The following is a 142,308-nucleotide window of genomic DNA, read 5'->3' as shown; positions in this document are numbered from 1 at the left end:
ACCCCCAAGACAGAATATTGACAACGGCATTCTAATGACCTCTTCTCTTCTATATTTTTTTTGTCTTGGGAATACTATGTGTATCAGGTGGAACTGAACATATTTTCTGAAAGATTTACTTGGAACCCTTGCTTTTTCATTCTAGACAAGGGCAAATATTTTTTACCTCGAAAAAAAACCCGGAAAAATATATTAGAACCCATGCTTCCTTTGTTTAAAGGATGGCATAAAACAATTGGCCATTGGATATAATCCGTTTGTTTCAGTCTTTAAAATCATGTCATACTTGTACATAAATGGCAAACAAGGCCTTAAGAGTACGGGTAATGGGTGATTATAGGCAGCAAGACATGGACAAACGAATAAAACGTAGATAAAATAAACATGCACGCCTAGCATTTGTTCTTTCAAAATTCACTTCATATAAATATAACTCAGCATCAACTCAATTCAACTGTTACCGATGAAGATACCTCAAGTAGCAGCATAGCTTGACAAAAATGCTGATAGGCACAACAACTTAAGCAAGTAAACAAAGCAAAGGAGCCACAGCCTTCAGGAGCAAACATGAGAAGCAAGATAATTAGAATGGCTGGTGGCAAACAACTTCCCGACTGACAAAAGTTCACTCATAGATCCATTGGTGAAGACTGCTCTGCCAGTTAGTTGGGCCTTCTGGAAACCACAGTCCAATTTCCTTAGTCGCACTCTCAACTGAGTCGCTTCCATGAATAACATTCCTGCAATGCAGCGGTAATTCTTCAGCATCAGATATATTTATACCACTGATTTTAAGATGCATTTCAAATATTTTGCTACAGACTCAATTCTAATAAGAATGATTTAAGGCCACATCGCTAAAAAAAAATAGATCAATCGCAACATTTAGATTATCAACCAAAGGAAATTAGAAAAAACAACTGACCTTCCAACATGAATAGCAAAATCACCGCGGATAGTTCCAGGTTCAGAAGCTGCAGGATTTGTGGCTCCAATTATCTTCCGGCCAGTGGCAACAACACCTTTGCCCTCCCAGATCATAGCAACAACAGGGCCAGAAATAATATACTCGACAAGACCAGAAAAGAATGGCTTTGTGGCCAGGTCCTCATAGTGCTTCTCAGCAAAAGACTGCTCAACGGTCAATAGTTTCAAACCTAAACCCAAACAATTCATACTAAATCAGCAACCAGAATGATACTTCTGTATTATTTTACTTTTAATTAATACCCAAATGTAACAGAACAGTAATGATGTATTGTTTAAGTCATTGAATTCCTCCAAAAATCTTCGTTAACAACACACGCACAATAATTTACAACATTTGAAGAAATCAAGAGCAAATTAATCACCTTTGAGAGTGAAGCCCTTCTTCTCAAATCTTGAAATAATCTCACCAACCTGAAAAGTGTAAGAATCTTTTCAGAATATTGATTTTTCTAAAAGATTCCAACCAGTTATCAAACACTAAAAATCCCTTTTGGGCTTAAAAGCTTTCGCTTTCCAGAAAAATAATTCAAACCCATGATAGATCTAATCTCTGTCTTCTTTCACCACAGACAAGCACTAAAACTGTAACTTTTATCAATAATTCTTTCAAGAAATCGATAACACGAGAACCCCAGTACAAGAAAAAAAGGAAAAGAAACTTACGAGTCCTCTCTGGACACCATCGGGCTTGATCATGATGAAGGTTTGCTCCATTTTCTCTTGCTTGATATTTTTTTCTCTTCTGTTGCACTGAACGAGCAAAATGCCAAAAACAACGAGCGTCGAAGAAAGTGAGACGACGAGTTTTATACGTAACAAAAGAGAAGCAAACCCTAGTTGGTATGGAATATTCGATCCAAAATTAGATTTTTTCTTTGTTTTGTTCTAGAAATGAGGTAATTATTATAGTTGTTGGACTAACTCGAGGAATGATTGGGGGAAAAAAAAAAGTTTGGATGAGGTATATTTAATATTGTGATATGATTTAAAAAAATTATTTTATAAAAATTATTTTTAATTAAAGTTAGTTTAGAAAAATATATGTTTGGTTAAAATTGTGGTTAAAATAGATGTTAAATAAAAAGTAGTTTAATATATTTTGTTAAAATAATGCTTTTTAAATTAAGGTTATAAAATAATTAATATATATATATATATATTGATGGTTTTTAATTTAAATATTGTAGATTTAACTACTGTTATTACATCATGAGATAAATAATATTGATATCAAATATTTTTTCTTATTCCATTAAATTATGTAAAATTTCATCACGTATGAAATCTATCCAGCAAAAACTATATTTTTCATGGTTTTTTAAACGCGCAGCAACATCAGGTAAAAATATCATTGAGAATAAAATTGGGATTGTAATCAAATTCTATAAATGTTACGTCATCAAACGATCTGCTTCTAATTTTTTAAATAAAACACAATTAAAAATAAAAATAAAAGCCGATTTTTTTAACTGGGTCGGACCCGGCAAGAACAAAATTGAGATTACAATCAAATTCTGTAAATGCTACATCATCAAGCGATCTCTTTCTAATTTTTCAAATAAAACACAATTAAAAATAAAAATAAAAACTGATTTTTTTAACTGGATCGAACCCTGCAAGAACAAAATTGAAATTGCGATCAAATTCTGTAAATGTTACTTCATCAAGCGATTTTTTTCTATTTTTTTGAGACAATTAAAAATAAAAATAAAAACTAATTTTTTTTTAACTAGGTCGGATTCGGCAAGAACAAAATTGAGATTGCGATCAAATTCTGCAAATACTACATCATCAAGCAATCTCCTTTTATTTTTTCGAATAAAACACAATTAAAAAAAATAAAAATTATTTTTTTTAACGGGGTCGGATCTGGTGCAATGCATTTAGCGTTTGAGTGGACCCGATCCGGGTGAAACAATAGCCGGAATAGTGGAGAGTGACTCCACTGTTCATGTGAACAGTGGAGTTCACTCTCCACAGCGTGGATAAACAGTAAAATATAACTTTTGATAAATCTATGGCACAACCTTAATAAATAGTAGGTCCTATAAAAAAAAATTTGTGTTTCTTATTTCACCAAATAAGAAATTTTGTGTATACGCGTGAACCTCACCCGCAACCATAATAGTAAACAACACCTAAATAGGTTGGGATTATTGGATGCCCCCGCAAGATTTAACTAAATGGACTAAATTATAAAAAATTTAGCTTATAATATTAATATTCTATTCAGTTAAATTAAAAATATAGTCCTGATTAGATTTTAAATTCCTGATATTTCATTATGATGATAAATAAAAAATATTAAGCCATTTCCTAATAGATTTTTATCTGTCAAAATTAAAAAGAATTCTACTCTATATAAAAGAAAAATATTTATTTTTTATATCATGATGCAAAATATATGTCAATAAACTCAACTATATTATATTTAAAAAAATAGGTTATTTCCTCTATATATATATATATATATATATATATATAGTCTTATTTATGCATAGCACAAGATTATATAATATAAAGTAATTTTTTTAAATCACCCCTAACCTAACCTACACAGTAGCTTATTGACATTTTATTTTGACTATTAAACGCCTAAAATACTTACAAATAGGTTTGTTGATACACATGCTATGTAATGTATTTGTCAAGAACACTAATATATATAAAAATAACATCGAATTTGAAATCATCAGCTAACTTACAAGATGGGCCTGGGCAACCCGTCGCGAGGAGGGATGGAAAAGCGAGCCCAAGGGAGCAGCCCAGTAGCTTTCAGGACCATGCTACCTTTTTTGTCATTCATGGTCCGGGCTGATATCTAGTAAAAAAATTCAGATAATTATCCGGGCCCAATTGTTTAGAGCACCGAGGATTAATTTAGCCTACGCATATCCATTGTGCTGCGCTTTGTTAGATACATGCAATCAAAATTAGAAAACCATCCTTCGCTTACTGTGTAAAAAATCCTAACAAATATATATGTTGTTAGACCTTTCTGAAGACTGACTCGAAAAAAAAATCGGGTTATTAGGTAATTCACAGTCATCAAATCAATTATTCTTATTAAAATAATATTGTTTTTTTTTTATTAAAGTTGACACAATCAGATTGGTCAACAAAAACTTATCAATTCAATATTCAAGTTAAATTATTTTTTAATTTAATTTAAAATCTAGCTAGCTAGATTACACTTTGGGTCAACCGATCAGTTAACCATCATGGCGCTCCCTGTTATAAATCCCATCCCACCTTTTTCAGGTCTGAATTCGAGATCTCAAAAGAGAAATACTGAACATTAAACTGATGTGTCCATGAGGAAATAAATGTACATGTGAAAACATGAAAATGCCCCAAACCAAGCCTAAATAAAATCCAAGATAAAGGTTAATTTCATGATTTTACTATATAAAAATACACGTAGTAATCAAATATCTGGGTGTTTTCTTTTAAGAGTAGTGAATGTTTTTCATTCTTAAAAAATAGATGAAAATATATTTATATATCCCCACTAAAAATAAGAATGACAAATGAGTTATATAATTAAAAAGACTATTTTACCCTCAAAACTGAGCCTTCCAACCTAATTTAAGAAAGAATAAAAACATTATTTTACTAATACAATCCATCTAAATTCTCTCTTGTGCTATATTGCGCGCCGTGTACATTCTTGGTAAATTAGAATAGCCGGCCAACACTCGGTAATCATTAATTTAATTCCAATATACATCAACACCACCTCATGTTCAACCATATGACACTATATACTTGAAATCTCTCTCAAAAATTAAAAAAATAACGAAAAATAGCCAATTGATTACACTCCTAGCTGGTTTTATAATCATCACCAGCAGAAAGGCCACACCGACCTCACATATGTCCGACCCGTATCATTGATTCAATAAGTGGCTTCCGAGCAAAGACATGTCGAGGATATATGCATGCACTTCGAATAATAATAATAAAAAAGCCATGTTTTAAATCAAGACACGGTTCTCATTTCTGTAAGAAAAAGAAAAAGAAAATATAACCACGAGTTATTTTGAGATGCTACCGATTGGTACTTGGCTATCTGAATAAAAAATCAAATGAATACATGTAGTGGCAGATTTTGCCATGATTGATAACTTTTAGTGGCAACAACGCGGGGGAGCAGCCCATGACAATATCGGAATGATGTGCAAAAGCTCCCAATTGAGTGCATCTGGAAATTGGACTGAGAATCTTCTGTATGTATAACAGCTTCCAAGCATATTAGGGTTCGCATTGTCGCCCAAATTACAAGTATTTGTCAAAATTGTCACATGTCATGCCTAAATTGTCAAAGTTTACAAGCAAACACTCTGCACTAACGTCGCGGTGATGCGGTTGGTCTGGTGCTGTTATGGTTCTAGCTACCTTAACCACCATGAATGCCGGGCTTTAAGTAGCAAGAGAGATGTTAATGATGCTAGCTCTAAACTATAATGCCATATGTGTGAAACCAGCTAGCCTCTTTTTTTTTTTTTTTCTTTTAATATTAGGATATGATGGCCCGGGGAAGCATGTTAATATATTATTCGGCAAGCACATATGAACTTGCATGATAGCTGACCTAGATGAGTAAGTGGTTACGGATTATTATATCATTTTTAACTTCATTACCGTACTTTAAGAATGTTTTTCCCCATGAATTTCGTTTACTGGTATGAACATAAGTTTTTGATATATACAAAAAAGAAAAAAAAAAGAAAAAAACTATTTCCCCAACCGTGTGAACACAGACAGTGTGTAAATAGGGTCACCAGTGACTTGAAAAAAGAGAGAGTACATTTGGCTTCATTTCACCCGCTTGATTTCGGATTTTGATCTGGTGAATTCGATGTCTATTGTCTTTGACCAAATTCCTAATGATTGGTTATTTAATACTCCGCAAGAGCTCGTGTGGTGAATTCCTCTAATTGAGTTCAAGTTTCTTCCTTTCGGCTTCAGATTTTTCTTTTTTTTTTGGGTAAATCACTTAATGAATGATCTTTTAGCATCGAAAGGATTCCACTCTGAACAATCAACTTGAATCTATTGTACCTGAAGTTCAAGCTTTTGCCACGAGCTCTCTCGCCAATGAGATTTTGTCTTGCTAGTTCGGCTAGAATGAATTTTTGACTGACCTTTTTTCCCTTCCAAATCTAGCTTAATCATGCAAGATATCAAAGGGTGTTATTGACTTAGTTTACCGAGTTATCATAAGCCCTGCTAAATTCACAGCTGAAAGATGATCGCAAGTTAGTTTGGTGAGGATTGCGAAGGCTCACCTACAAGAACATTCCCTTCAATGTTGCAACCGATTAATGAAACTAGCTAATTGAAAAGGAAAAGTAGACTGGACAAGGTTTGAGGGACAGTGGGATCCACCAAATATCTGATGCCTCACTCTATCATCATGAAACTTGGAAGACTTTAGTAGTTGATTGAAAGGCCATGATGATTGCATGGAATTCAGCATATACTGCCTTTGGTTACCCTCCCTTTTCTCGCTTCAAATTGGATCTTTTGAGCTACATTATTGAGTACACTTTTGAACTTGAATTTTAGAAATGATGAACTTGTCGGATCCGTGAGTAAGCATGCTTTTTCCCTTAGCACAAGTGTTCGGACATTGTTTTAGCAGTAAGGTCTAGTAATGCTATTAAAACTATTTTTGTAAAAATATATATTAAAATAATATTCTTTTCAGATTTTCTTAAATTTTTAACACCAATATATCGATAAAAAAAATTTAAATTTAATATTTCTTCAAGTAGAAAACAATTTATAAAAAACTTTGAAAACACATTATACCGCATATTAAAGATCGTATATTACATATTGTTTTGGGACCAGGGCATGTTGACACACTGATAAAATTGACTTGTAAATTGCTGGATTGATAAATACAAATGTTGATAAGTATTGATCTGTTGGTGTGTACTCTACATGGATCTGTCGATCTAATGTCCTGTGAAGATATTCCAACACACAGTGATCACATACATACATGCACTAAAGTTATGCAGTTGTGAGTTAATAGTTTCTCCCCCTTTCCATTGTGGCATCTTTTCAATTTTGGAACTCTGACAGTACTGGAAGAAGAACAAGCTGAGCTGGTTGATTTTTTTTTTTTTTTTTATTAACCTGCTAAAACCTTCTCTGATAAATGAGTATTTGAAAGTTAAGTTTTTGTGTTTCTAGTTTTAGTTTTGACTTTTTATATTTTAATATGTTTGAAATAAAGTCATTCTATTATTTTTTAAAAAATTCCCTTCATATTTTGCATATAAGACTAGCAAAATAATTTTAAAATATTCTTAATTTCAATAACCTTTAACTGAAAAATTATTACATGAACCTGCCCCACCACTTAAGATCATATCAGACTAATAGAATTATTAGAAATCATTAATGAATTTGAACAAGTACATGTACTAATTTTTTCCTTTAACCTAACTAGTCAGTTTTAGATTTTCTAATGAAATCAATTTTAAATTTTAGAGATAAAATTTAATATCATAATTTTAATTCTCCATCCAAAATTCTTGGTTTTGAATTTTAAAAAACAAAGAAGAGATTTTAAGGCTATTGGTGTTTTATGAGACAAAAAAAAAGAAGAGCATCTAGGTTATTAGCTTTATTTAAAAAAAAATTAAAACCAAAATTTTTGGATGGAGAATTAAAATAATGATATTAAATAATAAATTTATTTTCTTATTTTCAAAATTTAAAATTAATTCTATAAAAAAATTAATATGCAGTAGCAAGCATGTTTTAAGGACTTTCAATTTTTTTTAGAAAGCTTTAATTGTTAAAAAATAATACATTCTGAAACTTTCCGGTCATATAAAAGTTTGATTATATATATTCAGCTGAAAAAAATAGAAAACAAACAAACAAACAAAACATTGCAAGTCGTATTCGATTCATGAGCTGACATGTTTTCAATTATTAACAGGCACAGAGGCAGTCACTTAAATTTGTCACCCATTTTCATTTCCTTATTTTTTATTTTTTATTTAGTTTTTATTTGCATGTGTAAAGTAGTGTTTGGTTACTCAATTAACTGGAATACAAAAAACAGAAACAATAAAAATAAAAATATATTTGATTAAAAAGAAAAAAACATAAAAATAAATCTGTTTTTAAGATAATTTTAAAAATTTTAAAGTAAATTTTTATACTTTCAAAACAGGAGGTACACAGAAGATATGTATTAGAGATAATATTTATTATTTTTTATCTCTAAAATATCATTATAAAAACTCTCAATTACTAAATTATCCAACTAAGATATGTAATGATAAGAATAGTTATTATCATATTTTTAAAACTCAACTCGAGAACTGATTTAGAACGAAGTCTAGGTCAGTGGTCGAGGCCCGAGCCATGGGTTGAGTTGACCTGTGTCAGCGTAAGAACAAAAATGGTTATTATCAAAATTTTAAAATCTGATTTGGAGGTCGACTTGAGGCAAGACCCGAGTCACTAGCGAGGTTGACCGTTAATCCAGATCAATGTAAGAACAAAAATGGTTATTATAATAGTTTTAAAACTCGAATCAATGGTTGATCTTGGGTAAGGCCCGAGTCACATATCAGGATGGTAAACTCGGGTCAACATAAAACAAAAATGATTATTGTCATAATTTTAAAAATTGATTTGAGGGTCAGCTCGGGGCAAGACTCGAGTCACGGATTAGAAAGGTCAACATGAGTTGATTCGAGTCAATATAATGATAAAAATTGTTATTATTATAATTTTAAAATCTTACTCGAGGGTCGACCGGGACAAGATTCAGGTCACGAGTTAGAAAAATCAACTCGACTTACCCAAGAATTGTTTTTTTAAATTATAGAAGTAGCCTTGTTTTGACCAATTTTTTTAAAAATAGTCAGTAGGTTTTTAACAATTGTTTTTTCCCAGGTTGACCTGAGTTTTTGACCAGGTCAGGTCAAGTCAATCATTCATCTATTTTTTTTAAACTCAAACCATTCTAGGCCTTAGGTCAAACAATCAAGTCAATTCTAGTTTTATAATTAAAGTTATTGTAATATTATTAATTTTAACACTCAATATAAACTAAAGTAAGAAAAAAATAATATTCAATTATTTTTTAAAATATATAAGTTTAACAACAATACATATTAATGGTAAAATGAATTTTTTTTATATTTTATTCTGTTTTATCTACCAGAACCAAATATGATATAGAAATAATCATTTTATCTTGTATTTCATTGTCAAATACAATTTTATTTCTGTTTTTATTTTTATTTTTTTTAATTATCTTTGTCCCTTCATGGTACCTACAAGCTATCTAAAAAATACAACGGAAGGGGTGGCTTATAAAACCATTATCATCTAATGGCCATTGGATTTGATTCCAGATGATTTCCTTCCACTATTTTATCCATCCAAATAATCATAAAAATGGTGTCAACTCTCAGAGCATCGCTGGAAGTTTCCTGAAGTTACGTTTATTGAACAAGAAAAAGTTCAATTTACTTATTTTTCTTCACGGAAAAAGGTTCATTTTCATCATGATATATATTCCATATCCACTTATTTGGTTGTGACAAAGGATCCACATCTTAATTGCTAATATATATGGTAAATATTATATATATATAGACTTATATACTGACTCAGAAACAACTTTAATCTATAGGTTATAGGTCCATGATGTAAAATATAATCAAATGATTATCCCATATATAACATTTTATTTTTGTTTGCAATAATTAAGAAAAATATGTAAAAAGAGCAAAAATATATTTGATTGGAACATGGATAAAAATATATAAAAAATTCATTTATATGATAATTAGAGTATCTCTCTCTCTCTCTCTCTCTAATATCCTAATTAAACACTATCTAAGAATCAATTCTTCCCGTATTAAAACTAAAGCTCTCCTAAACGGTTCTTTTATACTTAGATATTCCATTACAAAAAAAAAAACTTTTTTTCTCGCACCCTTCTTTAATCAAACCCCAATATACCAAGAAATTAAGTGCTTCGTTTAGGAACATGGTTACCCCGCATAGACATAGCCTCTTCGTACACCGAGTACATGAATAATGAGGAATCTCGATCCTAAACGAAGAACAATGTTATGGTTGATCTCTCAGTCTCATTTTTCACTCATTTCTCTACCAAAATTCGCCCCCAATAACTCTCTTGAAAGGACAAAACTTAATGCTCCTGAAACCTCTTTGGAAATCCAGACAGTTCCTGAGGAGTTCATAGATCAAATTCCTACGCATGGCCAGAAGTCATCATGCAGATAATTAAGAACAAGGAGGTGCATGGATGTCAAAGATGCGAGAGAAAGGGAGAAGATTCTTCAAGCTGTGGGGACTGACATAATTTGAATGTTTTGAAGAGAATTATTCAGACCACAACATGGGTACATGATAGATAATTGGGGATAATCCATGACAAGCCATTCTCCTTCATATACAGGCTCTATATGTGGAATTTCAAGTCGCCTTGTGGGACGATATGCGACAGCCCCGATATATATATTTATCTACTCTTTGCTTGTAAGTGCAAGGTGTTCCTTTTCCAAGATTTACTGCAAATAAATGGAATTATGAATTTACAATATATATATAATCCAACCCCATTTTTAATTTCCATTCAAAGGAATGCATGAAATTGGAGAATTCACTCTGGATTGAACTCCTTTATTTCAAGGGTAAATGATATATTATGTTGGTGAAAACCAAATTATCAGTTTAAACCTCAATGATTAAGATTTTATTTTATAGTAAATGGTTAGAATTTTCTATTATTTTTTTCTATAAAAATCTAAGATTTGGATTATACTCCTAATTAGGAGTTAAATCCAAAGCAGTTTTACTTGAAATTCAAACTTCAGGAAAAACTTGTGTATCGCATAAATAGTTAACAACTCATTAAAGTCTCAGAAAAAAAATACTGCACTCTATTTACATTATTCAATATGTTCATGAAGTACAGTCTAGTTCTTCGATTAACTTCACACATAGATCAGTGCACCTTTCATAGATTTCTTAAATTCCACCGATGATTTTCGACAGGTTTGGAAATTGTGGTACCTTCAAGAGTCTCATTTTTCCTCATGTCGGCCGAGTGAATTCACAAGCAGCTTGAATTCTTCTTGACTTTGCTGAGAATAGGGTTGAATCTCGAGTCACCATAACATCCAACTCAAATATGCCGGCAGATTATACTCCGTTCCTGTTGACTTACTGTCCTTAAATTGTCGCATTTCTAGATTTGCAGCCACGTATTTCATTTATTCGGTAGCCTCTTACGTTCAAAGAGATAAAAAGAGCTGAAAAGATTGCTTGAAGTTTTGAACAGACAAAATAAAAGATTTGTAATGCTTCCTATATCATACCTTTTCTTTTAGAAAATGACAAAGCTTTCGATATCTTTTGGTGGGTGGTTGCTTTAATTAATAAATAATTTTTTCTTGATTCCATAGAATTCAAACTCGGATTTTTTTTAAAGGAAAAGGAAGAGAGAAATTGAGAAAGAATTAAGTTATGATTTGTTGCCAAATAAATTTGTCTTTGCATACAAATTATAGTAATTAAATATTATATAATTTTTCACAAGAATTTTTCTATGTACAGGTCAAGGTATTTTGAAAACTAATGACTTGCTGATCACTTTTTAATTAATTGGGTCTTAGATAAGCAGTTGTTTAAATTTACAATTCACTAGAAAAATTATTTTTTGGTATCTTCTTTATAGATTAAAACTCGAGATTATAACATGAGAAAATCTCTTTTATTTAACTAAACTAATTAATTACCTGAAAAATAATAAAAGACTTCATATTCACAAATTGAGGCAGGCAATTGGGCAGAGACAGAGTTAGTCCATTAATTATTTTCTTACTAAACATTAATGAGAATAAGATTTGTCATTAGAGCAATGGAATTTAAACTAAACTATAAAACTCAATGTATACCATTTATAAACTCCTCATCTCTTAAAACATTTGTTCTCCTTTATAAAGTTCGATCAGCTCATTCACTGAAAAAATCTCTTAATACATTTTGCAGAGGCAGCGTATATATGATTTCTCCACAAAGTCAGGCTCTTTGTCTCGGAGGGAAGCCCCTTAATTTCGTGCTTCATGACTCAAAAGTTATTCTTCAGTACTCAGTATGTAACGAAGTGATCTGAGCCCCTTCTCATTCCATAAAGACGTCTTGTTCAGTCCAGCTAGTTACAGACACACATTTTCCATTACCAACAGACTATGGTAACTTAGAAAAAGTTCATTCTGATCATAAATATTAAACATGTATATTGTTTGTGCTGTTGTTGTTAGGGTGTTGAAATAATGGGGGGTTTCTAGTTGTAGTTGATGTTGGTATTGTGGGGGAAGTTGGGAGGGACTTTTCATAGATAGATAGATAGAGAGAGAGAGAGAGAGAGAGAGAGAGAGAGAGAGAGAGAGAGAGAGAGAGAGAGAGAGAGAGGACTGTGGATGAAGTAACAGGTGAGAGTGAGTGGAAGGGACGGGGGCCATGATAGTTTTTCTTTCATTTCTCTCTTTTGCAGGTAAGGTAAATAAGGGTGGCCCGAGTGGACAGATATTCATAATGTATGCAGAGTACAGACAGATATATATATAGATACATATATATATAGCTTATATTGGAATTTGATTTGGCAAGATTTGAGAGGTTCTTATCTTTTTCATTTTTTCAACTGTCATAGACATGTGTTGACATGGATGGAAGTTTACATGTACCCCACCACTCATTGCCCCGAAGACTTCCTCTTCCCAACAGAATCCTCCTCGCTCATTTATTTTTTCCTTCTCTCAACAACGTCCTTTACCAATGGAACTAGGGGCGGCAGGTGGGGGCTGCGGGCTGCGGCCCCTCCAGAAAAAAACTTAGTTAGAAGACTCTGTTCGGTCCGACGAATCAATTCGGAGCCTGGTGTAAATTAGTGTAAAAATCTTTTTTTGAATCAAAGTATATAGAATCATTATTTTTTAAGTTAAAGGTTGGTTAATCTAAATTAGTGTAAAAATCTTTTTTACGATAAAAGTTAGGATATGGAATAGATGAAGTGAGAATGGCTCTTCCTCAATTTTTGTAATGCCAAGGATCCATTAACTAACATATACCTATAGCTGAAATTGCTCTGTGGCCATTAGGCCCCCATAATTAAACGCACCAATAGAATCTCTCTCATTTATTCATATCAATATTGTAGAGTCGATCGGAGCATGACATAATTAGGCAAATACTAGCTATCAGCGCTATTGCTGTGAAAAAAAAGACACTGGGTTTCAGTTTTCAAGTACTACCTTTACCAATTCGCATTGATAGTGTAAAAAACAAAGGAATTATTATAGTGTTTCCTACTGTTGTCCGCATGTTGGACTCTTGAAGCAATTTCTTTATAATGATGCTTACTTAAATAAGTGAACAAATAACTATATATATATCCTACTTTGATTGATCATATAATGAGGACAACAAAAGCAGCAACCACGACCACTTTCTCCGAAAATTGTTTTATAGGCCGCCTCAGAGCTCCACATCTCCATTACTATATAATTAAGCAAACTGAAATTACAACATTATGGAGTCTGAACTACGCAAGGAACTTGGCCAGAGCCAAAGCCATGCACATGCACACTCATCAAAAACCTTATTTTATGGCAACTCAGAAAAAAAAGCTACAATAAATATTAATTATGAAAATCAGAATTGCCTTTTTTTTGTGGAAGATATATACTATATAGTAATTATACCATCGACTGTTATAAAAAATTAATTAAGAAACAGCATACAGCTAAAATTTCTATTCTTCAAAGACGTAACAACATGTTAGTGCACATTGCAACATCTTGAAATTTGCGAGCCCCGTATAAATATTCTAAAAAAAAAACAAAAAAAAACACCCCACAGAATATAAATCTCACTGGTTTAATTTTATGATTTTTCCAAAATCATAATTAACTGTTTTGAAAGAAATTAATATAAATTTATAAAAATGTATGACAGCTTTATAGCATATCCTTGTATGTGAAGTTTGGGGGAAAAGAAATCTAAATGATGGGGTCAATATATGATCTATACGTTTTGAAATGTATTTTTGAAAAGCATTTTTATTAGATCCATGTTAAGGAAATAATCAAGATAAATATTATAAAACAAAAAAATTAAGAAATTGATCAACTCAAGATAATTTATAAATTATTTATATTATCTAATCAAATAATATGATAAAATTTTTTATAAAATTTATTTTATTTTTTATTGAAAAAATTAATAAAATAGAGTTTTGTGTAAAATTAAAAGAATTCACCTAATGTGGCAGTCATACTATATATGTTAATAGAACAATATACAGATTATAAGATAAATCATATTACACAGAATAACTTTATACAAGGTCAGTATAATATTTCTTATAATATAGTATATTCCATAATATATTTATCTTATTGTATTGATATATAAACTCTACATGAATTGAATGTAAAACATATAATAAACAAATTATCGAAAAATATTTTTTTTTCTACTCTAAATTTCTACCATGTAAATATATCACGGTATCTAATTAGTGTCATAGCTTATACTATCGAAAGTGAAACTTGAATCTTTAAGGATAAGACCGACCAGTCATACATATATGATGTATATAAAGCCGAAAAGATTATCAAGAATTTCATAATTTGATAATTCAGGTACACTAAAATATATATCCTAATGACATGAAAAGAAAGATGAAGAAAATTACCACCAAGCTTTGTAACTAAGTGCTACGTTTTTTCTTTAAAAAAAGAAAGAAAGAAGAAAACTTTTTCCATATTTAATTTGATTTCAAGGCGGCTACGTACAACCGAATTGAAATTATAGAAATCTTCTTCGCTTAATGTTTTTTTTTTTTTGTTTTTTTTATCACGAAGATCACTTGCATTTAATTTAACAAGAATTGGATATATATATATATATATATATATATATATATATATACATACATACAAAAAAAAACAGTGTAGAATACATGTGAGCCCTTTTCAGATACTAAAAATTAATATTCCTCCATTGATTAGGACTACTCGCATCGGGGGTCAAGCTAACCCTTGGTATAATGGGAATCCGCCCTTTTGGTTTCTAATAGTGAAGCCATTTTCTGTTTCTTAATTATATCTAACCCCCAAAACAAAATTTTTACTTAAAATAAGGGCCTTCACATACACTAATGATCTTGTATAAGGTAACCAAGAGGCTCCCTTCTCCTCTAATTTCGTCAATTTGCAATATTTGACAAAAAGTACGCTCTGCCCTATCCTCTCCTCTCATTTCTTGCTCAAAGTGGAGGGTGCAGACAACATTTTCACCACATCACTACCTATGCATCAACATCAGACGTCATCTTTGGAATGCGGGATTTAGTTTGGATTGCGTGTTAAGATGGCATTAAAGAATTCCTAGCAAATAAACAAGTTCTTAATTTCCAACATGAACGTGTGGCACCAAAAAACGTGTTTGTTAAGCAAAAATATTTACATTCTTCTTTGTCATAATCGCATAGATTTTTACATACAAGTTATATATGTGTATATCCTAACCAATTAGTCCACATTCAATCCATATTAATTGCTAATTACCTTTTCAAACTTGTTCGATCAGTTTCATGATTAACAGGTTATCTTCAAGATTCTAACCTAACCATTACACAGGCAATATATCACTAAATTTGTGACAAACATGTATTAAATTAATAGTCAGTCAAAAACATTATTACCACGAATTTTTATAGCTAGTGTTGGTAAACAAAATGCATACACACCATCACATGTGCTTCACATTTGTATACTTTAATTAATGATTAGGAGTATCATCGGACGGGCTTCTTCATATCGATAATTAATTTTTTTTGTATTAAGTTTTAGATTAAGTTATTTATTTTGAAATTTATATATTAAAAAATATATGAATTTGTTCTTGATTCGTACTTGAATTTAAACCATGAATTAATGATATTTATATCATTTAAACATAAATATCATTATTTTATTATTTAAATTCATTCTAATTCATTGGTGTTGAGCTATAGTTTTAATGGTAGAGTATAGTTTACTTATTATATATAATCCTATCCCCCCTTACGCGGGGGTAAGAAAGATTAATCCTCACTGTTATTTACCCAATTCATCCATTGGCCTAAAGAAAACCTAATATTATTATATGGTAGACAACCCAAATATTCCCTTAATTATTGGTTCGTACTGTTGCTTGTGTGTGCGCGCGCGAGGGAGATAAGCAGTGACTGTTCAAGTCTTTTACTTCTGTAGACACTATAGACATCCTTAAAGAAGATGGAAAGGAATAATTACCAGGAAACATTCCTTTCGGCCTTTACTTGTTGACCGGACTAGTACATGGTGTGAAACACAAAAGCAGCAAGACCAACAGCTTGCGCTCGACACTTATGCACCAAATAAGCCAACAAGAAGAAGAAGAAGAAGCACAAGAAGGACAGAGAAGCTTTTTGATCAGAATGGATCATGGAGAAAGAGATGTTCCAAATTACGAGCTACATGTCTCTTTCTCAACACCACAAGCAATCCATGAGATGGGTTTTGTTCAATTTGAAGAAAACCAGGTCTTGAGCTTCTTGGCCCCTTCACAATCTTCTCAGATATCTCAGCCTCTAAATGCTAATACTACCACAACCAACAATACTCACATGGGGTTTAGTCATAATGACCAGCAGGTATGTATTTTTATCTATTCTGTAAAGAAAAATCTTGCACAGAAAGACTAGGGTTGTGAGATCCTTAAAACTATTTATTATGTATCTCTTTTTTTTTTCCGAATAAAACTGGACCATATCTTGATTTCTCAATTAGTGCCTTCGAAAGTAGATTATATCTTTCCAATTTTACAAGATGCTTTACTCATGGAGTACTTGATTGGTTGATCTTTGTACTGTATTCTGGTTATGGAAAATTTAGGTGGGAGCATTGGATCCAAAGGCTTCTAGTGATGAGAACTGCACTGGTAATGCTAACAACGATGGCAACAATTCATGGTAATGGTATCCTTCTCACAGTGGCGTGTTTCTGTTTTTTTTTTTTTTGTTTTTTTTTCTTTTCTGTTTCAAGGAGCTTTAGGCACTTCACTCTCTCTCCACAACAAGGACATACATGCACGCACACAACACACACATGGAAGAAATTATTCTTCAAGGTGTCTAAATTTCAACAGAATCTAAAGAGATCTACTCATCATATATGTGGAAGAGATAAATGGCTTCCACTTTGCCACAGTGTGCTTTTGTCTCTACAATAGTACAGAACCTCTCCTTTTTTCTTCTGTTGAATCACAAAAGTCTTGAAACTCTTGATGCTCAGATCTTCCTGTCCATCGATGGATTTCTTATTCTTTCCCATCTATTTAAATAAACACAACTGCGCTTAGCCCCCCTCATCCCCGGCTCATGAAACAGCTTAATTTTTTCTTTAATTTGAACCCCTTTTTATGAACCACGACAAAAAGGCTGAGCTAGCTAGGATCTGACATGATCTTCTTTGCAGGTGGAGGAGCTCATCCGCAGACAAGAACAAGTTGAAAGTGAGGAGAAAGCTTAGAGAACCAAGATTTTGTTTTCAAACAAGGAGTGAAGTGGATGTTCTTGATGATGGTTATAAATGGAGGAAATATGGCCAGAAAGTTGTCAAAAACAGCCTTCATCCAAGGTAAATTTATTAATAATCTCTATGGTAATTCCAATATTAATTAATGTCCTCAATCTTACACAGATTCCATGCACACTTGAACCAATATTTGTTATGAATGTTTGTTACAATTGAATCTTCATTTCATGCATCACCTTCAAGTTTCAATATAATTAGCATTACATAACAAGTACTAATTTAATTTCTTGATGCATGCTATGCTTAATTTTTTTCTTACTTTCCTTTTTTCTCAGAGAAAGTTATGCATAATGTTTTGATTTATTAACCCAGGTTAACTATTTTAGAAACAATAATAATGGCATTATTGTAGAATATCATAGCAAAACTCACGAACAAATTGAAGCAATGATGGTCCATAATTTCTTTCAAAGACATCCACTAGTAGAGAAGAAAGAATAATAGGAGTACGGTGTGCATGTCAGCTATTCAGGCTTCTTTTAATCATTTGTTGGAAGGTGTCAGGAGAATATATAGCTAGCCCGCTTAAGACACAAGCAAGCAACTAATTGGGAATTGATGCATGGTACTAATTCATTTATTTTTTACCTACTAATTTAAGAGTAGATATGATTAATTTACATGAAATATAATGCAAAGAGTTTTTCACTGTATCGTTTTTAACCAGCTAGAGACCCTCCAAGCTTTTCCATCTTTCAAACAGTATTTTACGATCATTAACATACTCTTGAACATTAGAAGGAAAATATAAATTGTTCTCACATGTTTAAAAACCAATTTCTTCAAAATCTTGGAATTAAAGTGTGTGTGTGTGTGTATCAACTTAAATATTTCTCCCATTAAAATGAGGTTTAAAAATTAACTCATCAACAATGTCTTTTATGAAAGCTATTAATTTTGGAAACTATAGAAACTCGTCATTCTTTTGTGCTTATATAACTTTTTACAGTAATAATTCACTACCTCACCTAAATACACTCAACATACAAAAACATGGACATTGCCTTCCAAAACACACTTGGGCCTATACTTGAGATTACTAATTACTAGAATATCGGATCAAAAAACTTGTATTAAGAAAAATTTGTGAGTTTGATATTGATATCGATCGAAACTAGCTAGGAACTTAATTAAGTAAATTAATTCATATATGAGAAGTACCCTTCACCTATATAAGGTTAGGCTTTCAGATTTAAGGTGTGTTTCATCCGTGTATATATAGAACTTCAATAATTGTGGCCTCTCCTGTTGCGCCTAATTTGTAGAACGAGACAGGGATAGGAAATACCAACCTATTGAGATAGCATGAAGTGTCATCCAACAAGACAATCGTGTGTGTGGGGGGGGGGGGGGGGGGGGCAACAGTACTACTGACCCAGAAGAAAGAACTGAGTTTCTGAATTGCTTACCAATTTAACCAGCTATTTCTAAACACCAGATCGTTGAAGTACTTTGAAAAAGGAAACGCAACGCACGAAGTCTTTTATGTTGTGTTTGTGCTGCATAGACTATTATTACAGTTGTTCCAATGTTAAACTAACAACCAGCCTAAACACATAAACCCAAATTAGTACTGGCAATGGCATTAGAGCATTCAAACTATATCCTGTTCAAAATGGTTTGAATAAACCTATGATCTTTCAACATACAGCCTATAGCTATATGAGTGTACGTGTTTTTGAAGGATAATTAATGCTTATTGCTGATAATTAACGTCTAAGATGCATGTTTCAGTCAAGGAATAACGAGCATACTGGAAAGTGGCAAGTGTCTAGGCTGAGTTAGACATGTGTTGGTGCCAGTGATCTAAAGGCAGACTTGACCTAAAGGTCTTTTAATTTGAGATAAACATCTATTCCATGCCTTTTGAGCACCAAAACACATTGAAAAGACACATTTCAGCGTTGATCCGGTTCAATGCCCTACTACATGACCAGATCATGGAGTGAGGATTGGATCAGGTGTTTCAAGTATCCAATTCAATGTAATATCACATGGAAAAATGCACGTAAATCTGAAGGTCTTTGTCCTGTAGTAAATCATGCATTTTTCCATTTTTTTTTCAATCTACACCTCACATTTTGCACGAGTATTTCACTTTTCATGCATTTATATACGGGGAAACTCCTTTGGGAGTATTAAATTGAAAAGGGTTTTTCTATTTTACTTCTTAACTTTCTGCTTGTAATTACTTACTGGCAGAAGCTACTATCGTTGTACTCACAACAACTGTCGAGTCAAGAAGAGGGTTGAAAGATTATCAGAGGATTGTCGAATGGTGATAACAACTTATGAAGGTAGACACAATCACTCTCCATGTGATGATTCCAATTCATCAGAACATGAATGTTTTTCCTCTTTCTAATTAATACATACTTTAGTTAAATTATTAAGAAGGACTGTTGTAATATTATTAGAATAAGAATATATAACGTATCATCAGCTTATGACAGTATTTGCTAGTAAATGGTTTTGAGGGGTTTTCATCTTCCCAAGATCAACCATTTCTGACAATTAATACGTACCTGTTGATATATGACAAGATGTATTCTCTATGTGGACTTTAGAAGGCTGACAGCAATTTGGCTTGAATCAATCCATTTATGGAGGAAACTCTATCACAGTACTATTACAGGAGTAGTAAGAATTTTCGGTACAATTCCTTTTGTATTTTCAATGTTGTAAGTTCGAGGTTGGTCTCTGTGATGGACTCGCGAATGCTCAAATCAGAATTCTTGTATAAAAGGTAAGATCCTATAACCCCCAAAGGATTGGTTGAATAAAAACCGTGTTATATGCGTAGTTATTATACATGATTCAGTTTAATTAGCAAGCCAATTCCATAATAATTAGATAACTTTGAATTAATGAAATATCTATTTTATTTTATTAAAATAATATTTTTTATAAAAAAAATAAAAAATTAAATTGACTTTACCAGTTTAAAATAAGTTGGAACTCAAGTCTTGAGCTGAGTCAATTTTTAAATTAAGTTTTATATATAACTATAACTATAACTATTATTTGAATATAAATATAAAACATATATTATTTTGGGTTTTTTAAAAAAATAATAAAAAATTAGATTAATTCAATTCAATTCTTAACCTTAATTCATTAAGCCAAACTTTGATCCGAATAAATCCCAAACCAATCTTATATGCATGACACAATACAAATCTTACCAAACCTATGAGGCAAGGCCTCAAGAAAATTTATTTTTAATTGAACTTGGAAGTTGAGGTAAATATAATCTCAATATGTATAAACAGGCTCCACGATTGCACCGCATTGCCAAATTTAAAAAATATATGTATTGGCGAAGATTAACTGGTCATCATAGTTCGAGACACGTGTAACCATTTATTGAGAGGAGAAGAATAATAGGCACGTGCTGACAAGGCCTTCGGGCTTTGGCCCACATTAACAAGGGCAGAATTACCAAAGCCCATCCATAAAAATAATGGTTAATAGCATTGTTTCGTCCCTATACTCATTAGACTTTCTTAATGTGACCCCTCTACTTTTGTTTTATCTACTGGGTCCTTTTACTCTCGATGTTTTCTTAATATGGACCCTCCGATGGAATTTCGTTTAATTTTCCGGCAACATGTGACAGATGGAATGGCACGTTGGAAATGGTTCTTGCTTCAGATTATGGCTGACCTCAAAATCCCAATGGGTCTTGAAAATGGGTGGACATTCATTTCTGATTTAAGGTGATGTGTATTTAGTTTACATATTTTTCATTTCACAATTTACCAGTTAATTAAATTTGTTTAACTTCATTTGTTTTGGTTTCAAGGCCTCCTTTGTGCAGTATTTTGAGTATGTTGATGATTGTTACTGAAAAGAAAAGCTTATCAAATCTTGTCAGTATTTCATTGATCCAGTTAATGGGAAAAGGCATAGATGTCATATCCGCTTAGGGATTAATCCGGAAAAAACTTGATTATTGAATTAATCTGCGAATCACTGGATCGTCATTAGATTTGGCCAGGCCATCCACTCGTATCCTTTTCAATTCAACTAGAAACTCAACCAGATTAGGCTCGAGTTTTCTGGGTCGACAAGAACAAGATTACCATCCATCTGTCCTCCAAAGATTGTGAAGATGCCTGGAAGACAGAAAAGGAAGAGTGAGAGAATAAGGGGAAGAGATGTGAAGATGTCCGGAGAGGATAGGAAAATGACTTGTCAGAGGAGTCATAAACAGGGTCGTGACAGTCTAACATGCCCTGAGAATCCCAAGAGAAATGTTATAACCGAATAATAATCGCATCAATTTCTCACATTAGATTATTTTTGTTACAGGCCGATACGACTGCAAATCTACAATAAGAATGGGGAAGCTGGGGTGAAAGGCTGAAACATGGAAAGGGAAAGGTATAGATACGACTACAGATCATAGGAGGCCCTTCGTAGTAGTTCACTTCAGGCGTTTGTGGTGAAGCTGCACAAACCAGTAAAGATCTGTCATCTTCAAATTCAACATTGTAGGACAAGGAGGATACATATGATGGGGTGATGACAGTAGAGGATGGAGAATTAATTTCTCCACCAACCAATCTTTTATATGCTGAGGACTGGGATGATGAAGCTATGGGTTGCAAACGAGATTGTAAATTATAATTGGATATCTTGTGACATTGGGGATTTTAGGGTTTGGAGAGGTGTGAAGAAGAATTGGGAATTCGCAGGCTTGTGTTGTAGCAAATAGTTAAAGTGTAGTACTGGCTACAACAAAGTCAGAATGAACTAACCTATAGTGGCAAATACACTGTAAACTGTAACAAAATCAGTGTCAGATCTGCTAGTTAAATGTTTTCATTTAAATGCATATCAACTAACATTGAGATTCCCAAGGTTTCCCTGCAATAAAAAGAAAATTATCAAAGCATAACATCCTAGATGGTATTGAATCATTGATATGTTCCTAAATAAAACACACTCAAAATCATAATCATAGTATATAGTATGAAATATATTGTTGTGCATCTTTTGAAGATATTATTGTAGCAAAATTTCAGCATGATTTATTACAAATCCAAGTCGAAAGATTTGACTATATTAGTATCTTTTGGTTGGTATACGATTTTTTTAAACATGAGTTTAAGCTTGTCATGCTGAACCATTTCTTCCAGAATTTTGTCTTTTTTGTCTTCTGCGATATCAAATACACCCTTCTGATGACTGCTACTTCTGTTTGTGCAATCAAACACTAGGTTTGACAATCGCTCCTTCTCAACTTGGCAAAAATACTTTTCCTCTTCCATTGTTCCTGAAGTAATGAGATGGTAAATATAGACAACTTTCTCTTGCCCTAGCCTGTAGGCGCGGCTGATGGCTTGCCTTTCCACCGATGGGTTCCACAAAACATCAAGCAAAACCACTCTTGAAGCACCAACAAGATTTATCCCTTCAGAACAAGCTCTAGTTGATGCGAGCAACACTTTTGCGTTACTATTTGCATTGTTAAAATGCTTAATTAATATTTGACGTTCATCTATTTTAAGCTTTCCATGCATATATAATATATCTTCTCCTTGGATCCAACTGAAATTTGACTCCAGCTGCTTGATTACCAAGTTCAGTGGCTCAAGATATTGACTGAACACCAGAACTTTCTCATTCCTCGCCTGGCAAAGCCGAATGAGTTCCATAAGAAATTTTGTTTTTACTCCAGCCTCAGGTTTTGATCTAAGCATTTCTAACTCCATCCGATCAACAAACTTAAACTCTAGGGTTCCAACTGATTTCTCTGGCAACAGAGAAGGGTGTACAGAAAGCACAGACAACAAATATTCCATCTCAAAATGATCCAGGCCATTAATTTGCTTAACATTTTCAAGAAGGGTCTTCTGCAAATGGACTGGCTGTAAGATAACCACAGAGTCCCTCAATCCAGGGAGTCTTTCTCGTAGCACACCACCCTTGTGTACATGCACAAATTGCCAAATCATCTTTCTAAGCTCTTCGACCCTCTGAGCTTCCAGTTTATCATCAGTGACTTTGCCAATCGCAGTTGTCAAGGAGGCCCAATTCCTTCTCGCATCAGTATTTCTCTTGCAACCACGCCTTTTAGGAAAAGCTCTATGGTGTTTGGACGAGATCTCATCTGCAAATTTAGGCTTTACCAAGCACAGTGTGTTATAAAGCTCATCAAAGTTATTTTGGAAGGGTGTTCCTGAGAGTATAATCCGTTTTTGTGTTTGGACCTTCGACAAAGCTTTCCAGATACGACTCCTGTCATTTCGAGGTGTATGTCCTTCATCAAGGACTAAAAGACCAGGAAGTTCAAGGAGGACTTTCCTTACCTGGTCATCTTCAGTCTTATCTGATACTTTGGTTTTACTCTTTTCTTCACCAACAAGTTCTTCAAAAAGTCTGTAACTGATCCCCAGGATACTCCTCTCCTTTTTCCAAGAATATAATTTCACCATACGGATGGCATTTAAACCACGCTCTGCAGGTTTAAGTTCCCTGAAAAGATCCATAGCTGTCCTATTTTCTTTTCCAGAAAGATTTTTCTTGTTCATAATGTGAAAGGGAATGTCAACCCCCCACTTCAAAAACTCTGCTTCCCATGTAAGGAGCATGCTACAAGGAGCAACTATTACAGGCCTGCTTGTTGGATATAATTGCATATATGTCTGGAGAAACACTATGGTTAGGCGGGTTTTCCCAGTCCCAGGAGCATGGGATATAATGCATCCTGTCCCACCATTTAAGTTAGCATTCTCTTTCAGCTTGTCAAGATAAATACCTCCAGCTATGTTTTTCCACAGAAACTCAAAGCCTTCACGCTGATGTCCATGCATACCCTTTCCAATACCAGGAATTAAGTTCCACACTGTGCCTTGCACAAGAGTGCAAGGATCATAATCAGGATGTGTGTCATGACCAGAATCTTGGTGATGGAGATCATTGAAGATATTGTGTTGCATTGTCACAAAGTCTCTCCTAGCTGATTTCCCCTTAGGATATCTATCCTGCAGCACAGACAGTCAACATTTCAGAAATCAGAAGTTATATGAGCAATTTCTACTAAGAGATTATAGGAAAATAGAATAGAATGCAAAATATTTATTAAAGAAAGATTACAGCATCAATTTCAAATGAAATATTATTCTGTGCAGTCAAATACTACATCAAAGAGTCAGAATTAGGCATGTGCGTACAGGCAAAAACTCATTTATGCTTTTGGAATATCATTACATAGGCCACAAATAAAGTACAGTTTCAACAAGGAGTGGCCTTGGAAAACAGTATTCCTACCCATTGGCTGATTATTTTTAGTAACCAGAAAACAATACTTCAAAACAAACAACCATTTGACATTAGGCTCATAATTCCTTTATATAAAAAGGTTGACAGAGAGTTGGTCAGACATAGACTACGCCAAAGAGCTGCATTTTCAAGTGAAAGTAGTCAGGTAAGCAAGACAATTGCAAAGCACATTTCTTATTACCTTTAAGAGGTAGTAGACCAATCGACCTTTGATGAATAAGGCAGATTGCTATGAATTAAATCATCATGCGTTAATGCGGCAATATAAACTACTAATCATGAACAAAATGACGATTTATTCAGGATGACAAGACTTACAAAAGGGGGCACATAGTATTTGATTTCCAAATCCACAAAAGAGCAATATTTGCATAGAAGTCCAATTTCTTCATCAAGATAAAGCTCGTGATTCCCCTGATGACAAAGGGTGACTGTATCAGGTTCAACCTCATGGGCGTCATCTTCATTTTCATCCAGCTGATCAACACAAAACAATGCAAGTTTCACTTAAATAGAAGAGGATTACATTTCATTGCAATTAGAAAACTCGAAACCTGTCAAGGCATAATAGATAGATTCAAGACAAAAATAAATATGATGCAAACAATATGCATACAAATAAAAAGCAAGAATATGCAAGTAATCACAGAATGGCAACCCGAAAAAAATGGTTTAACAATCTCATTAGAAAAAAGCTCATGTTTTAATCTGGTTTTTGAGACACCAATGCTCTCAGTGGTTTCTACAGCACTTATTAGATAAGCCAATTGTCATTCTAATTATAGAATTGTAAGGCGAAATGCATTAAAAAGTTGTTGACAACAGGACTCAGAGGACGTAAACAAGCATCCAAAATGTCAATCATTCAATGAAACAGTACCCCTCAAATGGATGCAGCAAAACAAATAATAAGTTCTCTATTAACAGAGCCAGCAATTTGACAGTAAAAAAAGTGCATCAGTTTTGGTAACCTTTATGATTTACGATTTAGATACCAATTGCATTAGAAAAAAGAGAGTGTATTTGGTGTAATTTAATAAAGAAAATATTGTATGTCATTACAATTGCTGGGAAGTCTTTATCAAGAATAGACTCAATCCAGCATGAACTAATCATGCCTTAAGTCGTCACCTAAGCCCTGCATAAATCTGAGCATTTGAAGAACTAAATAAGCAGTATTACAAAAAAAACCAACGGGAAAACCTCAGTCCTAACCATCAAATCAGATCATAAGAAAAACTAGCTATCCGATCTGAAATTTCTGATGCAAAGAGCATGATAGATAAGGTAAAAATAATGGAACAAAATTGCAAAACCTACATTTCCAACTGTATTCACAAGCTGATAGACTGGATAAATTAAAGGAAAGATAATTTATTTAAGTGCTTGTATTATCTATGGCAACATACCGCTGCATCATCAGTGGTGTCCTTTAAGCAAAGAGCTAAGGCCATGTCAGCCCAAAGTTCCTCCAATTGTTTCTCCTCTTCTGATTTAACTGGAGGACTTGACTCTTCAATTCCAAATGTGAACTTCAGAGGAAGAACTGGCTCCTCGAGTGGTTCCCTTTCTTCTTTGAAAGGCACATCTTCCAGGTCCAGAAAAATGGAATTTGCAAGAATTTTGACAACTTCATATTCTTTTCGCCTTCTTTTACTAGGCTTCCTTCTACATACACCATGCCCATGCTCATCTCTACTGCCTTCTCTAGACTCAATTGTCCTTCTCTGAGACTTATGATCACAAGCCTCATCACCATCATCAACGTCACCACCATTCCCTCCTGTTGGTTTAGTTTTTCCTTTCTTAGACCGAACTTTCTGAGCAACATCAACTGCTTCATAGGCTTCAGTATCATCTTCATCATTGTCACCATTATCATCCAACTTCTCCTCATCAACACAAAGTGGTCGGCTAACTGTTTCAAGCTTCATTCTCTTCTTAGCCGATTCCAAATTATAATGTGATCGGGTACGTTTTGCCACACAAAGAGAATCATCCATGTCGACATCATTATTCTCAAATTTACCAATATCAGAGTCGCATAACACTTCAATTCCATAAACTTTGTTCCTCTTCAATTCCATCTCACCTTGCTCCCTATCACCATCCTCTTCTTTCTCTTCCTCCTCAACCATAAAACTCTCCGGTAACTCCACTCTATGATCATCATCATCTGAATCATCTTTAAAGGTTTCCTCTTCTCCACTAGAAGAACTCTGCAATTCCTCTGCATCCTTTTCCAAAATAATACAAGCATCATCATCATCATCAACAACAACAATAACATTACCATCCTTCTTCTTTTCACAAAACCCGGACTGCAACTCAGTCCTTCCGGCTACCCCATTACTCTCCCTCGCCTTCAAACCGACCCCACCACTTCCATTCCCAATTCCACTCGACAAAAAACACACGCCACCCTCATTCCTCTCATGCGCAAAAACATCACCATTATAACTCTCGTTCACAATTCTCTGCCAACGAGGAAGAGGAACCTTTGATCTCCCACTCTCCTCTTCATCAGATTTCACGCCACTACAACTTCCACCCACATCTGTTCCCCCACTCTTCTTACCACCAACGTCAAAACTCTTACTCTCTACTCCCTCACTCTGATCATCATCATCACTATCGTCAAGGGAAACAACATCCAACCCTTCCTCAAGCCCCCCCTTTTCACAGTCATCCAAAAAGGCATCGTCTTCACTATCATCCAAGACAACTGGACTCTTACTTCCCTTGTAAGACAACCCGCCAACGCTTTCCTCTTGAGCACCATTAAGTCCATTCGTTGACCCGGTAGCGGCAGCATTGCTTTCCTTCCCTTGGTTTCTCCCTTTCCTAATCTCATCATGCAATTTCTTATACACTTCAGCTTCTCTAAGCCTGGTCCTTTTAGATATAGGCAATGTATAGTCCATCATCCTTGCACATAAAGATTCAATATTTCTATGCCAAAATCAACAAAAACAAAAACTCATTTTCAGCACATAAAGACATCATCTTTTTATAGGTCAAACATAAAAGAACTATAAATTTTTAGAGAGAGAAAGATACCATTGCAGAGAGGGAGAAGGAGATCGGTGCGTTGAGTATATGTTGTCTTTCGTTACAGGAACGTTTGAGTTCGCTTCGCGAGTTTGATATGGCGTGGGTTTTCGATGGCCAATAGGACTTTTAGACATTAATGGTGTGGGACCCATGTGAAGATTTATTTTGATTTATATACAATTCTACAATCAATTGTCTCTTTAAGATGCCTTTTGAAATACCAAAATCAACCTTTCAAGTTTCAACATGAATATTGATTTTTTTTCCTTTTCCTTTTCTTTTTCGAAATAATTAGGATATTTTAGGTGTTGCTATCCAATTTTTTACCCATATTTTGATAATTTTTCAGAAAAAACTAAAAATAGCAAAAAAACAATAAAAACCTAAAAAATGCATTTTTGATATATTTGTATCTTTTTTAGCATTTTCAACGTCATCTCAAAAGAATTTAAATTTTCAAAGGTATTTAGAATGCGTTCAACTTTTAATGCGTAAATTTTATGATCACTGATTTTCCTTGTTGAGTTAAAGTTGATATTGCTCGCTTTCAAAAATACAAAAAAATAAGAAAAATCAAAATTTACTAAAAAAAAAGGAAAAGAGAAGGAAAGGAAAAGTTGAGGAGCTAGTTTGAAAACCTAAGCAAAACTTTTCTTATAAATACCATGCTACATATTTTTTTAAAAGGGAGGGCAATTCTGACAACATCAGAAAAAAATACAAAAAAACCTAACCCTAAACCCATCTTTTTTCAAGAGGAGCCGCCTCCCACGTTTTTTGTTTTCCTCTTCAGCCGGTTCCACCATCTTCTTCACCTCCCAAGCCACCGCAGCTCTCCTTTTCCTTCCTGCTCCCAGCACCTCCCTTCTTCTTCTTTCTCTCTCGGCCAACCACCGTTCTTCCCTCTCTCGGCCGACTCAGCTCCAGCATCCAGCAGACGACAGCAGCAAGACCCACAAGACAACCCCCACTCTCTTCCTCAGCCGCGGCCTCCCTCAGCTCTTTCCCCCTGAACCAGCGGCCAGCTCGCCGAACGCCTGCAGAATCGCACCGCCAGTGGCCCACGGATCCAGCTCCACCAGGAAACGCCTCCCTTCTGCTCCACACCGAAGCCCTCAGGCACCAGCGAATCCACCCGCGTCCACTGCGATCCACCTCCACCAGTCCTGCCATCGGCAGAAGGAGCAGATGTAAATCAAAGAGAGACCCACGAACAACAGCAGCGAAGGAAGACCATCAACGCCGGCCTCCAGCGAGCACCACAAACAACAACAGCTCAACGCCAGCCTCCAGCGAGCACCACAACAGCAGCCGCTCCTCCCCACAACAGCCAGCCACGACAGCTTCTCCTCCGATCTCCATGCCCGGCCACATATCCACCATCAGCCAGCAGCGCTGCCCGAAGTAGAGGAGGAGATGAAATCCATAGCAGCAGACCCGAATGGGACAGATCCGGGAGAAGAACCCGAGAGCAGATATAAAAAAAAACAACAAAGAAAAACAACTAAAATCAACTGCCTGTGTTGCGTTTTTGGTTGATTTTGCAGGTCACCATCGGCAGAGAAGAGAAAAGGAGAAAGCAGGGCAGATCCGCCCATTTCCGGCACTATCAGCGGCGGCGCGTAAAGCCACGCACCGCCATTGTTCCAGAACTGTTCAGGCAGTTCCAGAAGTGTCCCTCTGCCATTTCTGGAGTTTAGGGACTATTTTGTAATTTTTAAATTATGTAATGCAATTTTTGTTTAGTGTTTAATTTTTTTATAATTTTGTAATGTGATGTACAAAAAGAACAAAAAAGAAAAGAAAAGAAAAGAAAGAGAAAATAATAATAGAAAAAGAGAAAATAATAATAGAAAAAGAGATGTGTGTGTGTTTGTATATTTTTTTATGTATGTTATTGAATAAAAAGATAAAAAATGATTTTAATATTTTAATTTATATGCACAAATATCTAAAGGACAGATAAAATCTTGTTGTATTTTTCATGAAAATGTAGAGCATGTATCTACATATATTTTGGGAATTAATAACTGATTTATCAAAGCCTTAGAATTGGGCTAAAATTTTATTTTTAAAAACACATCAAGTTCACGAAGCAGCTTACCTCAGGTAGGGTGTGTTAGGGGTGCTAATACCTTTCCTAACCACAACCAGTCCATTTCCCGTGAATCTCTGACAAGACCAGTACATCAAGTTTCCTAGTAGCCCTCAATAAATTACTAGGTGGCGACTCTAACGAACCAATCAAATCAACACAACGGAAAATCGCCAAGTAGATGCCGCGCGGATTTTTTGACGTGCGACACTAGGCATTATCAGATTTTAAACACGTAATTGATATTCAAATTTATTTATTTATATAAATATATTTTTCCTGATTTTATTTAAATTCAAATCTTGTATGATAATGTGTTAAGTGAACTCTAATGTTATTTTTATTTTTTGTTATTGGAATCTTAAATTTAATATTTTTGTGCCATTTTGTGTTATTATAGGACAAAAGGTAGAATTTTATTTTTAAGAAAGTATAAATCAACAACTAATTTCATAGTTTTAAAAAATTACATGGAGTGGTTTTTAAAAAAATAATCAAAACAAACAAACTTTCTATTTTTATTTCTGTAGTTTTGAAAAGGGTCCATAAATGCTACTAACTGATCCTTAGCAATAAATGTATAAATGTAATGGGCACCAGCCCTATGATCAATTTGTTGGGTGTTTTCTAGTCAATCATGATTCGGACATTGTTCTTGGTCAATCTCTAAATCGGATATTAAAGTTATGAGTGTATCCATGCAGTGTTGTAAAGCAGAGATAATTATTTTTTATTCAATCCGGTTTTTATTTTAAAAAAATAATTAAATCGAATTTAATTTTAAAAAAACCGAAACCAGTTCAAACTGACCGGTTTCGGTTCGGTATGATTTTTTAGGATAAAAACCGGTTCAAACCGGTTTGGCTTAATTTTTTGGTTTGACTTGATTTTTCAGTTTGGCTCGGTTTTTTCTTCATGTTTGGCTCGGTTTTTTTTCAGTTTGGGTTCGGTTCGGTTTTTTCGGTTTCAGGCGTATAAAATCAAAACCGAACCGATCAGTTTTTTCAAAATTTTAAACAGTTTAATCGATTTTTTTTCACGGTTCGGTTTTTTCTATTATTTTTTTTCTGGTTTTCTCAATTTCAGGCTTATAAAAACAAAATTGAACCGGTCGGTTTTTTCAAAATTTTAATCGGTTTTTTTCACGGTTCTGTTTTTTCGGTTATTTTTTTTCTGGTTTTCTCAGTTTAATCGGTGTTTTGGTTTTTTTGCTCAACACTACTGTAAACTATATATTTTAGCTAAACAAATTTGAGTTTTAATAACTTCATTTTATTTAATTATTATATAACAGAAGAGGTTGCCTTTGATTATGCTGTGAAAAAAAAAATCTTTAAAAAACAAAGAATGAAATCCATTATTTGCACCCTTATTTTTTAGTTGATTTATCAAGAAAGCCTTTATCGAATCTACTCCATTGGTTGAGATAAGATTTTAATTTTAAAATATTATATTTAATTGGTTGAATTTGAAAAAGCACGTGCTTATTTGATCGAATTGATAATAAATAAATCAGTGAATTGAAAAGAACAAAAAGTTGTTGTAAACTACATAGAGTTATAGTTAAAACAAATTACAGAAGCAATTTAATTTTTTTTATTATATAAAAGTAGAGATATATGTCCAGTGGTTATAAATGGAAAATATTCGGTTTTTTTTTTTTAATATAGGTGCTTATTGTCGCAGTCAAGCTTCCAATTTGCAGAAGAAAATAATCTAGATATTTGTTATATAGTTATTTTCATAAGAGTTAATTTTTTTTTCTTTCTATAAGAGTATCTTTAAAGGATTATTTGGAAATGCGGTTTATTCGTGTTTTTTTGATAAAAATTAATTTTTTTATATGTTTTAGATCGTTTTAATGTGTTAATCTAAAAAATTAGATATATTTTTAAAAATATCCTCTACAAATAACATAACCGAACATAATAAAAAAAATATTCCGTCATTAAGATTGGCACAAATATTTATCTGTCAAAATTTGGCATAATAATTTTTTTTTATCCGTATTTAAAAATGTCTCTGCCTAACAGCGGGAAAAGGCAATCCTCGCCGTGGTTGCCATTTATTGACCGTATAAAACTTTTTTTTTTTGTTGGCACAGATGGTCCGATGACAGATTCTGTAAATTGATCAATAGTCAATGGCAAAATAGAGCCACAAAAACATAGGCACTGTACCGAAAAGATTTTCTGAAAACGCATGCAGTGTCAAGATCCTTAATTTGCTTGCAGTTGGTCATCGCTTGTAGCCTCTACTATATGGTCCCCACGGAAAGAGCTGTCGGCCGCCCCAAAATTCAGTTCCTTTCCTTGTCGTGCCATAGTGCCAAAACAAACACAAGGTAAAAGGAGAAACGAACGGGACGAAGACAAAACAATTCAGGCAAGAGTTCATCTTTTCGATATATAGTCCTGTTGAGCCAGAAACTTCATGTTTAGTATCCTAAACAGAGGGCATAATTTCCTCATAGAATTAGCATATGTTTATAACCAGAAACTTCTTGTTTTTGCATTAATACTTGCATGTTCAGAGATGATTCGCTTCGAGTCAGAAATCACCTCTGTGAAAGTTCCGTTCTTGTCTCCACGCATGGCAGAGCTCCATGTTCAGAGATGATTCGCTTTGAGTCAGAAAGCCATGTGCTTTCTTCTGAGCACAAACCCCTATGATAAGATTAAAAAAAAAGATGCATGAGAACCAATAACAGGAATGCTAGCAAGAACATGTCGATGTGAATTGCATTTCATTTTTCCTCGCTGTGTACATGGGCAGAGCATATCTGCCAAACCCTATACAATAAGCAATTACCATTCCTTTTTACTTGGGATAAATTGGGTTTCTTGGCTTCACTACAATATTGCTAATCTCCAGGAGCCTCTAAGGTGGCCCCCTTAGTGGATGTGCATGGGTTGGAGAGCTCTTTCATTTTAATTCTCTTTGCGCTGACAGCATTCTTTTCTCCATCTAGATAAATAAATCATCTGTAGCAAGCATACTCCTAGATTGACACAATCCACAAACACAGGGATGGATTCTACAATAACTTGCAAGTCCTGTAAGCAAGCACCTGATCTGTCGATTTCAAAGATTGTTTAATCATTTAGAACGGGCAAGAACCCAGAAAGGATGTTACCTGTCAACAATGCCGCATGCTTGGCTAATTAAAAGACTAAATGGATTTATAAATAATAAAAAAAAATTGAAATTGAAATTGAAAGATTGTCAAAGAGAAGAGGAAAGAGCTTTGGGTGGTAGCGACGTGACAATCCTTTTTGATATTTATTTATAGCCGTTACTTAGTGGGGTTCTTACAATAATTAAAAACCGGGCCTGTGTTTTACCACTAAGAGAAAACGGGAAATAAATTACTTCATGCTAGGCCCATATTTTCTGGGCCCTTACTGTCCCTTGCCAGAAGTTGTGGAATCAAATCAGTTTCTGGAAGGGCCAATTTCCCAGAGGAAAAAATACAGGGGACTGACCGTGAAACGTAGTTATTAAATCTGCCCGGTCAGGCAGGTTAATCTAATAACCCGGTTTGAGCGGAGTTTATTTTTGAATTACTTGAAAAGTTGAATGGATCAAACCTAAGTAACCATGTCAAAACCTGGATGAGATCCGAACAATGATTTTTTTAAAAAAAAATATTTGTCTACAATAAAACTGTTTCATTAAAAAAACTCAATAGACTCGGTTAATTCGTTGGCAAAAGGGTTGATAAGTTCAAAACCACGACCTGGAACTTGTGCCGGTTTTATAACCATGCCATGAATTGTATATTTCATCCCAAGCACTCAACATGCAATTTCAATTTAATGACATGTTACCCGTTGTTCAAACAAATGCAGATACAGAAAAACCATTAATGGTTCCTTAATTATATGAAAAAACCATACTAAATTTGCATTTCACTTGCTTTTTTTACGTAGTTTACAACATAAATAATTTGTACCGTCTCTTTCTATTAGCGTTGAGAACCAAAAGCTAAGTGTTGGTGTGAATTAAAAGTTGATTATGATTGGAGAATGTTTAGCAGTTCTGATTAATATGAAGCATAACAGACCAGAATTAATAATGCCTCTCTGCTAATATGGTATTGACAACAGGAGCATGTTGCCATGTTCTATGAAGTAATGGGTATTTGTGTTAATACCTTAACAATGTTTATAAAAACCACCACACCTCTCTATGATGGAGTTATTCCATTGTATATATAGATGTATACAGAGGAAGTAAACTTGAAAACAGGAAGATAAAACCAGAAAGATAAATACAAGAGGAAACTATATCTCCTACAATATCTCCAAGAGGAGAAGATTAAGGAAGATCCCGTAAATCAATAGCTGATTTACTGGAATCCTCTACAATGGGAAAGAACAAATGTAAAAGGAGTCATTTTTCAGGTTCCATTTTGGTGTTCTCCACTTACAAGAGTCCAGATGGTTCCCGAAAACCAGAAAATCAATTGCTCGGATCATATGGCATCCAAAGATTCTTGCCCACTAAGCTAATGAATGTGCTCATGCGCTCAAATACAGTCAAACCAGTCAAAGTTATGAATTCTGATTCTAACCAAAAGGCCCAAAAACACCATCTGTTGTAAAATCAGATGGGTACTAAATGGCTCTGAAGTATTCAAAGCTTAATCTCAACTCATAAATTCAGACGGGGATTTACAGAAAGGTTGCCTTTCGAAGAGGTGATAAGGTTCATGGATAACAGTAATGAGTGACCTATATATGTTACAATTCATGATCACTAAAAATCATATAACTGCTCAATACTCAGCAAAAGAGAACTGAATGTAACAAGGGGATGCAAACCCGGAACACCCTGAGAAGAGCTGATAGAGAGACATGAGAAATATTGAAAACGAGCAGGAGATAGATAATTTTATCTTAATATAGCAAGTGCCATCATCCGGTGTCTTTCTGTTAGGTTGCTGCACAAATTTAGATTTGTAAGAGCACAACCACTTCAAAAGGCTGCGTGCATGTTGCATTTAAACAAAGAAATATTAAAAAGAAAAATCCATGGACAAAATGCACAAGATCACTAGTATTCTTTGACATGCAACATTCATACATTGAAAAAGTTAACCTCTGACTTCGGATGAAGGAATGCAAATGCCACAGACGAGGAGTGGTCAGTTAGGATTCTTCTCCTCATTAGGAGTTCTTAATCTTACTTAATTCCTTCTTCTTTATCTGATCATTACAGTAAGTTAAATTTCTCAGAATTTATGTTAAAAACTGATTTTGTTGCTGTTACACCTCTGCTGTAATTTAGACTCTAGTACAATTTAAACTTTGTTTCTGATTTTTTTTGTTGCAATATTCAATCATTCCAGTTGTATTTTTTCATTTATGGAATGTTAGAAGCTTGATCTGCTTCTTTACTGGATTCTAAGGCTCATCATTTCTATGTCAGACTCTGAACCATAGTGAAATGCTCAGCACCGTTAGTTTCTTTATCAGATCAGGACATCAATCTCGTCCTTCAGCTTGCATCCGAATTTTCTCATTCAAAATGATTTTATCTGACCCTACATCCTTCATAAAAGTTGTAGTCTTGGATGTGTATATGATTTTGGGGTTTTAAATCACATGATTTCGGTAACTGAGACTCAAGATATGTCCGTTTGAATCTGTAGTGTGAAAGCAGAAAATCTTGTTACAAGGAAGACTTTGTCTTGATTTTGCAAGTTTACTTAAAGGTCCACACGAACTTAGATTTCTGCCTATAATACCTTCTTTGAAAGCTTGTTATGTGTAATTTAACTTTTATTTAGCCCACGTTCATATTTTAAAATTATAACTCGGTAAAAAACTATCACCAGTAATAAGGTCTGAAATATAAAATGCAAAAATTCTCATATTTTAGCAATTAATTCATAAAATCTTTTAGACATTACAAACTTATAAAAATAACTTCTAATAAACTCAAAATACATTAAAAAGTATAGTGTAAAAAAAATAAAAATAAAAACAAATATATATATATATATTGAACTTATCAAAAAGTATCTTTCAAATTCAGTTAACTTCTGAATAGTTTTGTCAGTATCCTCAATACTTCTCAACCAATTCATCTTCTACAATACATGTGTATTCTTTAGCAAAAACCTTTGTCAAACATGTGATGGCAAGGTCAGGCACTTCCCAGCCAGTAAATTCGCTCATGAGTTAGGCAAAACAAAACCATAGCCTTTAGCTTATTGGCTTCTAGTAATATGTATGAAACAAGTAAACAAAATAAGTGTGAAATAAGCTTGAAGAAAATGGTAGAATGGTTACACTTCGCAGCAGTGCCCATTTCTGGAAGGAAACAAACATGTTATAAGAACATTTCATTGCCAGTTGCTAATTTTAGGGGTGTAACAAATACATTATAAGCACAGTTCATGGGCAACAGCTAATTCTGGGGTATAAGCCAGTCAAAATATGTAAAAATTTCGTGCAGAACTGTTCCCTTTGCAACAAACCGTGCCCAGGTTCCTCTTTTATGCAAGAAAATGGCGACAACTCTTGTAATCTTAAGTTCAATATTAAGCACTAATAAAGGAGATTATTCTGCCACCAGATTCACAAAAACGAAAAGGAGGCACGTCAATAACATGGCACAAGAGAACTCGTCTGACAACAACAGTTATTTAGAATTGGGTATTACCTCATCATAATGTATTCATAGAATTTCTAGGTTGTGAGCAGGGGCGGAACAAAAAAAATAAATTAAAGGGGTCAAAATGTTAGTTGCTTTATTATTTAGGCTAAAAATATAAATATTGCTAAAGGAGAGGCTGGAATTATTTTTTTTGCACCCTGTCTCCGCCCCTGGTTGTGAGAGCATTTTAGCAAGTTGATCATTGGCTTGACATGGCATGGATGGCACATTGCAAACTCTGGACTTCAGGTTACGAAATGAAGTGCAGAGGTATTCTGATGGCACAAGTGCAAGACACTGAAGACAAAAAAAATAAAAATAGAGGTAACTAAATGAAGTTACAACCGTACAAAGAATCACCTCCACAATTCAATTCTAAGCTCTCAAAACCACCTTGGAGATTCTAGTCCGTTGGCTGAATTGCAAACAAAAATACAAGCAAAAGCATTTGGCGAAAAGTATCACCAGTGGGAAAAAAAGAAGAAAACAAAGCTATCAATTACATTAGAAAGGCAAGTGTCTAAATCAAAATTGCATTTGAACAAAAACCAAATTAACAAGTAATAATCACGTTAGCTGAAAAATTAATAGAAATTGAATTTTGTATCAGGGAGCTGACTGATTCATGAAAGATTGATTTCATAGTTAAGCTTTAATTATGATGAAAAACTGGCTAACAATTTGAGGCCAAGCAAAGAAGAGAATTTTGTATCACTAAGAGAGATGCCGACGGTTTTAGAACTCCTACATTGCATAGTCCTCTGAGGATCTTGCAAATAACATTAGTTTCAGAAGGTCTACAGAATTTTACTCATCTTTTGAGGTGCGCTTTTCTGTCAATGATGTTGCTTTTTTCTCGTGAAGCAGGACTCTGCTACAACATGCTACGTGAATTGTGTGAAGGGGAATGTTTTTTTTTTTTCGCTTGAATGGGTTATTGGTGTTAGAAAATGCCCTCAAACTGTTTAAGAGCCCTTATTGTGTACCAAGAAAGATCTGAGCCTCAGATGTACACCAACCTCAGGCCTGCTTTTCACTGCTAGAGCCTTATATTTACACACATGGACTTTGTAGACGATGAATTTTGATGAATTGTTACAATTTTAGAACCTTATTGCATTTCTAGACAGAAGGCCCCGTTTTTTTTTGTCCTTTGAAGAAAGAGTGATGTTCATAGGAGAATTACAGCTTTTTAATATTATTGTGTATCAATGAGCTTATTCTTTATTTTTCCTTCGATCTTTAACGGTTAACAATCTGCTGTTGATGGATTCAAGTGTTTACATTATGTAAATGGCTTCTCATGGGTTCGTCTTCAAAGAAGTTTTCCACCTATCATCCTAGTAGAAAATCAACACCATCATCTGTTAGGATCGGTTGATTCATGCCCAGAAATAGGATCGGTTGATTCATGCCCAGAAATGGAAGACTAACGTGATTCGGCAATTCACCAATCGTCTACGTTGACGATTAACTAATTCCATTAGGTAGAAAGTAAAATATAATCTACAACAACGTAGGAGAAGGAACACCCTCAACTCAACTCTAAACATCTTTAAGTACCTCACATATCTCTCTATCTCTCAGCTACTGCTTCTAATGCACTACAATATTATGCCGCTGCTTGCTCTACTTCTATTGCACAATTACAGCTCTATTTATAGCTGAAAATGGAGGGACAAACATCCTCATTTACAGCCTTCATTATGGCCAACAATTTGGTAGACATACAGTCCATTTTCCAGCCTTGTTCCGGCACATTTTCAATTATTGGTTCACAACTCTTTTTTTCCAATTTATTGATTAATATATATATTTTAATTCATTATATTATATTAAATACGGACATCATATTTTCATTTCTCGAGCAACTGATATTATAATACTAGAAAATATATTTGATTTATCAATATATTTTAAAATAATAAATTTTAGCCTAAAATTGTATTTAAAAGGCCCGAATAACTTAATAATAAACGAATGAAGTTTATGTTTATATATAACATATTTAGGCATGAGAAAAACACCAAATCTAAATGACATGGATCTAACTCATTTCTAAGTCCAATCTCTTTGGGCATGGTTAAGAGCAGAGTCCAAGAATACATAGCTTTGTTAAGCTGTCAGACCTAATGCTTTTAGATTTAGCTATGTGCTGAACCCAAAAGAATATGAATCTGGCGAGTTTTCAAACCCAATATTCTTTGGTTCAGCTAAACGCTAAGCCCAAACAAATGTGAGTTTGACGAGCTATCAAACTCAATAATTTTAGGTTTAGTTACACGCTCAGTCCAAACAAATATGAGTCTAGTAAGCTATTAGACTCACTGTCTATGAGTTTGACATCGTGTCAAGCCCAAGTGAATATGAGTCTGGTGATCATCATAGACTCCATGTCAGACCATAAAGTTTCGTTTATTTATTATTATAACTTTTAACATAAAATGTCAATATTAAAGATATTCATTTCCCTACACCCCTAGGTGTATAAAAGTATTCTAAGAGCATACCATATTTTCATCGCCGTTAATATTGTATAAGAGATATTTATTTTCTATTAATATTGTGTAAGGAATATTTATCTTTTATTTAATGTTGTGTAAGAGTTATTTATCTATTATTAATGCTATTAGAAGAAAATAACTTTTCAACCCCTCCACTTCAGTAAAATAACAAAATTTAGAGATTATAAATACCGTTGAATCATCAAAGCAAAGAATATATAATGTTTATTTGTTTCTCCACATATATTTTAAGATCATTCCTTTCTAAAGTATTATTATAATCTCTCTTTACAAAAATACTTACAGTATCAAATACTTATAAAAAAACATTTTGCAGGCATATGACAATTCATGTCAAGCTCCACCTTTATTGGTTATTTTTTTTTTGATTCACGTGAGGTGTTCGGGTCAGCTTGCGCGCACCACGACTAATTTCCACGGCCCACTAGACATCCTGCAAGCCCAGGGGCAGGTTAGGCACCGCGGGGGTGACAGACGTGCACATAGAGGGTCAAACCCAGGACGAGGACGGAACAAGTCACACAGTTAACTACAGCAGTTAGACCCTCAAGTGCGGGCCAATTTATCCAATTTCAAGAACAAAGTGAGAGCCAATTTATCCATTCACGTTAGCCTTGTTTATAGTCTTTTTGAGATTTTTAGAACATCCTCGGTATTCATATATATATATATATATATATATATATATATATATATAAAGAAATAACTTGAGATTCTATCGCATGATTTGAGCCAGTCATTGTACAAATGGCTTATGATTAACAGACGTTCTTTGGCTGGATTCTTGAACGAAAGTGATATTCATTATGAAAAAGAAAGTAAAGCATGATGTTCCAACACAAATATCTAAGAGATACTAATAACTCAAATTCTGATTTTCCAATAAAACGGTTGTCTTTTTCGAAGGCAAATACAATTATACAAAGGCTCACAACCATGGTCTTTATGGTAATTTCACCAACTTTATCTTCAAAACCCAACCAAGCAGCATCCCAAGAAACCAAAACCTGTCGACGCTCAGTCCCCTAAACCCGAAGCAAAAATGCTTCTCCAACCTGCCCTTCACCACCATAAGGTCTCCCTCTCATCATCCATCTCCTACTCTCACTCTGTCCCATGGAAAAGTCCCAAATCTACCCTCCACCAAACTGTAAACTACAAGAAACTCCCAGTAATCATATGCTCGATATCACAAATCCACAATTATGGAACAGTGGACTATGAGAGAAGACCAATGATAAAATGGAATGGTATTTACAGGAGGATTTCATTGATGGAGAATCCTGAATTGGGTTCTGGTAGTGTGTTGAATCGGTGGGAAAATGAAGGCAAAAGGCTCACAAAATGGGAACTTTGTAGGGTTGTTAAGGAGTTGAGGAAGTATAAGAGGTACCAGCAAGCTCTTGAGGTAACAGCATGAATAAAAATGGTTCATTTGGGTGTTTATATATGTGTTTTTGAATCTTGGGTTTTTGTTTTTTCAGCTTAAGATTGTTGCTTTTGTTAGTGGGTATAGAAATTATGAGTATTGAATTTCTCAAGTTAGCTTCTTTTAGAGTGGTTTGAATTTGATATGTATTTGATTTCTTTTGTTTCTTTTCTTGAATTTGGACATGTATTTGATTTCTTTCTTTTCTTTTCTTTTTTGAGTTTACTTGTTCAATGAGTAGTTTATGTGCTAGAGCTACTAGGGTTGGCATTTGGTTGATATTTTGAGTTTGTTACAGTTCATGGGCGTTTGGTTTTTGCAGATGATCGTTGTTCTTTAGGTTGCTAATTGAAACTTTTGAATCTGGTATGTTTGGTATTGTTTAAGCTGATAGAATCATATTCACCAGTTGCCGTTTTACGATTTTGCTTGCAAGGAAGATGGAATTTGGGTTTCATTGATTCTTAAGATTGTGCTTCAAATCAATTGGGTTTTTCATTTTTTTTTCTTACATAGAGAATGTAGACTAGAGTGTATTGATCTTTACTCTTTAAACCGTGTATGCTCTAAAGTTCAAAGCTATTTTTTGTCCTGTAGGTCTATGATTGGATGAAAAACAGACAAGAGAGGTTTAGATTATCGCCTAGTGATGCTGCAATTCAATTAGACCTTATTGCCAAAGTACGTGGGGTTTCTACTGCTGAAGATTTTTTCCTAAGTCTCCCCAACACTTTCAAAGATAGGAGGGTATACGGAGCTTTGCTGAATGCTTATGTGCAAAACAGAATGAGAGAAAAAGCAGAAACTTTGTTTGATGAGATGAGAGATAAAGGTTATGTTACGCATGCACTTCCATTTAATGTGACTATGACTCTCTATATGAACATCAAGGAGTACGATAAAGTCGACTTGATGATTTCAGAAATGAATGAGAAAAACATCAAGCTTGATATATATTCGTACAATATCTGGTTATCATCTTGTGGATCACAAGGATCTGCTGATAAGATGGAACAGGTATATGAGCAAATGAAATCGGATAGATCCATTAATCCCAATTGGACAACTTTTAGCACGATGGCTACCATGTACATTAAGATGGGACAGTTTGAAAAGGCTGAAGATTGCTTGAGGAGGGTTGAGAGTAGAATCACAGGTCGGGATCGAATTCCTTATCACTATCTCCTCTCTCTATATGGTAATGTTGGTAACAAAGAAGAGGTTTATCGTGTGTGGAATATTTACAAATCTATTTTTCCCAGTATTCCAAATTTGGGTTACCATGCTATTATCTCATCTCTGGTTCGGCTGGATGACATTGAAGGGGCTGAAAAGATTTATGAGGAATGGCTATCAATTAAGACATCTTATGATCCAAGAATAGCGAATCTTTTTATAGCTGCTTATGTTTATCAGGGAAATTTGGATGAAGCTAAGAGTTTTTTTGACCATATGCTTGAAGATGGAGGAAAGCCGAATTCAAATACATGGGAAATTCTTGCTCAAGGACACATTTCAGAAAGGAGAACTTCTGAGGCTTTGTCTTGCTTGAAGGAAGCTTTTGTTACTCCAGGATCAAAGAGTTGGAAGCCAAATCCTGCAAATGTAACTTCCTTCTTTAAGCTTTGCGAGGAAGAAGCTGACATGGCAAATAAGGAAGCTTTAGAGGGTTTTTTGAGGCAGTCAGGACATCTTAAAGATAAAGCATATGCATCACTCTTAGGCATGCCTGTTACTGGTGATGAGCTATCAACAAAGGAAGACAGAACTGGCGACCAGATTGACAATGAGGAAAATGACGAAGATGATGGGGCTGAGATGCTAGTCAGCCATTTGCAGGGTAGTCTGTAACAACTCCATTGCGTGCTTCTATATGGGGGAAGTTGTTTGTTTTAGATCTTGTGTTGCTGAGCAGATTTTACCAGAACTTTCGCTCACAAGCCGCATTACTTCGCCGCAGTCATCACCTGCCAAGTTTATGAGTCCTGCCAATGGTGGCCGGGAATTTGAAATTTGAAAGTTCTGGCGTGGCATAATATTTATTTATACAATGTTTGTCCTCAAATATATGCTCAGCAAAGGAATGAATGCCCTTGACTCCTTGTAATTAACGACTGTAATCCATCTCCAATTCAGCAATTATAAGTTTTTGTTGCCATTTGTGGAGTTCAGGCACTAAAGTCGTCCTATGAAATCCCGAACTAAATTTCATTTCAGTCCCTATGCTTTTGACTTGAACATAATTTAATCCCTAAATCACTTACTAGTTAGTAGTTATCAGCATTGGTTATGATAGAGTGTGTTTGAAAAGTATAATAACAGTTATTTTTAAAAATAAAATGTTTTTTTGTTTGGAAATGTAGAAAAATAATATTTTTTTATTTTTTAAAAATTATTTTTAATATGAACATATTAAAATATCTAAAAATATAAAAAAATTAATTTTAAAAAATACATTTTTAACCACGTTCTAAACGCCATTTAAATACAGGACCAATGGAGTTTGCAAGCAACTGGAAACATTTTTTATTTTTCTTTCTTTTTTGTGTTTTAGCGGTCAGCTGAATATCAAGCTCAGAAACACAGGAGCTCGGAGGCCCAAAGCCAAGTCCATTAGTTCTAATCCCACAACTGGGGTATCAGTCTATCAGGCCCACCCCAGCACTTCAATACATTGTAGCCCAGCATACTACACACTCCCAAACAGAAGATCCCGTAGAAGCCGACCCTGATTTCGTGGTTTGGTTGATAGGAAATGATGGTGATTTCACACGTTCTAGTAGTTGTTTTTTTTATTTTTTAAAAAAATATATTAAAAAAATATATTTTTTTATTTTTAAAAAATGATTTTTGTCATTAAAACATTAAAAAGATGTGAAAACACAAAAAAAAATAATTTTTTTAAAAAGTATTTTTAAAATACAAAAATAAACGTGGATATTTACCTGTTTTTCTTCTCTCTGTCCAGTTAAACTTTAGCAAACAGTAACAAAATACAAATGTTTAATTAATATTGTAGTCATAAATAAACCTTTGAAGCCTCTTTTATTTCTCCTATGTTGAAAACACATCTTTAACCTCTTAAAATACTGAAAAACATTAGGCTATAAACAAAAAAAAACAATATCAGATATATTTAATTTTTTTATTAAGATTAAATTCATTAAATGATGTGATAAGTACATGATTGAGGCTTTATTAATTAATATATTTTATAATTATATTACATTACTAAATGATGATATGGAAAGACTCATATTCTATGATTCAAAACCTTAATTTTCATAAGACAAATGTCACATCATTTAATAAAAGAAAAACTGTAAGAAAATTGACTACCCCGGCCTTACATCATCCAAACAAAAACGAGTCTGGTTAAAAACTAGTTTGTTCAAATTGGGCAAAAAATGGAAACTTAAACACTTTGAAAAGGAAGAACACCTTCAGGAAAATAATATTTTCTTTGCTTCAAAACCTGACAGTGTAACCCCACTTAGTTATATATGCTACCAAAATTTATCAGCAAATTGTTAGGCTTTCATTTTCATATTCGATGCATGTACCTTTGTCGTTTCGTGGCCCTACTCCCATTCTTTGGAGGACAAAATAAAAACTCAAGCTCCACGATCTAGCTAGCAAGCATGTAAACATGTTTTCTTGTCACATTTTAGATGTTCATTATTAATTTAAATTGGATTTGTAATCGAGTTTAATAATATTTATACCATGTTTATTATCTATAAGATATATAATTGTATAAAAAAACACCCATCCATTTAAATATTATAGCCTAAGGGGTAAAATGATCATGGAAGCTTGTGATATCAAATTAACGACACTAGAGATTTTTGGATCTTAGTTAGCTACTTGACAAAATAAGACGTCGGTGGCAAGTGCCTGTACTTGAAATTAAAAACAAAACGCCCCACCCCACACCGTTTCGAACATGCTCCACGAGTCAACAATTGTTCTTCAAGTCGTTCGCAATGGTTCTCTGCGTCCTTGGAAAATTTGTACAATAATCATGGAGTAATTAACGCTATTTTATTAGTTTCTTTTTAAATCTATGTTGAAAAAAAAGATCAGCACAAAAAGATCAGGTCACTCATCAAACCATGATTTTGCAGATTGGTTCCACCCTTGCTTATCTGGCTGCCACATTACCAGCTACAAACTTACTCATCAAACCACTTTTGAAACGAGGGTGTGGCCAGCATTTCGTTGGTTTGTATTCAGAATCATGGGGGTTAAGCTTATTCCTTGATGCATGAGAGCTTATCATTAGTGCTTGACATTAGTACCTTGAAAGGTCATATTCAACAATCTGGTATAGAAGACAGGAGACCCACAGCAATGCAATGGATAGGGGATGGTCTTATTAATGTCGTTCTCCCTTTTCCTTTTCTTTTTAATCTCGTAGTGTAAGGTATTTCATTACAATTTTTGTGGGGGCGCATTATGGTGGCAGCAGCACAGTAGGCTGGCTCACATGGAAAAGCACATGGGTGAGGAAGACGCAAAACAGAGATGTTGATGTATCCAGTATACAAATCGAGAGAGGTGTCTTAATTACGAAGACATATGCTTTGCTCTTGTTTCACTCCAAGCAAAACATGCTTCCAGCTTGGCATTTGGCAATTGCTTACTTTCCAAATTAATCCCTTGATGACAATTCAAACATTTGATCTCGTGTTGGATTTCATGTTCTAGCTAGCTAGCACATCGTTTGATGCGGAGGATATATATTCCCACCGAACTCAATTTTAGACGCGTGTATAAATATATCATACTACAATGTTTTTAATTTTGTGATCTCAAAATGAGTTTGGTAAGCTATGGATATGAAAATTAGAGCTTATAAATTAATCAATTTTGTGCGATATTGAGACAAAAATCTTTTAAGCTCCATTCTTAAGAATTAATCCATATAAAAATTGTGTTTTTACGTGGAATCTTTCTCATGAAAAGAAAGTCCAGTTACTATCCAAGCAAGTTAAAGTGAATTAATTTATTTTTTTTGTTATAAAAAAACTTTTGAGGAAGGAGAACATAAGTGTTAATTAAGACACAAGATAATTTTGCAAGCTAGCTTTATCTTAAAACCTTTTATTTTATAGGACAGCCGGTTGGAAAATGCTCTGGAAAAGACAAAGAAGAGGGTGTATCTGTACTGCAGCTTGTCCTAAACAGCGCTTGAGTTTCCAAAACCATGCAACAGAGTAATTGTCAGCTAACATAAAACCTATAGCTCTAGCTCTAGCCTCCGTTTATTCATTTTGGAGCGGTATGCATGTGTTTTGTATTTAAAAATATTTAGTTAATTAACTAATATATAGCATTGATTTTTTTTTTCAAACCGAAATCATAAAAACTATTGTAATATCAAGCAAATTATCAGTGATTTGGCCTTAATTTTCAGAAAAAAACAAGTAAATGCCAAGTGTTAGTGCTGGATATAATGCGAGGTTACTAACTGGTTAAAGTTAAAAAAGATTAATCTTATAGTATTTAATTTATGCTCTGTCCAGCTTCATAGGAATCAATTTGACAGCTCTATTTCAGTGTTTCCATTGACGTGGGTCAATTAAGCTGATGAATAGCCGAATTAACTGTAGATTTTTTTTGTAAAGTTGCACATGCATGCATTTGATCTATCATCTATCATTACAACCACAGCCATCAAATCTTTACAAGTCAATGAATCTAAGCCAAACCCAACCACAAACCTGCAGCCTGTATCCAAAGATTTCGTTTTCTGTCAAGCTTGTAAGTTTAAGCTACTAGCTAGCTAGCAAGGTATCCCTTTTGCTAGCAGCGGAACTATATGCCTTAAGATTCTAAGAGCTGGCTGACCTAGCAATTGATACCCTTTTCGTACAAAACATGAGATGTTCAAGCCAGGAAAAGCCAAAGGATTCCATTAATTCCCACAAATATATCCTGACCAAGATTTCTGTTCTGTAATCTGCGTTATATGTTTTTAATTGAAAAAACAAAAGCCAGCAATATAAGCAGCATCTGCTAATGCCATGAACTAATACAACAAATCCATGTCATGTCACCTTATTTTGTAGATTGCAGAATCAAAACACATGCAAGATCTCTCAAAACGCGGGACCCTTAAATTTTTATGATCGCATAATATTTTCCACATGTAATCACATGATGGGATGGCTTGCCCATCACTATTCTCACACTAAAGATCACCAAAATAAAACCCCAAGTCCTCTTTCAACAATTAAATAAAGAAAGAGATATACTAATCAACTTACAAAAATGAATAGAAATCGTTAAGACTATATCTAATAAAACTTCTAGCCAACTTGATGATTCAAAATATCGTTTGAATTTATTGTATAAATCTTAAATCTTAAAAAAATAATCACGATAATTCAAAATATCTATATGTATCATATAATTTGTTAAATATTTATAAATTAAAAATGAAAAAGAAAAAAATAATCCAATATCGAACACCTTCAGCTTGTTCCCTCTCTATCAAATTAAGTTTGAAATTAAAATGACCATCATTAACCCAACTCAAATCCAAGAACTTTAAAAAGGATACAAAAGGCCAAAGTCCACTAACGAATAAGGACATACAAGTCATAGTTTAAAAACATAAGGGTGTTTTCTTCCAAACCCATTAACCACCACGTTTGCTTTTATTATATGTAGACGCATAGTATTTAGTGAAACCCGAAACAAGCAAGTTGCGAAAAAAAATCCAAGCATTTAGCACCAAAATTTGCCTATCAATGGCAGAGCTAGAGAGTACAAAGATGATGCCAAAATCAATCACATTTCTCTCTTCTTTGCTTCAAAGGGTTGCTGATTCTAATGATCTTAACCGCGAGTTTCAGCCACAGAAAATCTCGGTCTTCCATGGACTAACTAGGCCAACTATCTCTATTCAAAGTTACTTGGAGAGAATTTTCAAGTACGCAAATTGTAGCCCTTCTTGCTTTGTTGTTGCGTATGTTTATCTTGATAGGTTTGCTCAAAGACAACCTTCTTTGCCTATCAATTCTCTCAATGTTCATCGGTTGCTTATAACAAGTGTCTTGGTTTCTGCAAAGTTCATGGATGACATGTAAGTTCTTGATTCTTCTTTAGTGATGGAAATTTGAATTTCTTGGATTTGGTTTCTGGGAATTTGTTGGTTCTTGCTCTGGTTTTAAACAAAGTTAGAATCTTGAAATTCTGGAAGTCGACACGCACACACCCCTTGGATCCGCAATTCTCTAGTGCTCAAGGAAAATTGAAGTTCTTTGATTTCCTTGTCCGAGGATTTATTTTCTTTAAATTGCTTCTCTTGATTTGAATTTTCTCAATTATCTGCAACTTGATGGTCATTTAATTTCTCTGTCTTATGATCCTATAATCTGAGTTTGGAACTCAATAAACCCAGATAGGAGAAGTTTGGTTCTTTGAAGTTTTTTTCATTTGGGAAGTTCTTGGTTTATTTCTGTAAAGTAGCACTTTTTTTTTTCCAGCCATGTGCTCCCTATTCTGAACTTTCAGCTAGCCCAGCTAGCCACTTTAAAGTTTAAATGCATGTGATGTTGATGTATCACAAGTTCATCCAAGTGGTAATTTAAGACCTGTATCTGTGAAAAATGCCTCTCAAGGTTTTCTGTTATGGCAATTACCTTCAAATAGCAAAACTCATCTTTGATTCCTGATTCCTGTCTTGTGATTTTCAGGTATTACAACAATGCTTACTATGCAAGAGTTGGAGGGATAAGCACGATTGAGATGAACTATCTAGAAGTGGATTTTCTATTTGGATTAGGCTTCAATTTAAATGTGACTCCAAACACCTTCCACACTTATTGCTCCTACCTTCAGAGAGAGATGATGCAACAACCTTCTCTGAATTTAGCTGAATCTTCATTGAACTTGGGGAGATCACTAAAAGTCCACTTGTGCTTCAATGAAGATGAGACATCCCATCAACAACAGCAACTTGCTGTTTAAGCTATAGCTATAGCTATAGCTATAGCTTGTTTAATTATAATCCCTGGGAAATGTAGTTAGTTATAGAGATAGTGACCATCCTCCAGTCTCCTCTCTCGTATATTGGATTGTACTAAACCAACTTGGTTTTTTGATTTTGTTTTATGTCATGGGTTTGAATTTCAGTTTATTCTGCATGTACAGATGGGACTATCTTCTTTACAGTCTGGCTATCAAATTCTATCTCTCTATTGTACCATTAACCTACAAAATGTAATGGGTTGACTCGGTTCTCTGTTTCTCTTTTCATCATGGATGTTCGGGTTGATACTTCTTGTTTCTGTCCATGTTAGGATTCTCTGAACTTTTGGGATGGGCACTAAAAAGCACAGGATGTGGCAATGAGTTGTTTGAGTGGACAAAACTCAAGAAAGAAACACTAGTGGGCAGTGTAAAGCTGGCTGTAATGGTTAGTACCATGGGTAGTTGACAAAAGAGTACTGTTTTGTTGTGGTTCATTTTGGGAAGTGATGACAGATTCTTCTATTTGACAGTTGTAATGATTCTTGTAAGGGGACAGACAACATGTGCAATCATGGACATCTACTCTCTCCCCTCTCTGTTAGAGATAGAGAGAGGGAGGAGGAAGATCACTTCCATTTTCATTCCACGTTCATCTTTCTTATCTTATCATTTAACTTCTTGTCCATACATTTTTATTCACAAGGTTTTCTTTAGAGATTGTGCACGGGTTAAATTTAGTGTATATTTGTTTGGAAGATGCATGATTTTTTGTCCAAATTTTTTTATTTACAGGGTTTTCTTTGAGATATTATAATCAAGTTACAGTGTATTTTTGTTTATGAGGTGTTATATTTAATTTTAATAGATTTTTACCTATAAAATTTAAATAAATTGCATATATTTATTTTACCTTTTACTATTTACTAAAAGAAAGAAAAAGAATGTAAGTGAATATTCAAAATTATAACCATTTAGTAGAAAAAATCATCTTTATCTAAAATTTTAAAATTTGTATTATTTTTTTAATAATTATTTTTCAAAAACAATTTTAAATAATTTCCCATCAAATTCTAAATAAGTCATGCAAGTCATAATCGATATGCATAGATGCAATTCAAGACTGATTTTATGATCTCAAATTGATTGGCATCTAGATGTACTATCTTTGAAATGCGACAAGATCATATATATTTCAAGAACATAAAGCGGCTTAAACTAGAAAATGGAAACTGTTCTTTCTGCTGGTTGATGATTGTGAAAGTGATGCAGCATTTCAAGCATCTTCGCTTGATTTTGTGGGCTGATTCCAATTTTATGTTTGACCCATAAAGGAGGCTCTGGGCTCCTTAATGGACTACAAAACCAAAGCCGAGCGACCACTCTAAAACAAAGCCCAAAGCGTACAACCAACTAATTTAGTTCAAGCGTATAATGATGGGCTGCATTTCAAGCTTAATCGTGCATCCTGAGCCTGAGGTGTGGTTTAATATATGAAGTAATAAAGTTGGTTTAATGATTTATATAAAAAAATTGTAATGAAGTACGTAGAGATGGTTTAACTCGTTTTCGATTAAACTACAAAAATAAACAAGAAACTTAAAAAGCCCACATTATTATGAGATTAAACTACAAAAATATAAAAACTCTACACTTGTTGACCTGCTTGCCCATCCTTTTGATCCCTTTTGTCTCCTTCTTCCTCGCTTCCAATTTGACTCTCATTCTCACTTACACAGTACCTCTTCAAGAAATAACCCAAACACCTCATCACAAAAGGCACTGAAAGCTGCAACCAAAAGATAGCGAAAACGCAGAGATTCATGAGGAATAACAGCAAAAACCGCAGATGCATAGGCTATCATCATTGAGGCTGCAGCAACCCATATTTCAAGTTGGAAAGGGAACCAGCTGTAAGTGAGAGACGTAACGACAAGCATACAAGTGTTTGATACCAAGAAAACATAGTAAGCACGCTTTTGAGATGCATAATTAATTGCTCTTCCTTCATGATGTCTTTCTTGCCAGGCCCCTCCAGGAGAGTCCACCCCAGCTTGGAATGTCAGTACTGCTGCAATCAAGGCCACAACCAGTGGCGTAGCCAAGAAAATTTAAATGAGGGGGTAAATTATAAATACTTGATATTATATATTATTTAAACATGTGTTATATATATAGAAATTAATTTAAAATGCATGTACTAACTCATGTCAAGTAAAATTAATTTAAAAATATTTTTAAAATAAAAAAATTTATATTATAATTATTTTTTTGAGTTTTTATATTTTAAAATTGCTTAATAATGACTTCATTATTAATTTTATTAAAGATATTTTTTCTTAATATATACAATTAAACTTTCATTCATCTATTTCTAAATCTTCTAGGGACTAGTGGAATTATTGGCAATAATTCTTTGTTGATTTGTTGTTTTATACAAGTGAATTAAATATAAATATTAATATATTTTTTATTTTTTTTATTGTATCCATAATTTTTAAAATTGTTTAGTACTTCATTTTTAATCACTAATAAGTTGATCACCATCATTTTTTATATAAAATTTATAACAAAATACATATTAATTCATCAAAACTCATTTCAATTTATATTCATATGCATATAATATTATACATACACATATTAATTTAACAAATCCATAAATTATCATAAACTCTAATATTTTTAATAACTAATTATTAAAGAATATAACCAAAATTAAACAATGAAATAAATGGAAAAAATAAAGAAAACTCACCTAAAATATAACACATAAAACATAAAAAGTTACTTACTTAACTAATTAATAGTTTAGAAATTAAAGAAAAATTAAGAAAAAGTGGTAGGAACAATAACTCAAAAAAAAGAAGAAAATCTGGTTAAATTATTATATTAAAATTCTAATTCAAAAATTATTGGAAAAAAAAGGATTAAGGGGGCAATTGCCCCCTTAATCCCCATTGTGGCTCCGCCACTGGCCACAACTACTCTGGCATCCCTTGGTGAGTCTCTCACTTCATCGTACTGAAATCTCTTAAACTAGCTAGAACTTCTTTTTTTTATTATTATTATTATTATTATGATTTATTAGCGTATATCTCTGGGTTAAGTTAAGTTTACTTTTGACTAATTTCATGTATTCTAAAATTAATGATTATGTAAGTCTCTAGTAACCATCAAATTAGCAACTATAAGACTCGAACATGAGACTACAGGAAAAATAAATCTCTTAGTCCCGAGCTTTTATCACTAGACCATCTACTAAATAATTCAAAAAATTTTCATTTAAAAAGATATATTAAAAAAAATTTATATCTTAAAACTTTATCTAATAAAATTTAATAAAACTTGGCCACCAAATACAACTAGTGTAGCTGTAAACAACCCTCGTTTACATTGCATATATAACAAAAAAAAAAAAAAAACACAGCAAAAGTTCGAATAGTCCCTGGAAAATGGCAAAAGCCCTGATTGGCTTCGAGCAAGGAACACATGCCCACTGTCTTGAAGTACTAAAGTTGGTTTAATGATTTATATATAAAAAATGGTTTGATTGCCTATCTTAATCTGTATGAAATCGGGGGAATCGTGATTAGTCTTGCATTGACCTTAAAGCTTTTTTCATAAAAGGATATTTACTTGATATAAATTAAGATTATTCTTGTGCAGATTGCCTTTCTTACTTCAAATTTTGTTATAGAGTTCCAACTAAATCAATCGGTAACTACAATTAATTAACTTGCCCCTTAATTCATTTTGAGTTTCAACCGACAGTCCCTCAATTACTTTTACTAATTTTTCATTCAGAAATCTTAATTATAACTATCAAAATAATACCACAAAAAACTGCTATTTTTTTTCATTTTAGCTTAAATTGATGATACCAAAACAAAACCCTAACAACAAAGAGAAATCATAATTAAATATCAGGAGAGGCCCTTTAACAATAATAAAGATTATGTGTTCAGTAATTTACTAAATTAAAGTGAGTGATTTAAAAATTACTGATCCCTACTGATAATTAAAATATATATAAAAAAAACAGAAAAATCTTTATTTAATCACAGCAACACGGGATAATACCTGGCTAGTTATCACACTTAATAAAAGACTACAAGAGCTGACAGTAAGAGCAAGGCTGCTACAACTGGAGGACTTACAACGGAATTATAAATAAAAATTAAGTCCACATTAGCATGGGCTTAATCTTCAAAAACATAGAAAATCTACACTTGGTGACCTGCTTGCCCATCCCTTTTTTCTCCTTCTTCCTGACTTCCTATTTGATTCTCATTCTCACTCATACAGTACTTCTTGAAGAAATAACCAAAACACCTCATCACAAAAGGCACTGAAGCTGTAATCAAAAGATAGCGAAAATGCACAGATTTACGAGGAGTAACAGCAAAAACCGCAGATGCATAGGTTATCATCATTGAAGCTGTAGCAACCCATATTTCAAGATGGAAAGGGAACCTGTAAGTGAGAGATGTAATGACAAGTATACAAGTGGAGAGAGCCAAAGTGTTTGATACCATGAAAACATAGTAAGCACCCGTTTGAGATGCATAAATTGCTGTTCCTGCATCATGACGATCTCCATCTTTTCCTGCATCTTGCCAGACCCCTCCAGGAGGGTTCACCCCAGCCTGGAAAGTCACTGCTGCAATCAAGGCCACAACTACTAGCAAAACATTTCTAGCATCTTTTGGTGAGTCTGTTTTTGGATCATACTGAAATTTCTTGAACCAGCTATGACTTCTTTTAGTAATGCGTTTTTCAGGCTGAGACATTTTTACTTGGGCAAAGATATGTGGGAGATACCAGCACTCTGGCTCTCAAGAAGTTACTTATAAAGAGCCTCCGTTCTAGAGGATGGGGCCTGCCCTGATTATCACATCTTTCTCATATTTGATATCTGTACACCTAGTTAATCAAGGATAATTATAAAAGATTTTCTATAGTTAATTTTATCTTAATTTGTTTTTCATATTTTTATAGATTATACTTTATATTCTATAACAAACAAAATACATTATTGAAGATATAAAATGTTATTGAACAAATAAACTATATAATGAAAAATGTAATTTATAAAAATATGGGGAAAAAGTGAAATTCATATAAAATTACAGAAAAATTTATATAATTATCCCAATAAATAATAGCATATGGATTCATTAAATAAAATCTGAATCTTAATACACACACACATACCGATTCATGTAAGAATTTCCAAACTAATTTAATGATCAGTGTTTACCCGAGTCAATGCAAGTCAATGAATTTAAAATTATATAAATCTTGTGTGAATAGTGATTATCAATGTCGAATATCTGGGTATCCAAATAGCCCCCACCAGGTGAAGAACGGTGGAAATTTGGAGAAAAGTTAAGCTGAATTGCTTTGTTGTTTTGCAGATGGACCCGGGGAATCGAGACTCCTTTTCAAGTCTTCAAGTTATTTTTTACAATTATTGGCACCGCATGGAAAAAGAAAGGGGGAAAGGAACGTGAAAAAAAATAGAAAAAGAAAAGCTCTGTGCGTGAGCAAAGAAACCATCTTTGTTTTCGTGGGCAATTACACATTTCGCTTTTCTTCCTTGAGATGGTTGCTGTAGCTCGATTTTTTTCTTTGATGTTAAAAAAGTACAGGAATTAATAATATTTTTATATTTTCAAGTCAAATTTTAATAATTAATTTCAAAATCTACTTAATTGACCCTTATTTAACCATGGGTGGAATCAAAAGTATTTTTAATGCTAAAAAATGAATGTGCATGCATGTATTTCCGAAGTTTTTTTTACTTTAAGAAATTTTTTGCAAATCAAAATTTTTAAATATATTTAATTAAATAAATTAAGAATCGAGAATAAATATAAGAAAAAATTTTTTAACACTAATTTAGAACTAAACCAAAAGGTTAAAAGATAGATACATATTAAGTTATCTGATCTCGTAACATCATCTATAAACATAATTAAACTTAATAACTTTATTTTTTAGAATTAATCTTTATTTAATTAAACAATATTAAAAATAAACATGCTTAAAGAAGTTATTGAATAGAATTAAAAAAATATATTATATAAGGTTGCACAAAACATCTACAAATATTAGAAAAAAAAGTTATAATTTTAGAAAAAACCAAGTAAAAATTAAATATTAATCTATTAAAAAATATCATAACTCTTTTAATTAAGTTAATCTAAGTGATTTCAATTAAAATTGAATACTTACTTGATCAAATATCTCACAATTTTATTTAATTAATCTATTTAAAATAATCTTAAATTAAATTTAAAAAAAGTTCAAAAGGGGCTAGATGTTTGGGCCAATAAACAAATAGCCCACATGTGAAGGACTGCAAGGCCAACCTCATTCTTCTTCTTTTTTCTCAACCAAAGATGCATATGCATATGACATGTTATTCGTTTCTATTTTCTTGAAATAAAATTAAGATAAACAGCATGTTTGATCACTATAATGATGGTGGAAAGGAAAGGGCGTTTGACCTAAAAATTATTTTTTAACCTATTTTTACATGAAACACACTCATTACACATACTTAGAGTATCAAGAAACCAATTTATCAATTCCAAAAAAAATAGGACAATTCAAAAATACAAAATTAAACTGAAGATAATTTTTTTTTTTTATCTCATCCATGATTTATCTTTTCAAGCAAGACAAAGGTTCAAAATCACCACCATTAAACCCATTCATCAAATAAAACTCGTTAATACCAAGAACGATAAGTATTATCTTTGAAATGTGGCTAAAGAGACAACTTTTTTTCTCGTTAATTATTTTCAAGTGACTTCTCTTTTCTTTCTCAAAATTAGAGACTAAAATGTTAAAAAAATAAATTTTGAATTAAAATTAAAATTGTAAAAACTAAAGATACTTCAAAGTAAAATGAATGGTGTGCTAAACAAAAATTTTTCTAATGAATTTGAAATTATCCTTTTATTGGTTTACACTTTGGTTATATTTTGTTAAATTTTCTCTTTTCTTGACAAACTTTAATAAATTGGCATTAATTTGGGCGTAGGAAGTTGCAATTGAAAAATAAAATTTGAGGATCAATTAAAACTGAAAAAACAAATTGCAGTGATTTAGTATATGTTGTAATATATTGAGGGGTCTAATAGTTTTAAAGAAACCTAATTTAGTCTGTACTCAATTTTAATTGGATCCCAAGCCTATCAATTTTATCTTAAATGTTCTAAACAATATTTCTCGCTCAGGGTCTTATGTTGACGTTAATTATTTTTTTAATAAATCTTTTTTTAAAAAAACATCATTTTATTACATAAAATATTCCTATTCGAAGGGAAATATTAACAAGAAAATGATGGAAGAAGGACTCTATTGAGAAATGTGTGATTAATTGAGAAGTATGAAGAGGCTTTATTTTGATTGCTTTGAAGTGTCCAATCCAACAATGTCCTAACCTGACCTATGACATTAGCTTTTGCATATGATTTCTTAGAGGCATAATGGAATTTGGAACTTTAATATATCATTCTTGTGCATGTAATCGTAATTAAAATTGCATTGACCTTAATGCTTTTTCCATAAAAGAATGTTTATTTTGTCAAAAAATTATTTTAACTCAATAATTTAAGCTGTTAGGAGAGATTCCAAAATATAATTTATTTTATTCTCTAATACACTCCCTCAAGTGAAAACTTTTTAGACTTGAAATTTACACAGGTTAACACTACCTTGTGTTTAAATTTTTATTTTTTATCAAATAAATAAGGATAATGAGATTCGAACTCGGGACAACTTGGTTATTAAAGGCTCTGATAACATGTCAAAAAATTATCTCAATTCAATAACTTAAGTTATTAGGTGAATTCTCATAATATAATTTATATTATTTTATAACATTCTTGATATAAAGATTATTCTTCTGCAGATTGCCTTTCTGACTTCAAATTTTGTTATAAAATTTCACTAAATAGATCAGTAGCTACAATTAACGTGCCACCTAGCAATGTTGTATTAGTGCTTTTATTTACATAAATACTATTTTTGTATTCAAAATCTTAATTATAAAATTAACTATCAAAATAATACCATAAAGATTGTGTTATTTTTTATTTTACCTCAAATTGATGTCGACAAAACAAAACCTTAACAAAAAATGGAAATCATAATTAAATATCAGGAGAGGCCATTTAACAATAATAAATATTAAGCGTTCAGTACTAATTTACTAATTTAAAATAAGTAATTTAAAAATTACTCCCTGCTGATAATTAAAATATTAAAAAAACAATTAATAAAAGATTACAACAAGGCTGCTACGAATGGAGGATTTACAATGAAAATAGAAATAAAAAGCCCACATTAGTGTGGGTTTAATGCGTCTTTAATTAGTATTATGTGCAACATATGTTTCGAAAATATTTATTTATTTAAAAATATATCAAAATAATTTTTTTATTATTTTTAACATTAATATATCAAAATTATTAAAAAATATTAAAACAATATTAATTTTATATATCCTTACAAATTCTACTAAGCTAATACTTTAATTTTTATCCAATCAAGAAGAGAACTATTAATTATTTCCTAACCATGCTAAAACTCTCTTGATAGAGATTGACTTGAATATTATAGAGTTCTAATAATATTATAATTTTTATAAATTCCAAGAACCACAAACTTTTAATTTATGTTAAATTCTAATTATTCAGCCATTTTTTATTAGCATTTCTAGATGTTCATGAGTGGAGTTCTTTTTAAAAAAACTTACGTCCTATCACTAATCAGCTAGAAAATTTTAATTAATATATATATAAAACCAATTCATGTAATAATCTTCCTTTATCCGAGTCAATTCATGTGTGAAGTGTGATTACCAGTGTCGGGTATCTGGGTATCCAAATAGCCCCACCAGGAGAAGAAAGGTACAAATTTGGACTAAAGTTAGACTGAATTCCAAGTATCTGTGATCCAGCTTTAAAACGTTACGTTTTAAGGAAAACCTAATTTATTATCTAATTTATATATTCAATCTTAACTGGATCTCAATCAGACCTCTAAATTTTATCAATCTGATGTCAAATATTCTAAACAATTCTTAATCAGGTTCTTATGTTAATATTAATTAATTTTTTAATTTTTTTTTTCAAAACAACATCATTTTATTACATAAAATATATCTATTCGATAAAAAAATATTAACAAAAATTCGATGGAAGAAGGACTAGATCTATTGAGAAATGTGGGAAAAAGATTGATAAATTACTTGAACAAAAAGCTTAAATTAACCCATTGGAGTACTTGTTATGCTGATTAATTATTCTTAATAAAAATTGAGATATTTATTACTGGTACTGTGAGCTTCACTGTACTGGCAGCATGCAACATACACTAATTAATTAATTGCTTCCAGTAGAGCAGAATGCCACCAGGTAATAAAGCTAACAATAAAAGAACCAAGAAGAAAATTTAAGTTATAGTTATTAGAAAAGACATATATATTAACAGGGTTGAACTTTATTTTTTACGCTGTTACATGTAGTAAACGTTTACAACAATATCAGATCATTTCTGCTCTCAGCAAAATAAATAAATAAATAAATAAATGAAGAAAGAATCAAACATAAAATTCTGCATGAAGAACGCGGATCTTAAAATTGAACCAGCTCCAATACTGCGCAGGAGCAGTATTTTGAACCATTACTTTGATATTGGTAATCTTAGATGGCGAACTGCAGAGGCTACCACCCATATGACAAACCGTATAACAATAGGCGCAGGAGCAGCGACGAAGATGAGGCGAAAGGACACTGATTCGTAAGGTGTAATACAATATATCCCAGAACTGTAAGTGCCCATCATAGAAATTGTAGCAATCAAGACTTCCAAGAAATATGGGTAACCGAAGGTTAGACATAATAAGAGAAAAATGGAGGACGTTAGTGCAATGGTGTTGCATATCAGGAAGATTTGGAAAGGAACTTTCTGATCAGAATAAACAGCATGTCCAGCTCTATGTCCCTGATTATCATCGCTTTGCCAAACTCCACCAGGTGGGGTGATTCCAGCTTGGAAGGTCACCGTCGCGATCAGCGCAGCCCCGACTAGCATAACATTTCGGATGTCACCATTTGTCTCTGTTTTCCATGGCGGTCTTGTTGGCAATATAATATCTTGTAAGGGCTTGATTTTGGTTTTGTTACTAGTACTTTCCATATTTCACTAGGAATTGTAAGAGTAGTGATTCTTTCGTCCCGTCTTTCACTCAAACTCAGCGGGGCAAAACAAGGCTCGAATAAATTAATAACAAGAACGGGGACGGTGCATTTGATTTTCATTGAAGTAAAGAAAGGTTCTCTTCCATGAAATTCACCTGGGAATACTTTTTGGTGGAGTGTTGAGATCATTTAAGAAAGGTATAAGATGCTGAAACAGCTAGCCAAACGGGAAGTGCTATTTTTTTTTTAAATTTCCTTTTCCTTCTGGTGTTCAATAATTTAGAATTCAGAGGGACCGAAACTGCCCGGTAATTAATACATTGAAAATAAAACTCGAGTTATATAGTACATGATTAAAAAAAAGATTTTCAAATTTAAATATAACAAGTTCTATACGAAGAAGATTTGGCTCAGAGTAAAACGGGTAGAAATACGTCAGGTGTTTTTCACTTTTAAATTTATAATTTTTATTAGATTAGAAGAATGATGGAAGAATTCGAGGGAAGAAGTTAAATTGCTTGCTTTATTTCCAAAGCTCTGATATTGCGCGCGAGTGTGATTATTTTATTCAACAAGCGTCATGCATGATTTCATCATTTCCATTGCCATGATGTAGCACACCGTCAGTTCTGTGACATCAGCTTTGAGAATGTTAAGAATACCCCGCATTAGAGGCAAAATGGCAAATTACAATTACACAACCATTTGTTTTCTTCGCAAAAAAAAAAAAAAAAAAAATCATCGGAATGAATTCCATTCTTATCCAGAAGAGCGACTCCAGCTCACCCTATTAAATAAGTTTTATTTATTTATATATATATATATATATATATATATATATATATATATATATAAAATTTTAAATTAAAGCTTTATAGTTGTTAATACGATGATTATTAGAAACTCATATGATTGTTAACTTCAAAACTTATAGGATTAATTGAGATACACGTAAATTAACTCGAGCACCCATAATAATAATAAAAAATAATTTTATATTATTATTTAATCTAACAAATAATAAATATGATACATATATTAAAAAACTCAGTTTAAAACATAACTCAAACTTAACTCGGTGGGTGTGTATATATACATATTAAAAAAATTATCAAGAATTCCTTCTTATAATGAATAGCAACTCCAACTCACCCGATTAAATAAGTTTTTTTTATAAATATTTAATCTAATAAATAATAGATGTGATACATATATTAAAAAACTTAATTTAAAACACAACTCAAACTTAACTTGGTGGGTAGTTTTTAATGATTTGGTTAATATGGTAAAACTTGGTTCAACTTTTAGGATTTTTTTAATAAAAATTTATAATTAATTGTTCTTCATAATTTCACCGAATCAATCAAGAATTACAAATGACTTGTACTTGTCCCTTGCTGGATGCGCTTACAATTTTATCTGCTAATCAATCTACGGATAGAAAGAGTGATTGGCAATAAATTTGTTCAATTTTTGCAAAAAATTGAAAACTGTCAACCGAATTTTTTTTTCGAAATTATTATTTCAAAAGGAAATAAATCTGGCTAATATTATCACAGCCAACAATATTTATAAACGAAATTACATTCTGCCGTCTGGAAAGAAGAAGAAAGGAGAAGCAAACATTCAGCATACACAAGCACCTCATCTTACTGATATGGGTTCTTTCCTTCCACATCCGATCTTTTTTAACCATTCATTGGGCACTTGTAGTAAAATACAGCGGAAAACACCCAAATAAGAACCCTTATTACCATAGGTACAGGAGCGGCGAGGAAGATGAGACGAAACGACACTGATTCGTAAGGTGTTACACAATATATCGCAGAACCATAAGTGCCCATCATAGAAATTGTAGCCATGAAAACTTCCAAGAAATAAGGGTACCTAAAGGTTAGACATAATAGTAGAAAACTGGAGGATGTCAGTGCAATAGTGTTACATAGCAGGAAAATTTGGAAAGGTATTCTCTGATCAGAATAAATAGCACGTCCGGCTTTATGTCCCAGCTTATCATCACTTTGCCAAACTCCACCAGGTGGACTAATTCCAGCTTGGAAGGTCACGGTGGCGATCAGCGCAGTCCCGACCAGCAAAACATTTCGGATATTATGAGTTTCTGGCTTTAGATCTCCTTCCAATGGTGGCCTTGTTGGTTTTGCGATAAATTTGAAGCAGGCCTTGATTTTTCTTTTGATTCTAGTACTAGTAGTATTTTTAGGGTGATTTTCCATATCTCTCAGGTGAAAGTTATGGTTCCTTTTTTCTGTTAACATTGAAACTCAAAGGGCCAAGAGGTTTAAATATTTTTGTTAAAGAGAAGGGGAAAAACGCACTTGATTTTCATTCAAGTAAGAAAGATTCAGTCCTCTGCGAGTCTCTGGCACCATTAAATCTGGATAGGAGTACTTCTGGTAGAGTACTGAATTCATTTAAGAAAGGTATAAGATCCTGATCAAACAGCCAAGCAGGCAGTACTGTTATGCCTTCTCTCTTTTTTTTTCCTTCCCCTTTTTGTGGTATTCAGTAATTTGAAATGAAAATGTGAAAGTGATATTACCAAGATCTGAACCATAAAAGGAGAAAACCTGATTAGGAGTATATAAATTTGGTGTCTTCCCAATTTTCCATTAAATCACTTGACGGAAAGATTTTGTAAAAGAAGGGAAGGGGGATTTTTCGAATACTTGGGAACAGGGAGCAGAAGGCATGACTGTAAAATGGTATTTATGGATAACAAAAGCTACGAGAAGCCTTTGGATTGCATGCACATTGTTTACCACTTCTTTTTAGGCTAGACATTTGATAGGAGAAATCAAAGGAAAAGGTTAAATTGATGCTTTTATTCCCATATTTTGCACATTAAGCATGATTATTTTAATATTCAAGAAGTATGATGGGGCTTCATTTTGATTGCATCGATGTATCCAATCCAACAATTAATGTCTTAGGATGAATTATGTCATCAGCTTTTGCTTTGTAACTTCAATCATGCTAGAGTCCTTTTGTTGCAAAAGGATGGATATTAGGGCATCATGATCATCCATACTCTCTCAACCTAAATGTAGATGCTAGATGGTGAGTGACTTGTCAACTGTTCTTATACAACATGAAGTGCTATTAATAATTGCAACTAGAAAGGCATAGAGAAATTGACGAACTGAATTGATTAACCTGCAAGAAGCTAGAGGACACGCATGTAGGAGAGGTGAAGAGTCCTACTAATCTGCATGCAATCGGGGGGGATCATAATTTGCCTTGCATTTGACCTTAATGCTTTTTTTCAGAAAGAGATGTATACTTGATATAAAGATTATTATCGTGCAGATTGCCTTAATATAAACTAGTGCAGTAGTACACAAATATTGAATCTCCAATCATAAGAAGCCCATACCGGCTTTTCCTTTCAATTTTGTAAACCAGGATGCAAATTTATTAAGGGAAAAAAACACATTAGAAGATAGAGGGTACAGAGAATACAACCCAGGGAAACAAGAGATACAAGAATGAGAAAAAGAAAAACACCATCCTGGCCAAGGACAAATTAGAAATGAACCAGCTTATGTCGGCCTTGCCCACAGCTCTTACATCTACACACTTTGGCCTGTTTCCCCACCTATTTCTTCATCTTTCTGAGAGTTTTTACTGCTTTTGTTAAGCTTCTGGATCAAAAACCTTGTGATAAAAGGCACTGCAGCTGTAATCAAGAGATAGCGAAAATGCACAGATTCACGAGGGGTAACAGCAAAAATTGCAGAAGCATAAGTTACCATCATTGATGCTGTGGCAACCCAAATCTCAAAGTGGAAAGGGAACTTGTAAGTGAGAGATGGGATAACAAGTAATGATGCGGAGAATGCCAAAGTGTTTGACATCAAGAAAACATAGTAAGGATGTTTTTGAGACGCATAAATTGCTCTGCCAGCGGCATGATGTTCTTCAAACTTGTATTCCTGCCGTTCTCCTCCAGGACTAGGAGGATTCGCCCCAGCGGCAGGTTTGATACCATTATCATCCTGCCAGACTCCACCAGGAGGATTCACCCCAGCTTGGAAGGTCACTGCAGCAATCAGTGTGGCAATTACCAGCAAAACATTTCGCACATCATTTGGTGAGTCCCTTTCTTTATCATATTGAAATCTCTTTAACCAGTTAATTCTTCTCTCGGTATTTTGAGGGTGTACTTGAGCCATTTTTGTCCAAGCAGCAACTTATGATGCCAAACACTGTAATGAGTACCTTTAAATAAGCTAGATGCATACAAGGAGTCAAAGGCATTACCTTAATTTCTTATTAAAAAATCCAAACCATTAATTTGCAAAAAATAATACCTAGAATGATTGAAGCATAGATATAAAGTTAGTATGGTATGATAACTTGTTAAGCTAGAACCTTATCTTTGAACTTATCTGGATATGAATCTTGTTAAAATCGATTGATTTGGTTAAACTCAGACGAGACTTGATCATTTTAATTCTAAAATTTTTTGTTATTGTTTTATCTAAATAATGTATCTTCAATTTTTTTCAAAAGAATTATCCAAAACTGAATTCGTTTTAAGGTTGACCCAACAAATTAATTCACAATTCCAACTATCGATAGAGTCTAATGAGCATGGATTGAAATAGAAAAGGAATTGGGGTAACTCTGTATCAACCGGTTTAATGTTTAATTGTGTATATATCATAGAAATACAGAGACCAACAACCACCAAGCCAGGGTTCCAACCTCGTGACAAATTGATCTCCTTTCTATAATCCCGAATCACAGCTTTCAACCTTGACATTGATATGAATGCATGTTTTCACTTGCAAGTTGCAACTCCCCGAAGATGCGAGATTCCTAACTCTTCTCCTCATCTTTCCAACAAAGTGAAAAATAAGACCCGCATTGACCGGTTGCATTAGGGATGGTCTTTGTATTATTTAAACACACATATCTCCTCCTTGCATGTCACCTAACATCATTTAGGAATCTTCCTTTATATTCACTTCAAAATTTCAAGCTATATAGCTCAACTGGCAGTAGGGTTCCCCTCCCCTCGCGAGAGATATATATATCGCGCCTCTCCTTTGTAATAATAATACATGAAAACTTCAAAATTTCAATGCTAGAGATATGCACGGAGAATATTAACTTCAGAAACATGTTAACAGTCGCGGATCACCTTCCCTGTGATTTGGATAATTTTCTTTACAGTAATTAACAATCACTTCATCAATAACTAGGTGTTCGTAAATATTAATGCAGCGACACAAACATCTCTTTCGACAGATCGATTATTGAAATGCCGGCTTGCTGGTTTGGTTGATGGACCTTAATTAACAAAGGAGACTTGTACAGGTCTTGAAAGCGTACACGAGGAGGAAAGCTTCATTGGTTTTGTGCATCTTCCCTTACTGTGTGAACTGAGCATTTTTTTTTCCCATTTTTATTTTTTTTAACTAACTACACATTTCATGGAAGGTACAAAACCAAATGTCAAAAACAGGCTGTATGGTTAATATAATTTATGTTGGAATTTTGTCAACATTAGCTAACCTAGCACCCCCCACCAAACATGACAAAATTACCTCTTCGGTAATAAAATGTACGTGCAAGTTTACTGTCCTGACTCTATGAAATAAAATATTACCATTTAGGTAGTGATCCAGTAATAAAAGTTTAAAATAAAAAAATTTGCTCTTTCTATGGTTTAAAGTTCAAGTCATGTGGTTACTCATATGATGGTCACTGAAGGCTTATATGGTCGTTAACTTCAGGGCCCGTGAGATTAGTCGAGGTACGTGCAAACTGACCCGAACACCTATGTTAAACTAAAAAAAAAAATTACTGATCCAACATTAGAGGAACCCATGCATGCAGATGCAATTGCAAGCTTTTTTTCATTTTTTTTTTGTTAATTAGGTGGTCTGCACACAAGATGCAGCAGGCCAGCATCTAGTAGCTGCTTGCTATGTGAAATCTCTCTCATCCCATATCTATTTTTGGGCTGGGCAGGGCAATAAACCAATGGTGGTTGGGGTAGACTTCCCGCATCGTGAGTGTAGGCCGTGTAGTTTTTGCTGGCTCCAATGGTTTAGATGACACTGTGCCAATGATTTACAGCTTGACTCTCGGTCGTTTTATCAATCACTACAAACACGTCAGTTTCTGCCATCGTATCAATATCAATATATCAATGTCTTTCGAAACCATTCATCAAACTCACTCTAAATCTCATCATCATCAAGCTTCCCTTAAATCACTTTGCAGTACTACCCCGTCCCTTCTATCCCTAGTTCTTCTAAAGCATTTATATACTCACCTTTGTATTTTGAAAACTTCCCCATCAGTTTTTCTGTGGAATTTTTAAGGCAATCCTTTGGAGAGTTTGGGAAGGTAGATGATGTTTATATATACAGGAAAACTACGGACCACGTGAGGTAGGAGATTTGGTCTCTTGAAGATATATCAGATCATCGTTGCCAAAACAAGAATTGATATCCCACCTTATGGAATATGGTCTGGATACCACAAGTTGAGGGTTGACCTTGCTAGATTTATAAGGAACCTTGTATCCTTTTTTCTTTTTTTTCTTTTTATAATTAGGAAACCTTGTAACCTATACATGGAACCATTCGAAATGGAGTGAATATGAATTGCTATTAATAATTGCAACTAGAAATGTTAGTGAATATGTCGAGTGAATATGTCGATTGGTTATATATGTAGCTGATTTTATTCATGTAAAATATATTTATTATTAATAAAGGTTTTGTTTATCTTTAATAATCAATTATATTTGATTAATCAATTTAGAGTAAAGATAAAGTTCTCGGAATAAAAATATTTTACATAAAAAATTATAAAGTTATTATAATTATGAGATTCATATTGTATCAAAGCATTGTTTCTAAATATTTCTGATCAATGTTCTATTAAGACAAGATATTAATTAGAGTTGTTAAGACCAGTGCATATTATGTTTTTTTCTCTATGAAAGGAAGCAGCTACTCTCCTAAACTGAGGAATGAGAAATACTTGGAACTAATATGCAGGTATTTGTTAGATGACATGTACACTAAACTGACCCGCAAGAGAATTTCATATGGAAAAACCATCTATATCTATAGATAGGCTCACACATGATCATTGTCTAAGTGATTACCTTAATTTCTTATTAAAAATTCAGACCATTAATTTGCAAAAAATAATACCTAGAATAAATGAAGCATAGTCATAATTAAAATCCGTATGGTCCGGTAACTCATTAAACTAGAGCCTGATCTGAATTATATTATGTTCGAAACTGATTTGAAGATTAACCTTATCAAACTCGATAGATATGGTTGATTCCAGGTGAGATCTGATCAGGTGAATTCAAAGAATTTTATTATTATTTTATTTAAAATGATATGTAACTTTATTTTTCAAAAGAATTGTCCAAAACTGACTTGTTTTAAGGTTGAACCAACAAATTCACAATGCCAACCATGATAAAGTCTAATGAGTACGGATTGAAATAAAAAGGAACTGGGCTATCAACCGGTTTAATATTTAATTGTGTATATATCATAGAAATACAGAGACCAACAACCACCAGGCCAGGTTCCAAACTCGTGACAAATTGATCTCCTTTCTATAATCCCAAATCACAGCTTTCAACCTTGACATTGATACAAACGCATGTTTTCACTTGCAAGTTGCAACAAGTGAAATATAAGACCCGCATTGACCGGTTGAATTAGATATGGTCTTTGTATTCTTTAAACACTACATATCTCGTGCTTGCATGTCAACTAAAACCCTTTAGGAATCTTCCTTTATATTAACTTCAAAATTTCAAGCCATATAGCTCAACTGGCAGTACTAGGGTTCCCCTCCCATCAAGAGATATCGTGCCTCTTCTTTTTTGTAGTAGTAGTACTAATAATAATACTAATAAAAAACTTCAGAATTTCAATGCTAGGATATATATGTTAACAGTCGCGCGGATTACCTTCCCTGTGATTTGGACAATTTTCTTTAGAGTAATTAATAATCACTTCATCAATAAGTAAGTGTTCGTAATTAATGCAGCGACACAAACATCTCTTTCGACAGATCGATTATTGAAATGCCGGCTTTGCTGGTTTGGTTGATGGACCTTAATTAAGAAAGGAGACTTGTACAGGTCTTGCAAGTAGTAGTTAGAATTATCTGTGCCTTGAAAGCGTACACGAGGAAGAAAGCTTCATTTGCTTTGTGCATCCTCCCTTACTACACAATTCATGAAAGGTACAAAACCAAATGTCAAAAACAGGCTGTATGGTTAATATAATTTATGTTGGAGTTTTGTCCACATTAGCTAACCTAGCACCCCCCACCAAACATGACAAAATTACCTCTTCGGTAATAAAATGTATGTGCAAGTTTACTGTCCTGACTCCATAAAATAAAATATTACCGAGTCAACATTATAGGAACCCATGCATGCAGATGCAATTGCAAGCTTTTTCTCATTTTTTTGTTAATTAGGTGGTCTGCACACAAGATGCAGCAGGCCAGCATCTAGTAGCTGCTTGCTATGTGAAATCTCTCTCATCCCATATCTATTTTTGGGCTGGGCTGGCAATAAACCAATGGTGGTTGGGGTAGACTTCCCGCATCGTGAGTGTAGGCTGTGTAGTTTTTGCTGGCTCCAATGGTTTAGATGACACCGTGCCAATGATTTACAGCTTGACTCTCAGTCGTTTTGTCATTCACTACAAACACATCAGTTTCTGCCATCGTATCAATATCAATATATCAATGTCTTTCGAAACCATTCATCAAACTCACTCTAAATCTCATCATCATCAAGCTTCCCTTAAATCCCTTTGCAGTACTACCCCATCCCTTCTATCCCTAGTTCTTCTAAAGCATTCATGTACTCACCTTTGTATTTTGAAAACTTCCCCATCAGTTTTTCTGTGGAATTTTTAAGGCAATCCTTTGGAGAGTTTGGGAAGGTAGATGATGTTTATGTATACAGGAAAACTACGTACCACGTGAGGTAGGAGATTTGGTCTCTTGAAGATAAGATCATCGTTGCAGAAACAAGAAGTGCCATCTCACCTTATGGAATATGGTTTGGATACTACAAGTTGAGGGTTGACCTTGATTTATAACGAAACCTTGTAACTTTTTTTATATATAATTAGGAAACCTTGTAACCTATACATGGAACAATTCGAAATGGAGTGAATATGAAGTGCTATTAATAATTGCAACTAGAAATGTTAGTAAATATGTAGATCTGTTATATATGTAAAATATATTTATTATTAATAAAGGTTTTATTTATCTTTAATATTCAATTATTTTTTATTAATCAGATAAAGTCCACGGAACAAAAATATTTTGTATACAAAATTATAAAGTTGTTATAATTATAAGATTCATATTGTATCAAAGTATTGTTCCTAAATATATTTCTGATCAATGTTTTATTAAGATAAGATATTAATTAGAGTTCTTGAGACCAATGCATATTATGTTCCTTCCTCTATGAAAGGAAGCAGTTGCTCTTATAAACTGAGTTATGAAGGATATTTAGAACTAATATGCAGGTGCTTGTTAGATGATGTTGTTATCCATTTTTGGGTTCTTAAAAAAAATACAAAAATATATATATTCAAAAGAAATCTAAAAAATAAGAACTGTAAAAAATGAATGTTAGAGCGCCTAGAAAATAGCTAGGAATTGGTTTGAGAAGATTCAAAAATAAAAAGATGGAAATTTGATATTATATTGTTTTTACTGATGAGAGCTCTGCTGACAAAGAAAATTCAATTTAAGAAAGAAAAGTCCAAAATCAAATGTTCGTGGACTCAATTAAATTTTATTAAAAGTTTAATTGAATTTATAGAGGGTTTGTTTGTCAGAAAAAATTATTTTTTAAGTCAATTTAAGCTTTAATTGGAAGGAATTAAAGTTTTGAGGTCAAATTATAATTTTTTAGAGTTGATTTGGTCAAATCAAGGGTTTAATTGTATAAATATTAAAATTTGATGGCTAATTAGGGACTTAATTGAAGAACTCTAAAACCAAGGATCAAAATAAAAAAAAAGTATAAATAGAGAACCTGGAATTGACCGAAATCAGAGATTAAATTAAAAGATTCAAAAATTTATTAATCAATTGAAGATCCAATTACATAAATATGAGACCAATAACCAAATTAAAATTGGCGGCCAACTTAAGGTCGGGGTTTGAATTTAATAGAAATTAAAATTACAATTAATTCTTAAAATTAAAATTACAATTAAACTTCATTGAATAAATCACAAACCTGGAGATAAAAGGCACTGAAGCTGTAATCAAAAGATAGTGAAAACGCACAGATTCATGATGGGTAACAGCAAAAATTACAGAAGCGTAAGTTACCATCATTGAGGCTGTGGCAACCCAAATTTCAAAGTGGAATGGGAACTCGTAAGTGAGAGATGGGATAACAAGTAATGATGCGGAGAATTCCAAAGTACTTGACATCAAGAAAACATAGTAAGGAGGTTTTTGAAACGCATAAATTGCTCTGCCAGCTGCATGATGTTCATTAACGTTATCATCCTGCCAGACTCCTCCAGGAGGATTCACCCCAGCTTCGAGGTCACTGCAGCAATCAGTGAGGCAATTTCCAGCAAAACATTCCGTGCGTCATTTGGTGAGTCCCTTTCTTTATCATATTGCAATCTCTTGAACCAGCTATTGCTTCTCTCTGCATTTTTAGGATGTATTTGAGCAATTTTTACCCAAGCAGCAACTTATGATGTCAAACACTTTAATCAGCACCTTTAAATAAGCTATATATGCATTTAAGGAGTCAAAGGCATTACCTTAATTTCCTGCTAAAAAAATCAAACCATTCTTTATCATATTGCAATCAACACTCTTTTTTTCGATTTTGGTTTTTTTTTTTTTTTACTTTATTCTTAAAATTGGTTTAAATAAGGGGTAAACAATTGTCATGGCGATACATATTTTTGTTTCCTGTGTCTACTTGTAAATCAACCACAGAGGAACATCAAAAGGAGTTAGGGTCCTCTAAATGAGAAGATTAGCAAATGCGATATCAAGCTCACAAACAAATAGCTTATCAAGCCCGTTGGGGATGCAGAATGACATAGCCACCGGCTTGATCAGCCCACATGCCACAAGCTTTTACATAGTTTTTACATATATATATATATATATATATATATATATATATATATATATATATATATATATATATATATATATATATATATATTTGCTACAACCACTAGTTCGTTGTGCATTATCGTGGGTTTCTAAAAGCATTCTATTAAAATGGACCAAAAATACGAACATAATATTACTAAAGATTGCTTGAAACCATGGGAAGGAAGTATATATTTGATAGTTAATTGAGGAATTTTTTTTGTTGCTATAATAATAAAAAAAGAGTGACTAAAATATTGGAGGAAACTAACCTTACTCATTCAAATGCAGCTATCGCACAAAGCACATACACAGAGGATGCATAAAGATTTTGTGTATATATTAATTTTATCAAGGATAAAGTTTTAATAGTAGAAGGTATTGCCTTTGTTTAGAAAAATTACAAAATCCTTTAAGGAAACCAATTTGAAAGAAAATTGATTTTAAAAATTGAGAACTCGACGTGATCTCAATCGTTTTAGGGCTTTTATGTTTTCAAAGGAGAAAGAACTCAATTTAGCAAGAAGAGGTAGTTAATTTGAAACAGTTTGGATGGATTCATTAAAAGATCACATCCAGTGAATTAAATTTGCAAGAACTTGACAATGGCTGCTATTGCAGTGGTACACAAAACATCGAATCTCCAACCATAAGAATCCATATCAGCTTTTCCTTTCAATTTTATAAATTACCCAGGATGCAAATTTATAAGAAAAGAAATATATTAGAAGATAGACTGGAGTACAAAGAAATGTATATGATGAATAATGAATTCTTAATTAATTCACAATGCTGGGATTACATCTTTATACACGGATCATGCTACTTTACTTTCTATAGAATTTTTTCCTAGAAAATACAGAGAATACAACCCAGGAAAACTCTTATGCGTCTGAATCAAAAACCTTGTGATAAAACGCACTGAAGCTGTAATCAAAGTATAGCGATCAAAATGCTCAGATTCAGATTCATGAGGGGTAACAGCATAAATTGCAGAAGAATAGGTTACCATCATTGAAGCTGTGGCAACCCAAATCTCAAAATGGAAAGGGAACCCGTAAGTGAGAGATGTGATGACAAGTAATGATGAGGAGAATGCCAGAGTGTTTGACATCAAGAAAACATAGAAAGGCGTTTTCTGAGAACCATAAATTGCTCTGCCAGCTGCATGATTTTGTTCCTCATTATTTTTTCCTCCAGGACTGGGAGAATTCGCCCCAGCGGCAAGTTTTGTAACATTACATTCCTGCCATTCTCCTACGGTACGGGAGTAGGAGGATTCGCCCCAGCGGCAGGTATGATACCACTATCATCCTGCCGGACTCCTCCAGGTGGATTCACCCCAGCTTGGAAGGTCATTGCAGCAATAAGTATGGCAATTACCAGCAATACATTTCGTATATCACTTGGCGAGTCCCTTTTCTCGTCATATTGAAATCTCTTGAACCAGTTAATGCTTTTCTCGGCATTTTGAGGGTGTACTTGAGCCATTTTATCCAAGCAGCAACTTATGATGCCAAACACTCTAATGAGCAGGTCTAATCCCAAACCACAGCTATATGCTTTCTCTCGCAACTCACCGTGGCTGTAATTTACGTCCTCTTCCAAGTTTGACTGCTTGCATTAGATTTTGTCTTTAGATTTTTCAAACACTGATATGGAAGTGGGATGTAAAATTGTTTTTTAAAATATTTTTTTGTTTTAAAATGTATTAAAATAATATTTTTTTTATTTTTAAAAAAATTATTTTTATTAACAGATTATTAATCTAAAAAAAATAATTTAAAGAAGAAAAAAAATCAAAATTTAATACAGCCCCAAACAGGGCTGTAGAGTATAGAGTCCTTCCGTCAGCTAAAATCCTTTTGAAATCTTCCTTTAAAAAAATATATATATATTTAAAAAAGTCGCCGTACTATTCTATATTCAGTCATTAGTTCCTTTAGCGACACAACAAAATAAGAGGCATGAATTCTCGTAGACACTAAGCTGGGTGTCGGGAGTTGCACTTTGCAATCCTATTATTCTCACGAACTAAAATAAAATAAGCTACTCTTTTTAAAAATTTAGACATTCTAAAGTTATTGCTTGGTTTTTAACTACTGTTTTGTATTAAAATATATATCAATAATATTTTTTTAAAAAAATTATTTTTAACATCAACATTTCAAAATAATTTGAAAACACTAAAAATATATTAATTTAAAATTAATAAAAAAATAAAAAAAATAAATTTTTTTAAAAATATTTTTGAAATACAGAAACTAACTAACTAATATATATTTTTTCATTTTTCAGATTTTCCAAAGGTTTCTTCTTTTCTCCAATGCAAAATGAGGATTTAAGGGGTCAAATCCTCGACAGACATCAAACATTCAACTTGCCTGGTCTAGGTCTATGGATTTCGACTGCTCTATTTGCACAATGATGTAGCCGAGATTTAAATAACATGTAATTCTTATTAGTCGGTTATTTATCTTGTATAAGTAGATAAGATCTGCCATGAACATATTATATGGATAGTTTATATATATATATACACACACACACACTAGCAAGACAGATTTAAACTAAAAAAAAATTGATTGCTCCAAACTAAAATAATAATTTAAAAAAATCATAATTTTTTATCTAATTGCTCAATTTACTTAAATTTTTATAAGAGTTGTGTAGCCGACGGGCACTACACAAACCTTTTTATTAATCTGCATGATTTTTCTTTTTATTCAAGAAGTATAATGGGATTTTTTAATTGATTTGATGTATCCAATCCAACAATGTCTGAAGCCGATCCATGACATCAGCTTTTTGATGGGTTTTCTTTAGAGGCATATTGGAATTTGGCAACTCCAGTCAAGCTACAACCCTTTTGTTGCACAAGGATGGATTTTAGGGCATCACTAGTCTGTGACCTGAGCTACAAAAATCTGTGTTAAAAAAGAACACCAAGAAACCACAAGTATATTTAAAAAAATCAAGAAAAAACCATGATTTGGATCATAATGGATAAAATAAATTTGTCTTATCTCATGACATCAAGCAGGAACTTATGATGCCAAACACTTTAACATGCATATAACGAGTCAGAGGCATTGGAAAAGAAGCGGTCACCCTGTAAGAGCCGCCGGTCGCCGGTCTAATCCAATATCACAGCTAGATTTTTTATAATTTGGTGTTTAGATTTTTCAAACACGGGACCGTAGAGTTCTTGCATGTCACCTAAAATCCTTTTGAAATCTTCCTTTGTTGTATGATGATTTTTTGCAATATTCTGGGTTTTCCACTTGGGCTACCTAATCTATCCCAAGACAGGGCCTCTAGGTAATAGCTAGGCTTATAAGAAGCAAGAAAAAACATAGAGAATCTTGCAATGTGAAGACATGGATGAAGCAAGGAGAGGTGAAGAATGTACTGAATTGATAAATTTACACAATTAACAAACGCTGTGAGAAATTGATCTTTACTACTTCTGCTACAGAACAGAATCTTGGATGAATTATTACTATGATGTTACATCGGAACTCATTTGCAAGCTTAATGGGCAGACACATCAAAGAACTTTGAAATGAATGAAATTTTAATTTCACACCGTGGCCTGGTTCCTATCAGCAGAAGTTCTTGTCTTTTTCAGAGGAAGGACACCCCATTTCTTAAGTATCCATATCATAAAACGGGCAAACTCTGCGAGAACTAGCAGGCCAACCGACCAGACCACTGCGTCTATTGTTTTCCTTTCTGTTGGTGACATATAAATTACTGCAATCACGTAAGTAGCAGTCATTGAGAGTATGGCAAGACGCAAGCCGGCTCTGAGAGGAAACCCGCTGGTTAGGAGGGAAATCATGGCGATGGATGCAAAAAATCCAACTGCATTAAAGACAGTGAATACGGCAAAAACTTCAGGGTCACCAGTCATGACAGCCTCTCCAGGCAAAACATCTCTCTTTTGAACGCTATTAATCGTTTGAGATCTTCGAGACTCTGCTGACCAAAAACCACTGGGAGGGCTAAGTATAGCTTGGTATGTCACTGTTGCTATAAGCGTTGCGACAACCATTAATGCGTTCTGAGTTTCAGTTGATGACTCTTCAATTTCTAGCTTCAACTCTTTCCAGAGGTTCCATGGACGAGAATTTTGCGTTGTATGATTAACATTCTTGTTAATGTTCTTCACTTCAACTTGGAAAGTCGAAGCAGGATTTGTTGTGATATCCATAGCTTTCATTGCTCCTGCTTGCTGGAACATCTCTAAGATACTGATGTCATTGTATTCACCTCCACTTTGAAGAATAAAATCAAGAACATCCTTTGCTGTGAATCCACTTGCGTTAATAGAATTTACTTCTACTCCGTAAGCAATGGCCTCTCGACCAATTAATAGCCTTATGGTCTGCATAAAGAAACAACATGTAATGAATGCTTCACCCCTGCATATAATATACATCTACTAAGGTATTTATGTGATTTGAATCTAAAACCCAGCTCTGAGAAAGCAAATCAAACCTCGTGGACTATTGTTTTGATCAATGTATATATGTTTGCATCTGATAATCACAGATTAAAGCACTATATTTTTCAAATGAATCAAAATAGTATAGAAATATGTAAGAATAATTTTTCCTCACCTCATGTTGTTTTCTGAGGGTAGCTAGATGCATTATGGTGTTACCATCCTTGTCCTTCCAGTTAACAATCTCCATCATGTCAAGTTTCTTGATCTCTTCCAACAAAACCTTAACAGCTTCAACCTGGTTACTCTTTACAGCTACATGAAGCACAGTTTCACCGCAAGTCGTTACCTCTTTGACAGATTGTGGGCAAGCACATACTAATTCCTGCACAATATCGACTCGTCCTTTCATTGCTGCAAAATGAAGTGGTGTTTTGCCGTCTTTTCCCTTCAAAAGACAAATATCATATCCTACCCTTAAAAGCTCTCTCACCAGCTCTACATGCCCATTTGAGGAGGCAATGTGTATAGGACTAAAACCATCTTGATTTAGCTCCCTGGCAAATGCTGGCTTTTGGCACGCTACTTCTCTTGTGATTTCGAGTTGGCCAGCTAATGATGATAGGTGTAGAGGATTCTCTGTTGAGTTCAAAGAAATGCGGTCAAGTATAAGTGGATCTTCTGCTAGTAATGAGCGAAATGCAGCTATATCACCGGAAAGAATGGCATCAAACAATCTTGAATCCATTCTAATTGGCAGCAATTATCTCACTACAGTAGTTAAGTTTTTGAGGGAAATGATAGACAATAAGAAAAATTTAGTACTTGTGATGTTGTTGTGATGAAATGTTTTGCATGTTATAGCAAATAACTACTTATTTGGAAGAAAAAAAATGCTAACTTTTCAAATATATTTTTTTACAATAAAAATTCTAATTATAAATCAAAAGGCTTATATATACGTTTAATTAAATAAATTAAAAATTATTTGTGTTAATAAATGTAAAACAAAAGTGTTAATTTTTTTATTCGACTGGTCTAGCTGCAGGTTGAATAATTTTTTTTCTAACACAAATAAATTCATGTATAGGTTTTAATTACGTGTTTTTTTATTGTGAATAAAAAATAAAACTTTGAATTAAGAAGTTGACACTAATATATAATAAAATATAGTAAAGATTATATACGTTAATAAAAAAATAAAATGTCTCAAATTCATTTTTAACATAGAAGAAAAATAAAACAATGTTGTAATTGTTATATTGAAATATTATTTCCTTGATTTTTGTATAATAATTTTCAAAAAAAATTGTAAAGAGAAAAAAATTAAAAAACAAACTTCAAAAGAATAAAAATAATAAAAAAAAATGGTGTAAATAAGTCAAGTATAGAGTGATAAATACTCAAAGTATAAAGAATAAAAAATAATATTTTTTCTAAAAAAATATCAAATAAAAAATAAAAAAACTATTACAAAAATAAGGATAAAAAATAAAATAATAATTAATAGGTCAAGTGTAAAATGATAAAAATATCAATTATAAAAACAAAAACAAATCTAAAAAAAACTTGTTTTCTAAAAAAACTGAAAATTATATATTTATCACTTCTACATTAAAAAGAAAATCAGTTGTGTTACTTTTACAGACCATTTACTTTTAATATGTAATAATAATAATAATAATAATAATAATAATAATAATAATAATAATAATAATAGATTTCCTGCTCAAGAAGTTTCTAATAGAATATTTGATCATGCCTAACGTAGTACTTAGGAAATGTATCAAAGAAAAGTGGTTCAATCACGCAACATCACTCAGAATCACTAAACAAATTCTATATCAAAGAAACTTGAAGGTTATGTTTTGAAACGGAGTTAGAAATTATATTTTTTTAAAATATATTTATTTTTTATTATTATTTTGATGTGTTCATATCAAAATTTATTTTTAAAAAATTAAAAATATATATTATTTTAATATATTTTTTAAATAAAAAATAATCATTACAACACTCTTAAAAATCATCTTATAATAAAAGAAAAACCTTAAGCCCATGGAGTTAAGAAAGAATAAAGACATGGCATCTTGTATTATAGTTATAGGTACAAAGTGATCTAATAGTAGAAAAAAAAAAGGCAAAAGAAAAAAAAAAGGTAAGAAGTCATCTCAAGGAAAAATTCTATCGAAGATTGAACAAATAGTAGACTTAGATTTTATTTTGAGCGTGTGATAACTTTTATTTTTTTATATTTTTTAAAAATATATTTATCTTAAAAAAATATTAAATTAATGTTTTTTAGTTTTTATTATTATTTTAATGTGTTAATATCACAAATAAAAAACTAAAAAAAATATTTTGATATATTTTCAAATAAAAAACACTTTCAAAAAATAATTTTCATCATATAATCAAATATTAATTAGGTTTATATAATGTCTCCGCTTCAAAAAAAAAAAACAAGTTGAGGAAATTCAGACAAATCAAAAATTAAATTCTGAACATCAGGGGTTCTTTTTTTTTTACATATATATATATATATAATTAGAGTGCTGTTTGGCTTTCAAGCATTGTGGATTTAAATCCCATTGAAGGGCGGTGGAGGGAACATTGAATAAAAGGGGCTGCTTTTTCTTAATTTTTCTTGTTTTTACTAGCGAGTAGGTTTTTTCTTTAAGAAATATTTTTTATTTTTTATTTATTTGTCAATAGTAGAATAATATTTTTATTTGAACTTATATATAATATTTTTATATTTAAATTAATATTAATTAATTATTCAGAATAAAATAATTATAAAGTACTAATAAAACTCTAACTTCCATCCTCTTTTATTTTTATATTTTGGATTATTTCACATCTTTTTTCCTTTCCTTAATCTCTGTACGGAACTTCTACAAAAAAGGGGCCGGGGGGGGGGGGGGGGGGGGGGCTATAAATGAATGGTCTATTGCTCTCGGCTCAAACATAGGTGGCCCATACGGAAGAATAGCAAGTCGGCCATTGTGGTTTTTCTTTACTGGGCCTCTCTTCCTCTTTCTCTCTCTAGAGAGGGCCTCTCTCTTCTCGAGTAGCAGCTCTATCCAAGTTTTTTCCGGAAATTAAAAAAAAAAAAAAAGCAATTTTATTATACTAAATAAAATATAAATACATTATTATACCAAAAGTATTATCAATTTAGTCAAAAAGAAACCGCATTGATTCCAAACCAAATACAGAAAAACAAGCGGCTTTCTTAATTAAATTTGCCTAACTAATTATTTATTTTATGTGTTAGTAATTTTATCTTGGTGGATGGTATTTTTTTCAAAAATATTTTTTATTTGTAAATGTATTAAAATAATTTTTTATTTTTGATACAAGTACATCAAAATCAAAAAAAAACACTAAAAAATATCAATTTTTTAATTTTTTAAATCAAATAAGGCGGTTTAAATGTAAAAACAAACAGTCAATTCTCCATAAATTAGAACACAGGAGAAACAAGCAGAAAAGGAAGAAAAAAAAGGCTGGACATGAAGTCTACTGTTGTCAAAAAAGACTTGGAGAAATCATGGGATTTCTTCATCGCTCTTTCTACCAACAAAGACTGCCCTGGTAAGTGATTTTCTTCCCTGTTTATGCGTACCACTGTACGATGACCTAGCTACTTGGAATTTACGTTTCATGAAATTTTACTCAATTCTGTCAGCTTTTGTTCTGCGAAGTTTTCAATTTGGAGGCTAAAATTGAAATCCTAAGATTTAGAATGTATATAGACTTACCATCTCTTCCTTTTCATCCTGAAGAGTCTCCTTTTCGAGCCTTCTTTTGAGGTCCAGAACTCTAGAACAATGCATAATACCTGTAAGTTTTAAGATTCAAATTCACTTAGAGCCAAGAAGCTATGTTAGTAGACATGCATAAACTTTTGAAGATACCTCTCTAGACTCTAGCTCCTATTGCTGGATTGTTTTTGATAATGCAGAATGAGGATTTTAGTTTACTTCTACAGAGAAGCCATGAAAGAATAGGCGAATGGTGGATGGTCCTGAAACCGGTGCTTCTTTTAACTGTTGGAAAGCGACTGAACCAATTAACAAGTTGCTCAAATTGAGGGCTTTTTTTTTTTTTTTTGCATGGTAATCAACAGATAATCGGCGTGGGCGGCGAGCTCTGTTGGTGGCTTTGGCTGCGCAATTTGAGGCTATCAGAGCAAGTAAGAAAATACGCAAGAAAATGCAAACAGATCAAGAAGAAAGAGTGAAAAGGAGATAACCAACACCCGTGAAGCCCGATCAACCATAGATATATTTCTTATTCGTTGGTAATTATCATTTTGCACTTTTGAAAAAAAAATCAAATGCTTTCTTTCAAGGAGAATTGTGATCTTTTGACATTGTTCATCAATCATTAAAGGATTAATGATTCGGGAGTATAAATATATTTTTAAAAATTTTAAGCACAGTAAATTATCTAATTGTCTTACAAGTTGAAAAATTTAAAGTTGTAACCAGGCTATTTATATCTTTTTTATTTTTTTATATAATAAAATAATAATTTTACTTTTAAAACGAAAAAATTAAACTACAGATATCGTTGTGTCCTCGTTTTATTAGTGTGAAATGTGTTAATAGTGGTGTAACAGTATATATTTAGTGAAGCTTTTTTTTTTCCCTTAAAGCTTGATATTTTTATTGCTATTATTTTAACTTCAAATCTTCTTCTTCTTCTTTTTTATTTTTTGTGATTTTATAAAAGATTTATTTGTTTTCAATATTAATTTGTTATATATTATATTTTTTAATTTGATTGTTATTCTTTTATTTTTATTTTTATTTACTCTTTTGTAAAGGATTTATTGGTCTCAATTTCAATCTAAATTTATCATATATTATATTTTCTGCTTTGATTTTTATTCTTTTGATTTTTTAAAGTTATATTTTTTTTAACTTCACCATCTGGTCAAAAAATTTTAATTGTTCTCTAAGTTATTTTGATTTTGATTTTTATTCTTTTAATTATTATTTTTTTTATCTTGGATCTTTTGGTGTGATTGTTCTGTTTTCTTGATTCATCTTTCATTATTTGATTTGTTAGAGATTAAGCTTTATTAGTGCTTATGATCTAATGATCTGGATCACGAGTTTGAAAAGTTAATGAGAGTTGATATTTTTTTTGTTGCTTTATTTTTTTTATGACTCCATCGTTTGATATTAGTTTTTATTATAAAAAGTAGTTTTGTGGTTTTTTTATTTGTTTTCTATCAGATTATCATGATCTGATAACTTAGAACGCGTGTTTGACAAGTTAGCCTATGTTACAAGCCTATTATATTAACTCGGATTGACTCATGTAGGTTTTTTATTTTTTATTTTACTCAATTTTGTTCTTCTATATTTAATTGACTAAAAAATGAATATTGTTTTCTCGCTTTGGAAAAGAGTTTTTTCTCCTATATTATCAGTTATTTGTTTTTATTTGTTTATTATTGTTGTTTATTTTTTTAATGTAATTAAAATAAAATCATTTTATTTGAATAATCAGTGCTATAACCTAAAACATAAATTTATTTTTTAAAAAATATATTTATAATATATGCACATTATTTTTTACTAGCAAAAAATAATATGAACCCGACCCTCTTCGTGTGTGCGTAAAAGAAGGCCCTTTAATTGCCTTCAATTTAATATATGAGTCTATTCTTGTCCAGTTAAGAAACTAGAATCCAGTTCATAACACTGATATAATTAACAACACAACACCAATCCATTCACGGTGTAATTGAAGCTTCCTTACAGAGGATCAGATCTTTTTATGAAGATGTTTTGCTGGATTTCGTGTCCCAGCACCACCAAATTATAAGAAAAAGCCTAGAATGTTACATGGAATTGGAATTTGTAGGGTAACCTGGACAGAAAGGACGCCATTTCCTTGGACTTGGGACTGGAAAGTCGTTTGGTAGATACGGATTTTTTTTATTTTTTTTTAATTTTCTTTACTTCACTCCACTTTCCTGCTTAGCCTCTCCAAATTCAAAGACAAACGCAGGAGTGGACCCCATCAAGTCACGCTATTTGATTCACCTTCTTGCTTCTTGTTCTTGCACATTCAAGGACAAAATGTTGTAGCATTCACCAGACTGCAATCCCTGAAAGAATTTTAACAAATAATGTTCTGTCATTCACTTCTGCAAGCATAGAATGGGAATCAGACAATCCCTTTTCGTTTCGTGATTCGGTATTGCGGTTTAACTATTTTTTGAAATTATTTTAGTTTTAAATTGTTTTTTCTAATATTTTTTTAATTGTTTCGATGTTTTAATATTTAAAATAAATTTTTAAAAAGTATTATTTTATTAAATTTTCAAGCATAAAATAATTTAAAAAACATCAATTCAATCAAGAAAATGGACTGTTGCGGTTTGTGGAAGCAGTACTTTCTCCATGCATGCTAATAGATTTAGAATTATTTGTTTTTATGTTTGAAATTATATTTGGGTATGTTTTAAAAGTGTATTTAAATTGAAAAAACATTAAATTAATTGTATTTTTTAAATAATTTTAATATGCTAATATCAAAAATAAAAATAATAATTATTTTAATATTTGTTTTAAAAAAATATACGCTTAAAAAATAATTTTAACGAAGATACCAATACGCACTTAACAGCAACCATGTGAATTCCTGGAATGTTCTCTTTCCCTCTTCTTTCCCCACGTCTACAAATAATGGTGGTCCTATCCCATTTCCACGACGTACAGAGGAAGTCAAGAGGCAGCAACAGCATCACAATCGCAAGACAAGTGGCAGAGAAGGAAAGGACAACCACGGAGCTGTTTATGAGCGCCTTTAAAACTATATTTTCTAAAAAATTAATTTATTTTTTTTATCATTTATTTTAGTGTGTTAATATAAAAATAAATAAATTTTAAATAATAAAAATAATATTATTTTAATATATTAAAAAAAAAAACTCTAAAAAATAACCAAGCAACATCTACGGTTAGAAACACTGGTTCGACTACCGTGCGTTCACCAGCCTCCTACACTAGACTAGACGGATCCATCCCTACGACTCCTTACGACAGGAGGGCTCATACCGATAACCACAGGAATATTTAATTAATTAATTATGAAATAAAGATTGTGAAGAGAGGTTGATTTATTAATTAATTAATCGATTGGCGCCAAACCTGCATGCCCACAGCGTCGTCTTGTTTTCTTCCATGGTGGCGTCTTTCCTTGTAGCCACCTTGTTGTGACCAAAAGATTAACATCATTTGTTTTTATATTTTAAATTTTGTATTTTATTTTATATTTTAAATTAATATATTTTTTATATTTTTCAAATTATTTTTATATGTTTTGAAATGTTTTGATATACTGATTTTAAAAATAATTTTTTAAAAATAAAAAATATTATTTTAAAACATTTCAGAATGTAAAACATTTTGAAAAATAACCCAAACTATATATCCAAATGGGTCTTAGATTCATGCTTACAGCGGATGTCAACCGCCGTCTAAATTTTATTTTATTATTATTTTTAGAAAATATTAAAATAATATCAAATCAATATTTTTTAAATAAAACACTCTTGAAAACAAAATTTATTTCGGTCTCAAATACTTTATAAATTCCTGATAAATCCGCTGTGCCCAGCGGGATTGGCGAATAAAAATAAGATTACAATCGAGTCCCTTAATTTCGAAGCCCACATGGGAAGTTAGATAGGTTCGAAGGCGAGAGAGCCAAGAATACGTGCCAGTGACCAAGTAATTCAAAAAAAGAAGAAAAGAAATCCGAAAATCCTCTGTAATGACACCCAAAAGAGGAAAATGGCCATCACCTCCCTGTCTATCTCTCTCTCTGTATGTCTCCAAAGTATTCTAAAAACAGCCCACGAATGGTAAACACGGCCTCCTGTCCCCCCCCACCCACCCACTTATTTCTTTCGTTCAAGCCACACAAACACCAGCATCCACAAAAAAGAAAATAGTGCTCGAGGATAATAATGCCAGCCCAAATCACCTCAAGGAACCACCCACCACCCTTGACGGTGGGTTACCACTTGCCACTATTCCCCAATTAGATGATGATTGATGATGATGATCTCAACCATCCATGATCATCGTGATCATCACAGCCACCATCACATGGCCAAAGTCAGAAAGTGGACCTTTCTTTTGTCCCTAGACTAAGGGTGTGCACAACCCACATCCTACGGCGTACGTTAGTCCTTCCTTCCCACCCCCACTCACACACCTAAGCGGTGGCCTCATCCGCACACCCCTCCCCACCCCCCCACACCCACCCTCCATACCTTATTCAATATGCCACCAAACCCCACTTTCCCCCTTCCACCACCACATCCACAACCACGCCCACTTTTCTTTTCCTCTCTTATCCTCCCTCCCTCCCTCTTCCACCCCCAATACCCCCCTTAACGCTCGCCGCCTTTCCTTTCTTTCTTGTCATTCCTTACCACCACCATCACACCGCGATTTTCTCTTAGCTCCTCCTTCCCCCAGATCTCTCCTTCGCTAACGTGCGCCAACTCCCTTCTCTCCCTGGTCTTCCGCCACCACCACAAAAACCACAAGAAAGCCCGCTTCTCCTCTTACTCTCGTACTCCCTCACAACTGTCCCACCGATTTCCCTTATCTTAACCTTCTCCAGCACCCATGTCCACACCACCCAACACCGGATCGCCCTCACCCCCACAAGATCTAACCCCCCTTCAAATCACCGCACTACAAGCTCTCCCTGCTCCGCCAACGCAACCATCCACCAATCCTCGGCGTCTACCACCACCATGTTGGACCCCAGATGAAACAGTGGCCTTAATCGACGCTTACCGTGACAAATGGTACACGCTCCGCCGCGGTAATCTCAAAGCAAATCACTGGCAAGAAGTAGCTGATGCTGTAGCTCGCCGCTGTCCAGCTGCATCACCACCAAAAACCGCTGTGCAGTGCCGCCACAAGATGGAAAAGCTCCGGAAACGGTACCGAACCGAGATCCAGAGGGCCCGATCTATGCCGGTCTCGAGATTTGCATCTTCTTGGGTCCATTTTAAGCGAATGGATGGGATGGAAAAGGGGCCTCAAGCTAAGGCTGATTATAATTCAGAGAGCGAAGGTGATGATAATGAGGATGATAATGAGGATGATGGTGATATTCATGGATCTTATTTAGAGAATTATAGGACTGCTGGTAATGTTATGAATACTCGAAGTATTCAAAAGCTTTATCGAAATGGGATTGGGAATCCAGGGACTGGTAGTGGTAATAATGGATTGAGTGGTGGAAATTCTAGTTTGGGTTCGGGTAATGCTGGTGGGTTTCGAATTAGAATACCAACTGGAGTTAGTATAGCGCAGCCAGGACCTAAATTTTATGCAAAACCAGAGCAGAAGTATGGTGGGGGTCCTAGTATGGGTGTTAATGCGAGCCCAAACCCGAACCTGAAGCCTAATTATGGTGGGATGGGGAGTAGTAGTAGGGTTATGAGGGGGGGTGAGGAAATGGGGAAGAAAAGAGAGAGGGAGCCGATGGAGGAGTTGGTTGCGGCGATTAAGGTATTGGGAGATGGGTTTGTTAGAATGGAGCAAATGAAAATGGAAATGGCTAGAGAGATGGAGACAATGAGGATGGAAATGGAGATGAAGAGGACGGAGATGATTCTTGAGTCGCAGCAGAGGATTGTGGAGGCTTTTGCTAAAGCATTATCGGAGAAGAAGAAAAGGCCAAAGAGAATGCCCTCACCTGAGTCATAGGTTGGGTGAGTGTGGTTGTCTTTTGTTTTTGTTGCTAGAGATTTGACCCTTCTTGGAAAGGGATTGAATGGTTCGGTCAGATTTGATACATCTTTGGATGAAAGTAAGTTAATTTCATGTTTAGATCAGTGTTATGCTGCTTGTTTTGTGATTATTTCATGAGAGTAAGTTAGGGAAGATGTCGAACTTTGTTAGTGTTTTCAATTTACTTTTGGATGAATGTAGCTTCAATTTTTTAGATTAGATGCTTGTGTACAACTACTTCTCAAGTGGTAACTTTAGTATTTTTGTGGAATATAAATGTAGTTGCTTCATAATTCTTCTAATTCCCTGTTTTGCTTGTGAACTGGATGGTAAAGATTCTTAGCTTGATGCTAGGTATGGTTTTCTGATTGATTGATGTTGTAATGTGCTAAGAACAATGATTTACCAGATAGGGAATAAAATATCTGGACATTGTGTCAGTGTTTTCTTCTTGATAATAAAGGGGAAACATAACATAGAACGTGATTAATTATGAGATGGCTACTTTTGTTTCTGTGATTAGTTTTTAGAGTTTTTGGGACAGTTTCCATTCTAAGCTCTCCGCTAGCAGAGATCTTTGTACAAGGCTTCATGTCCTGGAATTGCAGCACTGTGTTGAGGCCTTGGGTTCTTGCACTTCTAGTTGATGAATGGAACTTACAAAGATTTCCCTGGACTTGTTTACATGGTTAAAGAGTGTGGCAAAACAGGGGATTTGCTTTTTCTTTGACTTCGGTGTCTCAGTTTCTCAGATAATTATCTTTATCTTATCTGCTAATGGCATCATATCTTGAAACTTTCTTGCTGTGACATCTCACTCATAATTCCACCAACTGCATCAACTTTTCGTTTTTATTACTGTAATTGAATGACTTTCTGTCCTTTGATTCTAAGCAACTACTATCGTGGGTATGGACCAAATAGCCTATTTTCGATACCGACTTGAATTTGAATTTACCTAAATGAATGAGTTTGTTTTGCATGTTCTGGTTCGGGTAATACTCAAAGTAAGTGAAAAGGTTGAGCTCGGATAGGGTATGGTTATTGCTCTGCTCGACTCGAAACACTACCCGAACCTGACCTGAGGCATAGACATGGCCTTAAAAGTTTAAAAAAAGTTACATTTGTACCCGCCAATGTATTTAAAGAAAAAAATAGGGTTTCTCTCTCACTTACCCAATGAATACATGAAATCCAAATCCAATCGGGTTGGGTTTGGTTCATACTAGATCGAGTTCAGGTCAGGGTGGTTAGATTCAGATATGAATATTGCAATACCTTACTCACGGGTATTTATTACCATCCCTGATATCTGCTACCTTCTTTACTAAATGGATGCATCCTATATCTTAACCATCCCAACAAGTATTAACCTCTCAAGAAACCAGGGGCTAATCTTGTCTCTACAAAATGAATCTATCATATTCATCCCGACATTTTCACATTCAGGGGGAAAGGGGGCTTCTTTTTTCCTTAAGTTGAATGACAGAGAATAATTTTTATGTGACAACTTACAACGTAGAATTTTTTTTGAAAAACTGATTAAACAAAAAAAATAAAAAAAAATTAATAGAAAAAACTACACTAAGAAAAAAACTAAATAAAAAAAAAAGGTCCGGTCTAGTCTCGTTTGAAGGCTTCTAAAACCAATTAAACCAAACTAAATTTAACTGACTCAACCAAAAAATAAAAAATGTGTCAGCTTAACAAGAGTATAAATAGAAAATTGTCTTTCAAAGACTTAAAGTCTAAAATTCACAGTTATAGTTGCACACCCCCTCCCCTCTCTTTCAATCTCCTCCATGGCTCCACCCACAACCCACCCTTAAGATTTGCATCCTTTTGTTAAGACATGAAGTTTATATTGTTTCTAACGTGCAAAAGAGAATGTTTAGATAGGTTTTGCTTACAACAAACTTTTGTGATTATATATATATATATATATATATATATATATATATATATATATATATATATATATGTTGTTGAGTATCTATAATTATCTTATCCATTTTATAAATTTATTTTGATTTTACTCTTTATTCAATAAAAATCAATAGGATTTAGTCATAAAAGCCAAAAAACCCCATCAAAAAACTGCCAGCTTTTGTCATTTTTTCTCTTTTAAAAAAATTTGAACAAAATCGAAATTGTTTAGTTTTGGTTAGTTTGAGCTAATTTTCAGTTAGGTCCGGTTCTCTATATATATATTTGGTTGGTTTTTGGGAGTGCATTCGTACCAACTCTTAATTTAGCCATTTTAATTGAGCTATGTATAAAAAGTTTCAAAGCAAAAGGAGAAGCTGAGAGTTTTTTTTTTTTAAGAAAATAACATAGTACAAAAAATATTTAAGAAAATAACACAATTTAAAGAATTACAGATAATATCTACAATTCATAAGTCGCAAATGTCATTAGTGACTCTTTTAAATTGCAAAAAAGTCAGCAAATTTACAATAAAGAAAGATAAAAGAGGAGAGAGAAAGAAAAAAATAAAAAAATATCAGGGGCACACCAAAAACATAATTGATATCGTCAGAAGGATCTCAATAAGAAAAATTTTAAAAATACTAAGAAAGGTTGCCAACAGTTAACGTAGTGAATCACACGAGTTGTTTAGAGATGTCCGGGTTCACTTGATTTTGGGTGGTTCATGTGACCCACTACGGTCATTGTTGTTGACCTTTCTTAGTGTCATTGAATTCATTTCGTTAAGATCTTTTTGATGGTATGATGATGTCGTCATTAGAGTTTTGATGTGCTTATGAAGTTTTTTTCTCTCTCTCATCTCTCATAATTTGTGAAGATAGATGAGAGAGGGAAAAGTAAGGAAAAAAAAAGAGAGAGATCTTACAGCACGCTGAAGCTTTGATGATGACATTATCAATAATTTAATATCATTAAAAAGATCTTGATAAAATAAATCCAATAACAATAAGAAAAGTCATTACCATTAATTAGAATGAGCCACACGAGCTACCTAAAAGTAAGTGAGTTTGATCACTTTTGAACGGTTCGTATGACTCACTTTGTTCACTGTTGATGACTTTTCTTGGTGTTGTTGAATTTATCTCGTTAAAATCTTTCTGATGGTATTAAAAGTATTCTAAATGAAGTTTTGAGATGTTTTCAAAATCTTTTTTTTTCTTTTATTTTTTGACGGTATTAATAGTGTATTAATAGTGTGCTAGTACTAATAACACTTACAACTATTTGAACTTTATTATTTTTTTAAATATTTTTTACATTATGTTATTTTTTTAATTTATTTACTATATTAGAGTAAAAAAAAAACCACTCGGAAGCCGATGCATTCATGTCTCTATCTGCACAAAAAGCGTCAAGAGATCACGTGAGAAATGGGATTTAGAGCCCCCATATACAGCTCTGCTACTTAATTTCTGAGGTTGGACCTTAGTTTTTGAAAATGCTTTTCCGTGTTCTCCTCTCTCACCAACACTGTAATTAACACAAAACCTTCCCAACCCCTTCTTCTGTCAAACGATGGCTTCTACCTGCACCAAATTCCCGTTAGCTCGTCTCCTCTGCTCCCTTCCCCTCTGTTCCCAAATTACTGTCATTGATCTGGACTCCCATTTCCCAAATTTTTCCTTCCCCTCTGTTCCCTTCTCTCGTCTCAAACAGAGGCAATAATGGACCAAATGGGCAGCACGAGAAGGAGCAGAGTGGGAGCTTTCAGATGCCACTGCACTACCCAAGATACACCCGAGCCGACTATGAGACCATGCAAGAATGGAAACTTGATTGCCTGGTCAGGGCGTATGGGTTGCCCATCACTGGGATGTTGAAGAGAAAAGGAAGTATGCCATGGGAGCTTTTCTTTGGTCCCGTTATATATCCTTAAAAGATGCAATGTTATCCTTTCTAGTAGCATTATTGGTTTGAGCTAATTAACCAAAATTTCATTAATTTTGATGCCAATCTGTCCAAGTTAAAAAGACAAGGGCAAGATTACTACATGCCACAAACACAAGGGGCAAATAGTTGAATAGTTGATTGTTCCTACAATAAAGTAAGATAGCATCGATTATAAATATATAGATATATGTATTTTTAGGTACTTTTATAATTAAATTTTATACAAAAAATTATTTTAACTAAATAGATCAAATTTTAAAATAAACCTGGCAAAAAAACACTTTTTATTACATTGTTTTTTAAAACCTACAAAAACTATTTAGGTGGTAGTCAATAGTACGAGTTTGGAATCAAAAGATTTGCTTCTTCTATGGTTTCAGGTTCGAATTTTTTAATTACTTATATGATGGCTACTGAAAACTTACAGGATCATTAATTTTAAAATTCATGAAATTAATCAAATTACACAATGCACAAACAACTACATTAAACTAAAAAAAATCATATCTGATCCATCCAGCAGGCAAATGTCAGAGAGATTTTGTTATGATTAGTTGAACAGCAGGCAGGCGACATGCCGTTGGTTATCGTAACTATGGGGAAAAAAGAAAAGAAAAGAAAGGATCATCCATGGGATTTGAACCCGACGTGAATAGAACATGCAACCTTCTGAGCCGGAGACAGACGCGCTACCATTGCGCCATGGAACCTTGTTTAAGCTGAAGTCCTTGTAGATACAATTTACTAGAATGTTTTTCTACAGTCAATAAGAACATGAACTTGGCTTGGTTGCCATCGAAGCCATGCTTAACGTATAAACTTTGAGCCCTCTTGTGTCAGAATCGTGAGTTGAGAATTATCAAGAGGATATGCCCAAGTTTGAATTGGAAGATGACACTCTATCCAGGAAGGAAGGGTGTGTGCAGCTATAAAACAGCATCTCAAAATGAAACCACATGAAGCTGTCTTGAAGATGCAGAATAAGCAGCAAACACCTCAGTCATTTAAACAAGCTAAAGTTAACCACCAACAGCTGAGCCAAGTAAAGATTAAAGCATTCTCCATCTCTCTCTGGCTTAAGTTTCAAAATGGGGATGACAGACAATTGTTTTGCAGCACTGTTGAACATAGATTTTCAATGATTTATTACCCTTAATTTCTCTTGTTCTCTTCTTTTTCCTAATCTACAAAATGTACAGGGTGTAAATTTATATAACACATAGATTCATTACAGATAGGAGCTAACAAAAGTTTGGGTTCAAATCACCCCGTTGGTCCATATGAGCTGACAATAAACATCAAAAAACTAAGACCCACTTGATCTGGTGTCTCAGTTTGTGTAAAGCTTTTGGTTTCCGGCACTTCTCTTGATTCTTCGGACATGTAACGGAACAGGATTTTCCAAGACAGCAACATTAATATTACCCCACACCTCTGGTTTGGTTGGAAGCTGTGCAATTCTCTCTACAATTTCCATATCTTCAGGAAGAACGAAACCAAACACCGTATATGCCTTACTCCACTCATTGTGATTGGCTAGGCTGATGAAGAATTCTGGGCCAGACTCAACCCATGCCACCGAACCTCTTCTAACTGTAGGCCAAGCCTCTGTTGGAATATCCTCAAAAATTGTTCCATAGGCTCCAAGAGTTCCTTGAATTAGTGCAAACGGGGGGCCATATGGAGCCTGCACAGCTCAAGTGAGAGTTTTTAATCAAAAATTTCAATATCCGGAAAAACAGATTGTCTTGCATTTGATGTTATAAGCTGTTTTGTTGGGTTATTGTGTGAGAAGAGCACTCAAAGAAATTTGTGTCAAGATCAGTCCTTTTCCGAGCATCTTTTCTGAAGGCGGTAGTACCAATCAAGGGAAATCCCAAATCAAACATATAACTTTATCAATTGGCAGGCACTTCAAGGAGCCTGCTTAAAAATTGGTAACTAGGTCATCTTACCTGTTCAATATGATTTCCTTCTGAATCCCACGACTTTCCCCGGCTTTCAGCACGGTAAAAGTGGCAACCCACACAATGGTGCGAAACCAACAAATCAAGAATGTATGAAATAGAATGTGGAGCACAACCAGGTAACAGCTGCACATAGCATCACAATAAAGCTGGACTGAAGCTAATACTTGGTTAAAAATTCAACAAAAAGAAAATGCCATTCAGTAGACTTGATGGTTTCCTGTGTTCTAGACTTGTACAGAGATGACAGCAAAAACCAAAAGAAAACATGGAGAATTTATGAAATAAATAATAGATGATATTTATTCTCTTCATCGTGTCTCTCCCACTTCCAGGCATTTAGATGGAGGCTATTGAGACACGAGTTTGAGATAAGCATGCCTAGTTTAATTATGTGAGGTCAGATATCCAGTATTTCTCAGACTGATAATATATTACCATGCGTTCTAATTGAACATCAACAGCAATAGATAGCATGCACCAAACAGACGGCCAATCAGCTGCCTCTAATCCTGTGGGTCTACACGTTGTTAATGCTTTGGAGGACGGTTATCAGCTGGAGTTTATGAGATGACGAGACGACAGGATAACTGGTGTACAATTTCCTAGGTTGGTACACTGTCATGGTTCCGACTTGTTATGATAAACTGTAAAGGTTTCAGTTTGGTTTATAAACCATTGAAATAAATCTTGCTAGGGATTGATCACCTAATTTAGTAAAAAATACAAAAGCATTTTTTTTATGTCTGAACCATTCAAAAGATCATGCAGGTTGGAATCATAAGCATATGTTATGAAGTATGAAGAATATTGTCTGGGAACTCATTCCTAGGAGTAACATATAAGCAAAAGTCAGGTATCCAAGAACGCAATGAATACTTACTTTTAGATGAAGTGTCCCATATTCCGTTTCCAATCCAATGATGCCCTAATGAGGAAAGGGGAAAATGAAAGATGAACAAATCAGCAACTGAGAACTCGAGGAAAACAGCAAACCAGAAAGTAGATATCTCAATTCTCACTGCTATGGAAACTAGAAACATGGCCTCACAAATGTGTCAGAAGTTCAATCGTGTGTTAGTGATGAGAATATGTGGGTCCTCCATGTAACCAACTGATACTTATAATGGTAGATTATTATCTAAGGAAAAATCAAATAAGGCCCAGAGACTTCTCAGGAAACAAACATGCAACATAATGCAACTCTCTTACAACTATTAAAATAAATCAAAAGGAGAATTGAATGTTAAAATACTTTTTGAAAATCATGTAGCAGTTTCCATTGAAGTCCACCTACTATCATATCTGAGAATCTTAACCATCATTGTTTTCCACTTTTTTTTTACACCATGTCTACTTAGCAGTAGCCAAAAGCTGTTGCCTTTGGCAAACTGTGAAAATGCACACACATGAAATTATGTGCTGCTGTGCTCGATGAGAAACCAGGAGAACACTGAAACATCCATAAGACCTTCACTGGGTAATGTACCTCTCCTCTCCCAAAAACAATTCCAGAAGTCCACATAACATGGTCCCCTGAGTCTAGCCGATCAGGCTCCAAGGTGTCCTTCTGTTTCTTCAGCCAACACTAAAATAAAAAAAAAGGAAAACATGCCTCAGAATCATACAAGCACATGACTATAAATACATGATACCAACAATATGAGTTATAGCCCATTGTCATTGATAGTTTTAGACCACTAACTTTCTGCAAGGCTGCAAATGTCTGTTCATTTAAAATAGCTGAAGACTGACAGGCACACTCACAACTTCCCATGAAATTCTTGCAAGACAAAATGCCTAGAGCAATAGGCGATGTCTGCTAGCGTTTACACTTCATTTCGGAGTTTTGATTAATCAAAATACCACAACGTTCTAATTGCAAAATGAAAGACAAATCGACAACAAATTATCTAAAAATATCATAACCTGAAACTCAAAATGAATAGCAAGAGACCATACCTCGCCAAATTTATCACCACAAGCCTGTTTATCTCCACAAAACACCCAAGAATCACACAAACAAGGCCCCCTGTCACCGCTACACATTCCTTTACAAGCCAAGCAACAAGCTTTAGAAGAATTGACTTTAAATTCAGAACCCCATTTGACAGCATCACCCCATAGCTCCAAATGCTCAATCCCTCTACAACAATCCCCATCTGCATCTTCGCTCTTCAAACCATCACTAACTTTTGAAACCACAAACTCTGTATTACTATTCGGTGGTCTAAACAATGCAGAGAAACAAAGGTAGACCATGCAACAGGAGATTGTACCCATAACGAAAAGAGCCAGAAGTCCATAACGACCGAGTTCTGGAACGGTTTGCTTGCGACCCATTTGGATTTCAAACAGAATCAGATGGGTATTTGGTTAAATCTTGATTTTTGTTTAGGTTCTTGATTGATTTGTCAAGAATAATACTGTTGCTACTGCAGAACTATTCTCCAGGAAGCAAACTGACTCTGCTACTTCAGTGGAACCATTCAGCTGCAGACCTAGTCTTTAGGAAGTTAATTCTGTTTCTTTCTTGTCTTTAGGAGCATATCAGTTTGTTGGACACGGAATAGTAATCCCTATTTCTTAGTTTCAGTTGCATACTTTCAGAGGTTGTACTGTCTATTTAATGGACAGAAGTCATTTGAATAAAGTCAGGAGATTTTCTGAATAATCCTAATCTGTTATTTCTTCCACATGATTGAGAGTGAAAGCGGAGGGCTCTGTTTTTAACTTTTTTTGGTTGTCATGAAATTGTCAGAAGGATTTACTGGACGAGTGCTTGCCTTCTTGGCCACAAAATCACCGTGTACGATTCATAAGGCAAGAAAATCTCTTAAATACTTTCCAGTTTGCAGTTCGTTACCGGTACAAATTTTTTTTATAAAAATTAATTTCAAATCTCAGGTTCATGAAATATCTTAATATAATCTAGAATATATTAAAATTTAATTAATTAATTACTTGAAATTGAAAAAAAAACTGAAAAATAATAGAAAATGTATTTTTTGGTAAAATAAATATAATAAGACTTAAAAGAATTAGTTTGTTAAGAAATCCCAAATCCAAGTAACTTTAATTTTTATTTATTTTTGAATTTTCATTTGTTCATTCTTACTTTTAAATGATACTGATTATTTTAAAAAAAATTAATAGTATTTTGTTTTTCATTGTAGAGTGTGTTTGGCAGTGTGGTAGCGGTTGCTTTTCAAATAGCTTTTCGTGTCGAAATACATGCCAATGATATTTTTTTATTTTTTAAAAATTATTTTTAATATCAGCACATTAAAACGATCCAAAAAGTACAAACCGCACTCAATTTTAGCAAAAAAAAAATTCAAAATTTAACAAAACACAGGTTGAAACGCATAACCAAACAAACCCTACGAGGGGAAGCACTTTTCAATAGAAATTGGCTATTTTTTTATAATCCCTGAATTATTTTTACTCTTTGACCCCTTAATTTCTTTATCTTTTAATTTGATTCTTCAAAATTGGATGCCCAAAGGAATGCTTGAATGGCAAGCACTCAAAATAAATAAATGTTGATACTTGATTTTACTATAGCATTTAATTTTATTATAAAATTTAATATACTTGATTTTACTATAGCATTTAATTTTATTATAAAATTTAATAAAAAAAATAAAATTATAAAACTCATTGAAACTCGCGACTCAGATTACATAACAATTAAGGTCAATCCAATTTGATATTATCTTAATATTAAAAAAATTATCATCTTAAAGATTTAAAAAAATATATCATGTTTTTACTAATTATTTAAATTATTTTTGATTCATTTTAAATTAGTTCCCACATTATTTAATTCAAATCAAAACTTGGGACAGAGATAAGAAGACAGATTAATAAATTTTAACATGAAACTTAATAAGACTGCCCCAAAAAAAAAAAAAACCCTTCGTACCATTAACATTTTTCTTGAATCAGAGTGCTTGTACTAGCGGGTTACTATATGGTTGGTGGGTTAGTTCTTGCTTTTAGAAACTACCTTGTCTGGTCCCATACTATCATGTAATGAAAGCTTTTCACCCTATATCAAAGCTTTGCCGTATTTCATTGCCATGTCATCCATTTGATTTTACTTATTATCATCCACAAGCAAAGAATCGTTATTGTCGCGAAGCATTATCATAAGCTGAGGCTTGGAAAACGAGACGACGGAGGTTGGATGGTTGGCCTCCTATAAAGTATGGGGAGTAATATCAAGCCCTTTTTTTGTACTTTTTTCTGGCGTGAAACTGAGGAAACCTAAATTCGAGCAAAAGCCAATATTCTGTCAGCTGACATTGCCCACTTTCAATCCAAATTAACATGTTCAGCGCTCAGGCACTGTTTGAGCCACCAAACATGTTTCGAAGCATTGTTTCCCCCTTTTGAGACCAATACAAGCATAGCAATCACCTGAGGAAAACTATCATTACAAGGACAGAAATTTTTTTTAAAAAAAAACAGTTTGAAAGGTTGCTGCAATCTTTCATTCTCTATGACACATACCTCAGGTTTTATCCCCCACAAGAAAAAACACAGGCATAAAACATGAATCGTTCAATTTACAGTGGAACCCAAAAACCTCAGCCTGCTTGCGAAAACGTTTACATTTGATTCATCAAGAAGATGAAAACATGGTTCCTGTTGGAAATTAATGGCAGAAGGAAAAGGTCTAGCTCAATATTGCTTCAAATAAAAACAGTATAACCCAGACAGGACTCCAATTACAAAAGGCAAACCCCGCCTGTTTGTTCTGCAAAACAAGCAAAACAACCTCCTATGCAAGCTTGTTTATTAGTTGAAAAGAAAAATACCATGCTCCTCAAAGGGGCCACATATAGTCTCTCCTCGCTAGAGGAATCTAATTTCCTTTTGGAATTTCTTGTATCCGGATGAGAGATCTTGCACTGTGCATACATAATACTTATTGCATTGTGCATACATAACACTTATCTCCGAGCCCTGGTATTAGAATATCAGAAGACCTCAAAATGGCAAGACAGACATCCATAATAGAGTTGAGTAAATCTCGTTTTTTCATGCTGATTGGAGTTCTTATAGTTCAGTAATTGGGCATCTGCCTTGTAATATAGTAAAATGCATGTATTCTCAAGGGTGATGAACACTTAAATCTGTCCAGGAAACCTTTACTAATAATCAAAATGAATTCCACTATAACCTGCCAGAACAGCTACCCCTCCCTGCTTTACTAGCAAGGAATTATCCAACATAGTAATCAGAACATTGACTAAAATCACAGGAAATTCCAACCAAACATTGTAGAACCTTACTGGTTTTTGTAAAAAGAAGATCCAGTGATCCACTAGCAACCATAACCATCCCACGGAAAGCACCAAACACTTGTGAATCAAATTTCCTGCCTTCACCACCAAATCAAGCAACTGGTGCCACAACATCATTAACATTCAATAAGCCAGAAGAGCCCAACAGCAGGTGATTTTTTATCAAGCAAATGACATGATGAAAATAAAATAGCAACTGTCCGATAGTTAAAGCAGCTCTATGATTTTACTGCTGGTGACAGAAAAAGCTTGGCAAACCACTTGTTTGTCAAACATGGTCCACGTAACATATTCCAGCCCTGACAAATCAAAATAAAATGCAAGAACACAAAACCCAGTTTTTTTCTTGAAAGATGTTAGCCCATCACACTGAATACGCAACAAGTCAAACATAGATGTCAAAGAGTTAAAAAGTCCATTTGCTCTGAGATAATACGCTCAGTTTTCCATTGCATCTTAACAGAACTTCCAAAGGAACAACATATCATATAGGGGCTGCAGTGACATGACCATGATCACAAACCATGAAAATTTGGCAATGACTGCGGGCCATCAGCAAGATTGCTAGACCATTTGTTACCATACGAATTCCACAAATAGCTTGAGGCACCACAGTTTTTTTTAAAAATTGCAACATGATTATGCTAGCTTAACGTGTTGCATTAGTTTCCTATGAACTTTATTTAATTGCTGCTTAACCCCATTAAGAGTTGCATAAGGCTGTGGCATGGTCCAAACACAACTAAAAGCCTTCCAAGTCTTATTCAAAGCTTATCCAATGAATTTAGCATAGAAAAATGTCCAAATTCCTTATCATGTCCAGACAAGGCCTCAATCTCTTAGGCTGTCCACTAAAATAGAAGATGCAGCAAATACTCCCAATATCCACGAGGTGGGGAACTTAAAGAGAGAATAAAATATCAAATTCATACATATATCATAGCCAAGAATTCTTGTTTCCATTCCTAAATAGGTGAAGTTTCCTTACAGCATGAACTTGAGACTTGATAAATGTCCAGTCTGCATATCTAAAATGGACATGAACAAAAAGCAGACTTTTCATTCTGTAGAACTCTAAGCTCAACCTTTTCAACCACTTATAGAGGCCTATTGCACTTGTCAACATCATCCAAAACTGTAAGCACTATAAGCACAAGCTTCAATAGTCCACATCCTATAGCAGCCTCTTTGTCATCTCAAATCTGTTCCATAAAGAAATAACTAGTGACCATAGGCTCCTTTTCCGACCAATTACGCCTCTTAGCAATCAATAACATGTCAACATCTCCATAAACCATTATCTCCAGGAAAAACACTAAGACAAGATGGTTATATAGTTCCTTGAGCACTTTATGAAATAAAATGACATAAAAGAAGCAGTTCTACTCACATTAATAATATGATCCTGAGCTACCAGTACCCATGTAGTTGCTGCTGCCCATGCCACGACTTGAGTACAGTGACGAGTACGAGCTACCACCAACCTGCCATTGAAATGCAGAATAAATAATGCGAGTTACATAAAAGACAATTGTCAGAATTATCCCTGTTGAGAAAGGGTAAAAAGCATACATCACCGCCGCGAGACATGTAATCACCACTGTAGCTTGATTGGTACATTCCACCATCACTGCCTCCATAAGAACCTAAGAATAATTTGTATTAGAGTATGACCATTAAATATACTACAAGTTCAATGGTAACATGTCATTCATATCAATTTATCAGCAACTAAAAACACACCTCCATAACCCATACCCTGACGGCTACTATACATCCCATGTGAATCCTGACTGGAAATAGAATTTCTGCTGCCTCCATATCCTACAGCAGATCTCCCAAGTCTACCAATCACAATATAAAGGAAGAGTTACCATAACAATCCAGGTTTATTAAATGCAACAATAAAAAATGAAATTAAAAAGGAATTATAACAAACCTATCACTATATGCATCCCCATATTGAGAAGCTCTGGAACCAAGTTCATAATCCAAACGAGGCCTCGAATGGCGAGCATCGGCATCGGCATCAGCATAACGGGGAGGAATATCATCCTTGAATTGTATAAAACATAAACAACACTTTAGTTATTACTTAGACCTAATGATAAATGGGGTAGAGGATCAAAATACTGCATCATCACAATGCATTAAGCCAGCATTAAAACTTACAATTGCTGAATATGGACGTTTTGATCCAGCAACAGAATCATAATCACGGGAACGCCCTTCATGGTAACTTGGAGGAGGCCTCTCATACCTTTGATTATAGCCTTCATCAGCATAAGCTCTCCTTGCAGATGTGCGAGATGTACTTCTGGGAAGATCAGAATAGCTGGTACCACGAGAAGAGTAGTCCTCTCTATAGGATGGCCGTCTTTCTGGAACAGACCTGGGACCATAATCTACAGCAGGTCTGCTCCTTGGAGAAGGAAGCTCCTCATGCCGAACATATTCCCTTTTGAAGCTACCCTTTGGGTAAGATGGAGCTTTCAGAAGAGCAAAACAAAAGGTATTACTTAAGCATTCACATAACTGGTAAGAGAAACCAATTAGTACAATAGTGAAATTCAAGCTTACGAGGTGGTCTCCTGTCATAGGACCTAGAATGAGGAGCCAGAGGCCTGCTTCTTGCTGGCATGGACATCACAGGAGGACGTCTCTCTCTCAATCCTGGAGACCTCTTTAGACTGACTGGGGGAGCACGAGTTGCAATTCCTCTGACTGCAGGAGTAGAGTAGCTATGCTGCAGAGGACGAACCCATGGACCCCTGACAACTCTACTAGCTCCATGCCCAGATCGGAAATCATCACGACTTGCATGTTTTCCTTTTCCCCTTTGGAGGGGTCTTGATAAGCGGGCCCTCACTTTAACCTGAATTGTGAAATTACCACCATTATAAAATGTAATATGCAACCACGCCAAAACATACAAAAGCATTGATGCAGTAGGTTTAGAATATAATTTGCTCCAAATAAATGACAAACCTTGTTGTCTCCCTCACCCAACTCTACATTGTTGATGCTTTTAGCACATGCCACTGCAGCATCATGAGTGTCAAAGGTAACAAAACCAAAATCCTTTCTCCTGGCAGATGGCATATTCCGTGCAAGCTCAATCTTTTCTATGTTCCCGTATTTCTTCAAAAGCACCCGAAAACGATCCTCGTCCCATGATGCAGGCAGGCCATCAATAAACAGAGTCTTCACCTGAACTTAGACAATACTGTTAGTTGAACCATTCTAAAGTTTAAACGATACAAAATATGTATACTATCATGTAAGCACCTAAGCACTCTTATGCCCCCATTTTCTCTCGCTGCCACAGTAGCTGTGGCAGCCAAAAAGGCATCAAATAAAAACATACTCAGATAAGATTGCAATATAAAATTAAAATGAAGTGCACAAAAGATCACCCCATCATGACCTCCCAGCATTGTCCGTGCTACAATCAACATGATCTTAACCAAGGATAGACTAGAATTGTACAGATAAATCACACTGTACTGTATCAAACAAAAACCCAAGTAGAAATCAAGAGCACTCTGATCCACCACACAAGACACCACAGGTAGCGTAAAGTATAAATTTGCCTTCAATGTACATCAATCATTACTCACTTACAACAAAAGCTACGGACATATACAGTAATCAGACACAAGATAGACAGCACCAAATATTGCAGCGTACAGAGTACTAGATACAGTTGATCCAGTCTTAGATGAAATATAAATTTTAAGCATATCAGTTAAATAAATATTTACCTGTGCCATGATTTCATCACTAGGACCGATGAAGGAATCTGCAAAAGATACCTTTGCAGGCCTATCCACTCCAAATAAAACATCTCTCTTCTGAAGACGCTTAAAAGCATTCATAGCATCTGACCGAGAAGAAAATTCCAGAAACGCAAACCCCCGATTCATTCCCAAGTTGTTACTATCTTCTACCAGGGTCAAATCCTCAACATTCTCAACTCCATAGTGTTTCAATTTCTCTTTCAACTGGGGCCACAGTCAACAACCAAAAGTGTGAGGAACATGACAACTCTCAATAATTACTGATGAAGAAAACTGGATGCTTGACAGTGACACTATATACTTACAGCTTCCTTTGTCCATGTCTTGCAAATGTTACCCAGAAAAAGGGTGTCACTGTCTTGACTTGGAGTAACACCACATTGTTTCCCATTGATCTGGAATTCAGTCATTAAATAACATATTTAACGTATAGTGAACTTACTAGATATTCCAAAATTCAACATGATCAAAAAATTACCACTGGGTTTTTGAGCTCTGTCACAGCTCGTTTTGCTTGCTCGACAGTTGCAAAACGCAAGAATGCAAACCCTTTGTTTTTCTTAGTCTGGGGGTTCATCATTAGCCTGGCTTCGGTAACCTCACCAACACGGCTGAATACTTTCCGAAGATCATCCTCAGTAGCATCCTTGTCTAAACCACCAACAAATATTTCAAACTCCTTTCGCTTGCGTCTCTCCTTAAACAACTCATGGTGCTCATCCTCTTCTTCCACATCAGCCATCTCAGCACGTTCAACTTCCTCACCAGCATGCTCATCATCCTCTTCACCCTCAAGTTCTTCAGGAACCTCTTCCAATTCCTCCTCAACTAAATTACCCTCTTCCTCTTCACCAGCATTCTCCTCATGTTCTTCCTCCACTTCATCTTCCACCTCCTGAACATCCTCTTGTTCAATTTCCTTATCATCATAATCCACCCTGCCATATTCTTCATGTTCATATTCCGGTTCATTATCATCAAAATCTAACCTCTCATCTTTTTCATACTCGTCTACAGACTCCTTGACCTCGTCCTCTTCTGCCATGAAAAAAAGAGTAGGTGATCCAGACCAGCCGCGAAACAGTCAAACCCTCAATTATCCTCAAAAAAAAAAAAAACTATAACCCACTTTATTAAAGAAATCTTTCCTATAACCCTGAATCCTTCCATGGTTAGATAGATACTCTGTCAATGAATTACACCCTGTGGTACTTGGTTACTTCCTTTTGTAACCAAACTAATTTTTACTTGAAACTTGAGAAACACGACTCGATATAAATCACACGAATTCTAATGAAAGCAGCACAATACCAAAACATCAAGCAAATTTATTTTTTTACGGTGCACAGTTTGTCTACTTGCTGGTTTTGATGGTAATAGAACTACGCAACACAAATCGATATACAATCAAATCAATCATACTATTACTGGAAACCCACGATCTAAAACAGCTATTATCAAACAAAGATACCAATAAATCCTCAATTTAAGATTTAAACTTTCTCAAATTTCCACAAAGGAACACAGAATTAGAACCTCAAATCAGATTAGATTCTGAACGACACAAAATTTCACAAATTTCAGCGAAAAGAACACACAGAGCCGCACACAACAAACTATAAATCCCAAAAGATCCAAACCAGACACGAAAATTAGAAACAAAAACACTTACTTTTCAAAGAAGCTGATCCATTCGCGACCAAATCAGCTTCAATTTCATCTTCTCCATCTTTCTTCTCTTCAGTAAATAATTTATCTTCAACAACCATGCTCTCCTCCTCCTCTATAACCACAGGTTTCTCGTCAACCACCGTCTGTTTCTCCTCCAAATTCAACGCCTCCTCCGCCGTTTCTGGCTGTTGCTGATTCTGCACCTTCCTCACCGTTCTTTTCTTCGCAGCTGCTGCCGCTCCTCTCTTCAACGTTCGTGGAGGCATCGTTTACAGTAGATTAATTTAAACTCAGACTCCCGGGGGGGAAAAACCCTGATTGATCTCTAAATAGCCAAAATCTCTCAAATTTGAAGATAAAAAACCCTAAATCGAAATTCAACTGGAGGAAATTGGGAGATTAGACAGCCCTGGGTCTTAATATATACGTGACAGTAAAGAGTTTAGGCGCAGGTGCTCGACTTCTCGTGCGGGTTTTTTATGTGTGGTACGTGGAGAGATGTAATTGGTATGAGCTAGGGCGCTTTTTAAAAAAGGGAAAACTAATTTTTAGTCCCTGAGGATTTAGAAACATTACGCGTTGATTCCTATGATCTAACATTTCACATTATCAATTCTGATGTTTCCCAAGAGTTCCAATTTTAACCCTAAACCTTGAATGCCCTTTTTTTTCATCTGTCTTTTACTTATTCGTTTTTTTATCTTATCATTTCTTTAAAAAATATCTTTATATATAAGGTTTGAGTTTCTATGAAATTATAGTTGGGTTGTTGTATTTGTTATTGTTTGTAATACATTTAATGTATTTATGGACAATTAATGTTCCAAATAAAATATTCCAATTCAGTAAAAGTAACTTATATAATATAAATGATATAATTTAATGGTTATGTTTGGTGTAGGTTAAGCAGCAAAATAAATATGGTTAAAGAATATAAAATTTTATTTGTATTTAATGAACTCTTTTATCAGTAGGGATGATAATTTAATTAAAACTTAATGAATATCAACTTGATATTATAGGTAATGAATAGAAAATAAATATCATCAAACTTGACTTGAAATCCACCCGAGCCTGACCAAAAATATTTATTTATATTTTATAAATATATTTGTAAAATATTTAGGTTTTTTAATATGATATTATATATACATATTTCAATATTAATATAACACTCGTATATATGTGTATAATATGTATTTTTTTATTATTCAATATGTATATAATACATTCTTTAAATATATTTTAACTAATTTATTTGTTACTGAGTCATAAATAATTATTAAATAATAAATACTAATATGCGCTCTTGAAACTTAATAAATAATTTGTAAATATTTAAATATTTTACATGATTTATAATAAATATCAAGATATCAGACACGCTTATAGCCATTGCCACCCACGCCTTGTTAGGATAGAAACTAGTAGTTTAGAATACATATTTCAGTCACGTCAAATTGTCATCACAGTAATTAGGGATCGAGTTGGTAACTTTTGAAAGCATCAAAGTTATATTGCAAACTTTTAATCAACAGAGACTCGAGCATAATATTTTTTGAACTTAGAGGATGAAAATAAATATAGTTTAGCGGTCGAAGAAAAGTTGTTTGAGGGTGTTTGGGAGTGTGGTTGCGGTTGCTTTTTAAAGTGTTTTTTATTTAGAAAAGTGTGCCAATAATATTTTTTTTATTTTTTTAAAAATTTTTTTGAGATCAGCACATCAAAATAATTTAAAAATATCAAAAACATATTACTTTAAAATAAAAAAAAAATTAATCTTTTTTAGAAACGCTTTTGAAAAGCACTCCCAACCGCCTCTAAGACAGGTGATTTATCAACTCTGACTGATGACGTGTGCTGAATGACTCCCTTGCTTGCTCGCTGCCGGGTTCTCGAGGAAGCTACAGTTCGAGAATACGGTAAAATTATTTTTTAATTAAAACAATTTTAAAATAATATATATTTTATTTTTTAAAATTTATTTTTGATATTAATATATTAAAATAATTTAAAAATATTAAAAATATATATTTTAAAACTAAAAAATAATTTAAAAAAAACATGATTGAATTAATCAAGGATTTAACGTAACAAGGCACCAATAATAACAATCTTTTAAATTAAAAGATCATGCACTATATCATTGGAATTGAGCCGTGTCGAGGGATCACGTTGAGCTCTCAAATGCTCTCGTATGATGGTTATAAACATGAAAGATGTATTTTTAAGGTTGTTTAAGAAAAAATAATAATTTCAATTAATGTCTAAGCTAATCCAAAAATATTTTAAAAATACAAAAAATCAACAGTAAATGATTATAAATAAACCGAGTATCATTTTTGAAGTTTTAAATGCGGACAACTGCATGGTTGGGTATTTATGAAACTTTATTATTTTAAAAAATTTGTAATTCAAGACTCAAGTGAATTCAACAAATATGCAAATATAACAGCGAGAATATTGTTTGTTTTATAAAAAGTAATTTTTAAAAAATTATTTTTTAAATTTTTTTATTATTAGAAAAATTGATGAATATAAAATATTTTTCAATCAAAGTAAAAGTTAACTTGGTTTTCAGAAAAATATTTTCATTTTATTTCAGGAGGAAAATACTTTCTAGAAGTTGTGTAAAATTCAAAAAAATCTTATTATTTGTTGATTATATCAAATTTGATCATTAATCTTTTAATTGTTGTATGTTTTATTTTAAATAAATTTTTTATTATTTCATCCTCTAGAATTTGATGTAATCTGATTTTTATATCAATTTTAGTTTTATTTTTTATTGTTATTTATTTTTCTCTTATTATTTTTTAATTAAAAATTTTTGTCTATCATTTTTTATCTATATTCTTTTTATTTCTATTTATTTTTATTTGAAATAATTTATGAAATTTTATATATTTTTTAATTTAATCATCTTTTAATTTTCTTTATCTGTTGAATTTTTTATTTATTATTTTCATTGTTATTTATTTTATTTAAAATAATTTATATAATTAATTTTTTTTAATTTTATACTTCAACTTTTTTATCTATGAAATTTCATCTTCGTTAATTTAATAAACTTAAAAAAAATTCATAGGTTATTTTTCAATTTATTTTCCATGACATGGTCAAAACTAAAAAGTATTTTCTAATTTATTTTTTATGACATTATAAAATATTAAAAAATAATTTACTTTTAAAGAATTATTTACTTGAAAAATTATTTTTCAATCTAATAAATAAAAAAAATAGACATATCCAAATTGAAGTGTAAATTGACCGTTAATTTTTGTTCGGGTTATCTCTAATGAATAGCAAAATAACCCTAAACTAAACATTATTATCCCAAGAATCCAAACATCCAAAGTGTCCTGTCCAACTGAAAGGCACAGTTACAGTACTACGAGCTGCAGCTGCTTCAGCACTAGTCGCCTTAAACTTCTTCCAATCACGAAGGACTGCAGTTAAATCCTTAATCTTGGCATTTATACTCCGACAGCAATTAGCATGGACAGTGATTACTGCCTTAATATCCTTGCTATCTTCGCAAAACCCACTAAAGTAGACAGTGTCCAGGAACCTTGCTTGAAGGCCCAGTTGCCCAAACATTCCCTCGTCCATCAGGTCAAAGAACACGTCTTGCTCTTTTTTGCCTGTAGAATTGTCTTTCCTGCCATACCAGGCATCAAACAATGAGACTGTCTTGTTGTTTGATCTAATATAGTAGAAGCCTGTGTTGATGGGATTCTTTTCAGATTCTGGGTCGCCATTAAACCGGTCAGTACTAATTTCGAGGTCCACGCTTTCGTTATAAATGCTTAGCCTTGAAAGAGGGTTCCTGAGCCACATTACATCAGTATCCTGTCACAAAAATCTGGATCAGTCATTAGCAAAACTAAATTTCAACAATGTTTCCGAATGTTACAGAAGTTAAGTTTAGTTGATAAAATCACTTGATTCGTCGCAAATTACAGTGATAAAGATTTTAAAACCATTTTCATAAACAATTAAGAGTTTAAATTTAGTGTCAACTGGCAAATTAAGTATGGAATTGTCATCAATCTCTTAATTTAAACGTGGATGCCACTTAAAACTGGAGATGTGAGTTTAGTTCCTAGATAATGCAACTGGGTTTGCTCAACTTTAACATACTGGGCCAAGGCTCGACCTTTCGGTCATTCTGTTCTAATTCTTACTTGGCTGACAATCACTTGGATGCCAAAAACCCAGCTAAAGCTGCTTTTGTTTTGTCCCTGTCTAATGATCGCTATCTTGCGCAAAAATTTGTGGCAGAAGTCTCTCCAAATAAGTGGGAGAAACAGAGGCAGCACATTTTTCAACTTTGAAGACCTGTGCACGAGAAAATGAGGTCTGTTAATTCCCAGTTTGAAATCAGGGGAAGTCTTAGAGGGACATTTTAAATCATTACATGCTGTCGTGGCATTGAACTTCTTTTTCTAGTCCAAGCCGAGATGGGTCCCAGCAAGAAACTTTGCAGCACACTGAAGAACATTTCAAGAATTAATATGAGAGGGGACTTTCCACAATCTACAAAACAATTCTCCTATGAAATGATGATGATTTATTTTTATATAAAAAAATAAGTTATAACCTAAAATTTCTGGAAAAGAAAGATATGAGCTCAATGTAACTAAAAGCTAATTGACAGATTTAGGAGTGTCTACGAGTAAGTTAGTAATTATTTTTTAAAATATTTTTTGTTTGAAAAAATATTAAAATAATATATTTTTTATTTTTTAAAATTTATTTTTAATATCAGCATATCAAAACGATTCAAAACCACTAAAAAAATAATTTGAAACAAAAAAATTTTAAATTTTAATAAAAAACAAGTTGAAATTCATTCTCAAACGTTTTTGTAATGTCTTTTTTAGAGTATGCTATAAGTTATTTTTCAAAGTATTTTTTATTTAAAAATATATTGAAATAATTTTTTTATTTTTGTTTGCATAAGCTATTCAAATCAAATCTATATAAAAACACAAAAGAAAATTAATTTAAAACTATACACACACCATTCTATGCAATGCTATTGTTTCGAAGGCGTTCTGATGTAGGCTGGCTGGTGCTAGGGGAGTTCGACCTATGCAACTACCTCATAGACCTATGAAATTCACACGTATTGGTTGATCTACCAGGGACGGTCACCATAAGGTTAGCTGGCTTAAGTAATTCTTGAAGACAATTGTTTTACTGTCATGAAGGCTACAGTTTCTTTCAAATTAGATAAACAATTCTCTGACTTTGCTCCCTTTTTCCCCTTTCTAGAAAATAGAAGATTTTCAACTCCCTGAAAATGTGAAGAATTTCCGTGTTTCTTGTTTTTTTTCCTCCATGAAGAAGGTCTCTTAACAGGCAAGAACCTTCAGTCCATATGCACAACAACCCAGATCCCATTAAAAGCTTCAGGGTGACATCCGTGCATGACAGACAGAGACAGTCAACGGATCTGAATTTTCATGTGAACCCAGTTAAAAAAAAGTAAGGAAATTTCATGTGAACCAGGCAACTTCCGAGTCCCAGCTCCCCAAGCCTTGATTTCCAAACTTCAGGGACATTGACCGTGCTAGCACGGTGGCACAACCCTGAAATCGTGAACCTATCCCTCGTGCCTACGCCCTACCTCAGCCCCAAAATACTCACATGCCTCCAAACGTTAACAGTGTTAGAATGATAGAAATTAAGCTTCATTGACTGAGAGTTTTACTGGTTAATTTATATTATTGAAGACGCAGTTATTAAGAGAGTTGGCCAAATTAATAATCAAGGGGGATGCCCCCACTCCTTGGCCATTATCAAAGGTTGAATATTATCACAGCAAGATACTTTATAAAAGTAAAATTCTTTTGGAGTCACTAGTTTTTAATTATATTAAAGTTAATGTTTAGAATTGAGGTTGAACTGATTTTTATTAAATTTTAAACATATACTTAGTATTATAAAGTTCAAATTGATTCTTATAAATTGGGAAATATGACCGGTGTTCCTAAACGAGTTAATTAAGCATAAATATTCTTTAATTTAATTTATTTAATTACTTAATTGGCAGACATTAAAATGCTAGCCGAGATACAGTGAAACCAAAACACAGAAATTAATGGAGATTTTAACAAGAAACGTACCGTGAAAATGAAGTTGTAGCCACGCTTGAGAACATCTAATAGAAAACGAGTTCTTCTCCACATCATGTTGATAAAATCTTGTGACATATAAATTTTTTCTCCTCCAAAATCAACACCTTCTGTTTCCAGCTTGTAACAGTTTAGCCCCTTGAAAAAACACATCTCATAAGCAATTTGATCGACAGCAACTACGAGTAGATGATCAAGAAGTGGCCTAGTGTCCTCTCCTAGCCAAAAACTATCAAGAAAAAGATCAAGCATTGTTGTTTCGGCGTCAACACTCTGTTCTACATAAGCCTGGTTAACAACGGTAATAATCACTGTTTTGTTTGGTGTTGAGGCTTTCACTAAAGCCAATTCAAGCTCATCTGTTGGAAACTTCAACGTTTTCATGTCCTGCGTGACAAAAAAAAGAGTGATTTCTACACCAAAGGACAATAATAAAACAATATTGGACTATGTACATCACGCACACGCACACACAAAGACGAATACTTACAGTTTGTGAGTGAGATGGGCAATGGTTAGATCTTTGAAATGAGAATAACAAAGGGTTTGATAGAGAGGCAGACCAGATACAAAGGCAAAGAACACAAGCAAAGAGAATGGAGATGAGTACAGTATTTCCAAGAGCGTTCTTTGAGGAATCCATGTTCATGCTGGGCTTGTTTTGTGAAAGATAATGAAAGGGATGGTGTAATTTATCATATACAAGGAGAAGAAGAATAGGCTAAGGTGCGCGTGTGTGGAAAGGCTGGCTAGGTATGCAGGTTAGAATGGTCATGCAACATGTGCATGAACCGTATATTAGGTTTATTTGGGTTGTCATCACGGTTTCATATGGTGGGCACATCAAAACTAGATATGGACTCCCAAATCGAATTTTACTAGAAGAAAAGAAAAACACAAAACCCCAGTTCTAATAATCCTGTCAATTTCTCTTGGATAATTAAAGTAGTAATTTGATATAAACTTTTTTCTGTTAAATTATTTACTTGTTTGATGAAGTCTAAAAAAAATTTAGGTAGCTAGTCTAGGAATGGGGTTTCTAGTTAGACAATCAGTTAATTAATCGGTCATAATAATTTCATTTATTCTCTTTAATTAATATGTTTTTTAACATATAATTGGTGCTAGGCTAAGGCAGCTTACAAATAGTGATTGCATAAGATTCTCTTTGATGGAGGTGAGACTCTTTAATTTTTAAATAAGTATCTTTTTAAATAGAGAAAATACAAGAATATTCTAAAGAGATTCTCTGAAAATATATATGCAGTAAAGAATGGAGGTTGTAAACTTTTGATTTGAAGGTTTCATGATATATTTATAACTCATGAATCTTGTCTTTTTGTAAAAAGATAAGAGGGTTTGGAGTGTAATTTTATTATGATAGCATTTAATGATGTATAAATATCTCTTACATCTATATTAATGTTTAATAGAAATATGGTGGGTCTCTAGAGAAATTTTATACATCTAAAAGGTGTATGGAAATTACAGTCCAACACGTCAGATGTAGCTGAGCCCATAGAGACTAAGTTCTTTTCTTAGATTAGACCGAGGGGAGGAGGGTCATCCCCTTGGGTGTGCCCGAGGTAGGATGGTCATCCCTTTGAGCATGTCTAAGGGAGGATGGTCATTTCATTGGGTATGCCAAGAGAGAATGATCGTTACTTTAGACTTGACTAACTGTCAAGTTCAAGTGCAATGGATTAGGCCAACTACCAAGTTTATGGTAGTCCAAGTGCCTTGGACTTGGCAAGTTCTTTGGGTTTGACATGCTTGTCAGAACCATGTTATCTTAAACTTAGTTAAATGCTAAGTCCAAATACCTTGGATCTGACATGTTCGCCAGACCCACATTATCTCATTTCTTTGGGTATGTCCAAGGGAGGATAATCATTATCTTGAATGTGCTTAAAGGAGAATGATCATTACCTTGGACATGCCGAACTACGAAATCCAAGTGTCTTAGATCTGGTATATTTGTCAGATTCACGTTACCTTAAACTTGATGGATAACTAAACCCAAATACATTGGGTCTAATATGTTTGTCAGACCTACGTTATCTTGAACTTGGCTGACTGTAAAGTCCAAGTCCAAGTATCTTGGGTCTAACATGTTCGCCAGACCAACATTACCTCATTTCATTGGGCATGTCTAAGGAAGGATGGTCATTTCCTTAGGCCTCCCCAGTTGAGGATACACATTCCTTTAGGCATGTCTGAGGCTTGGTACACTATTAAGCCCAACATGTTTGAGGCTTAGTCAAGGCTTGACACGCTGCCAAGCCTAGTGCGCCTTCACTAAGGCATGCTTGTTTTCCTAAAAATTTATATCTATAAATCTTTCTTGATTTGGTATTTTTTTTGGTAAAAATATACTGATAAAAACTTGGTTCATCCCTTGTACAAATCCTTGTTGCTTTGTAAGTCTGGGATTTGCACTAAGAAAGTCGTCCTAACAACGAGAAACTATTTGTATAGATAGCTTCTCTGGATTTTTTGCACGAGCAAGAGCCTATTTGTTATTATGGTAAAAGTTGTTTTCAAAGTGTGTTTGATTTGAAAATGCATTAAAATAATTTTATTATTTTTTAAAAAAAAATTTGACATCAACACATCAAAACAATTTAGAAATATAAAAAAAAAATTTTAAAGCACTTTTACACCATAAAAACAAAAGATTAACTGATTATCTAAGACATCATCAAAATATATGTTTGTGTGGCATACGGTATTCTTTATGCATATTTAATTTAAATAATTAAATATTTTTAATATTTGAAAGAAATACTACAAATTACATAATTTCATAAATTTTATTAAAAAAAGATTAACATAAATGATGTACGATAATTTTTATACTATTATAGACTTTTCAACAATTTAATTGGTCTCAGTTAAGATTGATCCAATATTGAAGACAATTTCTATTTTTACAGATTTTGCATCTTAATTAAAAATATAAAATATATATCTTAAACTAAAATTTGTATTCTGACCTTCAATTGGTTTAAATAAAAAAAATCAACAATAAAATATTTCTTGGATAAATTACAATGACCCCCTTAAAATACTGTGAAATTACACACATCATCCATCGATTTGAAAATTTGAAATTAACCCCTTTTATATCTAAAATACTCTTAATTATTATTTAGACGCAAAATAATTAAATTAAACGACTTGTAATAGTGAAATTAACATCGTTCAAGTACTTGTAATTATTATTATTTTTTATTTTTTTTCTCTAAATTTGTAAGTTTTAATTTAAAAGTCCTTTTTAAACAGTAATTAAGAAAAAAAATTAATATCATTTTAGCCATGGCTCAAATTATATATTTTACTTTCCATAAATACTGGGATCATACAATTTAGTCTTGTCTAAATAATCATCAATCAAGTCTTTTCAAGGCAGTGTTTAATTGCACGAAAACCAATCGGCAATGATTACATGAAAAGCATCACAACTGTTTAAGTGATCGATCATGCCCGTTGTTCAAGTTCTTTCTCCCAAAAAAAAAATTATTCTTTCGCACTTCAACCAGTTTGGTTAAAAAAAAAAAAGGGATGGCCGCTGCATGAACACATGATTAATGATATAGAATATAAAACTATTGGCTTGGACAAAAAGAATGAAAAAAACTAGGATGAAATCTGACCACTTTCCAATAGATAATACAGAACGAGCACATGATGGTTGAAGATAAATTGGATGCAAGACCAGGATCAGTCTGTCTACAAACAGAGGAAATGAAAAAAATGACGACGAAAATAGGCAACATGGACACCATCCAAAGAAAGAAGAAAGGGAAAAAAAATTATGAACAGAAATAAGAAATGTAACATGGAAGAAATGGATACGACGTAGAGATGCTTGTGGCAGCCTTGTGTAGGAAATTGGTTAAAGAATATGGCAGACCCTATGTTTTCTCTTGTGTTTCTTACGCTTTGGAGGCTGGAGTACTACCTTGATGGCAGCATCAAAGACAGCTTTCACATTCTGCATATACCACAGAAAATGCTTCAACATTGCTGCAAATTTTTACAGCATGCTAGAAGTATTGCTAAATGTGCCTTGTGCTGTTTACACCTTCTGTCTGTTGACATGTATGGCTAGTGATGATCTATGCTCGTGTGTAAGTAGATGGATTATATTACTAGGAACCTCAGTAACCTTTCAACTAACTTCTTTACCCTGCTTCCCTTAAAAGGCCCTCGAGTATCAGATATCAGAGGGACAACAGGGCCAAGTTAGCCCCATAGGAATAGGGCTGCGCTAGCATGCTCACGGTGGAAAATGATGTCTGATCAGTTAACTAATTTATGAGAAAATATACAGATGTGAGACAAACCTGCTGCGTCTTTGAGCTGCATTCTACGTATGCCAGCGCTCCTATTTGCTTCTGTAGTTCTAGACCCTGGTAATAATAAAGCAAGAAGTCATATACAAAGATTTTGACTAATTATCCAACTATAAAATTTTTACTGCCGCGGCAGCAGAATCACTGCAATCAGGTCTGAAGGATGGAAATATAAGAAGTGAATGCCTACCTGCTCTGTAGAAATAGTGCATGCCCCAGGATAATCCAAGAGAAACTGACGATCTTCTCTCAGATCTGTATTTAACACAAAATATTCACAGCTGAAACAATAACAACATGCGCATCTCAAACATAATGAACCACCGGATGGAACACCTCATTACATGAAGATCACAATATACTTTTGAATACAATTGCTCTGAAGGCACCAAATACAATGCAACACAAACATGAAAGGGTAAATGACTGTCTTTGTACATTGTCACTTGAACTGTAGAATTCTGAGAAATCACAGGATAAAGTGGCAGCAAAACAAATGAGTCCTGTAAGAGGCATAACAGACCTCTGAGAAACTGGAAGCATTCATTCATATGCTATATGCATGTGTGAGCTCGTCTACATTGAAACAAAAGTAGCATGCCAGTATATGAGCAGAAACTGGATGACAGCTAGAGCCCCATACAGAGGAAGAAAGAACTGAAAACTTGTAGTTTTCTCACTCTCATCAAACGCACTTGATTATTTAGAGCACCAGTACAACTTGATTAATAGAAAAGCAAAGTCCAGGCAACACCCATTCAAAGAAGTAATAAATCAATGGAGGGAAGAATACATCACCTAATTTAGTCCCCACAAGAACAATGGGCACTGATGGGGCATAATGTCTGAGCTCAGGGACCCACTTTTCCATCATAACAAGCAACATAAAGAAAAAGGAAACACGGCAAAGAGAAGAATCAGCGGATTATATACATGTTGCCAAATCAATTTAAATGAAAAGAGAACCCATAAGACGAATCTAGCTGGAAATAAAAAGAAGCTTACTTTTTTTGATACGTTCTCATAGCTTGGCCTACTTATGAGGGAAAAGGCAAGAATGAAAACATCAGCTCCTCTGTAACTTAGAGGCCTCAGCCTGTTGTAGTCTTCTTGACCTGCATGAATTATTTAAAAACTTAGCAGCGTCATTTCATTGTTTCACTTTTCTGAGCCACTTTTGAGACACCACAACAATTTCTCAGCACTGACGAGAAAAGTCACCGTTGATTATGGTTGGTAGACAAGCCAGAAGAAGAGGTTAGGGATCTTCAAAACATATGAAACTGTGTTAAAGTCTTTTCATGACAGAATAAGTGAGTCTCACAATGTCAAGCTAGTGACGATCTCTCTTTCCTTGAATCAATCATTTCAAATAATAGCTCCGTGATTCAAATGTTTCTTTTGCAGAATTTCACATCAAAATAAAACCTTAAACTGGAGTGAACTGAGAGTAAGTTCTACCAACCAAGCCGTCTAGTCTAGAGCATCCAAAAGGCCAACTTTCATTGAAAAAGGGGTTGGATAGAGCATAAAGGGTTGTTTCGAACAATCAATGCAGATGATATTCTGTTCAGCAGAGAAACAGATTTAAAGTAACTATGATGTTGTCGATTGGATGTCATGAAGTGGAAAGCTTAAAACTTTTCAAGAAGTTGGGGGTTTAATTAATGGTAGTCATAATTGTAAGATTCCCATTTTCTAAAACTATTCACCAAATTTTGCAGTAAACCAACACATCATTAGAAAAAAACAGTAAAAATAAAAGTATTTTCTCTCAGTTCAAAATTCATGAAATAAACCTCATGAAGACATTGTTAAATCACTTTGATCAATTGAAGAGAATTTTATCTATTAATAAGCTGATAGCCATGAAAATTATAGGGCAAATTCACATCTTTTAGCCAGATTAGCTAGTGATGTACACAAATCAAGAATGAGAAAGAGAAAGAGTACCAGCAGTGTCCCAAAGACCTAGATTCACAGTCTGCCCATCAACCAAAACATTGGCACTGAAGTTATCAAAAACAGTAGGAACATAATCCTGTAAAGAAAACAAAAACCAGCAAAAGAAAGACCCTTCAGAAACCAATATGCACTAACACAAGAATTGCAAAATAAACAATAACAAAAGGGTAAATATCAAGAAAACAAGAAAGAAAAAACTCCAGTTTAGTACAGTAGGGAAGGTGTTGCTAGTGTAAGAGATGAGAAGACATGTTTTTCCAACGGCTCCATCTCCAACTGTCACACATTTGATAAACTTTGTTGTTGTTGTTGTTGTTGTTGTTGTTGTTGTTGATGCTGCTGCTGCTGTGGCATTCATTTTTCAAGAGAATTATGTGGTGCTATCTTCTTCTTCTTTCTCTGTTATAGAATGTTTGTTATATATGGAAAGAGAGAGGAGGGGGTGTTAAAAGGAAAGCAGCAAAATTTTCTAAGAGCTTTTGAAAAGGATCTTTGGATCACTTTAATTTGAGCTGTCATGGAGGCAAAAAGGATCAAGAAAAACAAAGGGAAACATAGCATGACCCCATGGATCCTAAATAAATTATTTAGTCAAATTGAAAGGCTTGAATTCTTCCAAAAATGAAAAAGAAAAACTTGACTAAATTAACCATTTAAATTCTTAGAATTGAGACCGTCACTCCTTCGAGAGTTGCCTGTTCTTTTTCCCTTTTAAGAATTTAAGAACACGAGCACCAAATAAAACACAGACATGGAAACGCATGTCACAGAGTGAGATACATGAGCTTTCTGAAACAGATATGCACAATGCTTTTGCAATATCCAATATATTTATATTTCTCAAAATATTAAAAGGGTTGCTCTGCTTGTAATTGCTCTAGTATCCTTGATTATAAAAATATAATTATAATGTTAATGATCTCGTAAGGTTTGTACTCTTTTTTACATTAAGTAAAAAACAGTACTGTATTTATACTGATAGGCAGACACCAATGGAATTATTGTCGTTCCCCTGCCCGCTGTCTTCCATGCGGACAAAATAATAATTGTCGTCTATCGTCCGTTACCTCGACGGCAGTAGAATAATTGTCGTTTCTTGGAATCTTCTTTGTGCACATTATTTTACTTTTGGAGATTCACGCACAGTGTCACGGGGATATTACGGCTAGCTGATTACTAGCCTTACACCTGTTCTTTGCTGAGGGGTTGGATAATTATTATTTTTTAATAAAAAACAATGTCTAAGTATTGAAAATGAGTCAAAAAATATATAAAAAATGTTATGATAAATATGTAAAAATATTAATTAAAACTTTCATTATTTTTATTGTTTTAATTAACCTCCTATTTATTTTTCTTTTCCTCGTCTGCTTAGTCTTTCATTATTTTTTTTAATCCCTAGTCATTCTTTTTAGTCCCTTTTTTTTTTCCTCTAATTTCACTCCTTAAATTCTTTTTATTATTTTTCTTTTTTAGGAAAGTGTTTTCCTGAAAAATTTGGGCGGAAAACACTTTCTGAAAGTTGTGAAAAAATTTAAAATGTCATTATTTGCTGATTATATCAAATTTGATCCTCAAACTTTTGATTGCTATATATAATTTGTTTTGAATATTTATTTTTCAATTTCATCTCTTAAAATTTAATTTTTATATTAATTTTGGTCCTTATTTTTATAATTGCTATTTGCTTTTTCCTTATCATTTTTTTATTGAAATTTTTTATCTATCAAATTTGGTCATCGTTCTTTTGATTGTTACTTATTTTATTTGAAATAATTTATGAAATGTTAATTATTATTATTTTAATTTCTTCATCTTTTATTTTTTTTTATTTTTTTAGATTTATTCTCTATTATTTTGATTATTATTTATTTTATTTGAGATAATTTATGAAATTATATTTTTTTCAATTTCATTCTCATTCAACTTTTTAATTTGTAAGATTTGTTACTCATTATTTTAATAAACTTGAGAAAAATAAAACATTAATAAGTTATTTTCCAGCTCATTTTCCATGACATAACCAAACACGGGAAAGTGTTTTCCAACTTATTTTTCATTACACTACCAAATATCGAAAAATACTTTTCTGAAATTCACTTTTCCTGAAATTTACTTTTCAAATGAAAACTACTTTCCAGCAAATAAACAGAGCCTAAAATACTTTGAATTTATTGGAGAGAAATAAAGAGAAGGATATACATGGGTTTGTTCATGTGAAGCAATCTTTGATTTGCAGCATCTAGAAGGACGTCGGAGGTAAATGAAGCAACATTTATTGAAGCCTCACTTTCATCACAGAAAGAAGTAAAAATAGGATTACGTACGTTGAGCATATCAGAGCATGGAGACACCATGCCTGCAACGGAAAGAGCTAGCTGAAAATGGCTGCTGGAGTCAGATTTAAGGCAAGCATGAAGCGTCTGCCTTTTCATACATTAAGGGCATTTGATCCATGCTTTAGAAAAGGTATACAAGGGAAGAAACGGAACTGGAAATGAAGACGAATATGTGCTTAATAATCATGTATAAAATAAAATCATTATATTTGTTTGATGATGTAGAAGACAATACATCATGTTAAAATCAAGGAGTGGTTATTTTATTTTATGCTCGGTTTTTATCTATAAAAATAATTAAATTAAAATTTTAAAAAATATAAAAAATAAAATTAAAATCGGTTTCAATCAACCAGTTTAGATTCTGTTCGATTATTTTATATTAAAAACAAAAAATTATATTTTTTTCGGGCCTTTTCTTTTGAATTTCTGGTGGGACTTATAAAATCAAAACTAAATCAAACTAAATAATTTTTAAAATATTCTAATCAATTTAATTTGTTTTATTTTATAATTTAATTTTTATAATTATTTTTATAATTTTTTCAATTTCATCAGTTTTGTTTCTTTTTGTCATCCCTCTTGAAATCAAGTTTTTCACTTATCACATCCGGGTAAAACCTCGAGTTCCTATGACCTGCCGACAGGTGGCGGGTCTTATAAAACTGAACATTACAATTCCCAATTGAAAAAAACACTTATTTGACTCTCATTACAGATCAACGATGGATCTAGCTCTTCTTTTGTAATTACCTGACTTTTGACCTGACGAACCAAGTTATCGGTTGGGGGCTCTGTCAAACGACAGGTCGCTTAGAGGGCATATGTGAGAAAAAGGGTCCAGTTTTTTATCTACGGAGAAAGAAAGCAAGAAGAGGAGAGGTTTTAAAAAAAATGGAATCAAAAGCAGCGGCACCGCCATACCAAAGTTCTGCAAGATTCGCAGACTCTCAATGTTACCCTCAATACACTGCTTCTCTCAAATGTAAAGCAACAACTCCCTTTTTTCTCTCTCTCTGATTTGGCAAGCTTTGCTTTTTATTGCATGTCTAATGTTCAAGAATGCATCTTTTTACACTTGATTTTGCATGTCTTATGTCTAACTCTCACCAGCATGATTGTAATTTATATTCTTGATCCTTTTCCCTTGATGGGTTCTTGAAAATTTACTGATTGGTCTTAGTTTTGGTGTATTGTGTTGTTGATGTGGGATGGGAATGAGAAGTTATGCTTGGATTGGCTTTGTGGGTTATTCTTGGAAATAAAGAGTGATCATAAAAATGAAACCTTTTTATTCAGAATCCATTTTCTATTAATAAATTAATGAACCCCTGTAAAGTAAATCGATTAGTCTTTGTTCTATACACCACTAGAATGTAATTCTTTAAGAAGCACATACAGTTGGGAGCATCCCACACAATTCTATCACCTATGCTAAGAAAAAAAAGTGTGTTTTGTAGTATCCTGCTGGGATGTTATTATGACTTGAAAACGGATTGAAAAAGCAAAGCTCGAATTATATTACTTTGGATTTGCGGCATCTATCTTCCTCAAGGTTTATACTAACTTGAAACAGCACATCATGTCCAAGTCGTGTTGAGCTTTACTTTGTTGTTCACAGTGCAGCATGTGCTAGTTGTCGTTAGTACTGTAAATCTTCTATTATGTGTATCTATGTCATTTCTTATAGTAGAGAGTTCCTAAACCCTAAACCCCAAGATTTAGTTCGTGTATTGAGAAATGGGGAGTCGTAACATCAAAAAATGGTCATGGTTTGTGTTTGAGCTTATTAGAAGTTCTGATTATGGCTAAATCGAAGGGATGGCTTAATGCTGTTAGTTTGTAATGAGCTTTCATGTAGTTAGACGATAAACAAAAGGAAGACCTTGTATAGCCGCTTGTTGTTTCATTTGATTGGTGGAGGCATGTAGAGCTTTGCTTGATTCAATTCAACTTGAAACTTTTGTCCTGGATGTTCTTATGCACATTCCATCAGCACCATATTTTTATGTTAGATGCAAATTTTCAGGCTTGGAAGAGTTTGGCTCGGACAAAAGTAAATGTCAAGAGCATTTTGATGTTTACAAGGAATGCAAGAAAAAGGAGGTATTGATTTTGTTTTTTCTGATGTTTAAAAGCTCTTTACTCTTCTTGGAAAATAGTTAAACAAAAAAATACATGAAATGATGGAAGGGTTGTATTTTCTTCTGTATATCAAACTTTCTTAATATATACATTTTGTTATTTTTTATTTTTCATAACAGAGAGAAGCACGGTTGGAACGCAACAAGAGTCGCTCCCTCTTCTCATGAAAGCTGTTGTGGAGATCTTGCTCACAAAAAGCGCTGATCCTATTTTCTTTATAGAGCTAGCTTTGTACGTAGTTGGATTCCAACAAAAATAGTCAAATTGAACTGAGGGCATGGAGAGTAACTTTAATAATGTGCCTTTGCATATGTACAATCGTAAAATGTGTTGCTTGAAGCTGCGAATCGAGAATGTCAGTGAACAACAACCGAGATCAACGACCACTTGTTGAATTCAAATAATGCTTGCACTATGTGTTGCCTAAATGCAATTTTTTTGACAAAACGTTGTAAAGAACGGTCTTAATTTTCCGCACAAAATTTGCTCAAAGTCCGAAATGTCAGACTACTATGAAGGCTAACACCGTTGCCAGCCCAAACCTGGGGGGGGGTTGGTATGCTGGTGACAACGAGAAGCTAAACTTTGATAGGATGAGTGATACAATAACCTTCAGCTCTGCCATGGCAAAATGTTGGCATGCACAGATACGAGCACCCATTCCGAAAGGCATATAATCCGGTGGACTCGTGCTGGATCCTAGAATTCCATAGGCAAATATTTTGGGATTGAACTGATGTGCATCAGGCCCCCATAGATCAGGACTCTGTTGCACTATTGGGATTGGAATTTGGATGTTCATTCCTTTTGGAATTGTGATGTCCTTAAACTTTAAATCTTGCTAGGCTCTTCTGATCACAAACACCACAGGTGGACAAAGGCGAATTGTTTCTTGGATCACCATTGTAAGCTGCCCATAAATTGTTGAAAGTCAAGATTAGAATTTCCAGATTACGACTTGTATGGATTTCCCTGCATGTGGTTAGGAACACTTACATTTTCTATATTTCGAAGCATGTCAGCATCTGGAAGGTTATTTTTACAGATTTCAAGCACCTCCGCACGAGTTTGCCATTCTTGATTAGCCGCCGATAACATTAAGCACCATGAAGCTGTGATGGCGGTGGTTTCATGACTAGCAAAGTATATAGCCTTGCAGTTATCCACTATGAACCTGTCAAGAGAAACATCTTATGGAAAGCTTTCTTGGTCACCATAACTTTTGGCACCCTCTAGTATCATTTGCAGAAGGTCCTTCTCGTAGTTGCCCGCAGCCCTTTCCTTTACAACCTTCTATCATTGAGTTAATTTCTTTCTCCAATTTCCATATCTCCCAATTGTTTTTGGTAGGGATATATCTGCTTTGGAAGCCACAACTAGGATTCCAGCACTCGTCAAAAAATATGCACAACCATCTGCTCATGGCATGAAGTTTAGGGCTCGTTGATATTATTTCTGTTTTCTGTTCCTTAAAACTAAATTTGAAGCTATAAACAAAAACTTTTTTGTTTTTGTTTTTAAAAACCTCAAAAAACAACAACCAATTGTCAGATTTTTTCAAAACCAAATAGAATGGTTTTCAGGAAGTATATCAGTCGTTGTTGGTTTTGCTTCTTCTTTTTTTAAGAAAAAAATCAAACAAAATTTATTTTAATAATCAAGTTTGGAATAAATCATACCTTGAGCCAGGAATCCCAATGAACCCTCTGGACATTACATCACATCTTGAAGAGTTCTCAGCTTCGAGAATATTTCTTCTCCTTTGGTGTAATTGCTTCCAAAACAAGCTCTTGATATAATATCTGCTGATAAGCTTGCTTCTTAACTCCGGGTCAATATTTATCCCTGCCATGCCTCCATCACCTTCAATTCTGCTCTCCCAGGATCTTACCATTGTGGTTGTAGAGTCCACCATTAGGCTCACCATGCTCTAGAAGAAAGAGCATTAGTCTAATGGTTAGTGCAACAACTTAAACAAGGAAGGAAAAAAATATAGATACTTAAAAAATCATGTAGCTCATTAAAAAATATATATAATTAAAAAAAATTAAAAAAACTTGATCTGAGTTCACCTGGATTAAGATGCAAAATCTTTGACTCAAACATGATACTAGGGTAATTATGTTTGAAAGCAAATTAAATAAAATCATGTAGCTCAATTATCAAATAACTCAATGTTGAAAGATGAAAATTAAAAAAAATAATTTAAAAAATCAAAAAAAAATATGAATCAACCCGGATTAACTCGTAAACCCTATTATTATAAGCACATGATTGAAATAACATAGTAAAAAGAAAGGAACCGAATATACAAACCAATTTCCAATAAATCGAAAGTAAAGAATGAAATTTAAAAAAAAAATAAAAAATGAACCGAAAAAAATTCAATTCTCATTAATCTTTAAAATCGTTGATTTTAATCATCAACCTTATACTAACAAACACCATAACAATGAAAAAAAATGAGTCAGTACAGGTTAACTTAAAATAACCAAAAGATAGTTATGGCAGTTCATTATTTTATTGGAATAGTTAAAAGCTTTTTACAGTCATGGCAGTTTCGTTATTTTATTGGAATAGTAAAATGTCTCTTCTTCCTCTATTTTAGTTTTTTTTTAATTAATTTTAATGGACGCAAGGAAGATAATTTAATTGGACATGTTGGGCTGCCGACAGTATGCACTCCATAATGGATTCGAAATAATGATTGCACTTGAGGGCCTAGCCGCTGTGGTCAATCGTGTGACTTGTTCCGCCCCCGTTCCGGGTTCGACCCTCTATGTGCACGCCTGTCACCCCTGCGGTGCCTTACCTGCTCCTGGGCTTGCAGGATGTCCAGCGGGCCGTGGGGACTAGTCGTGGTGCGCGTAAGCTGGCCCGGACACCCCACGTAAATCAAAAAAAAAAAAAAAAAAAAGATGTTAATTATTACAACAAGGATTAGTGTAAGCAAGAAGATGTTAAAGTTATTACCATTACTAGAAATTTAACATATAGTCTCTGGGTAATTATCAAAAGTTCAATGGTAAAAAAAATATGGATTATTGAATCAAATAAAATTACATAATTAATAATTTTTATTAAAATAATAATATTTTATTTTTTTAGAATAATAGATTGGATATTGCTAAATCAATCAAATTATAAAAACTTAATCATGTTATTTTTCTCGTAACAATATTTTTTTCTTTAAATTTAGCTGTGTCAAGTTATAAATCATAAATTTCTTAAACCTAACTTAATTATTATGTTGCACCAAAAATTAAGAGTATGTTTAGTAATGGAGTAGTAATTGTTTTTCAAAAAACATTTCATGCTGAAATACATATCAATGATATTTTTTTATTTTTAAAAAATTATTTTTAATAGCAATATATTAAAATGATCTAAAATATATAAATCATATTAAATTTTAATAAAAAAATTAAATTTTTTAAAAATATAATTTACCCCACCTTTCCAAACAGATTTTAAACTCATTTGTACTCGTACCTAGGCTGTATTTTTCATTGCACCAAGAAATATGTCCACCCTAACATAATGGGCTTGATCTAGTGTTCTTCCCTTTGTGTCCTTAAAAGCCCGACAAAAGGAAAGAAGAAGAAGAAGAAGAAGAAGAAGAAGAATTAATAAGAATAGAAAGCAAAAACTTTTTATTTTTTCTTAAAAATAAATGAAATGACAAGAAAAAAACAATGAGAGACAGAGAGCACATAGAGAGAAAAATCTCTCGTGGAAATCTTCCTTTCTCCTGACCAAAAAACCCTAGCTACCTCCGTCTGTCTTTCTATTCAATTCAGCCCTATTTGCTCAAATTCATCATTAAATATTCAAATCCATCCTAACCCCATAATTTTCCCAAAATATAAGGGTTATTTCTCCACCAGTTTATCTCTCAAAGCTTGAAACTTCGCTCAAAAAAGATCGAGACTATAGGGTTTTGAAACTGATAGAGAGAAGAATCATGTACAAAGATCGAGGTGGGTTTGGTGGCGGGTCATCAAGATCGGAGATTGTTGGAGGACCGCTTGATCGAAAGCGTATAAATGATGCGCTAGACAAGCATCTAGAGAAGTCTTCTCCTTCAACTTCGAGAGGATTGAATAATAGTAGTAAGGATAAAGAAAGATTGTCTGTTCCTTCTACTTCTACTGGTAAATCATCACAGCATCAGCAGCATCTTGAACATCATCGTGCTGATTCTCGCTCTGCTTCGCTATCCAAAAACAAATGCTCTGATGGTAGTAGTGTTTTCTCTTGATTCTTCGTGCTCAGCTTGATCATGTCATTGTTTTTGTGTGTTTTGCGATCTGGGTTTTTGTTGTTTTTGTTTATCATTTTGTTTGTGTTTTTTGGGGGGATTGATTGATTTTTGTTATTTTTAGGGGTTTCGTAGGAGTTTTGGACAGTTATTTGGAGGTGAATGTGTGTTATCGAATCCAGGTTTTTGTAGACAGTTAATGTTGTTTTGGAAGTTTGGTTTTTAGCTGTTCTTTTTTGAGTAATGTGGCTCGGGCGTCTGTAGGTCTTATAGCCAGGGTGATTTTACTTTTAATTTTTGGTGTGTATATGTTATGGTGGTTTTTTTTAGCTTATTTGGTGGTATGGGATCTTGGTTTGTGGAGTGATGATAATGATTTTTTTTTTATTTAGCTAGTTACTTAGTTGTATGTGCGTTTTTAAGTGGAAAAGGTATGGTTTTGTTTATGGTAAATTGATGATGCTCGAATTAATTATTATTTTCACTCGCTTCCGTTCTTGCATTTGTCTGATGTGAATATTGTTGTTTGAGTGTAAGGAGTTTCACTACATTTTGACTTAGCCTTTGTAAAAATAACTGGCTCCGAGCATTGTTTAATCCAATCAAGAAGTTAACTTTGGCATTTCCCTTGCTCGTTGTATGTATACTGTAGACGTTACATTCTAGCCGCCAATAGATCTTGGTTTGTTATGTTTTCTGTTTAGTACCAATGTATTATTAACGCTTTGCTTGAGATAGTATATATAGCGAGTCCTTTACAGCTAAGAATAATATGTAAGGATTTAAGTGCGCTTCTTTTTCTTACTGTTTCTGTTTGTGGAATTGCAGCGGTTGTATAAAAGGATGTTTAAACCTAATGCCATCCATTTGGATTCCTTTGACTACTTGGATTCTATGTTAATTTGGTCCTGTTCCCCAACCTATTTAATTTAGGCCCTTGTGACTTTGCTTTATTCTCTATTCCCTTTCTCTACTCAATTATCAATGTAAGGTCATTAATAATCATCTGCTTATGATGCCCTTATTTGGATGAACCGCAGAAGAATCTGAGACAGACAGTGAGGAGTCTGATGTTAGTGGTTCTGATGGAGATGATACATCTTGGATCTCATGGTTTTGCAATTTGCGTGGAAATGAATTTTTCTGTGAAGTTGATGACGAGTACATTCAGGATGATTTTAATCTTTGTGGATTGAGCAGTCAAGTTCCATACTATGATTATGCACTTGATCTTATATTGGATGTTGAATCTTCTCATGGTAAGCAATTCTTTGCAGTAAATAGGACTACTGCTTGTTTGTAATTTCTGTTTAATTTGTTATATAGGCTTCACAAAGTTCCAGACTGGACTGGTTATGTTCCTTCCAAACTCTCTACCCTTTTTCTGGAATCCAGTTCGCTTGTTATGTTTTTCTGATACTTGCTAATCTCTTAAGTTGAACTTTCACGTGGCCCATGTCCATAATCTATGACCATGATAAAAAAATGCAGAATATAGGCTTGGGCAGCTGATTCTTTATAATGTGCATGGTGGTCTTAACATGTACTGTTTTGTGACTTTGTTCTTTATGCTTGGATTGTGTTGGTCTTGAAATAAGTGATTGAATAATTTAAGGAGTTCTAGCTCATAGGCTAATGGTATAAATGAGACATTGCTTTGAATGAAACTTCATGTGGGTAGTGAAAGTTCGAAGCCTGAGAAATCCTCTTTAGGTGGCCATGTTTTCCTACATCCTAGAAATAGAAGAGGAGAGTTTGTAGCTTGATCAAGTTTTCTCACACTAATGGATCCATGGTTCAGTGTGGAACCTGTGCATCATTCTGTGTATTGTATTGTGGTGTTAAGCTTCTTCTATGCATTTGCACATTCTCAGGTGATATGTTCACTGAAGAACAGAATGAGTTGGTGGAATCCGCAGCAGAGATGCTCTACGGTCTTATTCATGTGCGTTACATACTTACTAGCAAGGGGATGTCTGCAATGGTAATATTATTTAGTGCTGCTTCCATCTGTTTCCTCCTCTGTTCTTTTGTTTGTCATCTTGTCTTATTTAATTGGGCATTAAATGTTGTTTTGGAAACTTCAACAGTTGGAGAAGTACAAAAACTATGACTTTGGGAGATGCCCGCGAGTTTATTGCTGTGGACAGCCCTGCCTTCCAGTTGGTCAATCAGACATTCCTCGTTCTAGTACTGTCAAAATCTACTGTCCAAAATGTGAAGACATCTATTACCCTCGATCCAAGTATCAAGGCAGTATCCTTCCATATGGAGCCTGTTTGGTATTGTGGTAGTAATTGCTTTTCAAAGTGTTTTTTGCTTGGAAATGCATTGAAATAGTGTTTTTTTATTTTTTTTAAAATTTATTTTTGATATCAATACATCAAAACAATCTAAAAACATAAAAAAATAATAATTAATTTGAAGCAAAAGACAAATTTAATTTTTTGTAAAAATACTTTTCAACCGCAAAAACAATTCCAACTGCAAAAATAATTTCAACCGCAAAAACAAACAGGGCCCGAATACCAGTCATTAGCTACTTGATATCATTGTGTATAATTGGAATCTGCTCATGCTATGTGCATTATCTTTAAAGATTGTACTTCCTCTGGTTATTGTTTTCTACTGACCTGAAGTCCCCATTTATTAGATATGATTCTGCTGAACATTTAACTTTGGGACCGAACTTGTATCTGCATGCTCGACAATATTATGCTTCTGACTTTTGATGATCTGGCCTATTAGGTTGAACTATGTGCTTAAATTTGTATTGCATTGTTTTTATGGCTTTATGTCAGTATTTACATGTTTAAAGTTGCACTCTGTCTTTGTTTCTATATGAAAATTTCTTTGACATTTGCCTAGACATTGATGGAGCTTATTTTGGAACCACATTCCCTCACCTATTTTTGATGACATATGGACACCTAAAGCCACAGAAAGCAATACAGAGCTACGTTCCAAGAGTCTTTGGCTTCAAACTCCACAAGCCTTGACACGGAGTTGCAAAAATTTGTTTGAGGTCTCCCATGGTTGACAGTTTTTACTTTGCCTCGTTTGTTTGTTTAACTGCAACAACTCTTGACAAGCAAGGTGAAGGTGCGCAGCAAACGATTCTGGAAAGATCACAATTAGTTTCAAATGGAAGTGTTTAAAATGCGATATGGGCCCATTAGTTGACCTACCTAAGTTTTTATCTGTGAATTTAACAGAGCATTTGTAAGCTTTTCTTTTCTTCTTTTTTTTTTTCTATGAACTTGAGAATTATTTCAAAGTGTTTTGCATTGTAGTTCTCCCAGCATCCATCCCCTTTTTTTATGATCATGGTGCCTTACTATTACAGCTCCCGATAGCTTCCAGATTCTATATCCTGATTGCAATCTGCAGACCACATGGAAGATATGAATTGTTTGTCGTTATCTTGATTCCTTCCTTGCCTGCAAGAGCTGGGAGTCCTGCTAGTCCATTTGTTTGTACTTTGTAGTTTATGTTAAAGGGAAGCATAGTGGGCACCGAATTTCTTCAAGTAACATTGAAAATGACTTGATATGAGGGCAGAGGGTCAAGAAATTTCCTACTGCTGATTAATCTACACATATCTTTCTACTACCATGCCTGCAAAAGCTGGGAGTCCTGCAAGTCCATTTGTTTGTAGTTTATGTTAAAGGGAAGCATAGTGGGCACCGAATTTCTTCAGGTAACTGTGAAAAATGACTTGATATGAGGGGAGAGGTCAAGAAATTTCCTACTGCTGATTACTCCACACATATCTTTCTACTACCATGCCTGCAAGAGCTGGGAGTCCTGCTAGTCCAGTCCATTTGTTTGTAGTTTATGTTAAAGGGGAGCATAGTGGGCACCGAATTTCTTCAAGTAGCAGTGAAAATGACTTGATATGAGGGCAGAGGGTCAAGAAATTTCCTACTGCTGATTACTCCACACATGTCTTTCTACTACCAACAAGCGTTTGATGTATAACATGTCTGAACATGATAATGACATGACTATAGGAATTTAAATCCAGATTCTGATCCCGTGCTCACTTTCTCCATGGCGCACAAGCTGCACACTTGCACTTCAACTAGGTATACTGTGGCATTCAACTTGAGTCGTCCAAACAAAAACAAAAAAGACAACCTCAAAAATGACTCCTAACTATTGGATTAGCACCAATTTTGCCTCCAAACAAATTGTTATATCAGTTTTATTCTTTAAGTAAGGAAGGCACGGTTTTGGATGGAATCCATGATAAGTATGGATGGGACGACTTAATTGAGAGTTTTTTTTTAGTTAAAAAAAATTGAGAGTGGAATTCCCCATCTGTATCCCTGCCCTACCTCTGATAAAGCTTCAGCTAGTAATAATTATACGATGGTGGAAACTTTTTTCACCTTTGAATGCATGTGGCAATCTACTTTTAAGGCCTCCTTTGCGGCATACTTTTCAACTCTCCTGACACCCATCACCTTTCTTTTTGCGAAGAATCTTAGTTTGCTCTGGGTTTTAAACAATATATGCTAATAGGCATTGGGCAGAGATTCAGTGAGTGAAGGGGGAACTACCCTCAATTGTCTAAAAAAACTCATAATCACCCTCATTAGGTTTTTAAGTTCAATTTTACCCCTTTTTTCTTGACAATTGCCCCCTGTGTTTTCTGAAACTTGTCCCTTTAATTGAATCTATTCAAATTTTAATCCAGTATTTTCAACCAATCAGTTGTCCTAGCCAGACAAGGTAAACGTGTACACGTTGATAGTAGCAGCATTTAGGTAATACAAAACTATTTTTTTTTTGTAATTCCAGCTTAAATTTTTAAATTAAAATATTTTTTTCATATGATATTAAAGTTTTATCGATCAAATAATTATAAATTTAAATTTTATTATCATATTTTAATTTATAAAAACTAAGTAGAAAATAATCACATTTTAATTAATAAAAACTAAATAGAAAATAATGCAAATTTCAAGCTCAAATAATCTTTACTTAAAAAATATGTTAGAAAATAATAAAAAATTATTTTTAACATCTCATTTAAAAATTTCAATTTTTAAATTAAAATAATTACGTGAGAATATCTGTAAAAAATATGATTTATTCATCTGTAAACAATATATCTTCTATGAAAAGCAAACAAGATATTTGATATTTTAAACTATATATCAATATTTATTGATTCTTTGTGTAGCAACTTGTTCGTTTCATTTTATGGATTTTCAATTGGTTTTCTTTTCAGACATCCTCATGCATGTCACGAGCTCAGAAATAACTTATCATCATAAAACAATGGGGACTGGTTAAATTACCAATCTCCATTAAAAAAAAATCAAAATACATTTATCTTGAAAAAAACATCAAATTAACATTTTTTTAATGTTTTCTGTTGATTTTAATATGTCAATATTAAAAAATTTAAAAAAATATTTTAATATATTTTATAGTAAAATATACTTCACATCATAATACTAAATAGAAAATTAATCTCCAAGGATTATATTACAATTGAATACATGTCGCAGTCATGGATGCTTGAAAAAATCTTCAAAAACAAATATAAAAATAAAACCCATTAAAAAAATGGTTCAAAGCCTCAATAACTGATAGCATGATCTTAGAATCAAGATTCTCAAGCTAAAAGAACATAAATATCAGATTATTTAAACTAAAAAAACCATCAGATCCCTGCGATTAAATCACCTCCCCCTGGAATATTAATTAATTAGAAAAGGAGAGGAAAAGGAAGAAAGAAGAGGACTCGCGCGGTGCTGGCCACCAGCCAAGAAACACGACCCATAACAGCCTGTAAATCTAAAAGAGAGGAAGATAATTTTATAAAAGAGAGGATTTGTCTCTAAAAAGAAGGTAAAATCTTCGCTTAATCCTCAAGTAAGATGAAATACGAAGAACAGCTGATGAACAGATCATTAGTCAAGCCAACTACCACCGTAATTGGTCCAGCATGCAAATAATTGATTGCATTTGGAAGAAAATAATTGCATGTCCATATCTGATAGAAAATATAACGTTGAAATCAAGATTAACTTAGCTTTCAAACGTCTTCTCCTTATCATATATAAATTAGTCGTAGAGGGTATCTGCCTCCCTCTGTGTCTGTATCTTCACCATCTCCCATTTGACGAGGAAAATGACGGCTTCATGGGTTGAGTGCTCTCCATACTGTTATGGACTCCTTGACATCATCTTGTTTCCATGTCTCTTATCGCCTGAGCTTTCCCTTTTCTTTTTGTCCTCCTTCACATACAGAGAGAGAGGTACGTTGCTGGAGAAGATGGGGGGGGTTTGGCCACGGTAACCACTCGAGGGACACCCCCACCATGAAATTTTAAATTTAATATTCTTTCAAACTAAAAATACTTTGAAAAAACACTAAAAAAAACAAAAAAAAAAAAACTCTGCCGGACACACCTTGGTTAGCTAGCTCTTCTGGTTTTCGAATCAGCAAGGAAACTTGTCAAAAGAAGCTTTTCCAGGTACAGATGCGGTCAATCATAATAATAACTTAATCTAGCAGTAACTTTTTTTTATTAATCACATTCTTAATGTCATCACTGTACAAATATTTCTTGTTTTTTTTCTCTTTAATAATAACATAGGATTTTTCAATCCAAGCAGTCAAGATGATAAAAACTAAGCAGCAGGCTAGCCACTAGACACATTTTATATAAACTCCTGTTACTTTTGTTCATTTGTGACATCCTTTCTATTTTTCTTCATTAAAAATAAAAAAACCGCATGAATATATTAAACAAATTCTCTGTAATATATATATATATATATATATATATATATATATATAGAAAGAGAGTGAGTTTTTGACACCTACGCATTGAATTATTTATTTTTTTCTTAGAAAGAGAGTGAGATTTGAATTTAATATTTATTGAGAATAAGGAAATTATTGATGCCAATTAAATTAAAATATATTGACCAGTGGATTGGGTTCAAGGGAATATCATTTGGAATATTAATTAGGTTGAATTTGCCTCAGTTGAGAGAGGGAGATTCTATTTTATTTTATTTTATTTTTTAAGAGAAAGAAAGGGTTTGAAGCAAAAATGATGGTGGTGTTTAAGTAATTATGAGCCAGAAGAGGCTATTTTTTCAAGGCGGCAATGCCAACGTGTGCATAGAGCGAGACTGACGTGGATGCGGTGCACTGGTCTGTTACGACACCCCTTGTGACCGGTTCCTTTGTCGTGCTCTGCAAGGGGAGTGAGAGGCTAGTAGACGATAATACAAAAGAAATGAAATGATGCTATTATCAAGTGCCCTTTCATTAAATTTAAAAATTATATTATATTTCATCTAAAAATGTATTTTTTAAAAAAATATAATGCAAGTGGGATATGAATTACAGGACGTACTATTATTAAACACGGTCACTCTATATCACCAAGGAATTATTTTTCAGGACATCGAGTGTATAACCCTTCCTCGTCTCGTCTTTGATTTATTTCATTTATAATATAAAAAATATATTCAAATTATAATAACTCCCGGGTTGGGTTTTAAAAATAAGGTAAAAAAATAAACATCAAATATGATTTGAAAATTTAATAAAACTAAATAATGAAAGATGAAATTAAAAAAAACAATTACTTAATAAAATAAATAAATAAAAGGATTTGCAATCATAAGATAAAACCCAACAACAAAAAAGAATTAAAACCAAATGATTAGGGATAAAATTGAAAAATAAAATCCAATCATAAAAAAATTAAAAGCAAAATAAATACGAATCAAAAAAAGGGGATCAAATTTGATAAAAGAACATAAAAAATCAAATGTCAATGATAAAATTGAAAAACAAATAAATCAAATTCGATACAATTAAAAGATTGAAGATCACTTTGTAATTTTACAAAGTCAACACACCTTTTTGATGATGCAAGAGGAGATAAAAGAGAGGAGAAGAGAAAGATTGTCATCTAAGCCCCTCCATGCCATGAATGCCTACATGTGTCATAGAAGGTTGCGCGCTGATTTGGACATAGTCCCGAAAGGTTATCAACAACCACCAAGGAGGATCTGCACGTCTTGTTTTTTTTTTTTTTTTGAATTATAGAAAGATTAGAACACCATTGATTCTACACGATAAGTGTAAGAAAACCGAGGTTAAAAAATCAAAAATTCCCCTTGATCTTAGGAAGAAAAAAGAATTGATACGAGAGGCTATGATACAATTTTACTCTCGTGTGTGTTCAATTCTTTGATTTTTTTAAGAGCAAAACAATCATTTTATTTAGGATAAATGCATATTAAAACACTAATGCCCTTTTAACTTTATGTATAATAATAAATGATATATTGAATACCCATTTCAGAATAAATGCATTTTAATACAAGAAAATTAAAATCTGGCAACCATTTTTTTTAAAAAAAAAACACGAGTGAAAAACGATTCCAAACTACTCCAATCGACACCAGCCAGTCCCATCAATTAAATCAACATCTCGTCCATGATTTAACAAGTGCAATCGACCATCTAGATTGGGTTATCGTACAATATTCTATGATCAAATTAAATCGGCAAAAAAAAAAAAACAGATGTAAAATCTTATGTAGATTCATGTTTACTTATAGTAATGCATCGCTGTCCTCTCAAATTTCTTCGAGAGCTACAAAATGCTTGCAAGGCGGCAATCGAATTGATTTGGAGGGTTGGAACTTGTCTAACTTGTCCTCTGCAATTTATTCAATCAATAATAAAATTAGCCGGAGGACACATTGAATTGTTCTCTGCAGATCCTTCGGAACATTAGGTGGATAATGTTTTCGAGACAGATTTAAAGAATTCCCATCTTCGACCATACTATTATCAATAAATAGGTTAGGTCTCTATTATTATTATTATTATTATCACTATTAATTTTCCGAGGGTGGGCTCATTTCTGTTCTCTTCCGAAGTCTCTTGTCGAGCCATGTATTGGAATTTGAGTAAATTATTATGAATTTGTCACATATGAATCCCGCAGTATTCTAGAAAATATATATATTTTTTAGTATTTCTTAAATAATTTCAAAATTTCTACTTGATAACACATTCCTAGCCGGAATGTTTGAAAATTTAGTTACAGTAATTTTTTAAAATGTTTTTCATTCAAAAATTTATTAAAATAATATTTTTTTTTATGTTTTAAAAATTATTTTTGACATCAGCATATTAAAATGATCTAAAAACACTAAAAAAATATTAATTTGAAGTAAAAAAATAAATTTTTTTAATTTTTTTCAAAAACACTTTTAAAACGCAAAAACAAACAGGATCTAACACAAACTTTTTCTTTTTTTTTCTTTTTGTTCTGCATATTCTTTTGAAGAAAACCGGCCGGCCTAGGCTAAAAAAAAATAAAAGCGAAATTCAACTGATTTGATGAAAAATCAAAATTTATCCACCAATTGATTTTATTTTATTTCATTTGAAAATTTGTTCTATCATGGCAATATTGTTTTGATGCTTCTTAAATTCTTTTTCTTCTAGAAATTGATCCTTCCAATGTAAGATTCGTGCCTTAAAAAAATTGAATTTTATAACTATGCATTAAAGTGAAATAAATATATATAAAAAAAGAAGCAAGCAATAATAGAAATAACACCTGATTTTTTATTTTTTTATTTATTGGACGCGCATACTTGAGGAGAAAAAGGCCTTGTTGGCCGCAACGCGCCTTTTTCTTTCTTCATACTTTTAATTTCTAAGCTCTTCCGAACCTTTGCTTAGCGGTCATTTAAAATGCAACCTCGCATGACATGTTTGCGTGAGGACCAAAATCAGAGAAAACTGAAATTTCAATGCCAGATTTTTATTTTTTATTTTATTCGAGTATCTAATTATATATTTTACTTATTTTAGTAAGTGATCTATAATTATTATTTTTTTATCTGATTGCATTACGTCACTTGAAATTGTTAAATGTTGACATGATTTGCACCCTCCGATACGTGATAAAAAGTGAATATTGTTTGAAATTATTAATAAAAAAATAGAGAAAATCATAATTTTAGCGCACAGCTTTTAATTTTTAAGTTTTAACTATTTAATTGATTAAATTTTTGATTTTTTTTAGTTAATTTTATCGTTTGAAACTGCTAAATTGTGACCATATTTACTATTTAATTGTTTGAAATTATTAATAAAAAAAATAGAGAAAATCATAATTTTAGCGCACAGCTTTTAATTTTTAAGTTTTAACTATTTAATTGATTAAATTTTTGATTTTTTTTAGTTAATTTTATCGTTTGAAACTGCTAAATTGTGACCATATTTACTAACACATGATCATTATGTACTATTATGACATAAAAATGATCCCGTTCTGATTATTTGTCGAGAAAAAAACAAAATTATATCCACATACATAAATTCCATATTTAGAAGTGTAATAAATATTATTTTTTACTTAAAAATATATTAAAATAATTTTTTTTAATTTTTAAATGTTATTTTCAGTATCAGTATATCAAAACAATTCACAAACATTAAAAAAATAATTTAAAATAATAAATAATTTTAATTTTTTAAAAAATACAGTCCGATCACATTTTGAAAAACACCTAAAGAAATTTACAAAATAAAAAGAAAATCTAAATCATTACGCGCCTATTTAATTCCTTTTCCTTTCTTCTTCTTTTTCTTGTGCTTTTTCTTCTTTTTCTTCTTGTGATTTTATTTTGTTTTTTTAATAGTTTTAAACAGGAATCACTTTTACCACATGTTAGTACATAACAGCTACGTGACAGTAAACACGGGCCATGCTAGCATTTTAAAACCTGGAATGATTAAATGTACTCGAATTTAAAATAAAATAGAGGTTAATAATTTAGATAGATAAAAATAAATGATAAGGCACTCAAACATAATATAAATCAAAGGCTGAGCACTAAAATTATAGTTTTTGTTTTAATAAATACAAGTAGGGCCTGTGGACACCGATTAAATAAGAAAATTATAGGTTAATTATATAGACAAGTAAAATAAAAGGTTAAGAATTAAAAAAAATAATAAAAATTAAACTCTGAAATTGCAGTTTTCCAGGAAAAAATATCGTGGAGCTTGTTACAAATGGTCACAATCATTCCATTGATTTCAACTATATTACATCATTAGGGGAAGAAATGATTATTGCACGTAGAGATACTTGTTCTTCATCACTCGGACAAGCATGAAATCCACAGTTAAATTATTCATTAATCACACTTTCATTCGGCTAACTATTAATTTGAGAAGAAACCTAAAAATCAAAACGTACAGAAAAGCCCCCCTTTTCTTTTTTTTCTTTTTTTTTAATGAATTGATTATGATTTTACTTTCTACGATTGGTGAATTTGTACACAATTCATTCATGAACATGAAGGGTGGAAATTTCAGGAATTACACATGAATGTGATCACAAGTAATATCGGCAGAATAGTTGAATGATTACGAGTTCTCTTTTTTATTATTATTATTATTAATATGGGTGTCTAGACCAGTTTGCGTGCATCTCAACTAATCTCACGAATCTTAAAGTTAACGACCATACAAGTCTCCAATGACACTGAAGTTTGTGAGACTTGAACTGGTGATCTCTAAAGAGCAAAACTTATAACCTGAACAGTTGAATTATACTTCTCAGGATTAATGAGTTATTAACCGCATTGTAACTTGAAAAAAAAACATAAAAGAAAGCCGGTATAAATTATTGTACAATTGCAGTGGCTAAATAAGATACATAATTTACAACAATGTTTTCGAAATCATGAATTTTACAACAAAAATTATTATTATTATTAAAAACAAAGGCAATAAACTATTGTGTATATTCTAATAGAAATAAAAACTTGTATCATATTTGGTATGACCAATTCCACCACACTCCATTGCATGTCAAGCTAATTGAAGTACGCGTGAATCCAATCTATTCTAAGTTAATCATTCCTAATCTAACCAAATTCAATTTGCATACACAATTCAACCTCAACCAAGTCTTGATTTCACATTATATTCCAAAGTTATGTAAATTATATAACTTTGGAGTATAATATAATCAATAGTTTTAAACATGTTTTATTAAAAAAAAAACAAGAGAGTATAAGTAAGAAAAAAAATATAACATGTTTAAAGTAGCTCACTTTAACTGCATAGGAATTATCAAGCGGCAATAAATTTGATAACTCAATCTAAGTTAATATATATATATATATATATATATATATATATATATATATATATATATATATTGGTTTAATTTGTTTAAATTGTTACTCCATGTTGATTTTCCTTAGGCACTTGATCCCATCAATTAATGGGTTAATAGGGGTAACCTAACAAGTCAGGGCATTTATAATACATGTGCCTCTATGATATGCAAGACTAATATGGACTAATTGAGACATGAAATTAAACTTACGAGCTTGGGTTGATCAATATAAAACATGTTTATTTGTTTGAATTAAAATAATATTATTTTTATTTTAAAAAAATCAATTATAATTTTAATGGGATTGTGAACTAACCTATTGGATTTATCGATTGAATTAGGTCACTCCATATTCAATTTTCTTAAACACCTGGCCTCATCTAAGAGGGTTGAATAAGTTGATCCAATGAACACAATAAGTTTAATATCTTATTTGTTTCATGAATAATGTATTTTTAGACAGAAAATATTTTTTTATAACTATGAAAAAATAAAAAATATATTATTATTCATTAATCATATCAAATTTTATCATCAATTTTTTGATTGTTATATATTTTGTTTTGAATTTTTTTAATTTCTTTCATTAGAATTTGATTTAATTTATTTTTTATACTAATTTTAATTCTTATTTTTTTAATTGTTATTTATTATTTTCTTACTATTTTTTTAACTATTTTTTTTATCTATTGGATTTGACTCATATTCTTTTGAATGTTATTTATTTTATTTGAAATAATTTTTTAAATTAAATTTTTTAAATTTTTTTATCTATTAGATTTGATCCCTATTTTTTTAATTACTATTTATTTTATCTAAAATAATTTATGAAATTAAATTTTTTTTAATTTCTTCATCCTTTAATATTTTTACCTATTAGAATTAGTTTATATATTCTTAATTTTTAACTATATAATTAAATACTTAAAAATATTTTTTAATTTATTTTCACATCACTACCAAACAAAATAATTCACTTGAATTTACTTTAATGGAATCACTATGAGAATAAAAAAATCCGAAATAAATTAAACATATGAATCTTGTCATTATTACTCAAAACAACCCGTCGGGACACGTCTGTAACAACAATTCAAATCATAAAATCACGGCGACAACAAAAAAAAGAAAGGAAAATAAAAAATAACTGAAAATTTGTTTTTAAAAGGCCATGGCCGGCTCCTCTCGCTCTCTTTCTTTCTCTCACCTCACCTCCCAAATTCACTCTCCCTCTCTCAACTCCTAAAAGAAGACTCTAAAAACACAAATCTGATCCCATCCTCAAATCCAAAAACCATTGAATTTCAATTTCTATTTCTATAATTTCCCATATGTAATGCATCAGAAGAAATCAGAAATCCAAATCGGAAAAGAAAGCACCGGCATCTCTTCCGATTTCTCAACCACGTTAAACCCGCAATTACTCTTCCTCCACCACTTCCAACAACAGAATGACCCGATTACCCCTCCTTCTTCCAGTTCCTCCCCAACTCCTTACAAAAGACCTCTCTTAACGACGACGACCCATCATAGCCAAACCCCTCATCGTTCCAATTCGCTCTTTAAATCCCCTACCATTTACCATTTTGCTACCACCCATCAACCCCAATCTTTCTTTTCTGTCACTACTGCCGTTAAAGCCGCTGCCTTTCGTTTTTTCCGCCGCCGCTTGGCTCGCCTGAAAGTGCACCTACGCTTGATTCTCTTGCTCTCGCTTCCCTTCTTTTATTTCTTGGTCTCGCACCCGAGTCATTCGTTTTTGCTTGATTTTTTGTCTGCTTTTGCATTTTCTGCTGCTTTGTTATTGTCTCTGAATTTAGCTCTGCCTAGATTGCCTTCAATTCGGCTGTTTTTATCGCGGTCATTTGCAATCAATAAGCTTAGGAATTCAGCATCTAGATCGCCTATACCGGTGTTCTGGTCAATAGGGTCGAGGTCGAAACCAGAGAAAAGGGCGACTTCTGGCTGCTTTGTTCAGGTTTATAGTAACGGGGATGTCTATGAAGGTGAATTTCACAAGGGAAAGTTTTCAGGAAGCGGGGTTTATTATTATTATATGAGTGGAAGATATGAAGGTGATTGGGTTGATGGGAAATATGATGGCTATGGAGTGGAAACTTGGGCTAGAGGGAGTCGATATCGAGGGCAATATAGGCAAGGACTCAGACATGGATTTGGTGTGTATAGGTTTTATACCGGAGATGTTTATGCTGGTGAATGGTCTAATGGACAAACTCATGGCTGTGGAGTTCATACTTGTGAGGATGGGAGTCGGTATGTTGGTGAATTCAAGTGGGGTGTCAAGCACGGGCTTGGGCATTACCATTTCAGGTAATTTTGAAGAACTTTTGTTTTCGGTTTTTTTTTTTTTTTTGTGAAATCATATTGGCCTGATTTGAGATCAGTGGATTTTGCTTTATTGTGTTTGGTTTTCTAGTTGCAAGATTGTGGAATTTGTGAAAAGATGGTTTTAGCTGATTTAGATATCTACAGAAATACTATTGGGAAACCTATTTCAATGGGGGATTTACCTTGGTTGAGTTTTTACTAGATGGAATGAATTGGGAAACCAGGCATAAAGAAATGGAACTTAACGGACTGCTAATATGGAACCAAGTCAACCAACCATCCTCAATAATTAGTTTGAGTGCAAAAGCAAGTGCTTATAATAATATTTTAAGAAGAAAACAATGCAGATGGAAATGACAAATTCTAGATGGAGCAAATGAGAAAGAATTGTTCAAAAAGAGAAATCACTTTAAATTTGAGAAATACTCTTCATTTGCTGTCATTCGGTTGAGTCATTTTTATTATTCTTGTGTGAATTTGTGTAATTTTAGTCATTCAAACTAGATTCTAGAATCAGGCCTTAAAAAGAAAAGATTTTACAACAGTAGGAAATTTGTCACCTTTCAAAATATACATTCAATAGAGTTTCGTGTTACTAAGCAATGAGTGGATGATCACTTGTAGCATAAATTCCCTTAAGCTTGTCGATGCAGAGCTGAAATAACACCTTCACACAGTCTTAACAACTTCTACTTGTATGTTTAGTCCTGAATGCTCAATCTGGGAATCATGTAGGTTGGCTCAAACTTGCTCAATCTACAAGGAATTTAGGTTGATTTTTTTTTTAATTTACTACTGTTCATTACAAATTGTACACATTTTTTTGGACTGGGGTTATAAAGTCTATCAAACTTTTAAGCCTGGACACATAGGATGATGGATTCATCAGTTTTTTAAAATTTTTAAGGGTATGTCTAGCATTATATTTTTATAGTTTTCTTGCCTGTTGTGTGTGCACTTGCACACACTTGTGTTTGAATTCCGTGTATCTTTTTATAACCCATGGAGTCTATTAAAGGTTCATGGACTTGTCAGATTCCATCCTCGTGAGGTCTCTTAGGGTAGAAAAGATGTTAAAAACCGCACTATTGGTTATCATTTATCATGCTCTTTATGGATTGTTTTTTTCTATCAGGGGTAACAGGACAAGAAATCTTTTCCTTTGGGAGTGATATTTCTTTGTGGTGCCTTTCAGTAGTAAGGATAATATTTCCTGTAGGATTTAAGTAGTAATGATGTTTGCTGTTACTCTGATGTCTTCTCGAGCTGATTTTTTTGGACTATCTGAGTATAAAGTTATCTGCTTGTATTTGTATTTTCTTTAAAAAATGCTCATGCAATTACCAATGAACTTTAATGGGAGCATAGATGTTGTTTAAGGTCAGTTATAATTTTGTCTCCTGTTCTATCATCATGCTCTTGACATCCTTTCCCCTTGAGCGTATGATGCTTGCGTGTGCTTTTAGTTAGCTTTAGTCAACATGACTAACCGGAGTAGGGAATGTTTTTCCTACTTTCTTCACCTGAAAGGTCAGATGGCAAAGCAGTTGACAGGGAACAATAAGGAAAAGAAAATTTGTTAAACAATGGAAAAGATAGTGAATGGATAACAGCTATAGGACCGCCATTGATCATCTTCTTAACTTAGCTTCTGTTGCAATTCCTGTATCCGGGGTTGTTTTCCTGATTTTGACTGATTATTGTCAACGTTACGAGTGATGGAGTAGGATTCTGTTGGCATTAGTACTTAAGGGAGCTTGATACTGCTTTAAGCACCTAACAAGAATCTTTCTTGGTTAACATGACCAAAACTTTTAAGGGGCTTTTGACTGTCCAGTCACTCATTAAGTTTTGGAGTTCATATGAAGGGATAAGATGTTAATGGTTTTCAGCTTGTACCGGTTTTCATTTTCACTTTCCTCACAATTATATTAGATAGGATGGAATGGATTATGGGAAATCACATGAATTGGATCATGGATTATTTAGTAATTGTGGTTTGTTAGTCTCTCTCTATCTGTAACTTGGTGCGTGCCCATACATGTGTATATTAATAAACTTTTCATTTTATGCTAAAAAGATTTACAGCCATATTAGCCACCCTGATTATATATTACAGTACAAATCACCCACGCATCTGATATTTAATTATTTAGGAATGGGGATACATATGCTGGAGAATATTTCGCAGACAAGATGCATGGATTTGGTGTCTATCATTTTGCAAATGGGCATCGGTACGAGGGAGCCTGGCATGAGGGTAGAAGGCAAGGCCTTGGAATGTACACATTCAGAAATGGGGAGACTCAGTCTGGTCACTGGCAAAATGGAATTCATGATGTCCCGAGCACGCAGAACACCTCTTATCCTGTATCTCCTGTTGCTGTTTATCATTCCAAAGTGCTCAATGCAGTGCAGGTAAACCTTGACTCTTTACTTGGTGGTTTTATGCAATTTTATTTATATGGAAAGATTTAGCTTTTCTCACTGTTATTTGATGTCTGCTTCGCCAACTGCTTTTATAGCCTTTGCATTGCTGGTTAAAACGACCATATTGCTTTCATTTTTTTGTTATTGTTTTTAATCATCCAAACTCTTCTGTCAATACTTGTGATATGTGAATTGGATACGAATTATAGCAAGTGTCTTTCAACATGGCATGAAGAACATGAGCAATGTGTAATTATGCTGGTTTACATTTCTTCTAACTTGCTGTTCTTGCATGCAATTAGGAAGCACGTACAGCATCAGAAAAGGCCTATGATGTTGCAAAAGTTGATGAAAGGGTAAATAGGGCAGTAGCGGCAGCTAACAGAGCAGCTAATGCAGCTAGAGTGGCAGCAGTTAAGGCTGTTCAGAAACAAATGCATCGCAATAATAACAACGGTAACATTCCAATTGTGTGAGACTTTCCATACAGAATGATTTAGGCAAATTAACAAAACTGCAGCAAGAGGCTAACAGCTTTGCGGTTCCTTTTCAATAACTTCATAGCTTGTACAGCCATCTTCTCTTCAGCCTATTCTTTCTTTGAGAGGCTGCAACCCGAGATTCAAACATGGGTTCCATGTGTGAATAGAGGGAGATGCAGTGGAGTAGATTGGTTGGTTTTGTAAAGAGAGTTAAATGCATTGTAGAATAAGAAACTGATGGTGCCCAGGTGAAACCTGAGCCCATCTCGATGTTGTATGCGAGCTATGAGCACCTTCAATGAGATGTGTAATCACGTTCCCTTTTCCATAATCACGTTCCCTTTTCCATGTAATACAGGCTTCCGTGTTCCTCTTCTTTTGACTGGATAAAATTGGACAGAAGGCACATGTGGAAATCGACTGGATTGTTTTCAAGTTCAATATTCATATTTTTAATTGTAATTGACCTGCCAGCAGATGAAATCTGATCCTTGCATTCAGGAGGGCATTATGGCGACACCAAGTGGAAGGCTAATTTTGCTGAGAAATTCTTAACGAATATCTTTCACTTCTGAGATTTTAACCACTAGATTTGAAAAATGGCCGCAACAGATTTAATAAATGCATTTTGATTCTTGCATTCTGCTCCTATCAGGTGAACACCTATGAGAAACCCTAGTGTTTCTTGATCCCTGCACACATAGGAAATAAACTTTGCACTTTCCTAGGAAGACATGATTCACAGTCAACCTTTAAGCTTGTTCAACAAGATCTTTCCTATTAGTTTACACGATTCATGGAAAGGTACAGTGTGAACACCACCATTATTCATCAATGTTCAATAAGTATCCATTTGATATTTATGAAACTATTTTATCCTTTACACCACCATGAGTAACAGAGCAACACAACATAGACCACAAGGCAAAGCTGGCTATATATTAAATTGAAAAGGGTCGAGATACAACCATATCAATCTTCTCAAACTGAATTTCCTTTCATCACTTCCATAACTCCTAACACTATAGAAATGAAATAGATTAAACGTCTCCAATCAAAATGACACCAAGATCCACAAGTCAATAAAACATGGCAAGATATAAAATACAATTAACTCTCGGTCTGCTCCCTCAGCCTACGGATGGTACTCCTGACAGTCACGGCACTAGCAGTACTGTAACAAATTTGCAAAGCAAGCAATTAGAACCCACAGTACAAGTCAAACACAGAAAGAATTGAAATTCACAAGGTGAAGGAAGTCTTACTTCAAAGTGTAAGCACCTCCAGCTTTCACTTTGCCACAATCCTTGCAACCCCAGATACCAACAGCCTTCCTCTTAACAGCATACTACAATGACAAACATTTTACAGAATTAATACCATGCTCATGAAACCAGCAGATTATGTTGAGAAACATCACAGCTATGCAAAGATCAGTAGTACTTTAAACAAAACAGAATGAGTATGGTGGATTGATTACCTTGCCGCAGAACTCACAGAAGAACTTGCTGTGCTGACTGACCTCCATCTTCTTAATCTGCTTCCTCAAACTAGCACCATAACGGGTACCTGCATTGTAAACATGTATTGAGGTGCCATGTTTCTAGCTATAATAAACATGCTTGCACACAGAAGCGCACAGTTTATGTGTGCACAAAAACAAGTGTACAGCAACCAAATTAAAGTGAGATAGATAAAAGCTAAAAGACATCCATCTTATTTATTCAGCTTCTTTTGCATATCAATCACCATGACCGTTTACAATTTCTAGAGCTAGCTGGCACTATAAAGCATAAAACCATGTGGAAAAACAAAACTACAGCGCTATTTGTGATTTTATGTCTTCTTGTTCATTCATTTTACCGTTAGCACATAAAAGCACACAAAACAAAACTACGTTAAAAAACACATACCATACTTCCCAACAATACCGGCCTTCTTGGTTCTCTTGGTCTACATGTCAACAAAAGAAAACAAAAAACATGAAGTCAGGCAATTTGATGTCCAGTGGACAAATCTAAAATAACAGCAGAGTAACAAAAAGTTTCTCCAAATAAAAACCAGTGGAAAATAAACACTGCACTGTCTTTTGGATGAATGGATTCTAAATACAGGGTGAGACTCAGAGATTTATACAGATAAAAACATGACAGACGAAATATAAAGCTGCGATCTCATAGAATTTGAAGTTATGCAGGATAATAAAGAAAACCCGCGAAGAGTTATTGAGAAAAAAATGAAGAGAGTACCATTTTCGGTGACTTTGAAGAGCAGGAACCCTAGAATTCTCTCTTGAGGGAGCGGCTAAAGAGACAAATCCGGTCTAGCCTCTTTACTTTACTTCATATATAGTGACCAGATTATATGTTTTCGCTTTCTTTAAGGGATGCCCTAGCCTCGGATTTTTTCTTCATCGGCCTCTTAATTATGTGGGCTGTTTGGGCCTTGTCAGAGCCCAGTTATCGAAGGGCCTACAGTTATATATATAATACGCCTTGATTAGATGGAATTACCGATGTCTACAGAATTTTAGTTTTAACATCATTTTTTTCTTGACATAATAAAAATGTTTGCGCATTGCATTTTTGTTTCAAGATAGCCCGATCAATTTTGTAAATCTAAAAGTA

The 142,308-nt window shown here is 33.4% G+C and overlaps 16 protein-coding genes and 2 long non-coding RNA genes across 21 annotated transcripts; 9 read left to right on the top strand and 9 right to left on the bottom strand.

Annotated features, from left to right (window-relative positions):
* Positions 1-398: 398 nt before the first annotated feature.
* Positions 399-1,823, bottom strand: LOC133681686 (nucleoside diphosphate kinase 1-like). Its single transcript, XM_062104793.1, has 4 exons — positions 1,654-1,823; positions 1,353-1,401; positions 926-1,157; positions 399-740 (listed from the first exon to the last, which is right to left on the bottom strand). The coding sequence occupies exons 1-4, from the start codon at positions 1,702-1,704 to the stop codon at positions 626-628; spliced, it is 447 nt and encodes a 148-aa protein (XP_061960777.1). The 5' UTR covers positions 1,705-1,823; the 3' UTR covers positions 399-625.
* Positions 1,824-16,183: 14,360 nt separating this feature from the next.
* Positions 16,184-20,504, top strand: LOC133682229 (probable WRKY transcription factor 12). Its single transcript, XM_062105515.1, has 4 exons — positions 16,184-16,750; positions 16,992-17,068; positions 17,574-17,735; positions 19,896-20,504. Exons 1-4 carry the CDS (start codon positions 16,466-16,468, stop codon positions 20,056-20,058), a joined length of 687 nt encoding a protein of 228 aa, XP_061961499.1. The 5' UTR covers positions 16,184-16,465; the 3' UTR covers positions 20,059-20,504.
* Positions 20,505-20,783: 279 nt separating this feature from the next.
* On the top strand, positions 20,784-22,558 carry LOC133681971 (uncharacterized). The gene is made up of 2 exons (XR_009836587.1): positions 20,784-21,412; positions 22,008-22,558. It is a non-coding gene; the product is annotated as an uncharacterized LOC133681971 (long non-coding RNA).
* Positions 22,559-22,667: 109 nt separating this feature from the next.
* Positions 22,668-28,128, bottom strand: LOC133681970 (SNF2 domain-containing protein CLASSY 3-like). The gene is made up of 4 exons (XM_062105182.1): positions 28,044-28,128; positions 26,393-27,935; positions 25,302-25,460; positions 22,668-24,685 (listed from the first exon to the last, which is right to left on the bottom strand). The coding sequence occupies exons 2-4, from the start codon at positions 27,908-27,910 to the stop codon at positions 22,733-22,735; spliced, it is 3,630 nt and encodes a 1,209-aa protein (XP_061961166.1). The 5' UTR covers positions 27,911-27,935; positions 28,044-28,128; the 3' UTR covers positions 22,668-22,732.
* A 12,090-nt stretch (positions 28,129-40,218) lies between these two features.
* LOC133682712 (pentatricopeptide repeat-containing protein At1g02150-like) lies at positions 40,219-42,910 on the top strand. Its single transcript, XM_062106200.1, has 2 exons — positions 40,219-40,731; positions 41,350-42,910. The coding sequence occupies exons 1-2, from the start codon at positions 40,366-40,368 to the stop codon at positions 42,601-42,603; spliced, it is 1,620 nt and encodes a 539-aa protein (XP_061962184.1). The 5' UTR covers positions 40,219-40,365; the 3' UTR covers positions 42,604-42,910.
* A 4,467-nt stretch (positions 42,911-47,377) lies between these two features.
* On the top strand, positions 47,378-49,020 carry LOC133681584 (cyclin-U4-1). The gene is made up of 2 exons (XM_062104667.1): positions 47,378-47,845; positions 48,459-49,020. Exons 1-2 carry the CDS (start codon positions 47,511-47,513, stop codon positions 48,730-48,732), a joined length of 609 nt encoding a protein of 202 aa, XP_061960651.1. The 5' UTR covers positions 47,378-47,510; the 3' UTR covers positions 48,733-49,020.
* Positions 49,021-62,317: 13,297 nt separating this feature from the next.
* Positions 62,318-63,151, bottom strand: LOC133681382 (uncharacterized). The gene has a single exon (XM_062104416.1). The coding sequence runs from the start codon at positions 63,143-63,145 to the stop codon at positions 62,543-62,545; it is 603 nt and encodes a 200-aa protein (XP_061960400.1). The 5' UTR covers positions 63,146-63,151; the 3' UTR covers positions 62,318-62,542.
* A 10,385-nt stretch (positions 63,152-73,536) lies between these two features.
* Positions 73,537-75,408, bottom strand: LOC133683204 (ankyrin repeat-containing protein BDA1-like). The gene is made up of 2 exons (XM_062106758.1): positions 74,762-75,408; positions 73,537-74,526 (listed from the first exon to the last, which is right to left on the bottom strand). The coding sequence occupies exons 1-2, from the start codon at positions 75,332-75,334 to the stop codon at positions 73,720-73,722; spliced, it is 1,380 nt and encodes a 459-aa protein (XP_061962742.1). The 5' UTR covers positions 75,335-75,408; the 3' UTR covers positions 73,537-73,719.
* Positions 75,409-78,096: 2,688 nt separating this feature from the next.
* On the top strand, positions 78,097-79,010 carry LOC133682333 (uncharacterized). The gene is made up of 2 exons (XR_009836664.1): positions 78,097-78,186; positions 78,722-79,010. It is a non-coding gene; the product is annotated as an uncharacterized LOC133682333 (long non-coding RNA).
* A 3,324-nt stretch (positions 79,011-82,334) lies between these two features.
* Positions 82,335-84,667, top strand: LOC133682561 (trihelix transcription factor ASIL2-like). Its single transcript, XM_062105950.1, has one exon. It carries the CDS (start codon positions 83,256-83,258, stop codon positions 84,348-84,350), a length of 1,095 nt encoding a protein of 364 aa, XP_061961934.1. The 5' UTR covers positions 82,335-83,255; the 3' UTR covers positions 84,351-84,667.
* A 4,707-nt stretch (positions 84,668-89,374) lies between these two features.
* Positions 89,375-92,928, bottom strand: LOC133681858 (uncharacterized). The gene is made up of 5 exons (XM_062105029.1): positions 92,183-92,928; positions 91,710-91,808; positions 91,104-91,148; positions 90,209-90,346; positions 89,375-89,940 (listed from the first exon to the last, which is right to left on the bottom strand). The coding sequence occupies exons 1-5, from the start codon at positions 92,561-92,563 to the stop codon at positions 89,584-89,586; spliced, it is 1,020 nt and encodes a 339-aa protein (XP_061961013.1). The 5' UTR covers positions 92,564-92,928; the 3' UTR covers positions 89,375-89,583.
* A 1,349-nt stretch (positions 92,929-94,277) lies between these two features.
* Positions 94,278-101,484, bottom strand: LOC133682402 (uncharacterized). Of its 4 annotated transcripts, none has more exons than XM_062105740.1 (12): positions 101,008-101,484; positions 99,814-100,373; positions 99,641-99,730; positions 99,300-99,539; positions 98,524-98,745; positions 98,116-98,410; positions 97,708-98,024; positions 97,475-97,590; positions 97,279-97,379; positions 97,108-97,181; positions 96,926-97,019; positions 94,278-94,645 (listed from the first exon to the last, which is right to left on the bottom strand). In XM_062105740.1, the coding sequence occupies exons 1-11, from the start codon at positions 101,270-101,272 to the stop codon at positions 96,927-96,929; spliced, it is 2,373 nt and encodes a 790-aa protein (XP_061961724.1). In that variant the 5' UTR covers positions 101,273-101,484; the 3' UTR covers positions 94,278-94,645; position 96,926. The 4 variants fall into 4 exon arrangements, with proteins under 4 accessions (XP_061961724.1, XP_061961723.1, XP_061961721.1 ...); XM_062105739.1 differs by lacking the exon at positions 94,278-94,645 and adding an exon at positions 96,409-96,850; XM_062105737.1 differs by lacking the exon at positions 94,278-94,645 and adding an exon at positions 96,409-96,737 and having other exon boundaries at positions 101,008-101,483.
* A 2,768-nt stretch (positions 101,485-104,252) lies between these two features.
* LOC133681473 (uncharacterized protein At1g28695-like) lies at positions 104,253-107,805 on the bottom strand. The gene is made up of 3 exons (XM_062104524.1): positions 107,640-107,805; positions 107,141-107,536; positions 104,253-104,858 (listed from the first exon to the last, which is right to left on the bottom strand). The coding sequence occupies exons 1-3, from the start codon at positions 107,796-107,798 to the stop codon at positions 104,328-104,330; spliced, it is 1,086 nt and encodes a 361-aa protein (XP_061960508.1). The 5' UTR covers positions 107,799-107,805; the 3' UTR covers positions 104,253-104,327.
* Positions 107,806-110,789: 2,984 nt separating this feature from the next.
* Positions 110,790-114,278, bottom strand: LOC133682015 (rac-like GTP-binding protein RAC2). The gene is made up of 7 exons (XM_062105245.1): positions 113,684-114,278; positions 113,461-113,548; positions 112,513-112,622; positions 112,306-112,369; positions 111,698-111,762; positions 111,499-111,564; positions 110,790-111,146 (listed from the first exon to the last, which is right to left on the bottom strand). Exons 1-7 carry the CDS (start codon positions 113,828-113,830, stop codon positions 111,048-111,050), a joined length of 639 nt encoding a protein of 212 aa, XP_061961229.1. The 5' UTR covers positions 113,831-114,278; the 3' UTR covers positions 110,790-111,047.
* Positions 114,279-116,510: 2,232 nt separating this feature from the next.
* Positions 116,511-118,371, top strand: LOC133682129 (cytochrome c oxidase-assembly factor COX23, mitochondrial-like). Its single transcript, XM_062105389.1, has 3 exons — positions 116,511-116,796; positions 117,841-117,917; positions 118,076-118,371. The coding sequence occupies exons 1-3, from the start codon at positions 116,706-116,708 to the stop codon at positions 118,121-118,123; spliced, it is 216 nt and encodes a 71-aa protein (XP_061961373.1). The 5' UTR covers positions 116,511-116,705; the 3' UTR covers positions 118,124-118,371.
* A 3,223-nt stretch (positions 118,372-121,594) lies between these two features.
* LOC133682609 (putative casein kinase II subunit beta-4) lies at positions 121,595-125,567 on the top strand. The gene is made up of 5 exons (XM_062106025.1): positions 121,595-122,197; positions 123,258-123,476; positions 124,092-124,201; positions 124,308-124,473; positions 125,086-125,567. The coding sequence occupies exons 1-5, from the start codon at positions 121,921-121,923 to the stop codon at positions 125,214-125,216; spliced, it is 903 nt and encodes a 300-aa protein (XP_061962009.1). The 5' UTR covers positions 121,595-121,920; the 3' UTR covers positions 125,217-125,567.
* Positions 125,568-135,601: 10,034 nt separating this feature from the next.
* LOC133682543 (uncharacterized) lies at positions 135,602-140,012 on the top strand. Its single transcript, XM_062105921.1, has 3 exons — positions 135,602-136,751; positions 138,926-139,187; positions 139,502-140,012. The coding sequence occupies exons 1-3, from the start codon at positions 135,757-135,759 to the stop codon at positions 139,673-139,675; spliced, it is 1,431 nt and encodes a 476-aa protein (XP_061961905.1). The 5' UTR covers positions 135,602-135,756; the 3' UTR covers positions 139,676-140,012.
* Positions 140,013-140,596: 584 nt separating this feature from the next.
* Positions 140,597-142,077, bottom strand: LOC133682544 (large ribosomal subunit protein eL43). The gene is made up of 5 exons (XM_062105922.1): positions 141,931-142,077; positions 141,595-141,634; positions 141,162-141,250; positions 140,947-141,029; positions 140,597-140,855 (listed from the first exon to the last, which is right to left on the bottom strand). The coding sequence occupies exons 1-5, from the start codon at positions 141,931-141,933 to the stop codon at positions 140,792-140,794; spliced, it is 279 nt and encodes a 92-aa protein (XP_061961906.1). The 5' UTR covers positions 141,934-142,077; the 3' UTR covers positions 140,597-140,791.
* Positions 142,078-142,308: the final 231 nt, after the last annotated feature.

Source organism: Populus nigra, chromosome 2 (assembly GCF_951802175.1).
Source record: "Populus nigra chromosome 2, ddPopNigr1.1, whole genome shotgun sequence".
In the NCBI taxonomy this organism is placed as follows: Eukaryota; Viridiplantae; Streptophyta; class Magnoliopsida; order Malpighiales; family Salicaceae; genus Populus; species Populus nigra.
This window is presented reverse-complemented; position numbering and strand designations above follow the sequence as displayed.

Coding starts and splice junctions, on each gene's coding strand:
- LOC133681686 (XM_062104793.1), bottom strand. CDS start 1,704: ATGGAGCAAACCTTCATCATGATCAAGCCCGATGGTGTCCAGAGAGGA. Junction 1,158..1,352: donor GAAGGGCTTCACTCTCAAAG/GTGATTAATTTG, acceptor GTTTGGGTTTAG/GTTTGAAACTATTGACCGTT. Junction 741..925: donor TTTGCTATTCATGTTGGAAG/GTCAGTTGTTTT, acceptor GCTGCATTGCAG/GAATGTTATTCATGGAAGCG.
- LOC133682229 (XM_062105515.1), top strand. CDS start 16,466: ATGCACCAAATAAGCCAACAAGAAGAAGAAGAAGAAGCACAAGAAGGA. Junction 16,751..16,991: donor TTAGTCATAATGACCAGCAG/GTATGTATTTTT, acceptor TGGAAAATTTAG/GTGGGAGCATTGGATCCAAA. Junction 17,069..17,573: donor AACGATGGCAACAATTCATG/GTAATGGTATCC, acceptor TCTTCTTTGCAG/GTGGAGGAGCTCATCCGCAG.
- LOC133681970 (XM_062105182.1), bottom strand. CDS start 27,910: ATGATGGACTATACATTGCCTATATCTAAAAGGACCAGGCTTAGAGAA. Junction 25,461..26,392: donor ACACCACTGATGATGCAGCG/GTATGTTGCCAT, acceptor TGTGTTGATCAG/CTGGATGAAAATGAAGATGA. Junction 24,686..25,301: donor AATACTATGTGCCCCCTTTT/GTAAGTCTTGTC, acceptor TCTGTGCTGCAG/GATAGATATCCTAAGGGGAA.
- LOC133682712 (XM_062106200.1), top strand. CDS start 40,366: ATGCTTCTCCAACCTGCCCTTCACCACCATAAGGTCTCCCTCTCATCA. Junction 40,732..41,349: donor GGTACCAGCAAGCTCTTGAG/GTAACAGCATGA, acceptor TTTGTCCTGTAG/GTCTATGATTGGATGAAAAA.
- LOC133681584 (XM_062104667.1), top strand. CDS start 47,511: ATGGCAGAGCTAGAGAGTACAAAGATGATGCCAAAATCAATCACATTT. Junction 47,846..48,458: donor GCAAAGTTCATGGATGACAT/GTAAGTTCTTGA, acceptor TGTGATTTTCAG/GTATTACAACAATGCTTACT.
- LOC133681382 (XM_062104416.1), bottom strand. CDS start 63,145: ATGGCTCAAGTACACCCTCAAAATACCGAGAGAAGAATTAACTGGTTA.
- LOC133683204 (XM_062106758.1), bottom strand. CDS start 75,334: ATGGATTCAAGATTGTTTGATGCCATTCTTTCCGGTGATATAGCTGCA. Junction 74,527..74,761: donor CCCTCAGAAAACAACATGAG/GTGAGGAAAAAT, acceptor TTCTTTATGCAG/ACCATAAGGCTATTAATTGG.
- LOC133682561 (XM_062105950.1), top strand. CDS start 83,256: ATGTCCACACCACCCAACACCGGATCGCCCTCACCCCCACAAGATCTA.
- LOC133681858 (XM_062105029.1), bottom strand. CDS start 92,563: ATGGGTCGCAAGCAAACCGTTCCAGAACTCGGTCGTTATGGACTTCTG. Junction 91,809..92,182: donor GTGGTGATAAATTTGGCGAG/GTATGGTCTCTT, acceptor TTTTTATTTTAG/TGTTGGCTGAAGAAACAGAA. Junction 89,941..90,208: donor AAGGAAATCATATTGAACAG/GTAAGATGACCT, acceptor TGAGCTGTGCAG/GCTCCATATGGCCCCCCGTT.
- LOC133682402 (XM_062105740.1), bottom strand. CDS start 101,272: ATGCCTCCACGAACGTTGAAGAGAGGAGCGGCAGCAGCTGCGAAGAAA. Junction 98,411..98,523: donor TGGGTGAGGGAGACAACAAG/GTTTGTCATTTA, acceptor TTCACAATTCAG/GTTAAAGTGAGGGCCCGCTT. Junction 98,025..98,115: donor CTATGACAGGAGACCACCTC/GTAAGCTTGAAT, acceptor CTCTTCTGAAAG/CTCCATCTTACCCAAAGGGT.
- LOC133681473 (XM_062104524.1), bottom strand. CDS start 107,798: ATGAACATGGATTCCTCAAAGAACGCTCTTGGAAATACTGTACTCATC. Junction 107,537..107,639: donor GCCCATCTCACTCACAAACT/GTAAGTATTCGT, acceptor TTTGTCACGCAG/GACATGAAAACGTTGAAGTT. Junction 104,859..107,140: donor GCTACAACTTCATTTTCACG/GTACGTTTCTTG, acceptor TTTTTGTGACAG/GATACTGATGTAATGTGGCT.
- LOC133682015 (XM_062105245.1), bottom strand. CDS start 113,830: ATGAATGCCACAGCAGCAGCAGCATCAACAACAACAACAACAACAACA. Junction 113,549..113,683: donor CTAGCAACACCTTCCCTACT/GTACTAAACTGG, acceptor TTTTCTTTACAG/GATTATGTTCCTACTGTTTT. Junction 111,565..111,697: donor GCACTATTTCTACAGAGCAG/GTAGGCATTCAC, acceptor TATTATTACCAG/GGTCTAGAACTACAGAAGCA.
- LOC133682129 (XM_062105389.1), top strand. CDS start 116,706: ATGGAATCAAAAGCAGCGGCACCGCCATACCAAAGTTCTGCAAGATTC. Junction 116,797..117,840: donor ATACACTGCTTCTCTCAAAT/GTAAAGCAACAA, acceptor GCAAATTTTCAG/GCTTGGAAGAGTTTGGCTCG. Junction 117,918..118,075: donor AGGAATGCAAGAAAAAGGAG/GTATTGATTTTG, acceptor TTTTCATAACAG/AGAGAAGCACGGTTGGAACG.
- LOC133682609 (XM_062106025.1), top strand. CDS start 121,921: ATGTACAAAGATCGAGGTGGGTTTGGTGGCGGGTCATCAAGATCGGAG. Junction 123,477..124,091: donor GGATGTTGAATCTTCTCATG/GTAAGCAATTCT, acceptor GCACATTCTCAG/GTGATATGTTCACTGAAGAA. Junction 124,474..125,085: donor TCGATCCAAGTATCAAGGCA/GTATCCTTCCAT, acceptor ACATTTGCCTAG/ACATTGATGGAGCTTATTTT.
- LOC133682543 (XM_062105921.1), top strand. CDS start 135,757: ATGCATCAGAAGAAATCAGAAATCCAAATCGGAAAAGAAAGCACCGGC. Junction 136,752..138,925: donor CTTGGGCATTACCATTTCAG/GTAATTTTGAAG, acceptor TTAATTATTTAG/GAATGGGGATACATATGCTG. Junction 139,188..139,501: donor AAGTGCTCAATGCAGTGCAG/GTAAACCTTGAC, acceptor GCATGCAATTAG/GAAGCACGTACAGCATCAGA.
- LOC133682544 (XM_062105922.1), bottom strand. Junction 141,030..141,161: donor TCTGTGAGTTCTGCGGCAAG/GTAATCAATCCA, acceptor TTGTCATTGTAG/TATGCTGTTAAGAGGAAGGC. Junction 140,856..140,946: donor GGAGGTGCTTACACTTTGAA/GTAAGACTTCCT, acceptor AATTTGTTACAG/TACTGCTAGTGCCGTGACTG.